Source organism: Mustela putorius, unplaced genomic scaffold, assembly GCF_011764305.1.
Source record: "Mustela putorius furo isolate JIRA1106 unplaced genomic scaffold, ASM1176430v1.1 tig00000224_pilon_pilon_pilon, whole genome shotgun sequence".
In the NCBI taxonomy this organism is placed as follows: Eukaryota; Metazoa; Chordata; class Mammalia; order Carnivora; family Mustelidae; genus Mustela; species Mustela putorius.
The window spans coordinates 5,145,172-5,259,889 of record NW_025421321.1 but is presented as its reverse complement, the minus strand read 5'-3'; the positions used below and the strand labels follow the sequence as shown (position 1 = coordinate 5,259,889).

Here is a 114,718-nt window from a genome sequence, read left to right as displayed (position 1 = left end):
CATTTTGAAGTCTGGGGGATTAGGAATTCAACATGTGGATTTTAGATGGGACACAAGCCCACCCATTCTGACATTACCGTATCCCTCCTCAGGTCCTGAGACCTAGTTGTCTGCTTTATTCTATGCATTAACAAAATCCTCCTATATGTCTTATACATCGTGTCCACAATTTTAAATTGTACTTTAGCAGGAAGAAAAGGCAAAGTCTGCCTACTCCATCTTCTTGGAAACAGAAGTCTCCTCCTTACATTTTTCTTTATGTTTGCTTCTTTAAGAACTGGCCTTCCACGGTTGGTATGTGGTAGGGTCAGCTGTTCTGACTCTGCATCCTGGGTCTTTATACCACGTCACATTAGTTTCACTTCAAATAAAATGTGTAAACAATATAGAAACACAAAATTCAAAATGTACCCAAATAGCAAGACTTTTGACAAGCATTAAAGTTCTTAAACAAACCTTTTTACCAACATGGAAGGAGGTTACAAGTCATCTTTCTGCCCTAACTGCTAAAAACCAGAACTGCAAAAACCCCAACATCCCTTCTTAGAGGCAATAGGGTAGTGAGGTCCCAGGGCAACTTGCTGTCCCCCAAACTGAAGACTAACTGGCAAACGTACAGAATTGCGACTTACCGGAAGAGCAGGTTCTGAGTGAATGAGGGCAGAACCATCTGAACTGTAACTGACAAAATGCTGGAGGCAAGATGTGGACAAGTATGAGTTAAAAAAAAAAAAAACAAAAAACAGGTGGAGCCTATCATAGGGGGACGCTGCAATTTGGTGAGTATTATCTCTAGGATCTCAACCTGGTGTTCACAGGTAAAGAGTAGAATTTCGTGCTCAGGAGACGAAAAGGAACTGTTTTGAAGGACAGCAGAGGACTCTTTTCTCCCTAACAACACCTGCCCTTGGGAGGCCCTAGTTCCTCAGTCTAGCCTGCTGGGGTTATATCAGAGCCTGGCCTGAGGAAAAGAGGGAAATCATGCCAGCTCTGCTAGACGCTGTCCCACTTCAAAGAAGAAAAAAATTTTGAGATTTTTTATCATAAAATCCCTACTTTTCCTTCCCCACAGCACAGCTGTAGATGACAATGACCCTTGTTCCCCAATATGCCTAGGGTACAAATAGGACACAGTCAAGAGTTTTTAATACAGAGAGAACAGGTGGGTTCATCTTGGTAATTAGGACAAAGCCCTTCCAGAGTCTTTGAAGCAGTGTTTATCCCCACCTCCGGATACCGTATGTAGTAAATCGTTCTCAAGGCAATGCAACTCTTCAATTCCCTATCAAATATAACAATCGACCACAGAGAAAGTCTAGGTAATACACACAGATCACTTTCATATGCAAATTGAAACATTAAAACTCCCAGTTCCTCTGTCCCAGGAAATCACAGACTTCCCAGATTTCCCACAGTCTCTTATGAGGCCAAATTGTAACTCATTGTCGCGCCCAGACCAGCCTTTCACTTAATACAACTTCAAAACTGAGAACAAAGTCAAGCCCCCAATCCTACTCAGAATTATCAGAGGGACAGCCCACCCAGTGCCAGCGCCAGGACCGAAGACACACCACAGCTCATGGAGCAGCCTTAGAGCCAGGCTCACTGCTGAAGAGCAGGCAGGTGAAATCCAGCAGGTTCTGACTCTGTGATGTGCACCTTGCTTGAGCTCACTGTCACTGAAAGAAGAGGTGATGTACCCCAGCGGTGACGCCCAGATCAGGAGCCAGTCCTGAAATGCAGGGGGCACCGTCATCTAACCAGCCACCTGTCCCTCCCCAGGCTCCCTCAGTACCACTCTCCTCTCTCCCTGGGACAGTCATGCACTCAATCCAAAGCTCATGTTATTTCCCTGGATGTATTGCCCTTTTCCTTAGGGGGAATTACACCCTACGCACCCCCCTTTCCCTTCTTCCTTGTTCCCTGAAAACTTTTATGAAAATCATGGGGACGAAAGTCAAAAGGACTCCAGCATTCTAGACATGAGCAAATAACAAGATAAGAGAATTCTGAACCCCAGGGCTTTTGGGTACCCCCAAACTGCTCCGCCCAGGTTAAGATTAGAAAAGTTCCCTCCAGGTCTCTGCTCATTCTGCGATGTCTGGACGCTCCCAAACTTCTCAGCTCTGTTCACCTCTGCCCAGGAAATGGTGTATCGCACAGTTGGGGACACAATAATGACAATTAAAATAAGAAACCTTCTGTGAATCCTCTTTCACACAATGTCTGATCGAGCAACAATCCCAAGCTCCAGAATCTTCTGGGGAATTTAGCATGACAAATAAAACAAAACCACAGCTTCCTTGGCCTGGACTCAGCAATTCTGACAGGAAAAACATGTCCAATTAAAAAAAAAAAAATCCCCAAGTGATTACGAAGGGCAGGCGAGTCTGGCTTACCCTGGCTGGTTATGCAAACAGGCATTCTGTTTAACTGCTCAGGTTCTCCTGGTGCCAGGTCAGGCTCTGTTGCTGCCATGCAGAGCCAGCTGGCTTGGAAAATGCAGTGGCTTGAACTCCCTGCATTGTTCTCCCAGTTATTCCAAAATGAGTATGAAAATCCTAACGCAAGAGCTTGAAAGAATTCTTAATGAAAGCAAAAGCTCTCAAAGTTTTCTCTCAATGTGCCTCGTTTACAGATTTTATAACAAATGGCCCTTCTTTTTCTCCATCTGCTCTGTGCTGCCAGGGAAGGACATGCAGCGATTCAAACCCTGGGTGGGACTGGAAAAGTCTCTCCACGCAGCAGTGAAGATGATACGCAGATTCAGTCTCAGGAGCAGAGCAGTGCTTTTAACACCCACTCATCAAGTTACCTATACCAGCCTGGATGTTTTCGGAGTTTTCCTTTAAATTCTACAGTATTTTTTTCAGCAATCCAACAATACACTGTGCAAAGCAGAGAGCCAACCTTTAAAACTACCAGTGTGTTCCAATATTTTATTAAAATAGCATATTTAACCACTTTTAACCAAGAATACGTTAACTTTGTCCCCCCACCCCCGCCCCAAATACGCAGCACAACACAGTAGTGATTTCAAATATCCTTGATCGTGATAACCAACGGAAGTATTTCAAAGTCAAGTTTGCAACTAAAACCTAGATCTTGGAAAAATTCTGAATTAAAAGAAACATAAAGCTCTCAAACAGAATTCTTTAATCTGCCTGAAGAATAAATGCCGGTGTGTCACCCACCTGACAATCCTAAATTTTTTGTTTGTTTGTTTTTGTCTTTATGCATAGTATAATGTCTCATTTATAAGTACCCACTTTTATAAATAAAATTGGCATTTTTCACCCCATTTAATGTTCCTTTTCAGCTTCACAAAGAAACCAGTAAATAAAACTGTCAATGACAGTCACGACATATGCTCTCATAGCAAGATAAAAAACGTGAAAATACGCAAAGATGCATCTACCCTATTTTACATAAAAAGACAGATTTTAAAAAGTGCAAGGCAAAATTTGCAGTTTTCTGAGGGGAGTTTTTAGGCACATCCATTTCTTTAAAGCAAGCTTCTGAATGAAATTCCAGTTTGTTCTTCATGACACCTGTTTAAGTCTTTCTTTAACCAAAAAAAAAAAAAAAAAAAGGAAAAGAAAAAAGAAAAAAAATACATCCCATCAAGTGTGAAACGGGATCTCCCGTCCCAATAAGTGAGGTTTTCAGTTATGGCGTGTCCGTCCTTTTTTTATCCTTGCGGGCTTTGGTTTGGGGATGTATTGATTATTTGCCTGGTACTCGAGTTCTTTACGGAAGTAGTGGATGGCTTTGTTTAAACCTTCTTCCAGCGGGACCTGTTTAAAGAGAAGCGGGGGGAAGGGGAGACAAGGTCACTGATGCAGGAAACGCCAGACATCCCCGGGGCTTCGCAGGAAGAAGTGCTGACGAGTGCTCTGCCCTCAGCAGAGGCACTCACAGCAACGCGGGAGGCTCACACGGCATCACGGATCGCCAGGAGAAGGTCCTGCCAAAGCTGCTTTCAGAACGCACTGGGCGATTTGACAAATGACACCCCTGACGGACAGAAGACAGGCTCTCGTTCCCAAAGACCATGAACTACCTCTTGCTGATTTGGGGTCTATCCAGTTTGAATCAACCACAAAGAACGCCTGAAAAGAATGCCTGCGAGTGTGTGCTTTTCTTTCGGAAGGAAGTGTATGATGGAGGGAGGGTCCTTAGGAAGCACCTGTGTGACCCACACACCTCACTCTCCCACGGGACATTCACTCCCAGGGACCTAACAGACCAAGTCTGAGAAGAAGCTATGACGACACCATGGAAGCCCACAGGAAATCCCAACAGCTGCCCATGAGAACAAGGGGAAAAGTCGGGAGCGGAGCACTGCCAAGGGCCACCCGGAAACTGATAGGGGAGAAGGCTCTATCTGTTACCTTGATGGTGGTGATGGTTTCATGGGTAGAGAAATACATCAAAATTTACCCAAGTTGTACATTTTAAATACAGGCAGTTTGCTATATGAATTGGCCTCAACAGCACCATCAAAAAGACACAAATAGAAGAGAATCAGGATGGATATATGACTAAGTGCTTCTTTGGACAAGATCCCTCAGAAATTACTAATGAGCTGGAACTAGCAGGAAGAGAACTAGTGGTAGAGGCCTCATCTTCTAAATGTGTTAGAATGTTCCACATTGAAACTCCAGAACAATAAAAAACCTACATACTTCACTAAGACAAAAGCAACAGTTACTACATAGCGAGTGTGCATTTAGCTTTTCAAAAAATATTTTGTTTGAAACACGGGGGCTCTACTTATAAAAGGACCCATGGCAAATGCCTTCTCAAAATGAACACATGTACTTGCTGCTGCTTTGTGTGGCGGGAGTTCTTGGGTATGGTCTGGGCGTGACCATATTTTTAGTGCATTTGACAAATCCCTGTAGCCCTCAGATCCTTCAGAGCTGTAGTTCCAGGTTAAAAAAAGATCCGACTGGAACTCTTGAGTTCCTTTAAGACCCAACACTGTGGGAGTCCATTCATTTAGCTCTCTGGAGGGCAGCAGAAGAGAACATCTCAAAACACGACTGTGGGAGCTTTTTGGTATACGGACCACGCTGGGGCCAGGGTCTTGAATAAGTGCAGGGTGAGGCTCTCTCTGCACTCCTCTGACCCGTCAAGTCCAGAGACAGGCTATCCCAACAGAAACTCAGCTGTCCTGAGTCCCTTCCCAGAGGGGTCAATGACCAGGGAGCACTGACTCTCATAGCAGGGGAGGGCACTAGACACGGACACCAGGTACACTGTCACTGGCTCTCTCATCTCCCATCTGTTCTTCTAAGGGCCCATTCACCATTCTTAAAAATCATCTACTCTCCTTTAAAAGGACTACATACCCCTCATCCCTATTAAGATGGTATTTAAGCCTAATTCTTATGCCACCTCTTGAGTAACTTATGCTTCCCTGGGTATCTCCTGTTATCTACCTGCGGGATGCACACTACTCTTGGTGCATTTCCCCGCAGGCCACAAGGAGTCTAATTTAGTCTAGGAGCAACAGAAAGTTATGGAGGGTCACTGCTCCCTGGCCTATGGTGTCTCACCCTTCCAACCTGGAGTTCCACCTTCCTGGGAACTGGGGTGACCCTGCTTGCCCCAGTTCCCACAGCAATCTCGCCCAGCCCTGCATGTCCAAGGACATCCTGGGGCAAGTGGAGACCGGCAGGTCAGTCAAGGTGACCCAGAGAGCACACGGCCATTGCCCAGGACACTTCTTTCATGGAGTAAGCCATGTGCGTGTGCAAGTTTACAAAAGCAGACTCCACAGTGGGCTCCCATGTCTCCATCACAGAATGAGTGAATGTGTGTCTCCACACACAAAATGAGAAGCCACAGAACAGGCTGGAGAAAACCCTGCATCCTGTCCGCCCAAGCACGCTAGTGTCTGCAAGGACCTGTTGTGGGCCTTTGTCGATGGAGCAGCACGGGGCCCTGCACTCACCACCGGCTCCCACGCCAGCATCATCTTCGCTTTTCTGATGTCTGGTTTTCTTTTCTGTGGGTCATCCTGGGCTTCTGAGAGAAACTGAATCTCACTTCCACTACCTGCATTAAGAGAAAAGAAAGGTAAGTGAAGCACAAACCACTCCAGGTGGGGACTTTCACTGTAATCCTCAAAGTGAAACCCCCTCCAGGCAGTGAACAAGGCTGCCTTGTTCACTGCCTGGAGGGGACAGAATGCATTTCCCACGTAGCCACTGAGTCACATGGGGGACTGGACCTCTGGCCCCAAGAGAACTGGTTGAGAGGCAGTCACTCCCGAGGAAAAGGGCAGGGCTCCCTAGCTGCCGGCTCCCGGGCAGATCACCCATCATCAGCTAACACAGCAGGCATGCGCACAGAGCCAGACTCCAAGTCAGTAAAAGTGGCAAATGTCGTGTGCAGTCACCTGTGATGACGATGGCCCGAGGGAGCCACACCTGAGGCAGTCATGCACTGCAGGAGCCCCTGGTCTGGAAGTGGCCTGTCATCTTGTTTAACCAAGTAGAGAGCAGGAGGAAATGACCGTGGGCCAGTTCCTGGCTTATGCCTTATGGAAGACTTAACCCTTTCTGCACCTGCAGGTGGGAGCTCTGAGCCAACATGTAAGGTGTCCAGCTAACCTGCTGCAGAGACCACGTGCAGCAGGACACAGAGCCTGGCTTGTCCAGCATCCTAGCGGGGCCCAGACCCTGCTGGCCAGCAGAAGGAAGCCACGCGAGGGACCACCAGCAAAGACCCAAAGGAGAAACCCCCCAGCGGGGGCCAGCCCTGAGCACAGAACCACAGAAAACACAGCAGTTGCTATTGTAAGCCTCTGCAGTTCAGGGTGGCATGCTACTTAGCCTTTCATAGAAGCACAGTGATTATTAATGCCTGAGGATCTTATCAAGATGCAGATTCTGATCTGGAAGACACGGGTGGAGTGTGTGATTCTGCATTTCTAACAAGCGTCTGGGTGATGCCAAAGATGCTAGCCCCGGCTCCCCACTAGGGGTAGAGGTTTTGGATAGCCTAGTTCCTGGACAAACTGTTATCTGAGCACATCCCTGCCTTACCTGGGATGAGACAGGTAGACCCAGAGTGGGAAAGCTGGGGAAGCAGTCTTGGGGAGGCTGCTGGGGTGACACAATTTATGACTGAGGAAGACCAGCCCCCTTCCTGTCCAAGTGTCCAGAGCTGATAAGAACATGCTGGTAGATGACAGCTCCGAGTCAGGAAGGACAGCCCCGAAGAATCAACTCAGCTGAGCAGGGGTGTGGGCAAGCAGAACGTCCTCCATCAGGCTTACCCCAGTCTAGTCTAGGGAGCCACACTCCAATCTGGTTGTGTCCTGTATCAAACGTCTTGATCAACCATGGAAAACAAAGCACCCTCCCCAAGAGCCAGACTTCCCAGAGCTCTAGTAAGCATGCTGACGTGACGAAGGGCTCACCCCGCATGTAGTGCAACACGAGGGCTGTCTGAAACACACAAACTTCTTACGACTTTCAGAGCCCGCCCCTGGGGTTACTCCAGTGTCTACACTGCTGCCAACATGTCACGGCCATGTTGGCTGGCACTGCCAAGAACTTGAAAGTTGCCAACAGATTCCATCAGAAACACACAAGCTGGTACTGGGTACCACTCCCGCTTAGCTCTTCGAAATCTCATTGTCATCACTGCCGATGTTTGGAAATCAAACACTTGTCACCTGTGTGGTGCGATCTACACAGTCCCACCTCAAACACCCAGAACAAATCTACTCCCACTCCACCCCCACCTGCTGAGGTGCTTGTGAACACAACCCAACCCCTGCATCGTTATCTTTCCATTACTTAATTAAAGAATCAGAAGACAATTAAGTGTTCCTGATAAAGTTCTGCTTTTTATCCAATTCAATTAGCTCGTATTAATTACACATTTTCTAATCAGGTTGTTATTAGCTGATAGGGTGAGTGCAGCCAATTTCATTCATTTGGTCTTACTTACCAACAAGGCTTTTAATTAACTGAGCAAACTCTAGGATTGTGTGTTCTTCCGGGTTCCCCTAAGGAAGAAATGGTTGCTGGTTATAAGTGTAATCACAACAGCAGAGACCGCCACGCAAACCACATGCATTTCTTCCAAGCACCCACGGGCTGACTCCGGCATCTTGGAAAAATCAGGAGGCTCCTGCCTCTTCGTGTTTCCTTGGGCACTTCCTGATCGGGATGATGACTGATCCACCCAGTGAAGGGCTAAACTGTGTCTGGTCCTGCTTTTGCCCTCTAGACGAAGTGTCTGTTGACAAGAATGCCCCTCGGCTAGGTCAGGTGCTTCTAATATGGACACACGGTACATGTACGGTACATGTGTGTACCAAGAGGCAGGTCAATTTCCAGATCTAACATTACTGTAACTGCATTGTTACTCTGCATACAAGTTTAGGTCTGCAACATGAGCCCTCCTAAGACAATATAATTCCCTCCGGGTGCACTGTGTCAACAACTTAAGCAGTAACAGACTTGCAAACTTGCACGTGGGAGCAGTAAAGGAACTGAAATGCACTCGGCAGATGAGGGCTCCAGATAGCCAGAGAGAAAGCCTCCATGTGGTTTATAGTGTGAGCATGCCCTTAGGGGACATCAAAAAAAGCCATTTTTCTCCTTTCTTGCATCACACAAGACAGCGGCCACTTGCCCTCTTCCCTTCCCATTCCTGCTATTCTTACTTGCCACCCCCTCCCCCCTCGTAAGAGACCACCATCAAGTGTGACAAACAGGTGTCCCACATACGCTGCACTTCCAACTTCCTGGTAGGGCCCTGTGTCAAGGCCCCCTTGGAAAGAAAGAAGGAACCCAGTATCTAAAGAAAAGACTGTGGCTCCTTGGGGAGTGGGGGACATCACTGATAACACCCACATTTTAAAGGGCCTGGAGCAACAGCCAGGTGAAGGTGGCATGGCCTTGACAGTGACAGCCAGGTAAATGCTCGGAAGAAACTGAGCCCAAGACATGTCTCATTCTATTTCTAATTTCATGTTTCTGGAGAAGTGCACAAAGAAGTGGTCAACAGCCCGACAAGGGAGTTACACCTCCACTTTCCTATTTCTTAAGAACTCCCTCCCAACTCAGTGAAAACGGATGCAACAGAACATGTTTCCAATTGCTGGTTACAGAGAGAGGTTTTTGAGTAAAGTGGTTTTGAGGAATCAGCAAGCATGGCCACCCCTGTGGACCTTAAAACCTTGTAGGAAGCCGGAGATGTGGTTTTTGGGAGAACCTGAAGCTGACTCCCAGGTTTGCCAAAGGGAGGGGATGGCTCCTGATACGCTAATGTCAGGGCCACTGGCAGGAGCAGAACATCTAGAATGATGGGCAGTCTGCACTGGACACTTCACGTTCTCAATCAGATGGAGTGAAGCTCTTCAGAGGACAGGGAGTGAGAGGGTAAGAGGACTCCAGACAAGAACACGAACTCTGGCTGAGAGCTGGGGAGGAGGAGACTCAGAGGGCATGACCCTGCCTTCCCAATCCTTGGGAAGTTACCCAACTGTGGCTGCACTGGACTAGCTTGAATGGCCCCCACCCTGAGAAGTAAGGCCAGTGGGTAGCTCACAGAGAACGAGATTTTAGTTCTAAATGTAAGGAAATGCTTCCTGCCGGTGAGAACTGGCCAGAGACAGAATAAAGTCCTTTGAAGAGACACACGTTCACCAAGCAATACAAACGCATAGAAACATGGAGCAAAAGAACCTTACAATCCCTCCAACAGGGAGACTCTGGGGCCCTAGGAAGCCATGAAGGAAGAAGCAACAAAGGAGCCCTGAACAGGCGGCTGAACTACAGACATGATCAGAACCTGGGAAACGTTCTTAACCTCCTCGATCTAAAGCTCACTTAATTCTCAGGGAGATCAGATGACACCGAACAACAGAGAAAGGAATGCACACAAAAACCATCTATAGACTGTCATCAAAGGCTTTCACAAATGCTTAGACCCAGGCCCTTCAGGATGATGGTGATAAACACTCACGCATGCTGTGCAGACGTGCTACTCCTTGGCACACACGGATCTGGGGTTTCTCCCCCTCTACCATTCAGCAAGCAAACACAGGCATGCAAATAAAGCAAAGGCTGCGGCTCTTCATGGTTTCATAAAAGCACGAAACTCCGGCCTGTTCCGGCGGGGGGGTCGTGGTGGGAGGCGCGGCCATACTCACCAGGTTGACCGGGCTGCTGACGTTGCTGTTCATGAGAGCCACGAGGCCGTTCACCAGATCGCTGGAAGAGAAGGGAAGGCTGGGTCAGGCACCGCCCGCCGCAGACCCGCGCCACCTCCCGGAAGAGAACCAAACCCCACATGGAAAGCCGATGCCAAAACAAAATCCTGCAAATAAGCGGGGTTGGGAATGCTCAGGTATTCATGGGTGATGATATGAGGTCTGGGATTCGCTCGCAGCGTGTGGGGTGTAGATGGCTAAACGGGAAACGGGAATGGAAGCGAAATGGGCAAGTTCTTTACTTCCGTCTATTTCTGAAACCCTTTAACGACCGAAGAATAGAAATAAAAGAGACAAATGCCCCCAAAAGATGGTGTTAATACAGCTTCTGATGTTTAAACGTGAGCCCACGTAGCTGGTCCATATGAAAAAGCAATGATTAAAAAAAAAAACAACAGTTCCGACCCACTGAAATGAGTGCACTCCAGTATGTAATTCTCATACTGGTAAATCACAGATAAAGCCAAACAACACAGTGTTGAAATCAACCGGACCGCTGCTCCCTACGCCCTCACCTTCGATTCCCCCCTGAGCCCCCTGCCGCCCCCCGAGACTCCTCGCACGGGACGGACGGCGATCTGGGTGTTTCAGATGAATCGTGACCGACGGGGCCATGGAGGTGAAGAGAAGTAAGCAAACGTTCGCTTACCAAGGTTTGGTTCTTATTTTCAGAGGCTTTTAAAGTGTGGCTCTGTCAAAAAAAAGTTACTTCGTAAAAATGACACCTCACTGCTGCTCACGAGCTTGTTCTCTACGTCTGCTTTCCGTCAGCTGTACTTCTCAGAAGGCTCTGAAAGCTCTGTTCTGCTGATCCAAACGCAGTCTGTGCTGAAACCTTCCCCTCCTCCTCCATTACCAGCAAGGAGCAGGTTGCTACGGTCAACTTCAAAACAGAACCTGTTTTTGCTTTCCTTTTTGTCCGAGAAAAAAAATTTGGGGGTGGGGTGGGATGGGATATTTGGCAAACAAATTGTTTTCTGAATTTTTGTTTCTGATGATTGGGTGTTTTAAGTGAACATCCCTAAAGTCCGTTCCAGTCTCATAGGTCAAGCACAGATTCGAGTAATTGCTGACTCCAGAGGACTTTTCTAGAAACCGGCAAAAAAAGTCACTTCATCACGATGGCAGTAATTAGTATTAGTAATTAGTAATTAGTACAACATGTCTCACATAGCACAAGTCTCTGCATATTCGTCAGAAGACATTAAAAGCTGCCATTCACCAGCATCCACAATCCATTTTAATATGGAAATGAGGGTGGGGCGGGTACAGCTTTTATATAATCAAAATGGCAACTTTTAAGGTCAAAATTGCATAGATCACACCCATTTAACCTGAAGCTCTTTAAAAGTGTCATTTTGACAAAGTGACTTTTTAAAAAAAAAAAAAAGGACAGCATGCCTTTGTTATGGGGATGAGGCTGTAACCTGCCCGGGAAAACATCAGACACAGTCATGCCAAGATGTGAATGCGTATGGTATGGTCACCCGGACCTCAGGAGCCGGGAAATGCCGCTTCAAGGCAACTGTGGATTCTGGAAGCAGTTAACTTAGTGAGGGAACTGGAGACTCAGACATTGTGCACTTTTAACTACAAAATTAATTGTTTCTTAAAAAACCCCAGCTTCTTAAAACTAGCAAAACTGTACATTATCTCAGTGGAGTCCTGAATAGCAAAACCAGGAAGTCGGGAAAGCTGTGCGAGCCTGCTCCGTCCTAGAAGCACCCAACGGCAGGGCGCGCACTGCAGGGATGTTCGCCCCTGAGCGGGGCTGTACAGAAACGTGACTTGATGCCTTGTTTGGAGCACATGGTTCCTGGGGTAAGTGCCTTGAAATGAAAACAGCCCTAGAGGGATCCTGGTATTTTCTGGTTAAGTCTCTTCTTGAGATATTCAGACACCAAAGTGTGCCAGTTTTATTTTACCCCTGGGGTTTTGCGTCCTGCTTGGCAAGACACTCACAGCTGGGGAGGAAAAAACACTGTGATATATGTTTATTCATAGCTTTCTTTCAGACTAAATGTGACGAATGACACTTTGGGGGGAAAAATCCACAGTAGCTGCTTTAAATTTTAATTAATTAATTAATTAATTATTATTATTTGCTAGCAGTTCTTTTTCTCAAAGAGACTTCTCCCCTGGATTCTCACATAATCTGACAGAAGTCTACGTGGTCACTGTGGCTGAGGTGGCCCAGATGTGCACCGCCACTGCACCACTTCACGGTTACAGGACCCTGGGGTGGCCTCAGGACACAGCAGGAGCAGCATTTTCCAACTGACAGGCATTCCTGGGTATTTATGTTATAAGGTGAAAACACAGAACTGGATTTTACAATGATTCAGGTTTTATCAGAAACCTGTACAGAATTCATAGTAACAGTGTCATGGGGGGAAATATTTTGTTCTATGCAAGTGATTATAGTGATATAGTTTATATAAACTCTTTTCCCAGAACTCAAACTGCATTTTAAAATGTCACCAACTGGGGCGCCTGGGTGGCTCAGTGGGTTAAGCCGCTGCCTTCGGCTCAGGTCATGATCTCAGGGTCCTGGGATGGAGCCCCGCATCGGGCTCTCTGCTCAGCAGGGAGCCTGCTTCCTCCACTCTCTCTCTGCCTGCCTCTCTGCCTACTTGTGATCTCTCTCTGTCAAATAAATAAATAAAATCTTTAAAAAACAAATAAAAAAAAAAATAAAATGTCACCAACTGAACTGACCAACAAGCACACGAGATTTAGGAGGGTTAATGAGAAAAGGATAATAATTATCACCGTGACTATGAGAAGAGGTTCTCAACTCTATTTTTATCCGCGTAAAATCTCATCCACATAAAATCTGACATGAGGACGGTCTACATTATCTTTCCCTTAATGAGGACAATCTCCCCCGCCCCAGAAAGCCACTTTTAAAGTGGGTCTGACTTCAGCACCTGTAGGTTTGCTGGGTTTAGATTAAGGACAGCTGTCCAACTGGTGTGATCTGGAATCAAGTCGCCCTCAGAAACTGGGCGAGTTTCCCTAAGAAACACTAGGGGGCAGTAAAAGATCAGCACATGAGTCATAAATGGCACAGACTTACATGTACACCTTATTATTATTTTTTTTTTAAAGATTTTAGGTAATCTCTACACCCAACCTGGGGCTTGGACTCACAACCCAGAATTGCATGCTCCAGCAACTGAGTCAGGCAGGAGCCCGTAAAATTTTACCTTTTAAACAGAGAACCCTAAGGGCTTTCCCACCTGAAAATTAAAATGGACTTTTAACCATGCCATGGTAGAGATGCGAAAATAATGCACATATCCAACAGATGTGGGCCGTCTGGTCTGCACCACCTGCCGGAAGCAGTGTGGAGGCCAGCTGCCTTACCTGACGTACTGGAACGCCCTCGTCTGCGACCCGGACCCATACACCTAGGAGGAGAGCAACAGTTAAGCCTCCAGAGAAAGCCACACCGTCATGGGAAAACGAGGTTCCTTAAAACTCCAGGGGCACAGACTGACCTCAGAACTGAGGCCGAAGGGCCAGTGATGCCACAATTCACTCAATACTTCTGAGTTATGCCCTGAGAGTGGGACAGTGCGTGCATCCACGTTCCGGTCTGTCTTCCAAGTCAGTAGTGGAAGGAGTTGGCATCTGTTACAGTCTTAGGACGTGGTGGGGATCACGTTAGCCCAGAAGGGTGACAGACGCACATGCAAGCAGGAGGCAGTACCTAGAACCTGAGTCCTATACCCTGACTGCCCATCAGAACAGCTGGGCGCTCAGACTAGCCCAGAATCTCTAGGGAGGAGGTGGTGGGCATCTTGGTACTTGGACAGCCCTGGATGAGTCTAACATGCAGCCGAGTCTGAGACGACCAGGAAACTCTGGACAGGAGATGAGGTGAGGGAAAGAAGGAAGGGGGAGGCCCTTGTGCTCCACTTATGTCCCCTGTATGTTGCCACGTCTCCACGCCTGTACTCAGGTCCTTTCCTCCACAGACCTCTTGTCTAAATGTTCTCTCCTGGTGGCACTTCTCTGGCTCATTCCGCCAGCCAGAATGAAGGGCTCTGTCCTCTGTGCTCAGCCATCCTCCCCTCCTCCAGACTCTGTCACTCATACTCGCTTCCCACGGTGAACTCCGGGGACAGGCACGGTGTCCAATTCACCTGCACCCCAGGCACCCTGCATACCACCAACGCTCCACAAACACGTACTGAACAACAATTTTGTGGGGTCTGCAGTGTATGCCACTTGCTTAGAATGGAGAGACTGAGGCAGAGGGTCTTTGAGGCGCTCCTTCACCCTTACAGAGAAGGAAGGAGCCAGGGGATTTTTGTTTGCTGGCTTGCACTGGTGGAAAGGGAGCAGCAGGGAGGAAGGACTGCCTTCTAGAATATCCTGAAATCCACGCCTAGAACAGAACAACACCGGTGCCTCCTGTCACTGGCCACCTGATGCCAAAGAGGAGCCAGATGCCAACAGCTCTAAAGCACATACCAGTCCCCAGTGGCCTTGCTCTCCAAAAAGGCTCCCTAGGAGCTCAGGTCACCAGACCGGAGAAGCAAATGGGAAGGAACAGGAAAGGGAAGAAAAAAATGCCTCATAGGTACCCGCTGCCTTTTTTCATTTTTTTAAAAGCAGGTTTGGAAGGCTACTTTTGTTATTTTATTTTTTTTTTTTAAGATTTTATTTATTTGACACAGGGGTTGGGGGTTGAGAGCAAGCACAAGCAGAGGGAGAAGCAGGCTCCCCACTGAGCAGGAGCCCAATGCAGGACTTGATCCCAGGACCCTGGGATCATGACCTGAACCAAAGAGAGATGCCCAACTGACTGAGCCACCCAGGAGTCCAGGCTGCTTTTGTTATCTTAATAAGCATTCACATATACACCAATGTCATAGGGGCATCGGCTTGACCTACTTAGGCAGAGGCCCCCCCCGCAAGAAGAGGCTGGGGAACTGACTTACAGAGGCTTCTGTCTGCAAGACACAAGTGCAACAGCCAAACTCCGCACAGGAACACTGAAGAAAGGTGAACAAGCCTCTCAGAAGCACACTCATCCTTCCTTGGCAGTTCTGCCAGAAGCCCACTGCCTGGTCTTGCTAACCCTTCTGATACCTTTGGGCAAGTCAGAAAGGAAACCACAGACCCAGTAAGTAGGAAGGAGGATTGGGGTGGGGGAGGTCTGCCCACCACTGCATCATCCTGGAAATCCACCTGCACCTGAGGAGCCCCGCAGATGGGATACCTGTGTTATTTTCTGTACAACTTCGTTACAGATAAGGTCACGAGAGCTCTGAGCACTGCAGCACCCAGCGTCCAGGAGAGAAAACCTACCATGACTCCAAGTTCAGGAATCTCTTCCTCACCCCCTGCATCAATAACTTCAGAACCGCCTGTAGCTCAGCTGTCAACTGTGGCCCATGGCAAGCTGGCACTGAGCCATTCTCCCGTCTCATTATAAAGCATCAGATTTGGGCGATACCCATCAGCAGCCTGGTGTACATTATCCTTAACCCACAGGTGTGTGGCTGTGGAGCTATGCTTCTGGCTCCCTGCATGGACCTGCCGTTCCTGGGTGTGCTTAGGGTCCCTGAGGACTCCTAAGACAGACTCCTCTGTCTCCTTTCTTTGCACCTTCCCACCATGCCTGGCCAGGGGGTCTGCGACTGTGGGCTGCCAGCATTCACAGAGAGCCCACTGCCCTTGCAGAGCAACAATGAAGGCTTGGTATTAGCTCCCATCAGGCCTCCAAGCTATGATGCCCGGGAGCTGAGCCCACAAACATGCGGGGGCAGCGCTCCGTCCCATCGGATGTGTCAGAAGGAACATGACTCAGTGCTGTGTGCTGGCTGAGCCCACAGCCAGGGGGAAGTGAGAGGGCTGCCAGGGTTAGGACTCTGAAGAATCACCTTCTCAATGAAAGGAACAAGAGAATCATGCTGGTGACATTCAGTGGCTTGAATGTCACAAACTGTCAGAGACCCAGAGGGTTAGTCTTATACTGGGAAGCCCCAAAAAACTCCTGAAGACTGAATTAATTGGCGTTTGTGCAGGGTTTCACATAGCTGCCTTGTTCCAAGCGTCCTTCTGGGTGGGAGGCGGCGGGGCGGGTGGGGAGTGATGCCCAGAGGGCCAGGCTGTGTTCAGGCACCTCTCACTACCTGACAACATGGTCACAAGGCTTGAGGGACCTAGAGCTGAACTGCAGGCAGCCATCGACAGGGGAAGCTCAGGCTGCTCCCTGCAGGTCCAGGGACTAAAGGCCCTTAGGAGCACCTTTTGCAGATATCCTGCACAGGAGGCAGCACAAGGAGAACTGCAGGGGAGCACCACAGGGGAGCACAGAGAGCATCACAGGGAGCTTCCCCGGGAGCATAGGGAACATGGAGGGAGGAAGGGGCGGGGAAGCATGGGGAGTACTGTAGGTCAGCATGGGGAGCACTATGCCAACCCCATCCCCACAGCTGGGCCTCAAGTGCCTCCATGAATGACGGCCCAAAGTTAGGGATCACTTCCAATACCACAATGCAGATACAAAGGGTAAATAAGATGTAGACTTTGGTCTAAAAAGTATGGTTTCTCCAAAATCTCCCTCTAGAAAATACAGCAAGGCTTTTTTAAAAGATACAGACCATGACTCAAACCCCAATTCTATCACATCTGGAAAAATTCACCTCAATCAAGTTGTTCTCTCTCATCTGCAAACTGGAATAAGTCACGATAAGGTGATGAGACAGAATTAAACCATAATGCTCACACGGGTACCCATGCACGAGGGCTTTGACTGAATGGTGAACTCCCGTCTCTTCAAAATATACTTAATGAGCTAGTTCGCCCTGAACCGTATCATCTATTTTCTAGACCTTGTAAATGAGAACACAGTATTTTCTGAGCTTCTGTGTGCTCAAGCTCAAGTATATAGCTTCTGTGCGTGACTTGCAGAACTCAGCAAAATCCTTCCGGAGCGACCCTGACAGACCTCTGTGACTCAAGATGCGGGGACAGGCCCAAAGAATGAAATCTGCCCTGAGGTAAGATAACAAAGGGCTTCAGGAAAAAGCAGCTGGAAGGCGAGTGATGACAGTAACCCCCCCTTGGAAAAGGGAAGGTGCGACACTGAGGGGCCATGATAGAGGTCTTTAGGCTTGGAAAGAACATGCTGGAAACAGAGCAGGAAAGGATGGATGGACCTCCCTATTCTCCTTCCTTGCTAAATTAAACCAAGTGTTCCCGAAGTGGGGCTGGACTGAGAGTCACAACACATGGCCCCCTCCTTCAGAACTTCTCCACAGAGCCGTCTGACAGAAAGTGATGCCATCTCAATGGGACAGCAAAGGATGAAGGGTGAGCGGCTTCATCAAAACACTGAGGGGACAGGGAATTCTGTGTGACAAGAGGGACCACACATTTCTGAAAGGCCTCCCTGAGGACTCCTGCCACCAGAGGCGCCTAGAGAAGATGAAATGCGGCATGTTTTAGACTAGCTGCGGCCCTGCACAGTACCAGCCACCCGGCTCCTTGGTCCCCAGCAACGAGGCAACAACACATGAGTTATCACCTGCTGCCCACAATGGGTGCTTTCTTGGGCGGGCCCACCTGACCCCGGGGCCCTGGCTGCTGCCCAGGAGGCAGTCAGTCAAGAAGCCTCAGAAGGCTTTTACCAGTTTGCCCTGCAAACAAAGCAGCTCTGATCGAGGAGAGTTAGTGAGGGCAGTGGCTAAGAAAGCTCCGGGAGCGTCCCTGAGGGTGAGGAATTCTCCACCAAGCAGCTGGGCTGCAGAAACGCTTGGGACCCAAACAGCAGGCAGAAGGGGACATGGATGAGGGGGGCAGTTTCGCCTTGCAGTCACACTACGACCACTGCTTCCAGAAGAAGCCCCAGAGCACTTGTGCTCCTCAAAAAGGCCAGCGGCCACTATAGACCCAATCCTCAGCTTGACCAGCATTTATCACATGCTGCCTGGGTGCCAGGGACCCTCCTGGCAGCTGGGGACACAGCCATGAATGAAACCAGTTCGTGATTTCAAAGAGAGGGATTGGGGGCTGGGAAAATAGTATTTCAGGCGCTGAGAAGTGGAAAACAACAGAAGGCATGGTTAGGAGGGGTAGAGTGGTGACTAGACATCATCACGTACAGAATGGCCAGTGCTCCCCTAATGAGAGGATGACTGAACAGGGGGATGCCTGGAAAACGCATGCTCCTGGGACAGTGGGAGCAGGGTGCTGAGCTTACAGAGCAGCAAGGGCGAGTCTGGGGTGCACAGGGAGGCCCGTGAATCATGCTCCAGCAAAGGGGAAAACCCCCCAGAGCTGGTACTTTTCTTCAGAGGCTCCCCTGGCTGCCGGGTGGAGAGCCCCCGACAGGGGGAATGAGTGGCTAGGAGGCTGGGGCAATAAACTGGGGGCTCATGGCAGTGAGGCCTGGAGGAAATGGGAGAAGAGGTGGACAGGGCCGGATCCTGGATCTTCTTAGGGCAAGACTACCAGGCTATATACCACTGCAGCAGTATGTGGTGTGAGAAGGAGAGAAGTCAGGGTGACCATGGCATGGCCATCTGCAGGCCCTGAGGCTAGCAGCTGGTAGGGGGAGTGGAGAGAGGAGCACGGCACTGGCACAGTGTGGTGGGGTTCGGATTCACCTCTCCCCTGCAACGTGTTTGGCAAAGGTCGCCTAGAGCGTGTGTCTTACCCTGGGGTGTGGCAGGGGGCAGACCATATTGTAACAGGCTAAGCTTTTTGTTCTGAATTGGCCTCGGGGTAGCTAACCCACCCAAGAAGAAAGGAGCACCACGGAGAACTGTGATCAAAAGCGGCCACCGGGGCGCCTGGGTGGCTCAGTGGGTTAAGCCTCTGCCTTCGGCTCAGGTCATGATCTCAGAGTCCCGGGATCGAGCCCCACATCGAGCTCTCTGCTCTCCCTGCTGAGCAGACCGCCTGCCTCCCCCTCTCTCTCTGCATGCCTCTCTGCCTACTTGTGATTTCTGTCAAATAAATAAATAGATAACATCTTAAAAAAAAAAAAAAAAAGCGGCCACCGGCGGCCACCGTCTGGCCACATGAGCTTGGGTGACTCCTCCAGCCTCTGCGCTTCAGTCTCCCCATCTAAACAATGGGCTAATAACAGAACTCGGGCCCCACACATCTGCTGTGAGCACTAATCGAAGTGAATTAATGGACGTGAACATCACTGAACAGAAAAGAGTAAACTTACTCTACAGAGAGACAGACAGGCGGATGCATATGGACGCAGAGCTCTAACTTTCGCCTTTGGAATCCCCTCAGCTGATGAGCAAACCCTCCTGCGGTTTTTAGAGTAACAAGATGGGAACAAGTATATGGATGCCAGCCCAACACTAAGCCCAAGAGGACACAGAGCCCAGAGGGCTGCAAGAGGACGCGGAGGCAGACAGGAGGAGGAGGAACGAGAAAAGCAAGAGAACAGAGGAGCTGGAGGAGGAGAGGAAGAGAGCAGCCAGAATGCGCAAAACCACAGAAAACCAACCAAACTGAATCAGTAAATCCTTCGTACAGCAGGAGGGGGCCACTCCTCCCCGAGGAGGGGACAGGGGATGGTGGGGACGTGTGTGGAATGGGCTGCCTACCCCAATGTACCTGAACCACTGACCCTAGACTATCAAGGTCCAGAACCTGGGCTCTAGAAGGCTCCGAGGTTGACTGTGACCAGCAGAGGGCATGCTTCTGGGCATCACCAAGAAAACCACCAAACCCTGCCCCTGACACCGCATTTCTCAGCAACCTGAGGGGTTACCGAGGATACACCTGGCCCTGGCTGCAGCTCATGGGCCAGGAGAACATCTGGAAAGGTCTTTGCCAGCAGGCTGGTGTGAGCAGACGCACGATGAGGCCTGGTCTGCATGCACCAGATTGCAGCCCAAGCACTAGCAAGGCCACCAGGGCTCCGTTGCTCCTCTTCTGGATTCCAGCCCTGTGCCTTCCTCCTTGTCCCTAAGGGAAGTGGGATGGACCCAAGGCAAACGGGCAACCTCAGGAAAGTAACTGCCCAAACCAAGAGGCACTGCTCCTTTGTCGCTTGCTGGCAGACGGCCAACTCTTTCTCTACCCCACCGACCCCACACCCCTCTACCCATACTCTGAGGCTGGCACCTACCGTAAGCGGCTCTCCCTGCAGCGCCTGCAGGATGAAGTTGCTGACGACCCGGCCATCGTTCATGTGCATACGTGGCCCAAAGGTGTTGAAGATCCTGGCCACACGCACTTCAACGCCTTCCTGGAACAGGAGAGGAGGGTGTGGGATGCATTCATTTCACCTCATGTTTCCAGCACCTGGACCGTAAATAAGTCTGAAAATGCCCTGCTTTTCACTCCCAGATGAGAGAGGCTCTCTGGCTGTGTCTATACAACACGTTCACTAACAAATCTGAGTACGGCACAGAGTTATACCAAACTCGAATGTGTCCCCGATTCCACGCCCATCCAGCCACCAGCAGAGAACCTGAGAGGCAGCAAACAGTACAAAGGAAAGAAATGTTTGCTGAACACTTTTTCCCCAGTAAATAAATATCTATTTCCCAAATAGGACCATGCCTTGCATACTCTTTTATAATCTTCTTCACCAGTCAACAGTGATTTTAAATGGCAATGAATGTTTAGTAGCTGATGCAAAGAAAAACAAGTAAGGTCTTCGTCCTGGAAAAGGAGGGACATACACGCATTCTTAAAGAGGAACACTGCCCTACACCCCCAATCTGTTCCAATGGGAAACAGACTTGTTTTAGTGAAAAAGTAAAGACAATGCAGCGCCCCCTACAGGCTACTGGCTACGAGGCCCGGAGAGATGGGTGCCAACATTGAGAGCAGCTGTCTCTACGTGGTTGGATTATAGGTATTTATTTTCTTCTACGTGTTTTTTATATCTTTTTTTGTTACAATAAATATGCATTACTTTCGTATCAGGAAAAGTATATTTCAAAATATGTAATAAAAAAGTAGGCTTTTTAAACCCCCAAAGCCTTCTTGAAATTCTCTCATGCAATTGTTAATTTCACAGTCTGCTTCTTTATGAACCAAAAGTTTACACACTCAAGTTTTTATCACACTCCAAACTGGTAGACTTTCACAGCGTCCATGTGTCTGATCTGTTTCACCCATCAGACTACGGATGTGCATTTTCCAGGTGTCGAGGGCAGGCAGGATGGCAGGGTGAGGCCCAGGGGCTCGTGTGCTCTCCAGCCCCACTTCCCCTAGCTCCGCCGTACTGCACTTGGGAAAGGAGTGGTACTCCCATCACAGGGGCTCACAAAAAGCCAGTCCCTGCATAACCCTTGGCACGGGCCTTGTAGTGAGAAGCAGTGGTTGCTACTGTTGTCTCTACTCATCCAGAAAGTTTTCTTTTCTAATTCTACCGCTTCAGGTCTGGCACAGGCTGGGGTCTGAAGGACTCTCAATGAACAGGGCTGACTTAGCACAGACTCTTCCACGGTGTAATGAGTGAGAGGTGACAAGGTACGTGTCTCAAGGACCCATGCGGCCTCCATGTGGTTGGAGGCACCCGCTGGCCACCTCTGCCCCCAGAAGCCTCACCTCTGCCCCAGTTACTAGACAAACACGAGCAGTTTTTACGGGCACCGAGATCTGAAACGGTCGGGAAGCATGGATCTAGCATACAGTTAGCTCACTTCTAGAAACCAGACGGCTATATTTTTGCTGATGCCTCCCAGCACTGCATTATAATGCTCCTGAGAGCTATTCAGAGTTTTAGGATTAAGGAATGAACTATAATCCTAGGTCCAAGATTAAGTCAATTTGTTTCTCTGCCGGACTACTCAGAGAGTATTTCCAAAATGGGGGGTGGAGGCGAAAGCAGAGATACTGATCCCAACAGAAAAGAACTCAAAAAGTATCCACTTGCATTTCATTGTTAAGATGAAGAAAGAATTAGAAGTAGATGAATAGGGTGTTACTCCAGAAAAAGACTGGAAACCTCAACAAAGTTACAAGAGTCAAACCAACATGCCCAGCAGGAGGAAGCTCAACGAGCTATGCAAGGTTTGCAACCAATCAAATGCTTTCCTCCTCTGGACTTGTCTGTCCTCCAGAACCGCCTTCCAGAACATGGCCTCATAGAAGTTGCGTTCTGCAGACATAAACTGGCCAGCATACATGGACTTAAGTTTGTTTTGGTTTTCCCATTTGAACTGTGAACTAGGTGTTATAGGACAACGTCTCAGGACCAGCACAGCTGCTGGGATAGCTGCCACGCTTTTCTGACCACTCCAGCTCTCAAACTCAAATGAAATAAACATAAACCCAAGGCTCCCTCAACTTAAGACCTGCTCTCCTCTCACACTCTGGCATCTCCTAGAGTTTGTGTACTGCTTCATCAGGACACAAAGGCCACCCCCATTCAGCATGCACAGTTCAGCAGCCCTCATCCCCTGGGATCCTGCAGGGGCCCCAAGTAGGAGGACAGACCCGTCAGCAGATACTGGCACGGACGCTTATGGTGGCAGCCCAGTGGGTGTTAACATCCACACTTTGGAGGAAAGTATAATGACTCCCCATCTCAGGCCTGAAGAAAGGGTCAATGTCTGACCAAAGCCTGCTTCCCTGAACAAAAACCCAGTAGGTGCCCAATAGGCGGTGATGTCTCCTCAGGGAGACCCTCCTCTGCAGGACCAATGAGCAAACACATGCGCCAACTCTTTATCTCACAGTCAACGTTCCATCTGCTGGGGGAAGGGTCCTGCCAACTACCGGGCTGGTGCATCTGAGTTTCCACCATGGCACAAGACCAGGTCTCTGCACACACAACACTGATTCAAGAAAGGAACTGCTGGTCATTAAGAATGGCTGTTTTTTTTTAAAAAAAAAAAAAAAAAAAAAAGAATGGCTGGGTTTGACTGTGTCCATGGTTCTGTCCTGGGTGGGGATCAGGAGTCATTCACTTATGATTCCAAGCACCAAGAAGTTTTTATGAAGCATCAGGATGACTCCTCCAAGTTTGAGGCACAGCAACATAGAACATACAACCAGAAGCAACTTCAGAGAAGACGATGCTCAGGGTGCCACTCCAGTGAGTGTATGTCAACACACATGGGTAAAGAGCACGTGGCTTGCCTGATAACTGGGCTTCAGAAATGGTGGCCAGGCTACAATATTATACAACTGAAGCTGGGTGAGCTGCCATCGGAAGGTCTCCTTCCCTATTTCTAGTGCCCAGAAACAGGGAGGGGTTCGGTAGGCAGGCCTGACTGATCAGCCGACAGTAACCCAAGAGACACAGTAATGTTTGGAACAAAGACTCCTCCCTCCGCAGACCTCTCCAGAGGACAGAAATGTCGCCAGCAAGGATCCAATGGGCTACCCTCAAAAGCTCGCTTTCAAGTGCAATCACTCCTTGGCCAGCACTGTCTCAAGCCACTGGACCACATAGAATGATCCCAGTCCCTGTCTTCACTATGGCAGGTGCAGGAAAATGGAACACAGGGGCCTCGCGTCGGGAGGGAGCAAGTGCTGACTGTCACCCCCTCTGTGGTGTGGGCAGCCTGCCCTGAAGGGGATACCTAAGGCAGGGATGGGGTCAGAGAAATAACCAAAAGCACTCCCAGGTCCAACAGGACTAACTTGGTGATGCTTCCATAATCTTCCCCACGCACTGGGACAAGGGCACACATCGCAAATGAGACCGTGAACACCGAACCATGTAATTCCCATATGGCCTCTCCTAAATGCATCCTAATGGGATCTGCTCCCTCCCTGGGGAAAGGTCAGAGGCCACTACAGAACACAGAGCAATCTTGCTGAGCATGATTCTCCAAGGTGCTAAAAAGCTGTAATCCACTCTCGGTGGTGGCACAGGGACAAGGCCATACCAGGTCAGGGGACAGCAGTTATGTGTCCATCTGGCAATCTCCCTCAACAACCCTGGTTTGGTCTTAACAATCAGTCCAGAGTGTTCGCCACATGGCAGGCTAGGCCAACACTCACACCAGGGCCAAGAGAGGTCAAGTACTACTCTACCAGTTTCTAGGCGTGGAGGGCAGGTGCTCAGTGAGCAAGCGGCAGAACTGGCAAACAAGGCGACTCTGGGACGTCACCCCAACCTTCAAACATTTGACTGGAGAGCTGCTTGTTGAATATCTATTTTTTGAACTAAAATAAACATACCAATTATTTAATTTTTCAAAGTATTCTGATGCCAGGAGCACCTGGGTATCTCAGTAGGTTAAGTTACTGCCTTCAGCTCAGGTCATAATCTCAAGGTCCTGGGATCGAGCCCCGCATTGGGCTCTCGGCTCAGTAGGGAGCCTGCTTCCCCCTCTCTCTCTCTGCCTGCCTCTCTGCCCACTTGTGATCTCACTCTGTCAAATAAATAAAATTTTTTTTAAAAAAGTATTCTGATGCTGGAAGATAAAACAAAACCCTTGAGACCCCCAAAGTAGATGATTTCTGAGTTTTCTGGCTTTCTGCTCTGCTAGTCTACGGTTTTATGAAGGGTGGCTTGTTTTGCAGACCCATCCCCGTGGGTGGGCCACAGATCCCAGACAGTCCTACTCATGCAGGGCCAGGAGCTCACATGCACACCAACCACCGAACACAGCATGCAGACAAGTCCCCACATTTATACAAGTGCTGCACCCAAGGGCACAGAGAAAGTGCACTTTAATTGCTCCCTGGCAAGTTCAAAGGACAGGTTTCTCCTGGTATCTGAAAGTCACACGTTCCTATGAAACCCTTCAGAAGCAGGAATGATATATAAAGAAGCAATCACCATCAGCTTCTATGGAAAAAATTTTGAGCTTTCCCAGACCCCCAGAATAGCCTCTCTTAGGGCTTTTCTGATACTACAGACACATCTTGCTAACATGAACAGCATCAGTCCAGATTATGCTCAGATGCTCACAGACACGCAGGTCAGAGCTCTGACACCAGGCACGATGTTGAGTGGGGCTCCCGGGGATGCGGCACAGGGTGTCACCACCTTGGTAACGGCTCACTGCAAAACAAACTTTGAAGACTAGCTTCGCTTTTCACATATTTTTGTAAAGGTGACAATCCTCTTTGGTTCCGTCTCATTCCATTCCCTGGAAGACTCACGGGACCTTCTCTTTCTGTGAAGGACGTGTTTGGAAACGTGTATGTGGGACAGATTTTTCTGGGAAATCCAGTTCTATTTCAAATACGTTAGGGTATTTCCATACATGAAAATGATCTCAGAATTCCGAGAATCCTTTGGAAAAGGGAAAATCTTCCTTTAGATCTTCAGAAAAGTTCTTTAGAAACAGATCTTTAAAATCTTTAGAAAAAGATCGTTCATACCTCTTTTCTTGACTACATTCTCAAACCTTATACACTGCATTTATTCAGAGTAAGATAAAAACCGCATACCATATGCAGTCTTCACAATGAAGTGACAACTTACACTTACGAAAGATGTGTCATGTATAAAAAAGAGCTAAAGTTATTAAAATAACTAATTAAAAATATGCAAAGGTTGATGGTTTCCCATTCTCGCTGGTCATTCTTTTTTTTTTTTTTTTTCATTTGCTTCCAGACACACAGCCTAAATTGTACACCCAAAGCCTTGAATCTATCCTGCTATCCCTAAAGGCTGAATATTCTAATTATGAACAGAGCACGTCACAACACCGCTCCCCGCTAGCTACCCACACTGTTCTAAGAAGCAGCTGGCAATTTCCGAGTAAACCTGTGTGGACTACTGGCTCTGGGTGTCCTCACTGCCCACAGTCCTTCAGAGGAGCACCAATGTCCTTGGACTTGCAGCTGCATCTTCTCTAGCTGAACCAAGCTTCCTCACCTGCAATGCCCCACCAGGGCCACTGGCAGCTAGGCAGCCAGGTGGGGGTTCAAACTGCACTTACTAGCTGAGGAGCTCAACACAAGTTTTGCAGCTACTTTCCCACCACCTTAAAGGGGTCATGAGAATGAGGTGAGGTTCAACAGATTTGCCCTATAGGCTGAGCCCTAACAGAGGCCAGTACCCCATGGGCACTCCTTGCCCACAGGGTCCGGGTCCTCTGCAGCACCTACTGCAGCCCAGCCCGGCCAGCCTCCAGACTGCAGGGCACCCTGCTGAGCACTCAGAGTCCAGAAGAGCTACATCCACTAAAATGAGAGAAGCAAGGTTAGAGTTCTGAAAATCAGGCACTTTCCGGTGGGAACCCCAAAGAGGGTCTGATTTGCCACAGACCAGGCCATTCCCAAAGAGGCCAACCCTGACCACCCCCCAACCAGGCCACACCCAAAGGGCCGACATTGACTCCCCAACACCAAGCCACACTCAAAGGCCAACACAGACTCCCCAAGACCAAGCCACACCCAAAGGGCCAACCCTGACCCCCCAAGACCAGGCCACACCCAGAAGGCCAACCCTTAATCACCCTAAGGCTAGGTCACTCCCAGAGGGCCAACCCCATGTGGGCAGGAGGTGCTCGACCCACTCTTTCTGACAGCTAAGACAAAATCCTGAGTAAAAGATTTGTTTTAATGATGTAAATGTTTACATTCTCACAATCTTCACAGGGTGGTGTTTATTTTCCTTTGTTTTGTCCTTATTTTCATCTCCAGATAGGATTATGGGTAACAACTTCTCTTCCTTCCTATGCATGTGTGTTTTCTTACTGTCTGTTCCTGCCACAGAGCAGGAACGCAAACACCTCTCAACCACAGGAAATGCAGCCATGTTTTTTTCCACCTCCTCACCAAGGATCCAGCCTAAGACAGAGAGAGGATCCCAAAGGGGCCTGGTCTTGGACCCAGGGCTTTCCCTATAAGGGAGCATAGTATTTGTAACACAAATACTAGGGGAGGGACAGTGGGAAGCCCGTGCTGCGCCTTCCTCACAGACCTCTTTAGAGCTGTGATTCAGGCAAGGTCCCAGTGACCTCTGTCCCAGCCCACCACCCTTGACCATATTGTCCCCACAGAGACATAACCTCCACCTGTCTGCTGGGCCACCACCAGAACTAGAAATGATCTGGTCCCTCCCTGACCTAATGGCCATGTCGAAGGAGCAGGAGCAGTGCTACTGCATCACATCAGGTCAGAAGTACCAACTCACCATGAGGGGCAGGTGGCATTTCCGGACAGCAGTGACCAGAACACTCCCCCAGGCAGACACGAGTCCCTGGGCAGGTGTGCTGAGCAGTGTGATGAGACTGGATGGATCTACAGATACCAGGTGCTATCAGCCTAGACCCCAAGCTCCTCAAAAAGCACAGAGCCCTGCTTCCCCAAGGCTTTCTCAGACCTAGGACCATCCATGCACTTCTCCCACATTCAGAGCCCTCAGTGTCCCAGGAAGAACCCAATACTGACTTGACCACCCTCTGACTCTCCCATCCACGCAACAGTCGTCTGTTCGGGCCTCCTGTATGTGAAGCACATGCCAGACATTCCACAGCAGAGGCAGTAGTCCGGGGAGTGACTGTTCTTCCCAAGGACAGCCCCTGCTATGCAGGGATACCCTTGTGTCGGCACTCTTATCAGGGACACATAGGCACACACCAACTGTATACACAGGAGCTTCTAATGGGAACATGACTTTATAGTTTTCCGGCCAATGCTGCCTCTGCCATTAACCTCCCAAGACCTCTGTGGGCAGAAAGGTAAATGCCGACAGATCCAGATTTTTCGAGATGCTATATTCCTGAGCTCATGAGCCAGCTGACGTGTGCAGATGCAGCGCTGGTCTGTGTTTGAAAAAAGCACCCTGGCTAGTGCCCGGGTGTGTAGCACAGTTCTTGGCATACAGTCAGTGCTCAATAAATGTTGGCTCTACTATTACTAAATACTACGATTACCGTGAGCACCTACCCTGAGGAAGGAGGTGTTCTCCAGAGACTCACTAAATAAAAACTAAGAGATCGGGCACCTGGGTGGCTCAGTGGGTTAAGCCGCTGCCTTCAGCTCAGGTCATGATCTCGGGGTCCTGGGATCGAGTCCCGCATCGGGCTCTCTGCTCAGCAGGGAACCTGCTTCCCTCTCTCTCTCTCTGCCTGCCTCTCTGTCTACTTGTGATCTCTCTCTGTCAAATAAATAAATAAAATCTTAAAAAAACAAAAAACAAACCAAAAAAAACCCCTAAGAGATCAATTAAAATGTCCTATTTGCCCACCAGCTTTACCCTATATAAAAACTAAGAAATACCACAAGACTGAAAGCACAAGTACACAGTTGAGAAGCACAACAGTCTTCAAACCTATTCTGTAGTAAAATGCAACACGTGCCCCCTTCAAGCCTTCAGGTTAGTCTTCTCAAGCACCAACATATCCAAAGGCTGATCTCCACATCTCAGAGACCTTCTCAAACTGTGGCATCAAGTATTCTGGGCTCAAGACTGATAAAGCAATGTCCTTTCCAGAGCTCATTTATGCCTCTTAAAATAAATAGATAATAACAAGCCGGTGGCCCAAAGTAGCTTAGAAAGCAATTAGTGTTTCCTCTGGCTAAGAGAGAAGACAGAACAAATAAACACCTCCACTGGCACAGTATCCTGTGTCTCTAATGTTGGTATTTCATTAAAAATATGAGGAAAAAAGCTCCCAACAACTCTCTTCTGAGAAAAAAAAAAGACGTTCAGGGACTCTCAGTGGCAGGCACAATGACATGCCTCTTCCGTCATGCAAAACACAGGGCTGTCTGAATCTGAGCTCACCTGCACGTAGGACCCTCGGCCTCAGAATGCTGCTCCCAGGGACAGACATCCAAATCTCCAGGTTCTAGGAGCACAGGCCACACCAGCTGACTCCAGTCCGCAATGATTTGACCCCATGCCCCTCCCTCCCCCAACCAGAGGGCACGTCCAAAAGCTGGTCCAAGCTCAGGGACGGTGACCGAAAAAAAAAGACAGGCTAGTCTGGGCCTTCGCCTGCAGTCACAGTGCTGTGACAGAAGGGTCACAGGTCCAAGGCACACGGAGGCAGAGCCAGGGTGCCTGACACTCCACCTCTTCTCAGTCTTGTGGGCTCCTTCTGCTACAGCATGTGGGTGAGCAGATCCGCAACATGACATCATCCATGGGAGAAGCCCCCCCAGTGTGGCAATATACAATTAAGAAATCAGGAAACAGTAGTAAATAACTATAAATAATCCCTAGAAAGATTCAAATTAAAGAAATCACAAATTCATTTTTATATCTATTAAATAAGTCCAAAAAAAAGTAAAAAATAATAATAACAATAATAAAGTTCACTGATTTGGAGGCTTCAGGAAAACAGAAGCATTAACTGCTGGTGGGCAAGCAGGCAATAGAGAAATGTACCTTCAGAGCCATGCAACAGCACTCCTAACTGAAACATTTATCTCCACGGGAGATTGTTTTTAAAAAAGGACATACACAGGAAAAGCTGTTGACAACACTACTCATTTACAAAAGTGGGAAACTAAGCTTCCCCAGTCACCACTGTCAGGCGGACTTAATCACGGCATTTCATTGCCATATCGCCGCTCTGAGTTTGATGGAACAGGCGTTCTGCGCATCTACACCCCAAACCCCCAGAACCCAGTGCAATACCTGCTTCATGTAGGCATAGCACATGGTCTCAGCAACGCGCTTCCCTTCATCGTAGCAGGCTCGGGGTCCTATTGGATTCACGTGGCCCCAGTAATCTTCACTCTGAGGGTGGACTTCAGGATCTAGGAGTATGGAAAAGTCTGTGTTCATCAGGTTCATATGCATTCTCAACGATGAATACTTATGATGCTCAAGATTGTTCCAGAAAGACCAAGGTAAACATTTACACATGGGGAGATACCTATCAGTGTGGGACAGTCCATTCTCCCAAGTTCCAGAGTGACATGCTGCTCTTACCTCTCATATTAACTAAGGATGGTGTTTTACATGGAAAAAAAAAAATAAATTAAAAGACCAAGGTCTCGGGGCGCCTGGGTGGCTCAGTGGGTTAATCCTCTGCCTTCGGCTCAGGTCATGATCCCAGGGTCCTGGGATCGAGCCCCGCATCGGGCTCTCTGCTCAGTGGGGAGCCTGCTTCCTCCTCTCTCTCTGCCTGCCTCTCTGTCTGCTTGTGATCTCTATCTCCCTCTTCTCAAATAAATAAATAAAATTAAAAAAAAAAATTTAAAAGACCAAGGTTTCTCAAATTCCAGCTTCTCCTCTCCCATAAATCGTTCTTAACACTTAACAAGACTATAATTAACTGTAATATATGTGAAGAGATATATGGTTCCACTTTATATTTATAAAATACATAATTATAGTAAAGCATTGTACTTACTGAAATGATTTTACGAGCATCTCTGCAGAACACAAGAACTTTCCCATGTGCCAACAACCCAAGAACAAACTTGAGAGGCTCACTAAGAACCTCAGTGAGACGATTAGTGTCTTGGTCAATGTAGGTAGAAGGACAGAGTGCCGTAAGGGCTGCTTGTTTCTTTAGCATACATTTTATATTTCCCAATTCCTGTCTTTCGGGTGTGTAAATCAATCCCATTTTACAATGTGCCAAGGGAACAGACTATTTAAAGAAACCGAGTAACAAATTCTTTTGTAACGCAAGTATATTTTTGGAATGTGAATTAAAACCTAACGTATATGGTACATACGGCCACACTTAAAATGTATAAATCTTTGCCAAGAAATCTGGACAATGTACAGGGACTCTATATGATACATTCAGTTCTTACTTATCTTAAAGCCAAAATCTGACTACAGCTCATGGGGACAACAGGACCCACGCAGGACAGAGAAGTGAACACACAGGTGCCTGAGCCAGCCGGCCCCCTTCAGGAGGCTGGCAGCCCTCTGCAGTGTGACAACATCAAGGCACAGATTCTGACCTCTTGAGCGGCTGCTATGGTTTAGAATTCTCTTAAGAAGGAGGCATAGTTTTTCTGCAGGATCAGGGGGAGGATCCATGGGGAATATTTCCCAAGAGAAGAAAACCAGTGACTTAATTTCACACAGATATAACAGATGATGAAGAGCAGACCTTTTCTGGGGATTTCTGACAAGAACTGGGCTTTCTAGACTCCAAAGAGACCATCCTAAATTTAGCAAATGGCAAGAAACAGAAGATCAGCCACACCCCTGCCTCTGCCCCTCAATGGGCATGCCCAGGCTGAGGTGTCCAGATGCTCAAGTTCAAGAGATGGTTTTATAAAGTCCCCACATTGTCATTATAAAAGATCTGGAGTCAAAATTGACTTCCAATTTCTCAGCATGTTGTGAGGCTAACCCACCAAGCCCCCATTCCACGATGCGTCCGTTTACTGCACTGATCAAACCCCAGAGCCGGCCAGTTACACCCTGGGGTCATTTAAGAACCTTAAGGAACACAAAGTGTCTTCAAATACGCAGATAATAAATAAGGAAGAAAGCTGGGCATGGAAAAACACGTGACTGTGTCCTCTTGGACCAATAAGAGGAGTACCTTCATATTTCAGACATTTAAAAAGCTTCAGTCCTTTGAACTCTATCAACACCACTCCTCTTGTGACACAGGAAGCAAAGGGGAACCCTCCCATACTCTATAAAGGGAAACACACCAATCCCTTGGGAAGGCTGGCTCTGGGAAGGACAGGAAGGGGGAAGGCAAGTCCACTCAATGCCTGTTCCAAAAGCAACAGGGCGAACAGGTTGGCGGCGGCTGCTTTTAACTGCCCAGATTTCAAAGTGGATGATGCTGCCGCTTTTCACGGGGATTACAAAGACTAGACCTGCACTTAGCAGAATTTCTGTTTCTATAATTTTTTTTCACTTGATTTCCTTATTTAAAAAAACAACAACACACATCTTTTGCTATTTTGTCCCGACTTCCTCACTTCTCCACCCAGAATAATGATGCGTAGCAGACGAATTACACCACGTCAGAGTCCAGCTTTCCCTGCGTCAACTGAGCAGATCTCCATGATGCTGCAGTAGCTGGTCTGGAGCCGAATAGAAATCAACGTGAACTGCACTGCAGCCCTCGCCCGGTCCGAATGCTGGGCACCTTCACAGGCCTCACGGCTGGGGAGGGGCTACAGGTTGGCAAAACACACTCAGGCGTTTTCTGGCACTACCTACTTAAGACTGTTCCAGAAATCACTATACAACAGGTCAGGCAATCAGCACCTCTCTGTGTGCCAAGCGAGCGAAGGCCAACCTCGGAGATCTCGGTGGGGCAGGCTCACCACACCCACTCCTCACATCGAAGAACAGGGATCAGCTACACCCACTGGCAAAAGAAATCCCTGACCAATGATCTCTGGGGTCCTTTCAGAGCAGACTGGGAAAAATACTTCGGTGGGTTCATCCATGGTGGGGCCTTAATGGCTGGGGGACAGGATGGGGTCCTCTGAGAGTGTTCTTCCACAGGAGGAAAAGGGGTTCAGTCCACTGAGAGCAGACATGGATGGCTGAGCTCGGAAGTCTCTCCACTGCCTTGTGCACATACAGGGAGAGCAGACAGGGCCTTCTTACAGTGGAAGCCTGGACTCATTTTTGCTTCCTTCTTCACCCAGAGCCAGTGCCCCTGTAGGGCCCCCCGACTCACCTCCATACACCTCCGAGGTAGAGGCCAGCAGCAGACGAGCACCGACTCGTTTGGCCAGTCCTACAGAAAGCAAAGATACAGTCAGAGAGGCTGTCAGCTTCGTGGAAACGAGGGGATGACACGGGCCTGCTCATTTTTGTAGCCAATTTATGCAATTTTTTAGTAGGAATCGTATCTAATCATTTGGGCACTGTGAACCATCCCCTCGTATTGGCACCAAAATAAAAACAAAAACAGTAAGAAAAACACAAATGAACCCTGAGAAGCACAGTATTTAGTCGGATAGCGTTAAGTGGAGGCAGGGCCAAAAATCAGTCTGTTAGTTTGGGAAGGTGTGGATTCAGGGTTACCACTGATAGGCAGAAGGCAAGGCCTTTTGCACCCTCACTTCCACTGCCCCCCTGCAAGTTGGTCTACCTGCCACTTCCTCCACAGGTCACCAGGCACCTGAGGGTGCCCAAGCCAGTCTCCTTACTCCCTGGCCCCTCTAGCCTGTCCTCCTGCCTCCTTCGAGGCTCAGCGTCAGTAGCTCCTTCTCCAAAGCAAGTCTCCACGTTCCCGTGTCCAGCTTTGAACTGTGTCCTGTATGAGACCCCTGCAGGGAGAATAGGCTAGAACATCGTGCTCTATGGTGGTCTTGTAAGTATAGAAAGTCCTCCAGACACAAACTCCCAATGTTAAGCAGTTCCTCAGAGGCTCACAGCCGCCCTGAGTCAAAGAAACCCACTCACTGCCCTTTGCTTAACCCGGGGCCTCTCGAATGTACTCCCCCAGGGAGCGTGTGTGCACAGACATCACCAGACCGAGGGGCCAGCTGCGCTGCACACGGAGCTGCTCGTGTAAAGCTGGGCATGCATGCGCCCCCTGCAGACACTGCGAGGGGTGGCCGGCGACCTAGAAAGGCCCCACCGTGCAGGGCCCAGGGTGGTGGGTGTGGGAGCACCGGGTGAGGGAAGTAAGGAGCTGTGAAGACAGAAGACCAGCAACAGGAACAAGAGAATTGGGCTGCCGAGCAGTAAGGATCTGGAGATCATCTGTGCAAATGCCACAGTGCAGTGGAATAAAAAATGTTAGAGGAATGGAGAACAATATGCAATTTATAGACTTTATAATTTATACCATGATGACGGGAATTTCAAAAGGAAGGGGCCCGAGCTGGGTTTTTTTTTTTTTTCGGTAATAAACTTCTTAGATAACTACAGATTCATATGCAGTCATACAAAGCAATACAGAGGACCCTTTACCGCATACCCTTTACTGTGAACCGCTCCCCCCAACAGTAAAAACCTGCAGAACTAGCGTATGGTATCACAAGCATGACAGTGACGCAGATACACTCAGGACAGAGACATCTCCATCACCACGAGGACGCCTTGGTGGGGGAGCCAGGGGAGCCCATGTGCGCTGCTGGAGTGCCCAGATGTTTATGCGGAGACCAAAGAAGTCTCAACCTGAAGAAGCTGAGCGCAGGCCCAGGGAAGGCCTAGGGAGCTGCAGAAGGGGAAGGGGCTCACCAGGAAGGGGCCGAGTGGGGTTCACTACATCTTGTCTCAAGTGCGAAAGGATTAATGACAGCGTCTCTCCCCATTCAGGATATGAAGTTCTGCTTGGGTCTCTGCGGCCTAGCAACCGCCTCCGCGACCTCGGCTTCTGTCCCTTTTGTTCCTGAAAGGAGTTTACCCTTCCTTCCAGACTTCTGAGTCCAATCTCAGCCATGGCTCAAGGGGCTCTTCTGCCTGGAACTCTAACAGCATTCCCTGGAAAGTCCCTTCCTCCTCCATGCCACTGGTGCCTGGACCCTATACCACCTCCTCCAGGAAACGCCAAGGCCAAGTTCCCTGGCAGAAGAGCCTGAGGATGATCCTTATCTGAAGACAGGACAGTGCCTCGGGCACGGGGATTGTTCCATGAATACCATCTTCTTAAACAGCCAGGGCTTCATGGCCTCTCCCCCATGGCATCTAGTTCAGGTAAGAAGGAGGCAGTTGGGGGAGCCAGAGAATGTGGGCAGGAGCAGGAGCCGGCGGAGGCAAGAATGGGCAGCAAGCAGCTTTCCCGACATCTTAGCTCTGAGCAGAAGTGGGACCCTGTTTCCTCTGGTGGCCAGGGCAGGTCGCAACAAAGAGGAGAACAAATGCCCTTTCTAGACTAGGGGAATGAATCATTTTACTTCATGCAGAGCCTGACCCCCCAGAATGTTTAGTCTGAGAGATCAAAAAACCAATCTCCGACTGCCCTTACAATCCCTTGTCTCCAGGCTTAAAATTTAGTGCTGTATTTTCCAAAATCCATTTATAGAAGCTCTTTTAAATGTTCCCATAATTAAATCCATCTCCACTTGACATTTTAAAAAGTGGTTCCTTTTTTCTCCTTTGCAACTCATCAGACCCCTAGCTTTTGAGACCCGTGTCAAACTTCAGATGTCTCTGATTTAAGCATTAATAGGTATGGGTCACCACAGCTATAAATCTGAGGTGTGGTGTTTGTGAGCGCGCAGGGGCGGCCACCTTTACGGTGTTCATGCGGTCACCTTTCGCCTTCAAAGTGAACCCCACAGTTCAGTCTAGACGCGGGGACTCAGCTTGGCCAGCCCCATCACGTCGGCTCGTCTTCTGCTCCTCCAGGAGCGCTCCTGACACCCCGGTGTGTGCAGTCCACAGTGGCCCAACCCTGGGTCAGAGTCGCCAGTGCCTCTTCCAGCCCAGAGGCCCACATACCATGTCACAGGGGAAAGAGAAGAAGGATGTGTGGTCACAGTGACCGGTGGTCACTCCCAGGGGATTTAACTGAGGCCATGCTGACCAGGTACTAGGATGACTGTGTCCCCTGGCTCATAAGGCACTCTGAAAGAGCATGGACAGGGGATAAGGAAGGGGTCTACAGACCAAGATCAAACTGACAGAATGTCAATGTCCTATGCATGGAATTGTCTAGAACATCCCTAGCAAGCGCTGCAAAATGAGGAAAGGACAACTTACCTAGCATGTTTAGTGTCCCGATGGTATTGGTCTTCAGGGTCTTGATGGGGTTATACATGTAGTTTGGAGGGGAAGCTGGAGAGGCCAGGTGGTATATCTGGTCAACTAAAGGAGACAAGACCGGAAGTCTGTGATTTCCAAGGAAAACACTAAAAACATTCTGACTCTGAAGAATCGGTCTATACAACAGAGGCATTTCTATATTTTTCACTTAAGTTGTCATTGTTACTCTTTCATTCTTCATAAAAACGAATCTGCGTTTGTAATTAGAAGAATTTTAAACAAAGACAGAAAGTCTGTCTGGGCCTATTCTCTTCTGATCAGAGGCGATCTGATTACAGAGTTGACTGTTTCTGAGATCTGACCCAGGCACAGCATGAAAATAGGAAGGAAGACCGATTTTCTAGACACTGAATGAAGCACGACTATCTAAAGGAAACAAGGTTTTTAATGTGAAGCCAATCTGACATAAATATGCTTTAGTTGCTTGGTTCTCACATATTTTGTGTCCATAAAACCGGACCCTGAGATGACAGTTGGAGGGTTGTTTTTGTTTGTTTTCACTGACATTATTTATCAAGGATCTCCTCAGTGGCTCATGAGCAAAGAGACACCCTGAAGACCAAGGCTGAGAACAAGACTTCAGGCACCAAACGCCTATCTCAGGAAGGACACAGGCAGAGATACAATGACAAACTGCCAGCTCTGGAGGATCCTGGTCTGATGAAGGTGCCTGGGCGAGGGGTCTGGCCTCTAGGTGGACCCAGCTGTGGGGAGAGATGAGCAAGGAGCTCATTCACGCTCAAGCGACTTGGGAATGAGGGTGCTGTGCACCAGGGATGGGAAAGGACAAGAATTTCTGCAGAGGCTCTGAAAGGTCTAAGTGACAAGTTTGGTATGGCAATTGCGTATGAGACTTTAAGTACCAGGGTAGAGTACGGACTTGTGCCGATAATGAGACTGTGGAGTTCCAAGCAGGAGACATTTCGAAGACACAGGTTTTGACAACCAACACCAAGCAGCAGATAATGCATCATAATTATTATCATGACTTTGAGGGTAAAGTGCCATTATTCCTGTTCTACACAAGAGATTAAGAAGTTTGCAGGTACAGTAGCTGTATAATGACGATGCCTGGATTTGAACCCAGTTCAACAGGCATCCAAACCCAGAGCTTTTCGAGCATTATACGGTACTGCCATCAGTAGAGCTAGATCAGGAGAGTGGTTTTTAAGGGTGTGGATGGCAAAAGGACTGGGTTCTCGAGTCTCTCCTCCTGCACAGGAGTTCACTGTGAGCCATCCCTAACCCTTGTTCTCCAGGGTCAGACAGCACTGGCCACAGAGGAGAGAGGCTCCTGGGAAGCAACGTCTCCCTCTGAAATAGCAGGGATGAAGAAGCACTTATCAGAAGGCCATCCCTGCAGACAAATGATTCTGTGCCGTACACAACATTCCACTTCAGCTCTGGGTGAGCAAAAACATCATCACCATCACAGCGAGCCAAAGGATGGGGGATCCGAGAGAGACGCTGCTGCCAAAATGAACCCTCCTGTACACGGCCTCAGCCCCCATGCAAGAGGGCCCACGGAGATCTCCCTCGCCTCCCACCATCTTCCCAGCCAGGCACCACTGCGTTTAGGTAATGGCATGTTAGGGGTTGGGTTTCAGAAACAACAGGCAAAATAGGCCAACGGGGAAAAACAGTCCCCATGGTGAATTCTCCAACAGAACTTTCTCAGAACATCCCCTCCCTTCCAAAAATGCCTAACCTCCCCAACCACATCCACTCACCACATCTCCCCCACTGAAAATCTCCTGTCATGCCCAGGATGGCATGGTAATCACCACAGTACCTTCTGGGGTGGTGGAGTGGCTTCTGGACACACTCTCCCACCCAGGGGTGAGGGCTGGATGGCAGGTTCTTATCCTCAGATGAGGGACAGAAGTGGTCACTCAACACAGGAGCACGATATTCTGGGCTGTGAGCTTGGTCTGCACTTAATTCATCCTAATTATTTCAGTCTTTCAAGCCCAACACAACTGGGAGGCTCAGTACACACGAGTCACAAAGATGAGGACAAGGGGCAAGCCAGATGGTTCTATCTAGCAGATAGCATCTTTGGGAAGAGATTCTAGGTAGTGCAACAGGCTCATGGAACAACCCAGTAATGGTTTTTCCTATACGGTGACCATTCCTCAAGGGAGGCAAGAACAATCTGTAAAAGACTGTAGGTCTCATCTTCTAGATATTTATGAGGATTTTTGGCTAAGACTATTCAGGCCAACTCCTGAAGTGATTGTTTTAAAAAGTCTTCTTCTACCAAATCCTCAACAGTGATTTTTGCAGAAACAGAAAAAAAAAGAAATCATCCTGAAATCTATATGGAATTTCAAGGGACCCTGACTAGTCAAAACAATTTTGAAAAAGAACAAAGTAGGAAGACTTACATTTCCTGATTTCAAAACAGTACAAAGCTACAGTAATCAAAGCAGTGTTACTGGCATAAAGACAGACACAAAGACCAATGGAAAGGATACGGAGTCTAGAAATAGATTCTGTGTACACGGGTCAATGATCTTCTACAAGGATACCAAGCCACTCAGTGAAGAAAAGTAACAGTCTAACAAACAGTGCTGGGAAAACTGACTATATGCAAAAGAAAAAAAGTTACATCCTTATCTTACACTACATACAAAAATTAACTTAAAATAGACAAAAGACCTAAATGTAACACCCAAAACAATAAAACTCTAAGAAGGAAACAGGGAAAAAGCTGCAGGACATTGGATTTGGCAAAGTTTTCTTGGATGTGACACCGAGAGCAAAGACAACAAAAGTAAAAATAGAAAAATGGAACTCTGTCAAGTTTAAAAACTTTTCTGACAGTATCAAAGGATATAATCAACAGTAAGAAGGCAAAGTACACAATGGGAGAAAATATTTACAAGTCATATATACGAGAAGGTGTTAATATCCAGAATATATAAAGAGCTCCTACAAATCAACAACATAATCAAAGAACTCAAAAAATGGCACAGCACTCGAAGGAGTAATTTCTCCAAAGATGAAATACAAATAGCCAACAAGCACATGAAAAGAAGCTCAACATCACTAATCATCAGAGAAAGGCAAACCAAAACTATAACGAGGTATCATTTCACACCCACTGGGATGGCTACTACCAAGAAAAAAAGAAAAAAGAAAGAAAAGAAAAGAAAAGAAAACCCAAAATAGCAGGTGCTGTTGAGGAAATGGAGAAAGTGGAACTTTGGTGCACTTTGGTGGTGACATAAAATGGTGCAGTCACTATGGAAAACAGTATAATGATTCCCCAAAATACTAAAAATAGAATTAACATAAGAGCAGGAATCCCACTTGTGGATACATAATCCCCAAGAACTGAAAGCAGGGTCTCTAAGAGATATTGGCATAGCCATGTTCATAGCAGCACTATCCACAATAGCCACCTGGTGGAAGCAACCCAGGTGTCCATGGACAGACAGATTAACAGATAAACAAAATACAATGTGTGTGTACACACACACACAGAGTGAAATGTTATTCAACCTTAAAATGAAAAAAATTCTGTCACATACTACAACAGGGATGTACTTTGATTACATGACACTAAGTGAAATAAGCCAGTTACAAAAAGACAAATCCTGTAGGATTCCACTTGTATGAGCTACCTAGAGTCATCAAACTCAGAGACAGACGATAGATCACTGGTCCCAGGGTCTGGGGGAAGAGCATTATTGTTCAATGGGTACAGAGTTTCAGTTTTGTAGGTGAGAAAGTTCTGGATATCGGTTCTAACACAGCATGTTTAACAGGACTGGCTAGTACAACTGAAAATGGTTAGGACAGCAAAACACAAAATAAGATACTCATGAGCAGTAAAAGCAGATGAAAAGAGTATTAGTGGAAAAAGGGTGTGACTTTTACTAAGGCTGAAGTCAAAATGAATGGTCTGGGTTTATGTATCTGTTCTCCTCCCTTTCTCTACCAGGGGAATCTAAGAGCTAACATCAGGCTCCTGAGCCAGTCATTCAAGGTCCTCAGTCAGACCCTGTTATATAGCAGTTACACCACGAGGCTTCCGAAGGGGGGTTACCTGGACCCCTGGCATCCAGATGCAGACACTCCCGGTGGGGAGACTCTATATAGATTTGTGTGTATGTACACACACACACACACACACACACACACACATTTTAAAGCCACATTTGAAAACTACTAATCTAAAAACAGAACCCATACTTTTGAAAGGCTAATCTTTCTTCAAGAAAACTGAGAAAACCTCAAACCTTTTGACATCATTTATAGTCTTTAGCATGGAAATTCATTAAGAGTCTCTATCTTAATGAGAGGAAAATCCTGTGAATGCTTTCTGACCGCCCTCCGCCCAAGTCATTCTGAATTGAACCACTGCTAAAAATAAAAAGCAAACAAAAAATTTATTGTGTGAGCTGTGAGTTAACAAGCCAGGTGTCACAGAAAGCCACCCTTCTTAGGCTGTGTTACCCTCTGTGCAGCTTACAGACAGGACCGGTAAGAGCATGGGTCTGTCCCTGCTCACCTACTTCTGAGTTCAAGGACAACAGGTGTATGCAGAAGCCCACCAACTCCATGCGCACATGTTGCAACTTCTCTCTGGAAAACCCCTCATTGCACCCCAGTGCTGCTCCGAAGCAGGAGGGGGCCAGACCCACCACGGACTAAACCTGGCCAGGCCTTTAGAGCTGAGCGCCACCCTGAAGAGCACATGGCCGGTGTGCCTGGCCCCTGGAGCTGGCTCCCTCCTTCCCAAAGACCATTTAAATCAGGGTATGGGTTGTGATCTCACAGCACAAATCACTTAGCACTGTTTTTACTCTGGAGGTGATAAGACCTGCAGCGAAGAAAGTCAGTGCCTCAGAGACTAGAGAAAAAGGGGACCAAAGAGCTCGTCCCTCACAAGTCCAACACCAAGCAAAAGGCACGAACATTTCCAACCTCCTCACTGTCTCCTTTGCCTATACCAGAGTCCACACTTTCTCCCTCAAGGCTCAATTCAGAAGTCGGCCTGTGGGGGGGGGGGCTCTTGTACGCCCTGATCTGGATAATCACCCTCCCCATTCGCTGCCCCACTGCTGGCTAATTCCCACATTCTGCCTTGTCCCGCTAGAGCTGCCGGCATGCCCTCCTCACCAGATGATAGTCACTGAGAACAAGTGATCCTTCTTCCTTAGGCTCTCCACATAGCTTTGCTCTCTGCAGGAGGGTGCCCCCACCTTGTCACCCATGCACACACATAAATGCAGACTCCTGGGCAGATCTCATGCATCAGAAGGGCTAGACAGGGTTGGGGGTCTGTGATGGAAAACCAATACCCCGCTGCAGCCACGGCCGGTTTTGGAACTGTGCTCACTGAAAGTGAGCTGGATGAAGAGGCACCCAGAGACTGGGCTTGTTCATCCAAAAGGCTATTGCATCTGGTTTGTTGTTGTTTTCACATCTGTGGTTCAGCCTGACTGCAGCTTCCTGGTCATCCCACCCGGAAAGGCTAAGGTGTACCGTAAAAACTATGTCACACGGTCTAAGTAGCAACACTGATGCATTGTGTTTAAGAAGAACCTGAAGTCTGGGACGCCTGGGTGGCTCAGTCTGTTAAGTGTCCACCTTCGGCTCAGGTCACGACCCCAGGGTCCTGGAATCGAGTGCGTGATCAGCAGGGAGCCTGCTTCTCCCTCTGCCTGCTGCTCTCCCTGTTGTGCCCTCTTTCTCTCTCTCTCTCTCTCTCTCGCTCCGACAAATAAAATCTTAAAAACAAAAAAGGAAGAATCTGAAGTCTTATGAAAATTAGTATTTCGAACAGCTCCTCTTTCCCACAAGAATGTGTTTTGCCAGGAGAATTAATGCCTCTAACTCCAGTTCCTGTCCTAAAAAGGACCAAACAACAGAGGCTGTTGAGTAATTATTTGGGTTAGTAATTGTGAAGAGGAGAGGGGGGGGGGGTGGTAGAGGGATTTCGGAGGAGTGTAAATAATCAGAATGACAAGTGATACAAAAATACTGAACGATATTAATAATAATATAGCAGCAAAGCTAACCCTCACAGTGGAGGGGGAATAAAGCCCTCAAAAGATGTCAATTTCATCATAAGAAACATACACCAAAAATGAGCATGACAAAATTGAAGGGAGGGAGAGGTTGAAAACAGGAGAAAGAAAGGCAGAGCTATTCATTTGCTGCTGTGTCCACCAGGTGACCCTCCTAGGACCCCGAAACATTTACAAGGCCCATATGCCGTAATCATTGCCAGAAAAACAGAACCTAAGCAATGAGCCCTAAAAGAGCTCAAATTAATGATAAAGGAAGGGAAACAGTAAAGCAAACTAGTGTTTTCCTTTTACACAGAATTCCCTTAAGTAGGTCCAAAACAGCCTTCCTGCCAGAACACAGGACGTTATTTTTATGCTGGGAAGAGGATGGGCAAGGGGTGGGGTACAACTGAGGCGTGCTCAGCCCCACCGTGAATCTTGAAAACATCGATCCTGCAGCTACACTAACCACACACCAAATTCCCACAGGTGTTCAGGAGGAATTTCACTGTGCCTGGAAAACATACCGATGATACCTAAATACAGAAGGACAAAGGTGTCAAAATTGGACAACTTGAGATCACTCAAAATCCTTGTTCAAACTCCATCAAAAAAATCAAGTGTAGGGGTGCCTAGATGGGTCAGAGGGTTAAACGTCTGCCTTTGGCTTGGGTCATGATCTCGGGGTCCTGGGATCGAGGGCAGTCTGCTTCTCCCTTTGCCTGCCGCTCCCCCTGCTCATGCTCCACCCCACCCCATAAAGGACATCTTAAAAAAGATATAAATAAAAAATTTTAAGAAATCAAGTGCAATCTCTATCAAAGGGGAAATCCACATAAAAGCCAACTGAATCTTCGCATCTCCCTGTGATTTTTCTTTCTTTCTTCTTTTTAAATATAAGTTCCTAGTATAGCCTGGTCTGATTGCTTCCCTGTGCCAGAGCCACACCTTGCTAAACTGATAAGATACCCATCAAGGAGTGTACCCTGAAGCTTTGAAAATACATAAAATAAAAGGCTGGTTCTTGCTGTGAGTATGTGTGATTATTTAACATACAGTAAAATCCTAGCCTAATGATACTCCTATTTATACACGTTCTTTCCCCACAGTCCAGACCAGAGCCCTGGAATAAACACTGGACAAGGTGTCCCTCTGTGCCACAAGGAATGTGCAGCCCAAGCCCTTGTCCCCCAACACCGGTACTTATGATGCAAAACAATATCTAAGAAGATAGAGGACTTCTCCGTGTAAAGACCCAATTTCTCTTAGTATGAAGAACTAAAAGAGTGGGATTTTTGCCTTGATTTCATATCAAATAATACTGACTTAATGCAAAGGGAAGACTACATGCCAGAGGTCTGGCTCAGCCCCAGGACCAAAAGTTCTGGTCAGCACAGCTGCTGGTCAATTTCCTGCAGCTGGCAGCCACCCTCATCTGCCTCGAACCCCCCCCCCCAAGTGCTCAGGGGTCACCATGATAACACCGTGGTGAAAAAGTACCTATGGGCCAGAGCCTCACTGCAGGGGTTCCCCATGGCTCCAAGTTCAATGGGGAGGTGGGTGGGAACATCAGATCTGCAGCCTCTGCATTTTATGTTTACATTTGCAAAAAAAAACTGAACAGGAGGAAAAGAATTCTAAATTATAATCCAATAAAAACCTCTGAATCAGAATAGCACTCTTCAAATACCTACATCAACACGGACCCAATGCTCTTGGCAAACACAGTTACTAGCCACCATTCACGGTCAACTCCGGGGCATCTGGTTGTGATAGTCCAGGCTCTCCTGTCTTCCCTGACTTGGGGCCTACCCCTCCTGGCCTTGCACAGGATCCCTGTGCCTGAGAAAAGGTGGGTTACAGGACTCCACGCACGAGTTCCCTCACCTGTGATGCGAAGATAATAACTGCCTACCTTATGGACGCTGAAAGAATTCAAACTCTTAATTATACGCAGTGATTAGAACTGTGCCTGGAACACAGTGAGTATTCATGAAGTGTTTGTTTACGATTGTCATTTTCTGCTTTCATTGCCCTGGACACCTCGTACTCACAGGTACTGCATGTTCCAGGAATGGACTCCCCATGATGTGAGGGGTGCTCTGTCTTTTTCTGTCCTCTATAGAAATGCTGGTTTCAAGATTCCTGCTAAGGCAGATGGGAGGGGCCCAGGCTGTCTACACCAGGAGCCTGGACATGAGTCAAAGGCAACAACAAAAATGACTTTGATATGTATTTTGGGGCAGCTTTCTCAAGGAGGGGTCATTATGGCCCATACGTGCAAACTCCCCAGTATAAAACTATACTATATTCATAGGGTCAAGTGCTAATAAAATAACCTCCTGAACATATAGCTTAGCCTAGCCTGTGTTACATGTGCTCAGAACATGTATTACATGTGTTACATGTGCACATGTGTTACATGTGCTTAGAACAAGGCTAATGCATTCCATTAGCCTCCAGTTGTGCAAAAATTCTCTAATACAAAGCTTACTTTGTGATACGGTGCTGAATATCCCATGTACTCTTCGAGTACTGTACTGAAACGGAAAGCAGAAGGGTGGTCTGGGTATGGAATGGTTGTAAATGTAGAGGGTGCTAACCCCTGTGATCGCTGGCCGATCGGGAGCTGCGGCCCCTGCCACTGCCCAGCATCAAAAGAGGACAGGACTGCATGTCCCTAGCCCAGAATAAGATCCAGATTAAAAATCTGAAGTATGGGACCCCAGGTAGCTCAGTAGGTTGGGTGTCTGCCTTCCGCTCAGGTCATGATCTCCAGGTCCTGGGAGGGAGTTGCATATCAGCTCCCTGCTCACCAGGGAGTCTGCTTCTCCCTGGTCCTGTGCTCCTTACCCCTCCCCCACTCATGCAAACACGCATGCTCTCTCTCTCTCACGCCCCTCTCAAAAAAATAAAATCTGTAAAAAAAAAAAAAAAAAAATTCAGAGTATGGTTTCCACTGAATGAGTACTATTATTACACCACTATAAAGTCAGAAGATGTTTAAGTTGACCATTGTAAGTCAAGGATTGGCTAGACCTCCATCCTCCCCCAGCAGAGTCAGCTCTGTTCTGAAAAAGCTTCCAGGGTCAGTGCTCAGTGTCCTGCATCCCTAATCCTTGCCTCCAGGAACACACAGCTCTTTCTCTAGACATGCTTCCTTCTCAGGGAGCCGGCTTGCCGCCGACATCCGCTGGTCAGCCCTCCAGGCTGGAACGAGGGGCTGCCCCAATGCTGAGCCTCCTTTCCTCCATCTCTGTGGCCTGGCATCTCCCCCACAAAACCCGAACACACCCTGCTATCCCCAACCCTGGCTGGTCTGAAACTTCCCCGCACCCTTAGTAGATGGAGAGGAAGGATTAACCTGACTCCTTCCAGAGATTCACCATCTGAATTCAATGTCTCATTTGGTAAAATCCAGAGTTCTTTTAAAGCAATATAAAACCAGATTCTGTTATTTTAGTATTGTAATTCCCTCCAAAGCAATGAGAGTCCTTCCACACGGTGCAGCAGGGGGACACAGAAGCCTCTAACAGAACCCCAATGCCACCAGCACTGCTGGTCTTCATCAGTCTTACAATTCGTGACCACGTGGCCATCCCTGAATTCCCCGGTACCCCACTCTCAGCCCTGACCCCCCGGGGGGGGCATTCACTTTCTCCCTTCCCAATGCCACCACCACGTCCCGAGGGCAGTCAACAGTTAATTTCCCCCAGCAGTTACATCGCCAATGCCTCTGCTTCTGAAACTTAATGGTTACACTTGGAAAATAACAAGAGGAGGAACTCTGGAAGGAAAATGAATGAAGCTCTGCTACAGACAAGCCAAATTAAGGGACATCACTGTTACCCCACTACAACCCAGACAACTTGCCAGCCCCGGAAAAACAACGAAACCAAACCAAATCCCATAAAATGCTTCTGAGAGCTGAAGAACGTTCCTGCTATGGTGTCAATACCACATCAAGTGGGGGTTCCCTCACTAGGAAGAAGGGGCTCAAAAGGAGAGGTATGTACCGAACATGCGGTGTACATACTTGTGATACACTGTCCCTCACAGAGGAGAGTGATTCTGTCACATAAGCCAGACGTCTCGTTTGCCACGGCTGAAAGCCTGGTGTGCACACTACACCAAATGGTAATGCCCCTTAGGATGAGCACAGGCTGTGACACTTGATCAGAGGAGAAACTGATGGGGAGGTGAGCTACGGCAGCTGCTGTCAGCACAAGGCAAGGACAGGTCAATTCAAGGGTGCCCTAAGTCATGTCATCCTTTGTGTGACAACACCAAGGGCAGGGGGAAAACCAAACTGAGTTCATCCGGTTAAACTCATGCTGTGCCTGGCTTTGGTGAGGAGAGGAGGACCACAACCTGAGATGCACAGCTGTACCCACGAGTGGGATCTAGTGATGGGTGCTCTTCTCCCCGTCTGGGACTGAGTCAGGAGGGCACTGTCGGAGGAAGAAGAGCAACGAGTTGGGGAGGGGGTAGGGAGACGGTCCCGGGCATGTTTAAGAATCTTCTGCTAAGGTCGGACAAAGTGAAAAACAGGCTTTAGACTCCATAGTCTATGTCTACTGCTCCCCCACACGGGGGCCACTCCCCCCACCAGCAAAGGGCAGAAGTGTGAACCCTTTCTTGTGTAAGCCCATTCGCTGGGTTCATGTGTGTCTCCACAAGGAGTCTACTGCCAGAAGTGGGAGAAACGGTCTCCAGTAGTGCTGGTGTCAAAGCTCGGCATCAAAGCAGATAACTTATTTAGCAACATACCATTTTTCCCCAGTTTTGATTTCTCGGGATTACTAAAATTATGTGATCAATAGTTTTGTTTCACAAACGTTTACTGCCTTGTGCAAAGAAAGGGGAAAGAGGAATAATAATAGCATCTATCATTTGGGGAGCACTTGGGAGGTCCCAGCCCCTGTGTTAAGTCCTTGACAAGGGCTCGGGCTGCACATTCCACTTGGCACAGAGGGACATCTTGTCCAGTGTTTATGCCAGAGCTCTGGTCTGGACTGTGGGGAAAGAACATGTATAAATAGGAATATCTCTAGGCTAGGATTTTACTGTATGCTAATTCATCTACTGATGCCCTAACAAACTTAGAGTCTAAAAAAAAAAAGGGCCCATTTACAATCTAGCAGGTCTGCAGATCAGAAGCCAGCGTGGTGTGGCCCAGCTGGTTCTCTCTCTGCCCTCACAGGCTGAAATCAGGTGTCAGCAGGGCTGCATTCCTGCCATTGGTGGGTGAGTCAAGCTGTTGGCAAAATTGAGGTCCATGAGGCTGCAGCACGGAGGTCCCCATCTCCCTGCTGTTGGCTGTGGGCTGGGAGCTCCCAGAGGCCGCCTAGAGGCTCTGGCTCAAGGTCACCTTCAGAGCCAAAGGCCATGGGTCAAGTCCTCCTCACACTTTGAATCCCCCTGTCCTCCCTAGCGCCTGTGGCCTTGCAGGCGTCCCCGCTACCAGATCTCTCCCAGTAGCTCCTCCACCCGCTGCCGCTGCCACTTTTCAATGCTGCCACTTTTCAATACTCGTGATTATGTGGGCCCACCCACATAATCCCAGGTAATCTCGGTGTCCTACGGCTGCCGGCTGATTCATGACCTTAATTCCACTAGAGAGGACTTTCACTGCAGCACGTAGACTCCCACACTATGCAATTCTGCCTGTGGGTGCCCTATCATGTGTGTTACCTCAATTTACCCTCACAGCAAACCCACAATCAAGGATCAAGTCTGGGGGAACGTGAACCAATATATCTACTACCAAGATCATCTGGGTCACCTCACAAACGACAGCCTAACCCTGAAATAAATCCCTGATAGATTAAATAATCACATGTTTTTAAAAAAATCACATTAACAAAAACACCGTGGCTCAACATTTCTCTATTCTTGGGACACTGAGAGCATAAAAGAAATTGGACAAATGGGGAAAATATACAGGTGAGACTATAATAAAAAAATTTCAATAGAATTAGAAGGCTAAAGCCTTTAACATTTGCTAAATATATACCAAGTAATTAATATCCCTCTTACTAAGAACTCCCACGAAAAGCAAATATTTTTAAAAAGGTAAAATAACTAGATTTCTTTTGCGAATTTTAATGTTAGGGAAAAAAATCTAACTTTTTTAGTCAAAGAACCATGTGTTTTCTATCAAATTAGCAAACTATTTTGTTAGTTTCTGGAGATAATGCTCACTGCTACTCCTGTGTTTGTGAAACAGACAACACGGAACAATGAGGACATGGCATTTGGCAAAATTCACATTCAAAGTCTTTTATTAAGGAAATAAAATTCAGAGGAAGACAAGTTATAATAAAACACTGGAGAACATTTAAGGATAGGAGTAAATAAAGCACAGCATACCCATACGATAAACACTGCTCAGCAACTCTAAGGTGTCAGTCTGAATCTATGGGTAAAAAAAGTTTTCCGCATTGATGTAGGTGGTGGGAAAATGGAACCTCCAAGTACAACCTCCTTGTACTGACATGGGAAAATGTCCATGACCGGGCCACGCAGAGGAGCAGAACACCACACCATCCATGCAGGAGCGGGAGGGCCAGGTGATCATTCTGGAGCCTGAAACCTGAGGCTGAGTTCTGGCCTGACCACTTAAGAGCCCTACGGCTTTGGGAAGACCACAACCCAATACCAGTTTTCTGTAAATACGCAAGGGAGGATGATACCATTTACCTCTTGGGACTCCAGTCAGATTTCAGTGAGAATGAACGAGAAGGCTGGTGACCCCAAGAGGCCTGCTGAGCAAGCACCTGGTAGAGGTCCTCATCAGCACACCTCAGACAACCCCCCCAGCCTCCTGAGGCTGTTGTAGCTAAGGACCACACACTAGGTGAACTACAACACCAGAAACTTCTTTTCTCACAGTTCTAGAAAACAAGGTGTTGGCAAGACCACGCTTCCCTCAAAGGCTCTAGGGGAGAATCCCTCCTTGCCTTGTAGGCAGTCCTTGACCTGGGACTGCATGGCCTCAATCTCGGCCCTGGTGTTCGTGAGACCTGCACTTCTCCCCAGGCATCTGTGGCTTCTCCATTCTGTCCCTTATAGAGACACTTGCAACTGGAAATATGGCTCACCTGGGGCATCCAGGCTGATCTCGTCTTAAGATCCTTAATTTCGTCACATCCACAAAGACGTTTCCCCCCACATAAGCTCACATTCGCAGATTCTGGGGATTAAGACACGGAAATATCTTTTTGGGGAACACTGTCTAACCCACTACAGCCCCCAATCCCTGACTCCTTGAGAGTTGCAAAGTTATTGAGGCTTTAAATTCCTGATGTGGAATTTCACTGGTAAGTAGCATTCCATGCCAGCCAGCACCCTGTAGGAAGCTCGAAGTAAGTATTTTCACACAAGTGGGGCAGGCACCGGATGTGTTATGCAGTAGGGAGGGTTGTGCACTGCACAAGCCCTTCTGGAATAGCCCATGATGCCCAGAGCCAGGAGTGCTGGGGACAGTGCAGTCAAACGCCCACACTGCCGTCACTGCTCTTTATCACGGAAACTACGATAGTGCCTTGTACCCAGTAAGACCATTTCAGAAATGAGCCACAGCTCACACTCACCGTGGTCAGGGCAAAAAGCTCCGGCTGGGGGCCAGCAGCTCTGGGGAGCCCAGGTACCTGGCTCAATGCGCAGTCAGTGGCTGCTTTCTCTCACCTTCAATGTAGAGCGGCTCCACCACGTCGTGGTTAATGAGCTCGAAGTTCTCATGGCCGATCCAGTGTTCTACGTTCCTCTTCCTGCCTGTGAAGAAGTTGTCCACCACAGTCACCTCGTGGCCGTCCATCATGAGCTTGTCGGTGAGGTGGGAGCCCACGAAGCCCGCTCCTCCGGTTATCTGCACATGCCCCAGGTCCCCAGAGAAAGCACAAGAGGATAGGGTGACTTTGGAGTAGCCACAATTTAAAACATGGGAGGACAGCAAGGAAGGAAGACACCAAGAGCTTACAGACAGCGTCTTTGCTCTTCCTCCAGAACAAGTTGTCATACTACCACCAACTTCTAAGCAACCTAAACACTGAAGCTACCACCCAGTCAACAGTGCAGAAAAATAGTTTCAAGTTTCCAAATGTCTCCTCTGACAGAGAATTTTACATCAAAAAGTTCTTATTTTACAACGGAGAGACACTGATCATCATTTGTCTAATTCTAGCACCACTCCTGCAAAGTTGCAGAATGACTTTCTTTTAAAAAGTGACTAGCAACATGCAGAGATTCGGTGAAGTACCAAATCATACAGGTGGTTTTTTAAAAACTGGATACAAAACGTCATAAAAAAATGATTATCCTTCCAACTGTTTGTGGGAACAAATGAATAAGAAATACTGTTTGCAAGCCGGAGCTCTAAGTGATTAAGGTCTACCATTCGGTCACTGCCTGAGTGGAAGCACGACCACAGCATGGGATCCGCTGGCGGGCCCCATGGGGACAGGATGCCGCTTCAGGGGGCAGGGGGCCGGCAATCTGTGCTTCCCAAACCTGAGCCACAACCAACATGAAGAGGCAATCACAACGGAAAGATACTGTTTAAACTAATAGAAAGATTTTATTCAAATTACAGGGTATAATTGGAGGGGGACAGAAAAAGCAGACTACGTTTTAGGGAGGAAGGAGTGAGAAGAACGAAGCCAGAAAGCAGAACAGCCATGGGAAACCACCTCTCTGTCTTGTTCTGTTCTCTGTGCCACCTCTGTGGCACTCTGTGCCTCTGTGCCACCTTCTCTGCCATCAATACTTGCGTTCACCTCACCCTCCTGTTCCAAACTGAAAGAATGTCAGGAAAAAAAAAAAAAAGCCAATTCTTCCAATGCTCTTACCGAAAAAGAAAAACCAAAAACCAAAAACCAAACAAAACACATAAAACCCTAGGTGTATGGTTTTAAAACATTTAGTTTGCCATGAAGCGCAGATAAAATCTGAGTAAGTCAAATGTTTACCACAGGTGAGAGCAAAACAGCCCGGGGCAAAGGAGGACCATCTGGGGGACAGGGAGGGGTCACGCCAGCCACAAAAAAACCCATCCACACGAATCGGACATTTGCATATGCTCTGACAACAATACAAACACAGCTGGGCCATGAACATCGTGGGTGTGGACTGCAGGGCTCCACTCTTAGGCAGATTTGTGTGCTGAAACACACAGGAAACGACTGTGACTGCAGTTCCTCTTCCTCACGATGTTCTTTGTAACATTTTCCTTTCCCCAGTTTATTTTCATGTGAGAACAAACTATGTAATGCACGTAACACACAGAACACGTGTGAACTGCCTATCCGTGTTATGGTAAGCAGGCCAGTCAAGAGCCGGCGAAGACTCTAGGTACAGGCGGATTCTCGACAGCACATGAGAGTGGGGGACGGAGGGCCAGTGCCTCTAGCCCCCAAGTTGTTCAAGGGTCAGCCGTATCACGGTTGAGAATGCGGATGGCTGGAAGGTCCTGATGCTCCACAGAGTTCCATCAGCTGTTTTTATTGTTTACGGAGAGCCCCATTTCCCAGATCCTCTGCTTCGCAAATAGGAAACGAGACACCAGGGGATGAGAGTTTCTGACCACAATCCCCAGATCATTAGTGAGGACAAAATAAGCTCAGAGACTTCCTAATCTCATATTTTCTCCACTACCTATAGATTTGTCTGGTTCATGCTTTACCCTCAGCCTGCCTACATCTCACCTGTATACCTGAATGATGACCTGACGACAGAACTTTCAGGAAAAACACAGGAATTCCAAATCTAGCTCTATGACTGCTTAACTTGAGGGGTGAACATTCATTTTATTTGGCCTTCATTTCCTTTCATTTTCCCAAACCTTCCACAGTTCATAAATCAGAAAAATTACATCTCTTTTCAAAGAAATTTGACCTTCTTTAATGTAACTCTATATCTATATGCAAATATTTCTTAAACTGGGATGTTCTGTTGCATGCTAACTTTATCTCCACACCTAAAATAACCGAGCAACTACTCACAGCCAGCAGAAATGCAGTACACTAAATTATACACGATTGCTTCCAACATTTCGCTAGCTTTAGTGGTAACATAAACGTGCTGGAAGCACCTCAGCCTTGCTTGAAATGCATTTGAACTGTTTTTCTTGAGCAAGTGCTTTCTATCGAAAACACTTAAAGATTTATGGAACATAGCTGGGTTATACAATGTCTCTCACTAATCAATTTCAGCCCAATAGGCAAGCAGTTCAAACAGAAACGAAATTGACAGAATCTCATCACTTACAAGCACCCCCTGGAAAAACGAATTGCCAAAACCAGGCAATACCCTTTGAATAACAAGGAGCTAACCCCCCAAAAAGATAGTAGGAAGAAAGGACGGGAGACACCTCTTCCAGAGGAACTGAATGGGCTCTAGGCAGCTTCGCATGGCTCTGCAGTTATGAGCTCATCTCAACTGCCTGTACTTCCCGCTCTTGTGGGAGCTCACAGGCCGAGAACCTGGTCCAGTTCAAGGGCGACAATCAAACTCAGGCTGTTCCGTAAATCAGCAAAAAGAATGCCTTTGTAACAAACCCCTTCTTTGTGCCAAGGCACCTACAACCACTGAAAAGGCTTTGGGTTTTAGCAACAGCCTGGCACCAGATGACTCTGAAATGTGGCTTAACCTAGGAGATGGCCAGGGAGTGAAGGATGCTCAGCCCATTTATTGTGCTGGTGTGAAAAGAGAAATAAATTCAGTAATACTCGGCATTGATGGGAAGATGATCAGACAGGGATATAATAATAATGCTTGCAAGGCTGTGCAGGGTTCGTATGTTAATGGGGGACATCAAATATTCTGATCATTCTGACATGTGGCAGCAGAGACTGGAAAAATTAACTTTTCTCTGCTGCTGAAGACACAGGTGTATTTCTCAATTTACGCTTAAGTGCCTACAACGTTTTTTATATTGTCCTAAGGTACACAGCAAATGAATAAACATTTACACAAGAAAATCTACTGAAATTCCTTAAGAATAGAATCAGTGACACTGGAGCCATGGCCCACTCCCACCTTCTACCCTTCACCCTCATAGTTCAGAGTGGGTGCTGTTAGCTAGGGCCAAAACAATGGTGCTCCTGGTCAAAAGATAATGGTATCTCACCAGATAGGGGCAGGCCACCCACACTTCTCATCCCCCACCCCCACCCCTCTGAGCCACACAGGCTCAATTAGTGAGGCCTGAGCCAAGTGATTAAGAGAGACCTTCCTCCTCCAGCTCCTGCTTCCATGGCAGAAGCTCTATTCCAGGGATGGCACACTGTAACTGAAGTAATGGGCTCGTGGTCACCCTTGCCCGGGCTCACTCACAGAGTGGATTCCATGCCCAGAAAGGCAAGGCAAGAAGACCAGGGGTACTGCTCCTGCCAGTCCCCTGCTAGTGAGCAGGAAAGTCACTCCCTCCTCTCCAAAGTCTTGGCTCAGAGGTTTCCCCTTGGGGGATGAGGCAGTGAATAAAAACACAGGAGCTCCAAAGTTCTCCCCAGAAAAAGAGACTTAATTTGAAAGAGAAAGTGGAGAAGTTCAAGCCTAAAGGTTATCTCAAAAACCCTGGAGATTTAAGTGGTAAGCAACAGAAAGGAGCCTGGAAGTTCTGGGAGGACCAGCTTAGCCCCAGGCCAGCCAGTTTAGTAGTGAGAGCCAGGGAAACACAGGCCCAAGAGTCCTCTTGGGGTCAGGGCAAACCTCAAAGACTGGCCTAAAAATCTACGGCTGCAAAGGGGCCAGAATTTAACGGGATCAAACTGAGAAGCAATTTATGCAAAGCATTGGTTACAGCACAGCTTGCTCAACTAGCAATTACTGGGGCCTACTGGTTAGTGTGTGATACCACACAGGCAGACAGCTTAACAGAGCAATCAGGCTACGAGATGGTCAACAAGAGCCTGTTAGAACCACTGGATCCCAGGGTGAGAGTGTCCATCACTAAGGCTGTGGCCTCTGGGCAGCGACCATCAGAGTCCCATACTCCAGGGGAGCAGACATCACTGAAGGAGAACAGCCCAGTCACTAAACAAGTACATAAACAAGAAAAAATAAAACAAGGCTTGGTGAAAGGGGAGAAGAGTACCCAGGGATCTGGACCCAGGAAAACCACCAAGCAACAAAAACTGCCTATGCCAGGGCCCAGCTCTCACCTTCACCAGTCCTCCAGTCAGCCAGCATAAACAAGTTCGGGAGAATGGGAGGAAACCAGAAGTACACAGAGACTAAAAAGAGAAAAAAATACAAAATAGAAACAAATGGGAATTTGGGGGTTGGTAAGTATAGAAAAACTCATGACAGAGAGTCAACAACTGATTGGATGTGGCAGAAGGAAGAAAGCAAAGCTGAGGATAAATTGAGTGTTTGTGCAACCTGAAGAGCAGAGGGGAAAAAAGAAAGGGAAGTGGATTGCCTCAGACCAGTACGAGACACCAACAAACACACCAAGACGCATGTAATGGGAGCACCAGAAAGGAAGAAAGGGAGGAACAGAAAAAACAAAGAAATAATGGCTGAAGAGTTCCCCAGACATATGAATGTACACATTCGAGAAGCTGCACAAACTCCGTGTAAGCAGGATAAATGCAAACACAGATGCATGAAGTCAGATCATCCTAAAAATGCTGAAAATCAGAGACAAAGAGGAAATTCTGTAAGCATTTGGACTGGGTTAAATACTGCCCTATAAGAGTTATATCCTTCTTAGAATCTCAGAACATGACCTTATCTGGAAATAGGGTGGCCACAGATGTAATCAGTTGAGATCCGGTCATGCCGGAGTAGGGTAAACTGTGGATCCAGTATGAGACACGGGAGAGAACACCATGTGATGATGGCACAAAGAGTGGATGGATGTGTCGCTACAACAAGACAAGGAATCCAGGAACCAGTGGCAACAACCAGAAGCTAAGAGAAAGGCGTGAAACAGACTTCCTTATAGAAACTTCAGGGAGAGCACGGCCCTGCCAACACCCTGACATCAGAATTTTAGCTTCCAGTAGTGGGAGAATTTCAGTTTCTGTTGTTTTAAGCTATGAACTCATGACTGTGGCAGTGGCCCACGGAAAGTAGACAGGAGACAAGGAACAGGACTCCTCAGGCACAAGGGACCCTCAGCATGACCAAAAGCCTACTGTCTATCTCAACTAGCGGAGGAAGCAGTGGGGTAACGCATTCAAAGAAAAGAAAGAAAACTGTCAGCCAAGAATTTTATATAGAACTCAAACTTCTAAAACTGAAAAACAAAAACAGATACACAAAAAATGAGAGGATGTATTGCCAATAGCTGGCAAGTAAGAAAAACTAAACAATGTTCTTCAGGCTGAAGCCAAATGATCCCAGGCAGCATTTCCCACAGAGGAAACAAAAGGGGCAAGAACAAATAAAGGAATTAGGTAATTATAAAAGACAATATATAATGGCACACTCTCCTTTCCACTCTTGATCGATTTGAAGACCAAATTGTATAGCACAATGTGGACATACTTAAAGCCCACAGATCCATATACTTAAATGACACAATGATAAACCGCGTTATGTATATTCCACCATCGCCACAACAGCAAAAACAACTGTATAAAATAATGTGCATATTACTATACTATTTGCCCTGTAAAATTAAAAAAAATATACATTTGCCAACAACAGCATGAAGAGGGTAGGTAGGAGCAAAGTTATATTGCTGTAAGGCAATGACATCAAAAGTTTACTCAAACCCACAGGAACAATGAAGGAAACTAGACAGGGAAATGAAAAGGATGATGTAACAAGTTCTGTAAATACATCTTTCCTCTCCTTTATTCTCTCAGATTATTTACAAGATATAAAATTTAAAAATAATAAAATATAAAATAATTATAATAATGCACTGTGGCGTTTGTAACTTGGACTAAAGTGATACATAGAATGCAGAGAAATGATATCACAAGAAGGGTTGGGTAACAGAACTATGTGGGAGTGGCATTTCTCTATCTCACTAGAACTCAGTATAAAGCTAAAGTAGAGTGTCCTGAGATAAAATATAGATGGTAAGCACTAGAATAAATAGCAACAAAATGAATTTTCAAAATACATAGAAAACAATTAGAGGAATTCAAATGTCACATAAGAAAAGATTTACTTAATGCATAAGAAAAGAAAAATGGAAGGCCAGAGGAACAAAGAAGATATGAGGCATACGGGAAACACAAAATAAAATGGCAGTTATAAATCCAACTATGTGGATGTGAATGGATTAAATGTGAATGGATTAAGCCAACCACCCAAAAGGCACCAAATTGGAAAATAACAAAACAAAACAAGGTTCAGCTATACTAAATCTTAAGGGAACACACAAGACTGGAAGGTACAATGTGCTGAATGTAAAAAAGTAGAACTTTTTTGGAAACAGTGAGAAAGCTGGAGTGGCTATGATGATATCAGACAAATTTTAAAACAAAAAAATGTTAAGAGATATAAAATGTTATCATTTTATAATGATAAAAGAGTCAATCCATCAAGCAGATATAAGGGTTTTAAACATTTAGGCACCTAATAAGAGACCCAAGATATACACAAAGCAAAAGTTGAGAATTGAAGGAAGAACTAGAGATTTTGACAATAGTTGGAGGCATCAAAACCTCACTCCTAATAATGGACAGAACTATAAGATTAGCAAGAAAAAGAAGGACTTGAAAAACATCCAATCCAGCTAGACCTAACAGATGTCTACAGAACACTCAACGACAGCACAATACACAATCCTTTTAAGAGTACATGAGGGGAGCCTGGCTGGCTCAGGTGATGGAGCATGAGACCCTGGATCCTAAGACGAGGAACAGGATAAGGATGTCTGCTCTTCCCACTTTTATCCAACACTGCACTAGGGTTCTAGCCAGGACAATTAGGCAAGGAAGTAAACTAGAAAGCATCCTTCCTGATAAGCCAAAAGTTAAACTTCCCATAACCTCAGATGATATAATCTTGAACAGTACATAAAAAATCCTCAGGAATCTACTCAAAACTATTAGAACCCAATGATTTCAGCGAAGTTGGAGGGTATAAGAAAATACAAAAATCTATTGTATTTCTATTTCCTTGCAATACAAAATATAAGAATGAAACTAAAAAACAATTCCAGTTATGCTAACATCGGAAAGGATAAACACTTTAGAATAAATCTAACAAAAGTGTAAAACTTATACTCTGAAAACTACAAAAGGAATGTTAAAATTAATGAAAACCTAAATAAATAGAAAGACACCCTGTGTTCAAGGATCAGAAGACAATATTAAGATGAAAATACCGCCCAAATTCATCCACAGATTCAATGTGGTCTGTATCAAAAACTCAAGTGGCTTCTTTGAACAAACAGATGAGCTAACCCTAAAATTTACCAGGAACTCTAAGGGATCCAGAATAGTCAAAACTATCTTGAAAAGGAAGACAAAGTGGGAGGATTCACACTTCCCAATTTCAAAACTTACTATAAAGTTACAGAAACCAAGACAGTGGTACTGGCCTAAGGACAGACAGGGTCAATGGAACAGAACTACATGTATAGAAAAAAAATACTTTCATGTATGATCAGCTGATTTTTGACAAGTGTGCCAAGACAATTCAAAGGGTCATGATTCATCTCGACAGCCGGTGGCACTAGATATGTACCCAAGAGAACTGAAAAACTATGTCTGCAAAACACTTGTACACCTATGTTTCATAGCCCCATTATGCACGACGGTCTCCAAGTAGAAACAACCCAAGTGTCCATCAAATGATGAAATGGATAAACAAAATGTGGTACCTCCATAATATGGAATATTATCCAGCCACAGAGAGGAATAAAGTACTGATTTATGCTACAGAATGGATAAACTTTAGAAACATTACTACAAGTTTAAGAAATCAGATCCTAAAGACCACATATTGTATCCTTTCATTCATCCATTCATCGGAAATGTCCAAAATGGGCAAATACATTGAGACAGAAAGTAGTTTCAGTGATTGCCAGGAGCTGGGAGGAGGATGGCTGACAACAGGGATGGGGGTTCTCCCTGGAGTGATGAAAATATTCTGGAATTAGAATGGAGTGCTGTCGGAGGACTTTGTGAACACACTATAAACCAGTAAACTGTATATTCTGTATGGGTGAATTATGGTATGTGAATTATACCTCTATTTAAAAAGCCAGATTTTTGATATTATAAATATTAATCAGGTGTACAAACTTACCAAAATTCTTTTACGGTCCTTTTCTGATAAAAATTTTACTGGCGGGTATTTCTGGGTGAAGCTGTAGAAAAAGAAGAGATGAGAAAAAGAAAAGTCAAACCTCTCCTGGGAGGATTTTCTCTACGACCATCAAAACAAAGGCAGATTGTGGCATTATTATTGTCCGCTACTTCTATCCACTCCAAGTGAGGGCTGTAGGAATAAGCGGTTATTGGCTCATTTGAATTCAAGAAATATGCAACTGCTTCTTGTGTGGAATTAAGCTGAGGATAGAGATTCCATCTCTGAGAGGGGAAAATTTACCAAGGTACAGGCTATGAACAGCCAGAGCTAACACAAAATAAGGGAGGTGGTGGCCTCCTTACAATGCTGTATGGAGAGGTCTGGAAGGAAGAAAGCAGCTGCATGAAGTTACAGACCCAAAGCAGGACACCGTGCCTTGCAAGGGGAAGAAAAGAAAAAAATAACTAGGCCTGTTTCCTCATTCTGGGCAACCTCACAACTGCAGGATCTCCTTCTGCACCGGTGCCCCCGGACAAGAGGGCAGGGCAAGCGGCACTTTCCATCTCCCATGGTCTGCTCTGAACTCACCTTAAATCTCACCTTATAATGCCTCTTCCCCCCAGGAAAGGTCCCATGGGTCCCCAACCCCTACTGATGTTTTGGGAGCAGGGCAGTACAAGCAACAGATTAAAGATCAAATGGGAGTTGATAAATGCAGATTTGAAATATCCATTCTTAAAGTGGTTAAGTGGTTCAGTTAGGCACAAAAGTGCTTTTAGTAAATTCAGAGAAACCAACTTTACAGCCATTATTTTAATTGGAGAGGTGCCGGGGGCACTGTCTCATCCCCTCTACATCCCAGCTGGGATACAGAAGGCATTTGCTTAATGGTCGCTGAAGTGAACAGACTATGACAGGTCATTAGACAGAAGACCTTGAAGCAAGTGTTTCTCATCTCTTGGACGAGTGGAAACATGGTTAAATTGGAGCTTGGGGCAGGAGGGCTTTCTTTTACGATGCAGATGAATTCCCTTATTAAGAGCTTCCAGATTCTCCAAAGGTCAAGTTCCCCTTGCAGAGGACAAAACCAGGCAGGCAGGTGGGCGAATCTGAAGGAGTGAGTGAGAACCTTGGCCACCCCCCTTACTAGTTCTGTGACCCAGACCCCCAAGAGCTCTGTGCACCTCAGGGCTTCCTGCTGTCAAGGGGTAATCACAGGACCTTCCCCAGAGGGCTGCCCTGCACGAGCTGTCCTCACCACAGGCAGCAGGGTAATGGCCAAGTGAATGTTCTCACAGCAGCTGTGGGGCAGGGCACATTCTTCTTGCTCGAACAGTGGAAGCCTTCTGGGAGCCTGACAGATGCCTTGTTTGTGAGGTGACACTCCTTGTCACTCCAAATACTTTCTCCATCAGTCAGCTGGAGGGTGGCCAAGAAAACCACAGCACTGGCTGTGTGCCCCCATCACATGGCCCCGACATCCATTCTCTTCTCTGAGCGCTTCACATCCACCATCCGGCCTCAATCCCAAATTCCACAGCCAGCCATGTGGTGCACCTACGGTGTCTCTCTCCTTCCAGGCCGACCCTCTCCCCACCTGCACACTGTTGCCCATTTATTCCGGAGAGAAAATAGCCAACAGTTTTCTTATAGGAAATAGAGCTCAGCAAAACTGAAGGAAATATGTAAGTGCCTGACACACAGTGACATGTGGAGTACAGACTGATAAACCTACTTCAAACACTGTGTGCTAAAAACCTTTAAAATAAACAAAAACACTGGCTGGGCTTCTTGCTTTGTTCTTCTTCAACATGTAGCAACCAAGTTTCAGATTTCATACGTATGATCAAGTTATTAAACTGTTGGAAGAACTCTCTTACAACCGTCATTTCTTCCTTAGAGAAGTCAGGCACACAAAGCCAGAAATAAAAGCAGGGGTAAGCTCCACCAGGGTCCTCCTCAGTCTGCACTTATACTGTTTGCCTTTCTGCAGTCATGGATGACAGAGCTGAGAGAGTGTGTGAGGGGACTGTGTGAGGTGACTCTGAGGTGACTGCGTTAAGGGGACTGCATGAGGTGACTCTGTAAGGGGGCTGTGTGAGGTGACTCTGAGGGGACAGGGTAAGGGGACTGCGTGAAGGGACTGTGAGAGGTGACTCTCACGTGAGGGGACTGAGTAAGGTGACTCGAGGGGACTGTGTGAAGTGACTCTCAGGTGACTGCATGTGGGGACTGGGTAAGGGGACTGTGTGAAGTGACTGTATGAGGGGACTGCATGGGGGGAATGTGTGAGGGGACTGTATGATAACTCTGAGGTGATTGTGTGAAGGGACTGTGTGAGGTGACTGCATGAGGTAACTCGGAGGTGACAGCATGAGGGGACTGTATGAGGTGACCCTGAGGAGACTACGTGAGGGGACTGTATGAGGTGACCCTGAGGAGACTGCGTGAGGGGACTGTATGAGGTGACCCTGAGGAGACTGCGTGAGGGGACTGTATGAGGTGACTCTGCTGTGGTGCTAGCTGGGCGACACCTTTAGCACGCCACTGAGACTTCCCCTCCTGCACTTTACCAGCACTGGGCAAAATGGCCAAGGGAAAGACACATGCTTCTTTAAAAACTTGAAGTAGGTTAAAACCCTATGCAGTGGTGTACTGGCTCATCCATCCATTCATTTATTCAGGAATTTTCTTTACAGGCTCCTATTCTGTGCCATACACTGAGGACACAGAAGCAAACAACACAGAGAGGCAAGGCCCTGCCCACGTGAAGCCTGCATTCTGCATTTCTGAGTGTGAGAGAGATAAGCAAGGGAGATAAATGAAGCAGGAATTGAATAATGGATCTCTTCTTTCCACCCGATATTAATATTTTAGCAATTATTTAATGCCATTCCAGACTCTAACCTTCCTGTTTATGAAGGTAGCCAACAAGAAGCATTTTTACTTAGAAGTAACTTCTCATCATTACTTGCTATTTATTCACAGAACACTTAAAGATATTGAGATGAAATTAAATGGCAGGCAATCAAACTGTTAAGAAATGGGGGATAGAGTACAGAAGAGAAAAAACTCACATAACCCACTTATTCAGGCTTCTAGAATGGCATTGTTCCCATTTCTCTTCCTGCATACATATAAGCCCTACCTTTCAAAAATATTCTTATTTCCTGGGGGTCACTTTGCCCCCAAATGATAAGCACATCAAGACAACATAGTCCAGTTACATTCTTATCTTGCTTGTGTCAAGGTGGGTGTTTGATCATTCTTATCATACAAATCACCCAGGAAAAATAAAACCAGACAGAACTCCATTGATTTCTACCATAAAGGCATGTCCATGACTTGACTTTCTAGCTAACACCTGACTTGCTCACCAACCCAGAGACCAGAACCATTTTAGGATGAGTAACTAGTAAAGCAGAAATAAGTAAAAAACACTTAACCTCTGTACCTATCTTAAAGGTAACTCTCAGTTTGATAAGAATGAGTTACTGGTATATTCTTCAAGATTGTATTTATACTTGTGCTTTACTTCCCCGAATTCGACAAAAGCAAAGAACATCACGTAAGTATCAAAAGGAATCATAAAATTCTCAAAAGATCATGTGTGTAAACCATTGCCCTAGGGAAGTTATCCAATTAATTCACTTTTCACAAATATTACTCTCTAAAAAAGATATCAGTAGTGAGCAATTTTGGGGGGGGGCAACATAAAACCTAGTGGGTTATTCTTACCATACACAATTTTTAGTTCCTAATTAAAATCTCTCAAATTATTCCAGTCTTACTGAAGGCAGGATTTCTGGCTCCCACCCAATGCAATGTTATAAAACAATTTAATTTCAGCCCAAATAATGGCAAGAAAATTTAAAGGACAAATAACAAATTTGTATTACTTAATATGATCTGTTATAACTTTTTGTCCTCTAAGAGCTGAAATTAAGTTTCCTGACCACATATAAACTATCAGTTGAAGACAAGAAGAAAACAAATGAACACATTTTGTTTGATGACTCTTCTCCATCCTTAGTTCTCTTTGATCATTTATTGAAAATACTGAACCCAAAGAAAAACTAGCTTTCCATTTCCTCCTTTTTAATCTGGCCTTGACAAAAGGTTCCTACAATGCAGATCATCCCAACTCATCCCAAGAAAAGAAACAAAACATTACATAAATGCTGGGTGAGTGTTTTTACTTTTCTTTTTTAAACTTCTGAAGACCAACTCTGGACACACAGTTTCCCCAATAAACTCAAGGGAAAAAGTTCTAGCACCTGGAGCTCAATTGTTTTAGAGACAGAATGTGGGTGCAGCAGAGACACACATGGCAGGCAGAAGGTTGGGAGTTGGGGGGTGTGGAAGACCACAACAAAAAGGGAGGCATAACTTCCTCTGGCATCTGATTCAAATATGTTCCCACTGTATTATATGATTCCTCCCTTCCATCCACTTTATCTGGACTCAGTTCTGGAACCTTCCTAATGTATGGTGACAAGCAAATAACTGACCCTAATTTCTTATAGTACTTACACACAGTACTAGGTTTTAGGTTCTCCAGCTTTATTTTCTTATTCTGGAATTCTCCCAAATTAACCAATATATGAGAGAAACCACACGAATGTCCTGTGTAACTTAAAAGAAGGTAAGGCTTAGCTTCAACTTGTATGCCAAGAATTTACAGGAACTGACAAATTCACTGAATTTGGAAAAGGAAGATTACAACACCTTAGAGCCTCTCTTCTTCTAATGTTTGGACTATATGAGTATCATTCAAATCAGGGTTAAAAAACCCAACAAGGGGCAACTGGGTGGCTCAGAGGGTTAAGCGCCTGCCTTCAGCTTAGGTCATAGTCTCAGGGTCCTGGGATCAAGCCCTGCATCAGGCTCTCTGCTCAGCGGGGTGCCTGCTTCTCCTTCTCTCTCTGCCTGCCCCTCTGCCTACTTGTAATCCCTGTCTGTCAAATAAATTAAAAAAAAAAAATTTTTTTTGTGGCCTTTAGTTTAACATCATCGTAGTTTGTAGAAATCAAACTGACAGAGGGTAACAGAGGAAGGACTTTTAATGCAGGATCTGTGTAGCTGGGCTTCAGGAAGACTCCTGAAAAAATAACTTTATTAAAATAAATAATTTTTTCTAGAGACAAAAAAGCTTCCACAGCTTTCATAAGAAATAGTTCATAATGACAAAAGCAAAAAAAAAAAAAAATAGATTTAAAAACATTGCATCCAAATTTTACAGTAAACATCTACCTTCTCACAGAAAAGTTCTTGTGTTGAAAGTGCTTGGTATCTTTCATATTATGGAATAACACAGATTAAAAAAAAGAACTAATTATACAGTTGAGATGAATTTGTATCAGATACTGACTTAAAGTCACTAAGAAAGAAATATTTTCCAAAAGTGCACATACCTTTTTTCCAAATCTCTGATTTTCTCTCTCAGTGGTTCAACGATCTAAAACAAAAATAACCAAGATCAGTTTTGAAGCAAAGACAGTTCTCCACCACTTCCCCCGTCTCTGATGTTCCACATGGGCACGACATCAGGCAAAACAGATTTTAACTTCCTCTTCTATCCACTTCCACTTTGAAATGGAATCACAAGTCAAGAAGCAAGGTGATACACTGCACGCTGGAACTCTTACTCTACCAACAGTTAAGTCTCTGGGAAAATAAACTTTTCCGTCTCCTTACAACAAGGAAGGTGGTTGAGGCTCACCTCAGGCAGTTCAACACCGCCCTCTTCTTTTCAGGAGAAAGAATCCCCTCAATGCTGCCCTCAAAGCTTAATCTCTTGTATCTGTACATTATCTCCCTGTCATCTGCTCAGCACGCGCCTGGAGGGCAGGCTGTGAGCAGACCCACATCCCTGTGTGTTAGCACTGCGAGCTGGGGCAGAAGGACAAGAGCAATCCAAGAGCGTCCCCGCCACTGTGACATTTGGCTTCAGATCAAAATGACAGACTCCCCTTCTCCTCCTGCAGCCCACATTACAGCTGCGTACCTATGTCTACAATTAACTGACTAAAAACACAAGCAATTATTTTTAAGTAGAAGGTAGATAATCAACCAGAGGAGCTAGCTTTCCGTGAGCAGGTATGGGCTTCCCCATCTGTGTACATGGAGACTCCCTATGCTCCCCAAGTCCCAGCATCTGAGTTGGGCCGGTTCTCCTTACAGCACCTGCTGGGGTGAGTGGATGCTGGCACTGGCCTCCATTCCTGGTGAAGGTACTCACTTCTCTTTCTCTAAGAAATTCTGGAAAGGTCACTTGAAAAGTCAGACAAACTCATAAATCCATTTTGCCTCTGAGGTAGAATTTACAGTATGTCAAGCCTTGATCAAATGGACAAATGCTGACCCAGAGGAAAGGCTCCTCTAAATAAGGGAGTAATTCTTGAGGAGATGTTTTCAAAATCACAGGTTAGCATCAGGCTTCCCCAAGAAAGGTACAAGCACAAGAGAAGGAACTGAAATTGACAAACATAACAAAAAAACAGGAGCAAAATACAGGAAAGGGAACCAACCTCTTCGATCTTGCTCTCGATTTTGAGTTCGCCATTTTCCTGGATAGACCTGTTGAGTAGAAAGCTGCGAAACTGAGATCCACTGAGAGGCTTGATGACCTCAACACTTAATTCTGAACAAATGACAACACAAACCAAAGGCTGCAGACCATCTTGCCACTCCCCTTCCCAAAAACATCAGTCTCCGGTTCCAGATTCCTTCCAGAAGGAGGTGCACCCGAGGAATGGAAGACAATGGAGGAGAGGAAATCTCAAATACATCTCACCCACTCACTTCTACCTTGTAAGGGTTATTTCTAATCCACTAACATCATCTCACTTTCACGTTATGCTCAACACGGGATTTTTAAACTGGAGGCAGGAAGTGTGTCTATAGGAGTCCAAGTCTCTCTGCTGGGCTTTTGTGGGGATTTGAGGCAAAATGGAGCTTTGCCAAGTCAAAAAACAAGAGTTCCTTTAAATGAGATCTAAGCACCCCTCCTAGCCACACACAGAAAGTCTTTGTCAGGAGATACTCATGCCCGGGTGGTAGGAATCAGATCCACACCACCTCACTGACCTTTGCAAAATCTACTCAATACGAAAGGCCTGGTGGGGGCACAGCTATGCTTTACCTTAGTAGCCCAGTGCAGGGGCATCTGACTGCCAAGCCCACCGCCAGCACCGCAATTGTGATCGCTGCTCTTTTATTTTTACTACCAAGGAATACAAAGTGGAACAAATTTTTCTTTAAATGTAAATCTGTACTAACAGCAGCAGACTTGCTTTTACAATGAGTGCTTATTAATTTTTTTTTTTTTTTTTAAAGAATCTCAACACAGGATTTTACTCTTCCAAGTATCCCTCCTTTGTTTATCACAAAGCACAAATAACTCGCCCTGGGGCCGGAAGGCTCCTTAGGGCTGAGTCCTGAGATAAACAGGTGGCCTCAGAATCCACTGGTCTGCTTCCAGAGCCTGGGGGCATCCGTGGTTTCCTAAAGATACCCCCTCCTCAAAAGGCTTTGAAAAGGCACACCCCCACCATATGCTTTGTTCAAGCCACCCAGGAACACAATCACATTTTAGCAGGGCAGAAGCTAGGGTCAACCCTTTCCCGTGTATAAAAGGAGGGAAGGGACCCTGAGGTGGGCAATGCAGAGGAGCCAGCCAGTAAAAAGGGGCTTTCCCTGAGTAAATAGTAAAATCCGATGTATTCCTGGAGAATATCCATAAGAAAAAAAGACAAAGCTCAGGTGTGAATAGCAAAAAAGAAGTTTCATTTTTAAACTCTTCAATTAGCCCATGCCACCTACAGTCTATCTGTAATAACTGAAATGTGTCTATAAACCCAAACCACAACATCCAAATTATTTTAAAAAGTTACCTCATATTAACGAAGTTGCCCCACACAGCTGGAAGGGAAAGAAGAATAAAATAGGTCAATATTTAACTTCGTGATATTCAAGGAGTCCAACTAGAACAATTTTAATGTTTAACCAATATTTTCAAATACACTAAGGAATCTAAATTATAGCTCAGGAAGACAACAAAATGAACACTTTTGAAGTATTAAGTCCTACTAAATAAGTGAAAAAAGGACCTAATACATCTCTTTAATTTTGGAATATCTCTTTTGGGGTCTGAAGTTCAACGATATTTGTGTTTTGATAAACAGTATGCCCCCAACCTTTGTCTGAGGAAGAGCCAGTCACAAGCATCAAAGAACTGCATGCCTGAAAACAAGATCCTAGCGCTCAGTCTAGCCTTTTCCTTTAAATGTCCATGAAACCAAAACCAAGACAGGTTAGATAATCGCCTGGCCTGACTCTGTGGCTTAACGTCACCTGGAAGCCCATCCTTTCTCTCACACTTCCCACATCTCTCTTGGAGTCTAGTTTCTCATCTGCTGGCCTGCTTCCTTGATTACAGATACCTGGAGGGTGGGTTTCATGTGTACACAGCTGGTGCTCAATAAATGTAAATAAACCAGCCCAGCTGCCCCAGTGAAGTTTTGCCATGGATGACTTTAAAAACATAGACTATGAGCCACCACGTGAAATTACTGAACAGAGAATTATTTAATAAAGAAACCTTTCCCACAAATGTCTCTAATATTTGTACTCATTCCTCTTTAGCCCCCCTGTAGTCATTCCCCAAATACTGAATAACTCTTAAAGGCAAGATGCTCTTAGGTATTAGAGAAAGACAGTGATCAAATGCAAACATCCCCACCCAACCCCCCCAGCCCTGAAGACAGTGATTCTGTGAGCTCAGGAATGCCTTCAGGTTCGGATCTATTCCCAGCCATCTTCTTATTGTCATTGCTTGGTATACAGTAGGGGTTTAATAAATGTTTACCAGCTAGGATTCAGTTTCCAAAATCACATGTTGCTGATTCTATACAATCACATTCCTCTCCAAACAGAGTAGTAAGGAACAGATACAAAAGAGAGCAATAAATAACTAAATGAAAGTGGCAAATAAGCAAGAAATGGGAAAATTAAAATAAACCCATACCATATTCCTTATTCATTAAAAAAATAATGTTTATACCTTTGGACCATGTGAGCTTACTTTTGAGTATTAACCTCAGGATATACATATACACAGGAAAGTCACTTTCACAAATCATGGATTTACTTACCTTAAAAAAAAAAAAAAGAACTAGTGTCCAAAATCTATAAAGAACTTAGCAAACTCAACACCCAAAGAACAAACAATCCAATCAAGAAATGGGCAGAGGACATGAACAGACATTTCTGCAAAGAAAACATTCAGATGGCCAATGGACACATGAAAAAGTGCTCCTATCACTTGGCATCAAGGAAATACAAATCAAAACCACAATGAGATATCACCTCACACCAGTCAGAATGGCTAAAATCAACAAGTCAGGAAATGACAGATGCTGGCGAGGATGCGGAGAAAGGGAAACCCTCCTACACTGTTGGTGGGAATGCAAGCTGGTGCAGCCACTCTGGAAAACAGCATGGAGGTTCCTCAAAATGTTGAAAATAGAACTGCCCTATGACCCAGCAATTGCACTACTGGGTATTTACCCTAAAGATACAAACGTAGTGATCCAAAGGGGCACGTGCACCCGAATGTTTATAGCAGCAATGTCCACAATAGCCAAACTATGGAAAGAACCTAGATGTCCATCAACAGATGAATGGATCAAGAAGGTGTGGTATATATACACAATGGAATACTATGCAGCCGTCAAAAGAAATGAAATCTTGCCATTTGCGACAACATGGATGGAACTAGAGCGTATCATGCTTAGCAAAATAAGTCAAGCAGAGAAAGACAACTATCATATGATCTCCCTCATATGAGGAAGTAGTGATGCAACATGGGGGCTTAAGTGGGTAGAAGAAGAATCAATGAAACCAGATGGAATTGGGAGGGAGACAAACCATAAGTGACTCTTAATCTCACAAAACAAACTGAGGGTTGCTGGGGGGAGGGGGGTTGGGAGAAGGGGGTGTGATTATGGACATTGGGGAGGGTATGTGCTTTGGTGAGTGCTGTGAAGTGTGTAAACCTGGTGATTCACAGACCTGTACCCCTGGGGTTAAAAATATATGTTTATAAAAAAAAAAAAAAAAAGAGGGAGGGAATAAACCTAAAATCCTACAACTGGGGAACTGCTATATAAATTATGATACCGCCATTCAATGAAATTGGAAAGCCATTAAATACCACTATGACTATTATCAAACAGGCAAGAAATAACAAGTGTTGGCAAGGATGCAGAGAAGAGAAAAAAGTCATGCACCACTGGCAGAAATGTACACTGGGGCAGCCGCTATGTAAAATAGTAGGAAGCTACTCAAAAATTAAAAATAGAAATACCATATGATCCAGCAGTTCCATTTCTGAGTATTTACCTGAAGGAAATAAAAACACTAACTTGAAAAGATATCTGCACCCCCATGTTCACTGCAGCCTTATTGACAACAGCCAAGACACAGAAACAACCCAAGTTTCCATCCATAGATGAATGGATTATTCAGCCGTAAAAAGAAGGAAATCCTGCCACTTAAGGTAACATAGATGGACCTTGAGGGCATTACACTACATGAGATAAGCCAGACAGAGAAAAGACAAATACTATATGATCTCACTTAAATGTGGAATGTCAAAAACAGAAAGAATCCATAACCCAAGTTCATAGATACAGAGAACAGATTAGTGATTGCCAGAAGTGAGCAGGGGGTGTGTAGGTGAAACAGGTGAAAGTGGTCAAAAGAAGTTAAGTCCTGGGATGTAATGTACAGCACAGTGACTAGTTATTAATATTGTATTGCTTACTGGAAAGTTGCTAAGAGTAAATCTTAAAAGATCTCATCACACACACACACACACACACACACGTGTAACTACGTGTGGTGATGATGGTAACTACTTACATAATATACACTGTGTATATGAATATGTATAATAATGTATAAGTAGATATAATAAAATATAAGTAGATAATAACTATTATATAACATAAACTAATATATAATATTACATATGTTACTAATATAATACTATATAAATGTTCCATGTCAATTATATCTTGGTTAAAAAAATATGGCTATGAAAATACACTGTAAATGGTAATATAGTTATGATCATTCCAGATGAGAAAATATATATGCAGTATGATTTCCATTACTAAAAATCACCTAGAATAAGACAGTCTGAAGATGCCAAAATACCGTTTAAATGGTGATGTAATTGTTTATCTTTCCTTGTACCTATCTTGCCTTTTAAAAAGGAGGGAAAAGATTTCCAAACCCTTGTGAGTGCCATGCCCCTCCCCACAGAAGACCTGGGAACCCAGCTGCTGTTGTGGACAAACCCACAGCTGCCCAACCTCACGGGCCCTGATCTTCACTGTGTTCCTCAAACAAACATCGCCACATTTTGGCTTTAGGATTCTGTCGCTTGTCAAAATACACCAGGAAGCGATCCCTCTCGGGCTGTGGACCCTCAGGAGGGGAATTAACCACTCCTCAAGATGCCTTACAGTGGATTATGCCTTCTGACAACCTTTTCCAATCATTCCATGGTTACTAGTTTCTCATTTTCTTTTTAGCCTTTTCGTGAGTCAGTTTAAAAGGGCTATCTCAAAGATGTTTCTCGATCCTTTTGTCATCCCTTACAGCACCTAAGACCAAGTAAGGCTGTCCTTCTTCCGGTCTTCTCCCTCCTTGACGTAGAGACCCCAGAGCTCTGAGAGCTCTTCCCTTTCTTCCTGGTTTTGCGCAAGCATCCCTCCCCTGGGAAGCAGGTAAGAGCCTTGGGATACACCCCAGGGAGCGCTGCTCATGGCCACATCTTTGCTGCCCTTTATGAAAGAGGTAATAATGGCCATACGTGGCTAACGACCAACCCTATTCATGTTGCTCAGACTTTTTGGATTGGCTCCCTGCACTCAGAAACTCACCCTGTTCTTTCCAGTTCACCTCCCCCTGCCACCAAGAGCTTCATGAACCTCATTCTCCCCTCCTCACTAATCAGACCTCCATGTAAGGCTTCTCCCCCAGGACCCCTGTCCACTCGTAGCCTCCACCCTCCCTAAAGCAGCTTCATCTTCAGGGCTCTCCTTGGCCAGAAGTGCACACACCTCACCTGAGCGTGATGTTCTTGGGAAAACCTCCCCAACCTCCCTGCCTGCTCCAGGGGACATCAGGAGCCCTCTAAGGTATCACAGCACCCACAACACACTTCTTAACTGGCAGTTTACAGATGGTTGTCCCTGCAAGTTGAGGGGTTTCTGATTCACATTTGCAAGAGCAAACACAAGCAGGCCAACCACCAAAATTAGTTGAAAGGAGGAGGTGAAAAAATGTCTTCACTTTATTACATTAATCCCCTGCTTAGTACTTTTTCTCTTCGGAACTGCTATTAACAATTAATCTTTATGATGTTTTTATGGCAAGTGTTGCTGGCCTCCTTCTAAACTCTCAAAAGCTCTGCCTGCTTTGTTTTAGAGAACAAAAAGAACTCAGCACCCAGAACAGACAAAGACAAACAGCAGGCAGGAAAAGTTCCCAACAGCCAAGTGGCCAAATTGCCGCAGACTCATTCCAAGGAGGAAAACACAAGCAATTCCCACCAATTACCGAGCCTTGCTCCCTGTGTTCTGCGGACACTGGCCTGGAATCTTGCAGGGCACGGAGTTTAAAAGATACACAGTATTAAAAATTAATGCTGCTTTTAGAATTATGCAATCTGCTTAAGTGAATCTGACCCCTTACAGTGTCGCCAAGGGATCGCTGGGAATTACTAAGAGCTATACCCTAAAGATACCTGTACTAAATGGAACTAAATTAAGTCAATTACATAACATACAAGGACTCAGGATTAAGAAAAGTATTTGAAAAAAGATAGTTATTCACCTCATCGACAAAGGGCTTAAAACCAAATTACCTTACATAGCTTTCAAGCTATTTTAATTTATTCTGATTTTTATTTTAAAAATATACTTTGCCCGCAATCTGAGGCACACTGGTTTCCCAAAATCTCTGTCTGCATCCAGACTTCATGCTATGCAGGGAAACCCAGTTCACGAAAACCCTTCACATAGAAATTTTCATTTAGGGACAAAAAAAAAAAAAAAAAGGGAGTATCCTTTTCCAACAAAGAAAAAATTAAAATGCTCATTCAATGCTTTCATAGTCCCTATTTGCCTAACACGGTTTCTTAAATATTAACCAGATAGCACTCAAGACAAATCCTTTTAGAACACAATTTCTCAATCTGAAACCTATGGGTCTCCACCATATTCCTGAATGAATTTCAGGAAGCCCAGGTGGAAAATCCTTGGAAGTCCAGGCAAAACCACGCATACAGAGCTCTCAAAAATCCCCCACAAAAGCTTGAAATTTTAAAGGCACATTGGTTTTAGAATGCTTTCGAATGGGGACAGATTCTGAGTCCTTGAATGTCAGGCCACACAGAAGGCGAGGGTTCTTCACCAGGAATCCTGTGACCCTATTTTAAGTACTGTCACAACACTGGATCAAACAGAACCATTTCCACTTCACACCTGTACCTTTTAAGTGGCTGCCATATGCTTTAGCGTGTTTTTGTTGGGCATTCTGATGACCATTCTCACCTAAAAAAGCACATGGACTTTTATCCTAAGTCAGAGGAAGGAGTGTGAGTTAGGGAAATGACTCGCCAGCCCGGCTAACGGGCACACACCTCTAGTAGACATTATATGCCCAGCATGCCTGCAGGCAAGCCCAGACAACCAGACATCTTAGAAACCAGCACGCCGGGGCTCACCGACTCAGCTTGGTGACATTAGACTGTGTGACCACGTTTGGAGAACCATGCAGGATTTGCTTTGTCTTCAGTATTCACAAAAAATCCTTTTTTCGCTCCGCCACCAGCCAGCCGTCCAACAAGACTGGGGCCTGAGGATGAGGAGGGAGCGAAGACCCTGAGCATGACTTCAACTATATGGTGGGCAACATACACATGATGGTCAGGGAGGACCCCAAGCAAGGTGCGCCAGGGGAGGAGATGAGGATCAGCTGACAAGACATGGTAGGGGAAACAGCTTGATCCTGCTCATGCAGGAAAAGGTGGGGCGCGCCAGCCACCCACAAGACAATGGGGAACTGACCCAGTTCATAAACAGTCCTTCAAAGACAGGGCAGTGGGAGAGGACTGTCACCAACATGAATGTAAGCCTCTTTTTAAAAGCTCAAACTTTTAGATATTGAGCCCCTGCTAGGAGCCAAGCACTTCATGAGGTCTTGCAGCAAAAAGCTCCTAACCCATGGTGTCCTTCAGACTGAAAAGTTTCTCCAGGACCTCACAATGACTAGGAACTGGCAGGGGGCTGGGGGAGAGTGGAGTGAGGGTCTACCTTCTCCAGCCTCAAGAGATAAACACTGGGCTTCCCAGAGCCTGGGAGCCCTACACGATCTACACTTCAGACCTCCTGAATCAGGATCTCTGCAGAGGAGCCTGGGAGTTGCATTTTTTTCAAATGCCCCAGGTGGGCAGAGTCACCTGGAGAGAGAGGCAGTGGAGACAGGAGGTGGAAAGCCTGCACGCTAAGGGATCTGGTGGCCTGCCACAGCCACACCTTACCTGTTGCCCACCTATCTGCTCAGACAGTTCAGGCTCAAGCCACTCTGGACCCTCTCCAACTTGCCTCAGAGTCTTTGTGCTAACTCTTCTTCCAAATGCCTCTTTATCTGCCTCCCTCTGTTCATCTAGGTATCAGCTCACACCCCCACACCCCTTCTTTCCTCCCTACCCACACTCCACCTCCCTACCCACACTTCCTTTTTCTTCACAGTACTTACTACCAGGTAATATACCCATGTACCTATCTATAAAGTTCTGTGTTTGTATGTTTCCAGCCAAGAAAATGGAAGCCTCAAGACCGCGAAGACTCTTTCATTCACTGTTGTTCCCTATGACACCGAGATACTTCCATGTAACATTCAGTGCTCACTCAGTATTTGCTGAAAGAATGAATGCATGAGTGAAAAGCTTTCCCAAATGACTGGGAATCACTGCTCTAAGGCAGGAGTCAGAAAACCTTTTCTGTAAAGGGGCAGAGAGTAAATATTTTAAGCTCTGTGGGCTCTATGATCTCTGAGGTCACGACTCAACATCGCCATTGAAGTGTTGTCCACAAAGTCCAAGACAATTCATAAAAGCATGATCTTGCTCCTGCACAACTTTATTCAAGGACACAGAAATCTGTATTTCGTGTGTTATGAATTAGCACTCCTTTTTTTACTTTGTTTCAACCAGGAAAAAACTGCTAAGACCTTCGTAGCTCAGTAGTGGGCTGGTTGTGGCTCATGGGCCATAGCTGCTCACCAAACCCCACTCTAAGGGATCCCAGAATGACTAGTACTTCCCCAGTGCAGGAGGTCTTCTCCTTACAGGGAGAACACCTCTACGTGACCACATCAGGGAAGTCCAGGCTGCCACTGGCCCACTCCTGGGGAGCAGAAAGGAGGCAACAGGTCACTGACCTGTGGAGATGGGGGTACAGGCAGCACACGGTGGGGACGTCTACTGCCCTGTGAAGACGATGGCCTCGGGGGTGAAGGGTGGGGAGGGCAGTGCTAGCAGAAGTACCCTGGGAGGGAAAGATGAAGGTGAAGACTCAGATGGGCCAACCCCCCATGGGCCTTCTGTCGATGAAACAAATATGCACACCTCTGGATCCCCTTCCCAGCATTCCAAGACAGCAGGCCTCTGGTGAGAGGGCGACCAGCAATCACTCACAGTGTGCGGCCATGCTCTGACCAAACAGGAAGCAGGGGTGTGAGAGACAGATGGGTAGAGAATGCCAAGGACAGAAGAGGGCGGTGAATGGCTGTAATCAGGAGGCAGGAACACCAGTGGTGGAGGAAGGAGGCTGGGGGAGAGGATACCAGCCTGGGATTAGCATACACTCCTGCTGGAAGCATCCTGTAGATCCAGGCTAAAGATGTCTACCAGGCAAGGAGACACAGAGGCCCGGGGCCAGGAAGGCCAGCACCCACTAGAGGTACAGGTAAGGCACCTGCTTGAGGACAACGTGTCAAAGGCTCAACAGAACGTGGCCCTGAGTGTGCATCCAGCCAGGCGATGACCACAGCCCTGGGGAGTCTCACGTCAAGGCCAAAGCATGAGAACAGCAAGCACAATGAGGCCAATGTCACTGCTGCCAGTTACCCCACACTGGCCTTTCCCACTCCCTGTTTCTAGTCACGAGGTCATATTGTCACCTCCACTTCAAAGCCACAGACCGGAACCAAGAGGAGCCTTGTGCGACTTATTCAAGGTCACACGGCTGGTCGCCACTCACACTCTGCCAGCACTTTCAAGTGGGAGGCCTCATTCACAAAGGCCCCAGAGTCACCATCTCCAGTGATAAGTCATCTTGAGTTTGTTTTTTTCTAAACTTGCCCTCGGAGCTAATCCCCTCCCCTCTGAGCCCTGCGGGCGAGCGGCAGGTGCTCCAGCTAAAACTGAGAAACCCTGAGGTCATGAAATGCTTCCAAGGACTGCAAAGCCTTTGTGCATGCTGACCAGGCCCGTATCTCGAGAGAGCAAACGGCAATTCGGATCCGTTTGCTCAGGTCAAAAACACTTTAATTTGGAGAAGCATGCAAATCAGCAACCCTGTACAAACACTGGGCACCCTGAGCTCATCTGAAATGAGTATTACTGGCGGAGGAAGTTGCAGCATTGCTCAAACACATGCACCCGGCCGCACGCGTTCTGCTGTGACTCTGTTTACTGTTCCTCTCCAGGTTTTCCGAGTGTGTTAACTACAACAGAACGCCTCGTCTCAGCTATGACTCACTTTGTGCCAAGCGCTCACTGCAGAGCTGTGTGGTGTCATTGTGTTTTACACACAGGGCCTTCCAGGTGGCACTATAAACCGGTCCAAAAATCTCTGACAGCCTCCCTGCAGGAGGTGGGGTCGGTGTATCCACCCCTTGAATCTGGTGGACTTGGGACCATTTCCCCCTATAGGGGAGAAATGGCCAGAAGTGACACTTTGCAGCTTTGGGAGCTGGTCATAAACTGAATGCTCTTCCCTCGAGTCGGCTGGCACACTGTCTCTGGGGTCCCTAGGCCACTGTGGACAAGGTCTGACCACTCCTCGGCTAGCCGGGTCACAGCCAGGTGCAGTGCAGGTGCCAAAAGCCAGTCCTCACTGATCCTGTCCTCAGGGGCCAGACGTGCCTGCCAAGAAGCCCCCAGGAAGTACGTTCTCCAGCCCCTGCTGTCTTGAGCCATCCCAACTCAAGTCCACGACATCATGACACAGAAGAGTCATCCCCATTTCAAATTCCTGACCTGATAAAATGGTTGCTATTTTACACCCCTAAGTTTTGAAGTAGTTGGAAAAACAGCAAAAACATAAGCAGAATCAAAACAGTCCTTTAATCTAGCGATGAGGCGGCCCTGAAGTCAACCAGGGATACGAGGCTTAATTCCTTCCCACCTGATGCATTCCCTACCAAGCGCATGTGCACCCTTCCCCATGCCCAAGCATAGCTTGGCACAAACTCATCGCCTAGGTAAAAAAGCATGGGTTGCTGCTGCCGTCCTGGGGAAACCCTCCCTCCCCAGCCACCCAGGCTGCCTGCCTCCACCTGAACAGAACCAGCACAGGCCAAGGAAAGCTGCGCCCTTGTCCACCACTGATGAACCTCAACAATTCTCCTACCAGAGCACAACAAATATTGGACTCCCCTCAGGTAAACGCTGAAGGAGCACAATTGAAATGTTTTTCAAAGAAGGTAAGAATATACATTATTATTTTTTTTTTTAATTTGACAGAGAGAAAGAGAGATCACAAGTAGGCAGAGAGAGAGGGGGAAGCAGGCTCGCCGCTGAGCAGAGAGCCCGATGCAGAGCTCAATCCCAGGACTCTGAGATCATAACCTGGGCTGAAGGCAGACGCTCAACTGACTGAGCCACCCAGGCGCCCCTACTTTTTTTTTTTTTTAAGACTTATTTATTTATTTGAGAGAGACAGAACACAAGAGTAGGAGCAGGAGAGGCAGAAGGAGAGGGAGAGAGAATCCCAAGACTAATGCGGGGCTCAATCCCTTAACCCCCAAGATCACAACCTGAGCCGAAACCATGAGTCAGTTGCGCAGAAGGGGGGAGATTCACTATCTTTAGTTCCCACTAACAGAATTAGAGGTTCAGGGTCAGGCAGCATCATACCTCAAAAAGTGGCAGTCACTGAATGGCGATCTTTACCTCCTGCCTACCCTGAGGGAGCCAAGCCCCAAACCCAGAACCCCGCGCAATCAGCAAGGCCTCTGACTGTCCTGAGCAGTTAAGACAGGAGGAAAACTATCCCAAAGAAAAAGGCCATTGGGGTAGCTGAGCGGCCTCCAGTACCTGGTGAGCTTCATAAGTCTCAGGGAAGGCACTTGCTTCTGTGTCCTCCCTGTGACACCAACCCCGCCCTGGGGCCTCCCTCAGGCTTCCCCTGCTGGGCCCAGGCTGCAGGAGTAGGCAAGTGCTAGAAGCAGACAGAACAGCAGCACCTTCTTAGGCCCTGCCCTGCACTCCCTGAATGGCGATCCCTTAAGTCCCAACTGGCAGGTCCTGACCTTAGACTATAAAACATTTTAAGTGATTCATACAGTCTCATAGGCTTATCTAATAAAACTGTACAGACATTCCCATGGGAAAGCATTTTGCCCCAAGATGTTCCTTTTTTTCCCCCCCAAAATGGTTAAAAAGGCAAGAAACCATAGGCTTTTGCAAAGGGCATATAGTCCTCTTAAAAGTCTTTATTACATGTAAAAAGATCAATATTAAGTGATGTTTAAAACTACATTCAGGTGTCTTCATAGAAGTCTGAGAGACATGGGGTAAGACCTTTTTATATACTTCTGTATTGTTTTAATTTCTACAGCTTGCAGGAATAAAGTGTGAAATACATTTTTTAGGTCTAGAGAAGGTACTATGTTGCTTCTGTCCACTCCAAGCAGGGCAGCATCATGGTTTACAAAGCACAAGCAACCATTTAGCAAATGAGATCTCTGCATCAAAAGATTTTCTCCATATGTTAAGTACAAAAGCAAATCACAGAAAAATCCATGGTATAAAACCATTCACTTTTTTAAAGTACCTAAATATATTTTAGGAACACATAATGCAGAGGAAACTATCTAGATGATTCATACACACATACTAAATGTCACCCAGGAACTGACAGGAAGGGAAACAGAGTTAGCTGGAAGGGGGAAGAAGAGGGAAGGGGATCTTCCAAATGTTTCCACATTGTTAGAATGTTAAAACTGTGAATTAAAACTGAGCCCCAAAGACATATATGATACCAATGCCCTTTGCACCTTACTATCCAAACTGTAACTTACTCTTAAGCACCATAAAATATCTTGGTTTCCTCCAGGTTCTTCAAGTCATTATTTAGGCAACAGTCTATCATCAGAAAGCTACCATGTTTACCCTATGTTATCACAACTATGTGTCTATTTCTTGCAGCTGGAATTAAGTTGCATTCTGTCCCCAAATCTTCACCTGAGAAGATCACTTCTACCTCTTCACAACAGGACACCAATAAATTTGTAAACACATTCCACTCGTATTCTCAAGGTTCTACACAGTACTACTATTTCTTTTAAGATTTTATTTGAGAGAGAGAGAGAGCACACACAAGAAGGGGGAGCTACAGAGGAAGAGACAGAAGCAGCCTCTCCACTGAGCAGAGAGCCTGGCATGGGGCTTGATCCCAGGACCCTGGAATCATGACTTGAACCAAACAGAAGGCTAACTGACTGAGTTACCCAGGTGCCCCCAGAGTACTATTTAATTAAACATTCAAAAGCTGCTTGAATGTTTAATCTGAACAGACAGTAATATCAAGTTTAGAGAAACGGGCACAAAAAAGATAGAAAAATGCCAGACCACCTCAGAAAGCAAACAAGCACTTTGATTCTTCAAATCACGGGGACAGATATAAAATAACAAGAAGTGGACTCTCCCTTCTCTCCTATAGCTTCACAGATACCAACAGATCTCATGATACAAACTTGCCACATCATTTCTTTTGCTTTATTCCACTTAAACAGATGGTAGGCTTAGCCTAAGGAAGTGTGGCAATACCTTCTCTTCAACAACAGAAAACGAAATAGACGTCCCCTGAGGCTAGCAAATAAAGGCATCCCATTCGTTCTCTGACAAAAAGAAGCAGATTCACTGAAATAAAAGGAGAGCAACAAAGGGCGAATCCTCCCCAGCCCAGCCTTGGGGCTGCAGACGGGAGAGATGAAGGCATGGCCCCTACCATCCCTGGTACAGCCCATAAAGCTTAAGTCACAATCACAGACCTCCCTTCCCAAGGATTCACTCTGAAACTGACCCAGTGCTCTTCCCTCTGGATCAATCACTTCCCACTTCCTGGTGGAAACAGAAGTCAAGAGAAGGCATGCACTTCCAGATCCCAGCAGAGAGCCGGCCACTCAATCAACATTTGCTGCCAAGTGGATGGTGAATCTGCTGAAGAGTGATGAAGCTAGAGCTCTCCGCACAAGCACTTCCTTTTCAACTAGCCTCTAATGAACACCACAGAATAAGTCTGATCGTAAATCCTGATGAATCTATTTTTAGAATACTGAAGGCAAAGAACATCAGAAAAAAAAAATTTTTTTACAGTAGGTAAGAAGAAAAGGAACATTTACACCTCCACCTCAATTTCTAAACAGTGAAAGGAGCCATCGTGTGACCAAACCCAGAATGTGAAGGTATGATGTAACATGTCTACGAGCAGTGACCTTTTTTAGAAAGAACAACACTATGATTAAGAACAAGAAACAAAGAGAGTATGTGCATATGAGGATTAGTACAAAGCACAAAAGAGAAATATTTTAAAAATAGAATACAACTGGGGGGGGTAATTTTGCAGTCTGATGTTAAAAGTTGCTTTGTATTAATAACATATTTGTTATTGGATCTTTACTGAGAACGCTAAAGAGAAACTTGATAAACTCCACAGAAAAATGTATAAAATCTACATGAAAAATTACAGAACTTTACTGAGGGTCAAAAAGAAAGACTTCATTAAAAACAAAGAGACATCACTATATCTGTATGGAAAGACATTTTAATATGCTAAAATTGTGAGGATTGAGATTTTATCTTTGTACTTCATTCTCTAGTTTTTCTACATAGAGTACACTATTTTCTGTTGACAAATTATTTACTTTTAAATGGGAACTTAACGGGGCGCCTGAGAGGCTCAGTGGGTTAAGCCGCTGCCTTCGGCTCAGGTCATGATCTCGGGGTCCTGGGATCGAGTCCCGCATCGGGCTCTCTGCTCGGCAGGGAGCCTGCTTCCCTCTCTCTCTCTCTCTCTGCCTGCCTCTCCATCTACTTGTGATTTCTCTCTGTCAAATAAATAAATAAAATCTTTAAAAAAAAAAAATAAAATAAAAATAAAAATAAATGGGAACTTAAAAAATCTTGATGAGGCTTTTAAGTCAGCCTTTTCAGTTTGTATTTGAAGGTGGAGAGGGAACGAAGGTGCAGGAGGGACTGAGGAGGGACATCCCAAACCACGATGCGCACTGGTGTCACCTAGACCGAGTCCAAAGACACCACGCCTCTGGGACCAGTGTGCCTCTGGGACCAGTTCGCCTCTGGGACCAGTGCATTGATTTCCCACTAGGGGCATGGCCATCCACAGCGTCAGAATTACATGGAATGGCTGGGTCTGTAGGTCCTCCTGAAAGATCTGGAAAATGCCAGCCTTCTGCCTATCGCCCCTGTCAGGGATGGCACGGTTCATCAGAATATGAGGAAAGCAGCATATGGGAGAAGCCAGATGAGGAGGCAAGTTTGGTGGTTGGGGGGTGCGGTGAGAGCAGGGAGTAGGGAGGGAGGGAAAGAGATGCAAGTATAGACTCAGTGACGGTGTGGGGAGGACAGCAGGATAAGGGGACAGGTAGGGAGTAAGGTGTTCCTTAGAGGAAAGGGTGAGATTGAGGGGGAGAGGGAGAGAGGAAGGGGGAAGTGAGCGGACAGTGTGGGGAGTACCAGGACTAGGTGAGGTGGGTGTATGAGAAGGTGGAGCTTGGAATGTGGAAGGAGGAAGGGTAAGAGTGGGTGGCAGGTGCCTTGGAGACCTCTGGAAGGTCCCAGGTGCTCAGTGGTGGGGGACCAGGTGGGTGAGCCACACTGATGCAAGTACAAGGCTGGCTCCTCTGGCTCAGCAGGGCTTCGGGCCTTGCAAACTCAGCACCCCAGCCTAGACAGGACACCGCTGTTGGAACAGAGGGACAGGCTGTCCAGTCACCCAAGCTGGGGCATGGGGGCTGTAAGTGCTTCACTGGAGACAAACTACCCAGCAGCCACCTGGGCCAAGCATGCTCATCAGCCAGAGTCAGAAAGAAGAGGGGGACTCCTATGGCAGGGCCAAACAAGAGAACCAGAAGCCAGCTGACCACCTACCAACAAGACAAAGGTAATGCTCAGGGATCCTCTAAAATGCCTCCTGCCCCCTCCACCTTGTAGGCACCCCAACAAGACTGCTTCAAAGTGAAACATTCTTTCAGGAGAAGTGTCACTAGAATTCTACACTGAAGCTAAGAAATGGGGTAGGTGCAGCCTTGGAGTTCCTCCAGGTCCCTCCACATTAGCATGGAGTACCAGACTAAAAGCTAGAGCAGGTCATGTAACTGCCCTCTGCCTCAGTTTCCCCATCTATAAAATAGGGGAAATTATCCTCCCCCATGCCTCAAGATAGTAGCATTATCAAAGTAAGTCACTCCTCATGCTAGAGTTCCACACCTGCATCAGTGGCAGAAGCCGGAGGTTGGGGGAGCCTTCATTGCTTTGAGAGCCAAAGATAGAAATTTTGTCTTTTATTTTTTTTTTTTTAAGATTTTATTTATTTATTTGAGAGAGAAACAGTGAGAGAGAGCATGAGCAAGGAGAAGGTCAGAGAGCAAAGCAGACTCCCATGGAGCTGGGAGCCTGATGCGGGACTCGATCCTGGGACTCCAGGATCATGACCTGAGCCGAAGGCAGTCGTCCAACCAACTGAGCCACCCAGGCGTCCCAAATTTTGTCTTTTAAATAAGATGCATTGGGAGTAAGGAGAGCAAGGAATCAGAATGAAATTCTGTAAAAATAAAAGAAAAAAATAAAACTAAAAGAAAGAACAGAACTAAGATTCTGATTTGGCTATATGCAAGTTTCAAGGAGAACCACCATTTATGGCCCCTTACCATTCACTAGTGACAGATTTCCACAAGGACTGTCATTGGCCACTGAAAGCGTCAGATTAATGTGATTCTTTCCCTTGATTCCAACACAGCCATCCTACCCCTTCAGTCTTCTGTTGCTGGTATAACGCAGCTGTCTGCTCACACCTTTAAAAATAAATAAATAGCAGTGCCTGGGTGGCTCAGCTGGTTAAGCATCTGACTCTTGGTTTTGCCTCAGGTCATGATCTTAGACCCGTGTCAGGCTCCCCACTCAGTGGGGAGTCTACTCAGGATTCTCTCTCTCCCCCTCTCCCTCTGCCCCTCTGTGGGGCAGTCTCTCCCCCTCTAAACGAAATAAATAAACTTTTTAAAAATAGATAAATAAACTAAACTCAGATTACTTGCATTACATATGTCAACTGAATTCTAACTTAGAAACAGCTTGTTTTCAGAAAGAGGATAAAAATGTTCAAAGATACTAAGAATAAAATTCCAAGGTCTCACCTCCCTAACAAAATTGTTTTCATTTTCCAAGATGTTCAGACTCTTTCTGAAAAAGACAACAAGAAGAGGAATTCAAGTGTTTATTGCTGCTGCTTTATGGCACTTAGTTATTTTGGTTAGAAAAACGGAAAGTTTAACCAAAAACTCAAAGAAGCTCATGGATTAACTTGAATTTCACTTCCTGCCCTTCTGAATAAAAGGGAGAGGAAGACCACCTTGGCCCATCCTTTGCGGAGCACCTACTTGCCCACTGTTACTGCCCTACCTACATGAGGACAGGCCCTCCCCACATGCAATTTTCTCACACCTGCACCTGGAAACCTCTTTTCTCCCAAGTGGCTCATCAGGTGAAGCTGTCATCTCTGTAAAGAAATTCTGTCAATTCCTCATGGTGTTTTCTAAAAAGTACTATTACCTGCAAGGTATAAGAGAACACAGTACCTCCATGTTGTAAATGCATCAAAATGAAACAGCACAGTTAGATGACTGCCCCTAAGCCACAGAAGGAGCTGAACGGGGGCAACTGAAACCGCCCTTCTCCAAAAAGCGTCAACCCGGAATCATTCCTCCCACATGTATCCTGCAGGAGCTCCTAAGATCCAAACATTCCTGAACATAAAGCAAGAAAAAAAAGGGGGGGGGGAGAGGGCGGGGAGTATGCATTAATGTGGATTCAGGGAACATGGAGAATCTGGCAGCCAGGCCTGCCTGTTAAAGAAACATCTACCAACAGCGCTTCGACATCACAACAACCAGGCTCTTAATCTCCTGGCTACACAGCAAGACCACACACCGGGCCTAAACCCTGCTGGTGCACCTACATGAGGTGGGGGGATGCCCTCAGCATACACAGTGTCCCAGCTAGACAGGCTGATTTGATATGGCTCTGCCCTAATGCTGGCATATTGTATATTCTGAAATATGTTGAAATATGTTGATCGAATGTTTGCTCAGCTCAGAATGAAGTGTATATGGAGGCCGACTTGAAATGCTGCCTTAAAGGACCAGAAGGACCTGCTCGTTGCACAGTCGCCTCCATGCTCATGGTCATGCTGTCACCACTGCCTTCAACCCTACTGTCCAAATCCTATCCATCCACTGAAGTACCAAACCCTAGGCCTTAAGGGCATTCTCATTCTTCCCCAGGCCCCAGTCTCATTTCTCACGTCAAACACCCTGGCCAGTGTCTGAAGAACTACATAGGGAAACAGAAAACTGTTGAAAATAAAACTCCCACATCCTAAAATCTGTTTCTACCCTCAGAACACCTCTGACACCAAATGCATGGTTTTTTTCCACACTAACAACCAATTCTCCAACTCTCTGCACACTCATTATGTGGGTGTGCAACAATTCAATTCAATTCAATTCTCACATTAACAACCTAGAGTTAAGACAGACCCAAGTGAAGGGCTCAGTCCCACAAGGCTTCAAACACCAATCACAAGGGGCACCTGGGTGGCTCAGTGGGTTAAGCCTCTGCCTTTGGCTCAGAGCCGAAGTGGTCTCAGGGTACTGGGATCGAGCCCCACATCGGACTCTCTGCTCAGCAGGGAGCCTGCTTCCCCCTCTCTGCCTCCCTCTCTGCCTACTTGTGATTTCTCTCTGTCAAATAAATAAATAAATAAATCTTAAAAAAAAAAAAAAAAAAACCACCACAAACAAAAAACCTAATCACAAGTCCCTACACTTCTGATGAAGTGGCTATAAACTGGGGATTCTCATGACCCCCCCCCAACCCTTGGGTTTGATAATTTGCTGAAATGGCTCCCAGAACTCAGGCAAACAGATTACTTACACGTACTGGTTCATTATAAAGGATACAACATAGAAATAGCCAAGTGGCAGAGATGCACTAGGCAAGGTATGGGAAGGGGACTAGAGCACCATGCCCTCTCTGGCCCTCTCCCTCCCAGACCCCCCCACCGTGAGTTCCACTGGGGGGTTCAACAAACCCCACTGTTGAAGTTTCTGTAGAGCTCAATTTCCAGCACGCTATTCTCCCCTCCTGGAGGCTGGTGGGTAGGGTCCTTCTCGTGACCAGCTCCATCCTGGCTTCCCAGGAGCCCAACCTAAATCACTTCATTGTCATCAACTCAGTTGTGACCAAAGAGGGGTTCTCATAAGCAACAAAAGACACTCCTATCACTCAGGAAATCCCAAGAGTTTTAGGGCCTTTATGCCAACAGGGCACAAAGACCAAATATATTTTTCTCCACACCACACCAGGCATGAGAAAATAATCGCCATCCACTTCAAAGACAACAGTTAACACATATATAAAGAATCCTTAAAAGCCAGTGGAAAAGAGGGGCACCTAGCTGGCTCAGTGGGAGGAAGATGTGACTCTTGATCTCGGGGTTGTGAGTTCAAGCCCCAAGTTGGGTGTGGAGCCTCCTTAAAAAAGAAATGAGTGGAAAAAAGAACCAACATCTCAACAGAGAAATGAGCAAACCCAAAAACAAGTTCGCAGAGGCAGATATATTAATAGCCCTTAAACATCTCAAAAGAGATGCTTCATGACACTCACAATAAGAGAAACGCAAATTAAAACAAAATACCATTTTTCAGACCAGTGAAAATGCAAACATCTGCTGACAGCCTCTGCTGGGGAGGCTGAGAGAAGCAGCTGCTGGCAGCCTTGGTGGGAGCGTGTGCGCAGGTTCCTTCGCGGCAGCAGTCTTTGACACCAACGCATCTGACATCACTGAAATGCCTTCCGCAGGGGACAGGTGCACACGCATGCCAGAGTATTACACAGCTGTAGAACAGTACGGGGTAGGGGGTGGAGGCAAACCACAGGCATCCACACGGAGCGCTCGCTCTCCAGGAAAGGGAGGCAGAGAGTCTGCACAGAATGCTACCTGCTGTGTAGACGCCCAGAGCAGGGGCACGCATCCACACAGACTCATGCCGACATGTGCCGTAAGATGGATTAAAACAGAGACGGTGCTGAAGGTTTGCAATTTCCCCAAGAGGCAGCCAATTTTTTAGATACTTTGACTTCTGGACCATATACATGAATACTTTATCAGAAAGAAGAAAACTGAACACAAACCAAGAAATGAAACTGATTTGCATCAGGTATCCAAAAATTTATCGCAAGTAGCTTTGGAACACAATACTCTAACTGCACATCCTCAGTGGGACACATTGTGAGGACCAAAAGAACTTCACAGAAATCCTGCTTTTGGTTAAGTTTGTTGTTGGTACGGTAAGTTTGTTGTTCGTACGGTATCAACGTAGTAATTCTGAAACCATTCTGTCTGTATGGTAGCAGAGAGGCAATAACTTCTTATTGATGTTAGAAATGAGATTTTCACAGTGGAGTTAAAAAGGACACAGCAATATGGAATTGCGGAAGGTAAGGAAGAAACCTGGTAAGATTTAAATTGGGCATATGGGCATAAACTCAGGATTGGAAAAAGTGTGTATGTTTCCTGGTTCTGTCCCCTGAAAGAAAAGGGAGCAATGTCACCTTGATGACAATGCATACAACTAGGGTCCAAGCTCTGAATCCTGAATGTTCCCCAATGAAAGGAAGCAGGACTCCTTCAAGAAATAGCTAATTCCAGGACTGGGGCAGGGAAAGAACAAGATGAGCCTGAAACATCTGGAGATCAAGGAAGTGCTCCAAGACTCAAAGAATCTAGGAGTTCACACAGAGTTTTTTAAAAGGTGGGGAGGGGTGAATTGACTGGTGACCTCCCCCCAAAATATGTCCACATCCTAATCCCCAGAACCTCAAATGTGATCTTACTTGGAAAAGGGAGCCCTTGCAGGTATCATTAAGGATCTTGAGACCAAAAGATCACTCTAGATTATCCAGTTGGGCCCTAAATCCAGTGCCAAGTGTCTTCAAAGGGGATACAGAGGAGATGTGACAGACAGGAGGCAATGTAACCACCCACAGAGGCAGATGGCAGGATGCAGCCAGAGCCCAAAGCATCTAGAGCCTTGAAGGAGCCTTCGGAAGGAGAGCAGCCTTAAGGACCTTGATTTCAGACTTCCGGCCTCCTATGAAATGATAAACCTCTCCCGTGTGAAAGCCACCTAGTTTGTGGTGATTTCTTACAGTAGGCACAGGAAACTACCACAGAAAGTGAAAGATGAACGAGGGAGGCAAGTTCTTTCCAGAAGAACACAAGTTTATAAACACAGAAGGGCTTACAGAATCAAAAAAGCACCACTTGGGATTCCCCAGTGTAAAACTGATCCAGGAGAGGACCACCAACAGACGCTGAATGCAGTGGCTGGACAAGAAGATACTCAGAGTCTCCAAGAATCACCCCCAGGACTGTGCACAGGGAAAAGGCACCTTTAAAATGAAATGTGGTAACAGCCAGCCCTTCCAGGTGTCCAACGTATGAGGAACGGTGCTATGAGCCTGATGGAATGCAAATTAACAAGCACTATTATAAAAAATTTCCAGCTGAATTTAACTGTAAGGAAAAATCGGATAAATCCAGAATGTGAGACGGTGCACAAGACAACTGGCCAGGGCTTTTTTTTAAGTAAGTGTTATGAGGGGCGCCTGGGTGGCTCAGTGGGTTAAAGCCTCTGCCTTCGGCTCAGGTCATGATCCCAGGGTCCTGGGATGGAGCCCCACATCGGGCTCTCTGCTCAGCAGGGAGCCTGCTTCCTCCTCTGCCTGCTTCTCTGCCTACTTGTGATCTCCGTCTGTCAAATAAATACATAAAATCTTTAAAAAAAAAAAAAAAGTAAGTGTTATGGAAAAAAAAAAAAGAAAGTTAGAGACCTAACAGCCAAATGCAGCATAAACCTTGACTGATCCTAGAATTAAAAAACAAAAAAAAACAAAGCAAAAGAAACAGATGTGGATGGTGGGGAAATTCAAACATGGACTATATGTTAGACAATATTATTTATGTTAATTTTTATGGTATGAGATTACACAGGGGATGCTTTTAGTCTTAGGAGATCTACATTAAAGTATTTGAAGGTGAAGCAATATTATGTCTGCAACTTCCAACTATTTCAACAACAAAAAAATGTATACATTAAAACAGAGAGAAAGAACAAATGTGGAACAAAAAGAACAGCTGGTAAATCTGGGCAGAGTTGTACTTGGGTGTTTGCTGAATAGAACATGTGTGGAAATTTTAAAATAAAATGTTGAGGACTCAAAGCAATTTCAAGGCGCCCCTCTCCAACCTCCAAGGAGGGACAGGAGGAAGAGTCCCAGGCCCCTGCTTGGTGGGTCTCAGACGATCCTGAGAACCTGCATTTAACAAGAAAAAGCTGATCTTCATGCTTGGGTGTGTCTGGAACCAGCTCCTGGACTGTTTGCTTGTGTCTCCCCTACCTTTACTCCCTAGAGTCTACTGGCATCACGATGCCAGCTCCCTGTGTCTCCCTGGCAGCAGGCCAGTGGATATTTTACTGAGGGAATTGACCAGAACAGTCCCTTAGCCACGTGGGGCTGATTACCTTAAGGGCAAAAGTATTCTAAGGGAAACCCAACTGGGACAAGGTGGAAGTCTGTTCCCATAAATGCAAATACCATGCCTTTATATGGTTTTCAGAGTTTCATCTGGTGGCTTTCCTCTGCAGTGGAGTAAGAGCAACAGGATAGAAAGGTGCCAGGAATGCAGTGTCCTAACCACAAGATCCACGATACACCAAAAATTAAGTGAATGTTACCGGACTTCACAACTCTAGTTTCCAATAGCTGAAGGTGAAAACAATGGCTCCTAAACTCATTACATCAGCAGGTAGACTTCTTTTCCATTCTTTCTAAAGGTCTGAGCCTAGGTAGACAGGTAAAGGGGAACAGAACAAGGCTAGAAGGTGAACGGAGGATGAGGCATGCAGCGGGAAAAGCCAGGCCACACCCCAGGGGGGTCAGGAATGCTTACGCTTGGTGCATCTGGAAGTGGAGTGACAGGCCACTGAGACAGAAGGTCTGATTTCAAATCTGTCTGAACAACAGGACGAGGGGCAGCTCCACTCCCTGCCCTGGCAGATGAGCAGCCCCACCTCCGGGAAGGGGTTCTCCAACTGGGGAGCCCCAGGTCCACCTAGGACAATGATCAAAGTATGGCTCACACCCGAAGCCCGGTCCCCACTTGGCTCCCCGGATGCAGGCAGCCGGGCCTCCCCATCCAGCAGAAGCCTGGCAGAGCCTTGTCACCAGAGCTCAGAGCCCGGAGGACAGACCTACCGTATTCCTCCCAAACAGGAGCAGACAACCTAGGGCCACCAGAAAGCTAAGGAAATCCTCAAACAAGAAAAATGGGAAGGGACCTGGAGGGAAGAGACTCTTCAGTGTGACAAAGCCCAAACAAAACTTCCAAGAAGAGAATACAACCATGAAATGAAGACACATTTTTTTAGTTTCTTTTTTTTTAATCCAGAGGGAAAAGAGCTCTTATAAATGGAAAATGATAGCAAAATTAAATTTGCCTTAAAATACAAAGCGTAAGTTTCCAAAAAATAGAGCAGACCTTTTAAATAATAAAGGAAATAAAAGGACTAGAGCAGGCAATACTCCATCAGTGTAATAATATTCCAGAAAGAGAAAACACAGAATGGAGGAGAGGAAACAAACAAGGAATAATTTAAGAAAATCCCAGGAACTAAACCACAAGCATTTCTGGGTTGCCAGGGGATTCTGCAGTACCCAGTATGTGGGGCATGGAGGCAGGCAAGGTGGGCCAGGCACACCTAGGACCACACGAGACAGGTTGGTCAGGGCAGGCTCTGCTGAGCTGCAGCAAAGAGGAAGTAGGCCCAAACCCTAAGAGGCTTAAAAACAAAGATGCATTCTTCAAGTTTAAGTCACTCCAAGGGTGGGGGGGGGGTGCGCACTGAGTACCATCACCTTGAATGATGCCAGCTATCAAACCAGAGGGGTTGGAAACACGTTCTTGACTACTCACTGGGCCCAGAAGTGCAGCAGGGTTCTGCAGCTCTGCTCCTGGGCATGGGGACTGCAGTGGCCCTGGGAATGAGGAAAAGGCCAGGGGCAGAAAGCTGGAAATGGGTGGTCAATGATGACTATCATGGGCCAAAAGAAGATCCCGCAATCTTCCCAAAGGAAAACACAAGTCCCGTGGAAAGGGATATACCTGAAACAACTTGTCTAGAAGCGAGAAAGTAATGAAACAATTCCTGAAAAGTTCTAAAGGGAATCTTTTTCTAGAATTCGATATCAACAATCTATGGGGTAAAGGCGAGGAAAGGCACTTATGACGGTCTCAAGATTCACCTCCACAATGCATGTCCAAGTGAAAGAAGTGTGAAATACGTAAGGGTAAGTAGGGAGACAGGACGTCTATGATGGGCAGGGCAGGTCCAAAGGCTCTGGGGGCCCTTCTTCAGGAAGGCACCCCATCAAGAGGTCCGCTGCTCCTGAACATCTTGGGGGTAAGACACAGCAAACAACCAACAAAAGTCTTTGGTGTTGAATCAGAAATAGTCCATAGAGAACAAAAAAAGAAAAGAAAAGAAAAGTCAGTGATTAGCTCCAGGGAAAACAAAAAGTCACTGACAGCATGGCTCACTAACAATCAGAACAACATTTCGTCATACACATATATACCAAGTGTTGATCTCAAAATTACACCACATTCGGGCGGCTCAGTGGGTTAAAGCCTCGGCCTTCGGCTCAGGTCATGATCCCAGAGTCTTGGGATTGAGCCCCACATTGGGCTCTCTGCTCCGCGGGGAGCCTGCTTCCTCCTCTCTGCCAGCCTCTCTCCCTACTTGTGATCTCTGCCTGTCAAATAAAGAAATAAAATCTTTAAAAAAAAAATTATACCACGTCTACACAGGTGATAGTGAACACAGGAGAGGAGGGCAGGTTAAGAGAATAAACAATCATCTTCCAAAGAAGAACGTCACTAGGTAATACCTACAAATGACAAATCAAGAAGTGTATCATCCTATGGCACAAAGACAACAGCAAAATCAGCAAAAGGAAGTTAAGGGCTTGCCTCTGGTGGGGGGCAAAGAGAGGCAGGGGCCCTGTTTTGTCAAACAAAGCCTGCAGAGGCTACTAACTTTTCAAAATATTCGTATGTTAAAAAACGGGGAAAGGAAAAAAAAAATGGGGAAAGATAGGTCCACCTGGGGAGCCTCGGACTAGAAGATTGGCATGATTTTCAGTCAGACCTCTGAGCTCTTTCAAAGACCTAATAGCACTGATCTGAGTACTACACAGGCTGAAACACTTAAGAGACAATCCCTGTCCTCACAGATTGGGAATTTTACTGAGAAGAAAACACAGGCATGTGTGCAGTGCAAGGGGGCACGAGCTCACTCCCCTAGGCATGGTCCAGAATGTTCACTGAGAGCAGGAAGGGAGACTCTGGCCCAAGTAGGCAAAACAAACAACAACAACAAAAACAAAACAAAACAAAACAAAAAACCCACACCTTTCAGAAAGATCCAAGGAGAAGGAGAAAGACTAGGAGAACTTGAGAGAGGAACAGACAATGCACTTCCAGAACAGGGACTGGCTAGCTGTGAGGGTGTGTGTGTGTGTGTGTGTGTGTTAAGTGAGAGTGTGGACAGTTTTTTCAAAGAGATTTCTCCTCTTGCCATTCCTAATAGGGAGGGCAAGATTGTCAATGGGCGCCCTGTTGACTTATATTTTCAGTGTCCTTGGACACTACCAATCGGGAGCCCAATAACTTTCCCCCCTGCCTCCCCCATACTGTCTCAGATATGCCTTCCCTGCTCATTAGTAACACTGGTCCACCCTATTCTTAAGCCCCTCAAAACTAAAATCACAGATTTTATAAGCTGGCCCAAGGCCTCTCCCAAGCTGGCCCACACTGGCCTCTGTCTGCTGACCAGCCTCATTAGGATACCTTGTTTTCGTGCCCTACAAACACTATCCTGCTTTGCATTCCTATAGCACTCCCTGTACTTGGCTGCCACAGGACCTCTACACATGCTGTTCCTTCTGGAACACATTCCCTCCTTGCCCTCCTGATGCTATACATTCTCCAATTCTCAGCTCGAGCCTCTGCTCCTCATGGAAACAAATGCCCCTGGTCACTCTAATTCAGGAGTCCCTATCATAAGCTCTCATACATGCTCCCCTTCATACCAGTTTGTAAATTAACCCTCATTGGGGTGATTATCTCATTCTTGGCCACTTTACCTTCTAAATCAGTGGTCCCCAGACCATAGCAACAGCTCCCCAGGTGAAGCTATGAGAAATGCACATCCCAGACTACTCAACCAAAAACCTGAGGTGGGAGGCAAAAATCTGTGTTCTGAAAACCCTCGGGGCAATTCTGATGCACACTCCAGTTTGAGAACCACTCCTCTAGGTGCCAAGATGGCACTTCTCAGTTTCCCCTGGCACCAAGCAGTCACAGACAACGGTAAGGACTTGGAATGACTTCCCGGTGGAATGGATGGTGAAAAACGTCCCATGGCTCTCTAGATCCCCTTTTATTAATTCTAAACACCTCTGTCTAACTTTAGAAGTCCTAAAGTCAACACTAAGCCTGCTGCAGATCTGGGTTCTACACCAAGCTCTTTGGCCTTTTTTGGGTTCAAAACTTGGCTCTCTAACGTTTGTCATATGTGTAATCATCCACAAATGTTCCTAATTTCTCTTGGTCTTAATTTCCTCACCTTTAAAGTGGGAATAACCAAAGTATTTCCCAAGATTGTTGAGATAATTAAATAAGCCAATGAGACTCATGCCTGCACATACACACAAACAAACAAATTTAGGTATTATTATTTCATAACAATAATTATGCAATTTCAAGAGATCTTTCCCGTGGGTTTCAGCTTACTCAAGATTGACCACAAACACTTAAGGGTAGCTTTCTCCTTTTCAAACTACTCACTCACATCTAACACCCATCCCCAGCTCGAAACTGTCTAGGATCTGAGAGCCCTGCTTGAGCCTTCTCTACTCCACCTCCTGGAAGAGCTGGGTTATGCTGGACAGTCTAGGTCTGAATAACACATGTCCTCCTAGACCTCAACTGAAGTCACTTTCTCAAGTCCCCTGTCACCTCTGGAATCAGATCTTGGTAACCGAACCAGTTAGCAGGTTGTTTCAAGATCTGTCTGGTGGCTAGGATCCAAACGGAGCTCACACTGGCAGCTATTTCTAGTCCCACCGTGGTAGTTGGTAAAGTATTAATAGCCACAATTAAAATATACTCCCATCGAATAGATCTTTCTTAAAAAAGCAAGCAAGCACACAAAGAAAGAGTTTCCGCCTCTGAGAAGACAGGGTCTACCACCACCTGCCTGCGGAGTGTCCGTCCCTCCTGCCCTGTCTCAGGCAGAGGCTGGAAGTCATGACTGACAGGGGAACCATACACACGGTACACAGCAAAGCGCCGCCCTGGGTCTCCCTGCGCTGCGCCTCCTCTCTGGGCCGACCCGCTGCACCCCGGGGATCCCGCGCCCCGGGACATCTGGCCCCACTGACACGAAAACAAGGTACCGTGATGAGGCTGGTCAGCCTCACGGGCCGGCGGGGGCCAGCAACACTTGGCTCCCCAATAGTTAAATGCTGAGTAATTTTCCTGCGGAGCAAACAGTCGAAGCGGGGGCTCTGCCAACGGCAACAGTATTTTTATCCTACTTAACCGACACGGCGGCACGGCCACGGCTGTCCCCAGGGTATCCTCGCGCGGCACGCTCGGGAATCGCCGGCTGGACCCTCGCCGGCTGCGGGGGCGACGTGGACAGGAGTCCCACGCGTCGGGGCGGGGAGGACTGAGGCAGCAGGCTGGGGCCGAGCGCGCGAGGCCGGCCGAGGCCGGAGGCGTCTCGCCGCGCGGGGCCCGGCTGCCCCAGAGCCCCGGGGCAAGGACCTCTCCTCCCGGCCGCCCGGTCTCCGCGCCGGGGCCTAAGCGCTGGAGGGTCTGCGCCCAAGTTGGCCAGCTGCTTTGCCACAGGAGCGGAAAGGGGGAGACTGGTCCGCAGCCTCCGAAGAGGAGTGAGAGCAGGGCGAGCAGGTCCCGCCCGGTGCGGGACGGGAGATCGGGCAGCGGAGCCGCCGAGGGGCCGCACGCAGCCCGCCGACCCCCGGCTCGTGGCCACGGCGCCCGGGAATGAATGGGGCTCCCCGCCGGCCCCGGGAGCGAACTCACAGGCTACGTAGGCGAGCAGCGCGATGCCCAGCAGCAGCTTCATCCTCCTGCGGTTGACGGCAGACACGAGGCGCAGGAGCGCCTTGCTCACCATCCCCAGGAGGCGCGCGGGTCCAGGGCCCTGCCGCCCGGGGGCCGCCTGCTGCACAATGCGCGGCGGCGGGGACGGAGGCGGCGGCGGCGGCGGCGGCGGCAGCGGCGGCGGCGGCCCGGGAGAGCCCCGCCCCCTGCCTCCCGCCCGCGCTGTCCCGCCCCCGCGCGCCGGGTTTCCTGCTGGCGGCGGCATCGCGCACGCGCGACTCCGCCCTCTCCCCGCCCCCTCCTTCGCGCTCCCAACGCCCCGCCCCCCCCGCTCCGTCTCCCCGCAGGCGCAATTGCCATGGCTAGCGCCTCAGTTTTCGAAGAATGAGGCTGCGAGCCGGGGGAGGGGCGGGGTTGGCGCATGCGCGAGCTTGCCTGTTTTCCCCGGAGGTGCGGCTCGGGTTCGGTACCTAAGAGGTACGTCCGCTACCCGAGGGCGGGACCCGCGGTCTCCAGGTTTCCGAATCTGGCCCAGAGGGTGGCAGGCTGTGGGCAGTCATATGTGGCGATGAAAAATATTTATGCTAAATTTATCCATGTCTTTGAAGTTCTTTGAACGCCTCTTTCAGAAAGTTGTCTAGTTCCGTGGGCTGTTCTGTTGGCTTCAGTTAGAATAGTAGCAGCGAAAATTACTAATCTTCCAAACACTGCTAAAGTCAAAACCCGATGCGTAGTTTTTCTCTCTCTACTATGATTGGACTGGGATGTCTTCCTTCTAAAAATAGTTCGTTATTGCTATGAAAACGTAGTGCTGGTGGTATAGAATTAGGACAAACCAGGAAAAGGTTTTGTCTCCGCCTGGAGAAATACAGTAAACTTCTCAGCACATGTTTCATTCCAAGCTTTTTGTTGCGTGTATATGTACTCAAGTAGTTAGGTGAACTGCGATGGTGTACAGATTGCGTGTGTGGTGGCTGAATATATTTATTCCATAAGCATTTATTGAATGCCATCTGCAAACAAGCGTGTGTCAGAGGGCCCACAGCTACCAGACGCTTGTCATCCGAGCCACAGAAAGCTGGTCCCGATGGAGAACAAAAGATGATACGCACAGACCTGTGATGCCAAGTCAAGTGAGACCCAGAAAATGTTGGGGAGCTACTGGCTAGAAGTGCTGGTCCTCAGCCCCAGGGAGAAATCAGAGGAGCTAGCAGTGTCCCTGGAAGGCCAGGCCATTTTGCCAAAATCAAACACTTTGTGTTAGCTTTATTAGAAACCTCCAAGAATAGTAAACAATTAGCAATAAATCAAAGAAGTCATATGTTACAACCTTGAAACTACACAGAGCAAATGCTGGGATTGCATTATTTAAATGTAACCTTCCCCCCATCCCTGGTGTCCCCGTCCTCCCCCCCCCCCCGCCCGGAACTGGTTGAGAATCACCGAATGGTAGGGAATATCCTGCTGTCAGGCTGCCCACACATGGAGTGGCCTACTTTCAAGAAGCCCAGATCCCAGTCTGAAGTATCAAAAGAAGCTCCTGAGTGCCACTTCCTTTACTTCCTTTGGAGACAGAGAGAGCCGTCCCATGGGAGCCAGAAGCCTAGGTTCCCACAGAGGCAGGGTTTCCAGAGCCTACTTGTGAGCCTGGAATAACTTGCTTTTTTCCCTGTGAATCTTAGTTTACCTATCATTAACATTTTGGGTTTGATCTGTAACTGTTGCTCTGAAACGTCTAGAGCAAGCAGTACTCTGGGCTGTCCTCTGATTCTATGATCCTGTGAGTTTTAGATTAAAGCTGAGGAGCAGAGATGTGAGAAAAGATTTTGTTGACACTTGACCTATTGGGAAAATCAGATTGAAGCTGCAAGCAGATTTCAAGCCTATTTGGTTAGTAGGTAGGATTTAGTTGATAGGTATCTACCAATTCAAACAGGGCCACATTGTGAAATATATGCTATTTCTGTACCTAACTGTACTGCATTTCTTGTGGAGCATTTTTTTTCTGCCACCATGTGCTATTGCCACATTCTCCTGCCCCACTGGATTAAGTACTTGGAAATGTCTGTAGGTAAAATGCTGCTGCTGCCGTCATCACCAAGAATGCTGTTGGTGGCCTGGAATCCTGATTACCCACTCAACCAAAGCCAGAATTCCGGAGAAGGCAGCAGTATGCATTGTGTCCAGTAGAGATGCGAAGGCACCAGGGAAAAGAGGTGCTAAAGAGGCCTTGCAGACTCATCAGGGAAACTGTGGGCTTGGTTCTGTCATTCCTTCTGCCCCTCTTCTCTTGTCTTTTCCCAGTTGGCCCACCTCCACTCCCCAGAATAGGTCTGGGCTTCTGTGCCCACCCCCACCTTGCCCTTGCAATCAACAACGTCATTCTTTCTATGGATATGTTAACAAGAATATTTTTGAGCAGTTACTAGTTACAAGGGGTAATTAAAAACAATCATAATATGGCTCCTGTCCTAGAGTGCTAAAGCCCCCCTATCCCTCGGCTCCCCCTGTAATTCATTGAGAATCCCTGAATGGGAGGCAACACGCTGAGCTGTTTTGCCACGGGAATCGCCATCCTGCAGTCAGGCTGCCCACAAAAAACTGCTTCCACCTCTATCACAGGCCAGAGATTGTTAACCCCAGATGCTTTGACGCGTGGGCTCTTGTAATTTTTGTAACAGCCCCGTGTGTTAGGGGCGCTGTTGCTGCTGCAGTGTTTAATAGAGGAGCAACAGAAGCCCTGAGAGTTTAGGCACTAGCTGGGAGCCTGGGAATGGGGTGTAGCCCATGACTTTCCCCCACGCCGGGATGCTCTTCGGCAGTAGAGTGAAGACATGTGCAGAAACAACCACAATTCCTGGTAGCTAGTGGCAGGTCCTATGGGACAGGCTCCGCGGATGGCTTAGGAATTTCACCAGAGACACTGCTCTTAGAAAGTATGGGGGGGTCAGGTCCGTGCGTACATGCTTACCAAAGTTGAGTGTCAGCAGCTCCAGCTAGAGTGTTTATTTAAACCATGGAAATGAGCAGTTGCTGTAAATCAGGGCTTCTTTTTTTTCCCTTTTAGCCAGCACACCTCTGCACTGAGAACACTGAAAACAGTGAGAGGAAGGTTTGGCAGAATAGGAGCAGCGTGAGGATTTGAAAGTGCAGGTAAGATTTTTACTTGTGCACGTTGAGCACGGGTCTCCTTGGGTGGACCAGTTTGGGGCGGGGGGGTGGGAGGGTGGTAGGGAAGCAAGGGCAGGGGCACTGGGGAGGGAAGGGATCCCAGAGGGAACAGTGGAGATGTTTGGTTGTCTGGGCAGGGATTGAGAAGAGAAGGTACAAATGTTGGAGAGGAAAGGTTCTAGAAGGCCTTGAGAGTTAGTACAAACCAAGAATCCGCCAGGCACTGGTCAGGGGCCACTTACTGGTCGCCTCAGCCTCCCTCTGTACTTGGGGTCTTGGCTCTGTTCCGCAGGGATTGGGAATGTGTGCACTGCATTGTCCAACCTCTGGCAGGATCTATCCCTCTGAGGTCCTGGTAGAAGACTGGCAGGAAGAGATATTTTCTGCTTCTGGCTCCGGAGAGTGGCCATTGCTAGTGGTTGCTGGAAGTTGCTAGCATTAGACATTTGCTAGCAAAGGTGGGTGATGCCAGACCCCAGCAGTCTAGAGGATTTCATCAGAGAATCAGGGCGATTCCAGGGCTGGGCACATGGCCATTCCGTGCTTCTCATCTCTGGGTATCGCTCCATTCTTTCTTATGCCTCCAAAATCCATCTTCTTTGCTTTTTTAACTCTTCCAACAGCTTTGTCACCTGTCTCCTGTATTACATTCCTTCTGTTTGAAATACTTAGACTGATTTTCCAGACTAGACTTGGCCAACACATCTTCCGCTAAGGTATTTGAGAAAGAAGAGTGGGTCTCAGCTTTACTCTGAAGCTGCCCGTTGTGATTCTCTCCTTCATGCCACAGCAGCTATGCCACAGGTCACTGTTTGTTTCCTCCTGGGTGCTGACCCTGATGCCTGCCCTAGAGTCCTTTTGTAGAGGACACTACTGCCATAGGTCTCAGGAGAGGGACAGATGAGAGGTAGGTTTTTGTTTTCCACCCCACTGTCGCACCAGCATGAGTATACTCTAGACCTTCCATCAGGCTTGGGGATGCAAGACGGTTTAATATGCCAGATGCATGAACAATTTGAAATTACATATCTAACATTCCCATTCCTTGAAGTCTTTAAAAAAAAAAAAAATAGGGGCACCTGGGTGGCTCAGTGGGTTGAGCCTCTGCCTTCGGCTCAGGTCATGATCCCAGGGTCCTGGGATCGAGTCCCGCGTCGGGCTTTCTGCTCAGTGGGGAGCCTGCTTCCCTCTCTCTCTCTCTGCCTGCCTCTCTGCCTACATGTGATTTCTGTCTGTCAAATACATAAATAAAATCTTTTTAAAAAATGCCTTAATACTGTAATGGGAGCTCATCCGACTTACCATTTAAAAAAAAAAATACACTTTTTTTTTTAACAGCTTTACACTTCAAAAAAATAACAGCTTTAGACTTCCAGAAGAAATTGAGAAGATGGCACAGATCATTCCCAGGCCCGCATTTTCCCCTGTCATTGACATCTTGCACTCACCTAGGATTTATGTCCCTTCACGTCAGGGCTTCATGCTGTCATCGTGATTTGTGACTGCCTGATGTTGGCCTCGATGGCCTGGCTGAGGTGTGTTTGTCAGGTTCTTCCACTGCGCAGTTACTCTTTGTCCCCTTCCCATTCTGTCTTCTTTACAGGAAGGCTACTGTGCACAGCCTACAGTTACACACCAACTCCCTGAAGGATCGTATCTATATAAATTATTAGGAATTCTTCATTAAGGGAGTTTTGTCTTATCAAAACCCATTCATAAATATCCAATTATTTAATTATCCAATCCATCATACTTACTTTCTGCCGCTGCAAGTGTTCCAGGTTCATCTTGTATATTTCCCGCCCCAGTCCCAGAATGCATTCCTCCTGATGTCTCCAACTCCGGTCCATTGCCACATGGTTCCCTCTAGCTCCTTCCCTTGCTACTCCCAGCGAGAAACCTGACCCCTGCCATCCAAAATCCGTTTGCTTCATCATCTGATTATAGCACTCAACTATGGCTGGGTCACTAAGAGTTCTTTGACCGCTGCACCACTGGGGATGGCCATCTCTGCTGTCTTCTGTCCCTTTCCTGCGACACACGCACACACAGACACATACCGTCTCCCCTCCCCTCATGCCCAGACTGCCCCATCCCACCCCAACCCTTGAATTCCTGTTTATCTCTTCGCAGTGCACTTTGTTTCCCCTGGTTTGCCCATACCCCAGCGACTTTCCCTTCCTATCTTTCTAAACAAATACAAGTTCGCTTTCTACAAAATACTCTGGTGTAACCCTTAAGATATCTTCCCAAGCCTGATCAGGCTCAGGGGCTGGTCTTTAGTCAGTAGACACTGGGTGTGAACACACATACACACGCACCCTGGGGCAGCAGCATCCATTGGCCTCCAGGTCTCCTGGCAGCAGAGGCCAGAGTGGGAACAGTCACGGGAGGGGCATGACAGCCCGGGTGGACAGGAGCCAGAACCCGCTAGGACTCGTGGTAGAAAGGGCATGGCGATAAAGTGGAAGGTGTCTCAGAAGTAGAAGAGTGGAAGTTCTAGTTGATTGTAGAGGTCAAGGGGGAGAAAAATTAATCACATAAGATTCTCATGTCATATGCTAGGGTGAAGCCTGAAAGTATTTTTCCTGGTAGGTGTTTGCATTTTAATGAGACTGCTGGTCTAGAATTCAGAATTTGCAGGGAGGTTTCAAATGCATGCCAACTGCAGGAGCAATGTAGGGGTTGCCTGAAGCAGGAGGTAGGAAGGGCTCCTGCGTCCCTCCCTCCTGCGGGAGATGTGCTGTGATGTTAGTGCTGCCTGTGTGGCTGGGGAAGAGTGGGGCAGGGCTCTTTGGGTTGTCCTGGTTCTATCTGCAAGTTTCCTTCTAGTTCAGGGACTTTTTGGCAAATTATAAGTAATAAAAACTACCACTGGAGGAGATCATTTTGAGCCAAGGCTTCGTATAGTGTTCTGCAGGCAGCATCCTTCCTTGTCTGGTGTAAACCAGTCTTCTATTCCAAACTCAGATAACTGAGCTGGAAGATAGCATAGTAATAAAGAATTCCTGAAAACTGACCTGGGACTTTGGTTAGAGCACTGTCCTATAAGGCAGCATGAACTAATCAGTTACTTCAGTGGATTGGGTATCAGCTACTAAACCATGCTTTTCAGACTTTATGATACTTTATGTATTAGGGAAGAAAGATTAAAATCAGAATTTGAGGCACAAATAATGGTCAGGAAAGAAAATTGTGTTTGTGTATGTACATATGTGTGCATGTGTGTAAGGAAGCACCGGCATGAGATCTTCAGAAGCAGAGAATGCAAAATATGGCATTCTCATAGGGAGCAGGAAAAGGCTTTTCTTTCCCAAAATACCTGACTTCTATCTGGCAGGAAGTTGTCACAGTAAATATATAAATCTGTGTTGTCTGTGACATTGTGAGCTTAATCAGTGCACCACCTGCACAACTGTATGTGATATATATGGCCAGGAGTGGGGTGAGATATACTGACACAACAAGAAAGAAGGGGAGAAGACAGTAAGAAAATGGTGACTTCCCAGGGTGCCTGGGTGGCTCAGCTGGTTGAATGACCAACTCATGATGTCAAGGTAATGGGATTGAGCCCTGTGTTGGGCTCTATGATCAGCGCAGAGTCCACTTGTCTCCCTCTGCTCCTCTCCCTTCTTCCCCTCCCCAAACAAATAAATAAATAAAATCTTAAAAAAGAGAATGGCTTCCTTGTAAGCATATGAAGCCATGGAGTTAGACTGCTCTGATTGGGTTTTCTGGTACACAACTAATTATCACTTAGTAAAACTCTCCAAGCAGGCAATCATCTAATGCATGAACAAACATACATGAAATAGTCTGCATCTCACATTCTCCACTTGTACATCACTGACTAGCCCCCTAGTTAATAACAGCAGCGCGGGAAGTTGGGATGGGACAGAATTAAGTCATGTAGGGGACAAGGTAAATGGCCATGATAACACCCAGTGATGGTAAAGTAATAGAACTCATAACATAGGTGTGAGGATGGTTCTACAGACATTTTGAAGAAGTGATAATTTTGAAAGACAACACATTGAGACATGTTTAAAAAAAGATCGGTTAACCTTATGTCGTACTTCATGTGCAGCTGTCGGATTGCTTTTCAGTTACCAACAGCAAGGAAAGGCAGAGACCTCGTGGGGGTAGCAGATCTCCATCATAAGGTAGTGTCAGAGCTCCAGATTGAGACGGGGAATTTTTCAGTGTTAATGGAACGAAAGTGTTTTGGCAGAATAAAACCCAGAGCAAGGAGGGAGAGCAGGCAGAAGATTCAGTACAAGTAGGTGTCCATGTATTTTGTTTAAAAGGTAGGTAAGCCTTGTTTCATATACCGGTTCAAGGTGAAGCATTAAGCAGGGATAACATAGCAGCTCAAGAACTTGCCAAGAGGCCTTCCTGTCTTCATATACGAGGGTCCCAAATGCTTAAGGGAGATGTTAAGGGAGATGTTCCCTGGAAAAGAACTTCAAAAGAGATATCCCTAAGTGAATTGCTAAATAAAAGAAAAATTAAGTGACACTACCCAGATATTCATAGTGAATGAATGGATAAACAAAATAAGGTATGCATGCTGTGGAACATTATTCAGCCCTGACCAGGGAGGAAATCCTGACACAGGCTACAACTTAGAGGAAGTTTGAGGACATTGTGCTAAGTGAAATACGCCAGTCACAGGAGGACAAACACTGTGCGATTCCAATAGAACGAGGAACCTAGAGGCAACATAGTCATAGAGACAGAAAGTAGAGTGGTGGCTGCCAGAAACTGAGGCAGAGAAGAATGGGGAGTCCTATTTAATGGGTCATTAGGACAGATGAAAAGTTCCGAGAACGGATGTTGACAGTGGTCACACAATAGGAAACCCCTTAATGACTCCAAACTATATGCTTAAAAATGGCTAAAAGGGTAAATTTCATGTTATGTATATTTTACCATAACAACAAAAAAAGAGGATCACTCCTACTTTATTTTTTTTTAACTTATTTGACAGAGAGAGAGAGATCACCAGGAAGCAGAGAGAGAGGAGGAAGCAGACTCCCCACTGAGCAGAGAGCCCGATGCAGGGACTCCATCCCAGGACCCTGAGATCGTGACCTGAGCCAAAGGCAGAGGCTTAACCCACTGAGCCACCCAGGCACCCCAAGGAACACTCCACTTTCTATCCTCACTGGTGATAAGAATCTGGATGTCATGACCTTGTGATTATGTAACAAAAATGTGGCTTTTCTGGTTTGGTTATTTTTACCTGGTACAATAAATGTATTCTTACTATTAAAAAAAAAAAAAAAACACACTAAAATACCCATCAGAGCCTTCTCAAAAATGTCTGTAAAAATCTCCTTAAGGAAATCCTTCTGAATTATTCTGTCAAATAGAGGTGGTTATTTACTTTGTGATTTGCTGAAATTAAAGCCATGTCATAACCACAGAGAAGCATAGGCCTTGTAGAGTGGCCTATAACATTCCATACACAATTGGTGTGAGCTTTTTCTTAGAAGTTCCATTTCGTTGGCTTGAGAAGCTTCCTGAAGCTTTATAGAACTTAAAGTATGTGTGTCTGATTACATTGTGGGTGCTGTTGTGAACCAGTTAGCATCTGACCCTTCTTTATCCTCATGGCAACATCCTTTCTTGGGGGAGAAGGGTGGGGGAGAGATGGATAGGATGTATTATTGTATTATTGTATTGTATTATTGTATTATTATATGACTTATGCATATTGTCCCAAAATAAAATGAGTCATAGACATTGGTGACAGCTTGGAGCCCTGAAGGATTTTTCCGATGCCCATACTCTTATGTCCCCTTCTGCTGAGAAGAGAGAATGCATGAGAATGCGCGGTAAGTCTTCTTTAACAATTTAGACTAACGTTTCCTGTAACCCTCCCAAAGGATGGCTAGCAAACACACCGTGGGTGAGGACAAGAGGGTATGGTATTTCATATATAAAGTCAAATTGATTTGACTTTAGGACAGTTCATCTGTCCTAATGACCCATTAAATAGGACTCCCCGTTCTCCTCTGCCTCAGTTTCTGGCAGCCACCACTCTACACCCATACAAGAGGGTATGGTATTTCATATTTAAAGTCAAATCCTTTTGACTTTAAAAATCCAAAAGGATTTTTCCAAAAGGATCCAAATCCAAATCCTTTTTCCAAAAGGATTCCAAAAATCCAAATCCAAAAGGATTTGACTTTAAATATGAAAGATTCCAGTTCTGACCCCACAGCTGATGTGGCTCTGGACACGGTACTTCACTTCCATCTATAAAATGTGTTGACCGGTATGTATATTTCAGGGTTGCTGGGAGGGTTGGAGATATTATGGGTAAGACCACACAGTGCCTGTCATGGAGAAGACACTCCATTAACACCAGTCAGTCTCGCTTCTCTCAGTGCTGTCTGTTTTAGAGTGTTTGCTGAGAAGAGCTGTCCCTTACAACACTAAATATGCATTGGCAAGAAGTGTGCTTCCCCAAACTTTCAAACTAATGCCAGATGGAGAGCATCACTAATTAACAGTAGAATTATTGGTTGATTTCAATAAAATCCTTCACATCTGGACTTGTTAACGCTTTCAACTTTTCTGATCATTTCCTCCTATGTTTCACATTCTCAGGAACAGAAATGGCATGCGGAAAATGTGGCCTGAGGGCATGCTGACAATTGCCTTCACTAAGGGAGGAAAAAGGAAATATCTATTTTTACATGTGTTATATCACCTTATAAAGATGATCGCACACAGCAGATGTTGCAAGAATGCAGGTCGTGACTTAACAATAGGTGCCACAAGGGAGGCGGTCACCAAGAGAAGGGTCCCACTAACCCTCCTCATCCCAGAAGCAGTTTTTCATCTGATTAGGATAGGGGAGCCTGCAGGCATGGTGTTATTACTCTTACAGCAGTGTCTCTCTTAGTATTTGAAAAGCTAATGTATTCACCCAGTCCAAGGTTGCTGGCAATTGAAAAACTGAGTAGTACTGTTAGAATAGTTACAGTTGCAAATGATAAAATTTAACCTTGTATGTCCTCAAAAGAGGAAGCCTGGAATAATTACAAAATTAAGGGAGGACAAGAAAAACTAGGGCCTTTGGGCCTCGAATTAGGAGCTCGATAGTTATGGAGCTATGTGGTAGATAGTTATCTACCACACTCACACGGGCACCCACACGTAGGTACACACCCTCAGATTCTCTTATACTGGATAGCATTGCCCCTAAAGAAAGGAAACATGGTCCCAGGGAGTCCTAAGATTACTATACAGGGTCAACGAGCTACAGCCTGCTGACCTGCTTCTGTATAGCCTACAGGTCAAGAATGGTTTTATAAGTTAAATGGTTAAAAGCGATCAGAAAGAGAATACTATTTTCTGAAAAATGATAGGAAATGTACATTTCCCTGTCTATCAAGTTCTGTGGGAGCATAAACACACTCACTGATTGCACCAGCACCGCCAGGACAGAGTGGAATAGTCAGGACAGAGACCTTCTGTGACACCTGTCACTTAAAACATTGCCCAGCATGCCACACACAACTGTGACTTGGTTGCGAATAGATAGCATTCAATTGCCATGGATCCCAGTAGATCCCAGCATCTTAAGTTTTATTACCAGTGCATGATGCCAAAATACAAAAAGGAAGAGAAAAATGGGCTTTGAATGTCTCCTTTTAAGGCATGGGAGAATGCAGATGACTTTACTAGATTAAATGGCAAAGCATTTTTTTTTATCACATGATAACACTGCAGTGTGCTAAGTGAATATGAACTAGGTTGGCATCACCAGACTTAGCACCCAATTCACAGGAAAGTGGCAGTCAGAAAAATTAGAACATTTGAAAAAGAAAGTCTCATCAAGCAGAATTCCTGCACAAAAGTGAAACATGAAAGTAAAGCTGCAAAGTAAATTTCCTAATGGACAAGGACATTATTTACTAAGCAAGGACAACTGTTTACCAATGGTGAATTAATTTTTTTAAGGTTTTATTTATTTGTTTGAGAGAGAAAAAATACAGAGAGGGAGAAGCAGACTCACTGTTAAGTAGACAGTCTGATGTGGGGCTAGATCCCACCAGGACCCTGAGATCATGACCTGAGCCCAAGGCAGATGCTTAATGACTAAGCCACACAGGAGCCCCCAGTGGTGATTTAATTAAACCATATTTTACAGCACTAGCCAGGAAATGAGTTCAGAGAACATAAACCTATCTAAATCTATTGCCATTTGGTGAGAAACAGGTCCTTGCTGAGTTGAAGACTTTTTTAAAAAAAAGATAAGTAATTTGGGGGTACCTCGGTGGCTCAGTTGGTTAAGCATCTGACTCTTGATTTTTGACTCAGGTCATGATCTCAGGGTCATGGGATTGAGCCCCAAGTCGACTGAGCATGGAACCTGCTTAAGATTCTTTCCTTCTCCCTCCACTCTCTCTCTCTCTCAAAAAATAAAAGTGATTTCAAGTGGCTTTCCTTTGCTCTTGACCAAATATTGCTCAGCTGTTGTTTATTTAAGAAATGAATGGCTGGAAGTAACCAAAAAATTGGTTCCTATAGCCTGTAGAAAGACTATAGGTAAGAGCTGTAGGTAAGAATATTTCCAAAGAGACTGAGAAAACACTACTTCAGTACAACTTGAAGTGAAATCTACCAAGAAGTATTACTCTGATGGTGATCAAAACGTGTGAAGTAGAAGAAGGGTGTAGTTGGACAAATTTATAAATGTACAAATTTAAAGCCTATAGCTACTTGTAGGATTCATCAGTAGGTACTTGGTGGAAAATATTTAAAGATCTCATATGCTATTGAATAAAGAGCATCAACAGTGGACTCTATTTACGCTAATGGGCTTCGCCAGTGTCAGTTTCATGAATGTTATGTCAGGTGGAAGCTGAATATGGTCTGGCCACGCGGCATTCAAGGGCTTGGCAGTGGCCAAGTTGTGCTGCACTTGTTTCAGCCCAGGGCTTGGGTGGAATTTCTGAGCAAAAAGTACGGCATTTACCCCCTTCACACACACCAAATAGCTTTAGAATTTCACTTCTGCTACAGACTTGATAATGTTTCTTAATGAATTCATCCAAAAACTAGAAGGCAAAACAACACTTACATGCCAAAACTTAAACTGTGGTAAAACCATTTCAGCAACAACTAAGGTTTAAATCACACATAGTGTCAAGCAGCTTTATATACTTCTCATGCTGTCAAAAGTTAAGAAATGTTATCTCCATTCCCACACAAATTTGCAGAAGATATAGATAGATGATAGATAGATATAGATATAGAAATAGATTTAGCTCAACCCGCAGTTCTAGCAGTGTTTGTCAAATCTTGTTGCAAGCAAAAACCAAATTTCCATATTGCAGAATCTATTGAACTATGCAATTGAGCTTCCCCAACCTTCCACTGGAATGGGGTTCATTTTAAATGCAATGGCATGCTAAATGCAAGTATCACAAGAATCATAGAATTGTAGCACTGCTTTCCAAGGCATGAATATTCTCAATAAAATCACAGATTTATATCAGTATTTGACAGCACTTTTCTGCATGGAAAGACATTTTCAGTAATGAAATACATACTGTCTCAGCATTAGCATGTGAACATTTGCAATTGATTTTATTTTTTTAGAGATTTTATTTATTTATTTGACAGAGAAAGAGAGCTCATAAGTAGGCAGAGAGGCAGCAAGAGAGGGGAAAGCAGGCTCCCTGCTGAGCAGATGATGTGGGGGGGCTTGATCTCAGGACCCTGAGATCATGACCTGAGCTGAAAACAGAGGCTTAACCCACTGAGCCACCTAGGCGCCCATTTGCAATTGATTTTAATAAGAATTCTACATCGAACACCACATTAGCAAGATGGTATCTCACAAGAAGGAGTTTTTTATTCTTATTAATAGACTTATATTATGAAAAATAGTGCTCAGTTATTATTTTTTGAGTTTTTGTCCACCAAATTCTTGTAGAAATGTGTTTTCTCTCTTGCCATTGAGGTACCTACACCATATCCTTATTTTGCCTCTTGTTCTGCAAAGTCTAAAATATTTGCTAGCTGGTTCTTTAAAGAAGCCTGCCAACACTTGCCCAAGAAGATAGGTAATTTTTAATACTCATTCCCCTGAGAAAAGTGAAGAATTAGCCAAGCTCTCTTCATGATCCTATGCCGGAACCAATGACTGTGGCCAACAGGATTAGAATCAATGAGTGGATTGGCTTAGACCACAGGCCAGTCCCTGAAGCCAGAGGGATGGGGCACAGCACCTGAGTATAACTACAGGGTGGCATGAAAAAGGAGGAGAAAACTTTGGGGAAAATTGTCGCTGGGTGATCTGAAAAGGAGTATATTAGTTGAAAAGGCATGGAAAAGCAGACTAGGACCACATTGAAAGTGGTGTCGATGTCATGACAGCCCACTTCCCAACACATATATTTTAGAAATAAGAAAATTTTAGACATTGCAATTTTTTAAAAAGCTCATTGAATTTTGATCTGTTGAGAGCTAGAGTTTGACACCAGGAAGAATATAACATGGAGGTATGGAAAATACCAGATAGGAGATAAAACACATGGAATCATGAATAAGAGATCCAACATAGGACTAAGAGTCCAAAACAAGGGAATAGAGAGAAAGGGGTAGAAGCAGTACTTGAAGAAATCGTGCCTTAAAACTTTTCTGAATGGAAAGAAATAATGAGCCCTCATGTATTAACAAATGAACAAATCCATACCAAGGCACTCCCACCAGAGAAACTACAAAACATTAAATGCAGAGAGAAACTTCTAGAAGTTACCAAAGGGAATAGATGTATCAACTTTAAAAGAATAATAATTACATTATGAGTAAACATCTCAACTACCAAAAATAAAACCTAAAGGACAATGGGACACGTTCAAAGTACAAAGGGAAAAGTAATGTCAACTGTGATGTCTGTACACATTTAAACTCTCATTCAAGAGGGGAGGTGAAATGAAGACATTTCTAACATGCAAATACAGAGTTTTCTGGTTATAGATGGACAACCAAGACTAGTTGAAAAAGAGGGATAAACAGTTTGGCTGGGAAGAAAGAACAGATTTTATTTTGAACACGTTGAGATGTGTACCAGCTAGATCGAATGATCAACATTTATACCTAGGGCTCAGAAAACTGAGTGATGTCAAAACCAACGACCCACAGTAATTTGTTCTGGGAGACACACTACAGGGGAAAAAAAGGAAGGCTAGTGACAGAAAGGAGTAGAGAGAGCAGGGAACCGAATTGCAGAAACCCAGAGAAAAGTGAGTAGAAAGGCAGAAACTGTGGTCTGCAACGTGGGCTGGTACCTAAGTCAGACAAGAAGCATCAGAAGAGGTTGGATTCAAAGCATGAAGTCTGTACCGATAGAGTTATTCTTGAAACCACACTCTCATGCAGTCCTCCTGTTCTTAAAGACCCCATGAGATTTTTTTTTTTTCCCTCCAAAATGATCACTTGGTTCAGTCAGGATCTGACTAGAAAAACAACTACTCAAGATATTTTAAAGCCTGTGTTAGACAGGGAATTTATCACGTTGGTGACAGCTGGGATGGTAAAGCACTGCGGCATTCGGCAAGGGGCAAAAAATTACTGCCCCCGCCCCCACCAAATGTATATATTGCAGCCTAATCCCTAATGTGGTGGTATTAGGAGATGGGGCCCTTGGGAGGCAATGAAGTCATGAGGGTGGAGCCCTGGCAGATGGGACTAGTGTCCTTCTGAAGGGTTGAGGAGGCTGAAGTTCTGCCCCTCCCCCCTAACCCACCTTGAGACAATGCAATGAGAACATGGCAGCCTACAGCCCAGAAGAAGGCTCTCATCAGAATAGAGTCATGGTGGCACCCTGACCTTGGACTTCCAGTCTCCAGAACTGTGAGACAGAAATTTCTATCATTCATAAGTCACCCAGGCTATGGTACTTTAGTACAGCAGCCCAGATTGAGTAAGTAATAATTGAATTATTTATTTACTTATTCTAGAGCAGTGGAAACTCTCTCTCTCAAATAAATTAAATCTTAAAAAAAGAGAGGGGCAACTTAAAAAATGCTAGTTTGGGATATCTGTAGAGGTCACCTAAGGAATTACTTGTTAAAAAAAGAAAAGGAAGACATTTGACACAGGTTTAAGAATTAGCCTGAGCATATGGCCTTAACTTTCAACTATTGAGTGTCCTAGCACACAGGCTTTATAAAGATCAATTGAGGGCACCTGGGTGGCTCAGTAGGTTAATCGACTGCCTTTGGTTCAGGTCATGATCCCCAAGTCCCAGGATCGAGTCCTGCATTGGGCTCCCAACTCCACGGGGAGTCCACTTCTCCCTCTGACCTTCTCCCCTGTCATGCTGTCTCTGACTCTCTCTCTCTCAAATGGATAAATAAAATCTTAAAAAAAAAAAAAAAAGGAAAAGATCAATTGAGAAAGGAATAGAGTGATTATTCAAGTTATGGAGAGCATGTACATGATGCATGAAAAACTCAACTATCTTAGCGTGTAGGTGGACCACAGTAGATGGACTCTAATCCTGGAATGTGCATTCAGCAGGCTTTTATTGTGTAGCAGCTAACCTCGCAACTATCTGTATGTAGCCTTTCCCTCCTTGCACAGCCGTGTTCCAAGGAGATCAAGGCCTGCCCCCCAGACATTCTTTGTTACAGAGGAGACACTCTGGGTTGGTCACATCCTGAGCCCCTGACCTTGAATGCTGAACAACACATTCTTCTACATATTCTGCCTGACAGACAGAGAGAGGGAGGATAGGATCTGTACATTCTCAAGATAGCGATTACCAGGGCATTCAGGGTATGCTTGCACAAACCAGCCTTCGGCACATACCATGCACTCAGTTAATTATGAGAATGGATATTTGTGATGGGAGTGGAATTTTCCACTGGAAACACAATACACTGTTCAAAGAGTTCTGTATCTCTGGGACACCTTGGTGGTACAGTTGGTTGAGAGGTTGACTCTTGGTTTTGGCTCAGGTCCTGATCTTGGAGTTGTGGGCTGGAGCCCTGCATCAGGCTCACGCTCAGCAGGGAGTTGGCTTGTGACTCTGTCTCCCTTTCCACTGCTCTAGAATAAGTAAATAAATAATTCAATAAATCTCAAGTTCTAGATCTCAACTTGGTCAAGAACTAAAAGTTGTGTTCTTTAGAGCCTTGTTTTCGAGCCTCCAAATTGGCTCTGGTAATGAGAGATACTTATGTCAACACTGCATAAAGTGTTTGAATAAAACTAAAGAAATAAGAGAATGGAAAAATTAATATTTCTACATTCATGTATTGTCAAATATATTTCATAACATGTATTAGAGCTAAGTACGTTGAGGATTACAAGTGAACATTTGATCAAATCTGCATTCACACTGATCAAAGCCTCCATACTCAAGTTGTCTACAAAACAAAAGATTGTGGGTTGATATTGAAAGCATTGATCACGGCCCCGGCTCCTAGCAGGTGGCAATAAGTGTTTTCTCGGTTTTGAATAGAAATCTTGCTTCATCAGACCCACATACAACATGGCCTCAAAAACCAAACCAAACCAAAACAAACAAACAAACAAACAAAAACCCCAAAGAATGGACACCCACACCCAATTTTTGCCTTCCGAGTCAGCATTGCCTGTGGCTGCCCTCTAAGCAGCAGTCTTGCTCTTGAGGGTAATGGCCCCACGCCTTTGAGCTACAGTTTTCAGGGAGGATGGGGAAATAGTCAGGTTTGTAACAATCAACAAGTAAGCTAAATGCCTGCGTTATCACCTCCTCTAGGTAGCCTCCCAACAGATGTCTGCAGGAGGAACTGGAGGGAAAACAAAAAACCAAAGAGCAAAGAAGAGGAGATTTTGCCTCTCTTTCCCAGGTCCTCTTCCCACTGAGCAGAGGCCTGGCTGGGGTTGAATGTCTGAGAAGTGAAGCTGGGACCTGGGGGACCACTTCTTGACTCTCTGTGCCACTCCCATCTGGCCACTTGTGGACCTGGCATTCATGGGTCCTGCCCTAGCATCATCTCACCGTGGTCTTGCCTTTGGAGGAGTGAACAATCAGTACATTATCTTTGGAGAACAGAGGTGACAATTCAAGGGGTACAGTCACACTCCACTTCTCCTCTGATGCCTACATGTCCCTTACTGAAGGGGCATGCTGGGCGCTGGGATGAAGCTTCCAGGAGTCAGTGTTGGCTGTGATGCCGTCTCTTTCCCTCAAGGCAATGAGGCCGTACAAAATATCTGAGGGACTGAGTGGGGCAGAGAGTGGGCATAGCTGGGGCACCCAGAGGCTGCACAAGGAATCCAGGGATGGTCACAACCACAGGGAGTAAGTGGGAAGCTGGTAACACAGCCAAGACAGCCAGCCCCTTAAGTATGTGTATTACAGGGTCCAGGGTCCAGTTCTGGGGTGCTTGCATCTATTCTCTGCTAGTGTTTGAGGTTTGCTTCTATGAGGCAAGCAAAGTCATTGGAGGATGTGGACAGAGTGGGACCCAGGAAGGAGCCAAGGACCTTCAAGGCTCCAAGGCAACCAAGAGCTTTTCACCTCCTTCGTCCCCCCTCACTGGCATGCCACGGAGCATCAGAACAGAGGATTTCACTGGCAGTCGGCTAAGTCCAAGTTCAGAAGGAGATCATTCTGATATGGCTGGTAATTTTTGAAGTACTTAATTCCAAGCTTCTGTAGAACTTGGAAGATCTACAAGAAGAAAATACAAAGACTCAGGTGCTGAACTCTTTGTGAGGAATGGAGTAAAAAGAAAGAAGCAGCTTCCTCCACTAATTCCTTCAGGCTTTCCCTCCTTTGTCATTTTACATGGGGGAAGGCTGAACTGTCATTTGTATATCTGACTGGTAACATTGTGTTTCTGATGAGCCTGCAATAGATTCTGGTGGTTCAAGGGCGTGGCCACCCGTGGTCCTGAATGCTCAGTGAATGCTTATTGACCAGCCTACTCATGGGAAGAGCATTAGACAGGCAAATTACGTTTTCAGTTTGTTATTTTGTGAAGTTTGCATTAGCCATTAAAGAACATGATTTCTCTGGAGTGTGTTGAGTAATTAACTTCCCATCAGTGGAGAAAAAAAAGTGGCGGTCAGATACACAATAACACGATTCACAAAATCTGCTTTTTGAAAATGGTTGCTACCAAGTTTAATGGCAGACTCCTTGCCTTTTAAATGGTCACCTTCATCAACTATGAATCTGTCCATTATTAAAAGTCCAATTAATTTTAAGCACTTTAATTACACAGTTACATGGTGATACCAAACCGTTTTAAGAATGCAGATGCAAAAGGTTGCAAAAACAGTGTTAATAGCCCATCTTTGGTTCTTCCTTTCCCAGGAGGGAGGCAAAACCTGTTTGAGATGGAAAGGAAGGCTTTATAACTGTTTGGAAAAGATGGTCTCTTACATAGCTGCTTTAATCGGCGTGTAAATTACAAATCAGTATTATCTATCACCCTTCATGTGGGAGGACAGCCTTCTAAAATATGCTGCATCGAGTGGCTTTGCATAATACCCCCCTCTCTTCTTTCCTTTAGCCAAATGCAAATTATGTTCAGACTGGGCTACCAAAAATGTGTTTCAGCACTTAACTGAGGTTCACCTAGAAACAACTTTGTTTTTTAAATTAAAAACAGTTAAAGCTCTGTTTTAGAAAACAGAAAAGCTGTTGGGAGCTTTACTGTGCATAGTGCAATATTTTCAACATTTTCCTCTGGATTATTTAGGAAGGTCACTGCCATTTTCTTTAAGATAGCTCATCATTTTAAAGCAAAGTATAGCACTTTGATGAGCAAGCAGAAATCATGCATTTGTTGGTGAGCTGTTCAAAGTGCTGCATGAAGGGTCCCCAGTTGCCCACAATCATTCAGGAACTGGTATTAGAACTGCCTTGCAGTTGTTTGCTACTTAATATCCAAGACACAGTGGGGGATGTAGACAAAACAGCCTCCTCTACAGGAATGCCTCATCTTATTGGACAGGCTCAATTGGAAAAGGCACAAAACCTCAATGAGAGGAAATTAATCCAGTGGAAATGAGGTGTTTGAGAACCGGAGGGGGTCATCCTGAGTCATCCTGGAAAAGCGGTTAATCTGGAAGGATCAATCCTAAAAATCTTTCTTCAGGAGATGAGGTTTGATTTGGAATTTTAAAAATGACAGGACATGATCTGGCTAAAAGAATAAATGGAAGAAAGTGGAGTCACCATTAGAATGTGACACAAAGTTGTGCAGAGGTGGGGGCTATGTTGGTTTTATTTTTCCTAGGATCATTGTTTAAAAAATACCCTGCAATTCTAAAGGGTAAGGACAAAGGCAAATAATTTTAGACTTTTAATCAAAAACTTTGAAACAGTTGGAGTCAGGAAGTCATCACCTCCCTGGAGGAATCTGAAGTGCATGCTCAGTGGGTTTCTCTCTGCTTTCTTCTGCACACAGGCTGACACTCCCAAGCATGTTTTCTGGCTGTCGATGGTTTGTTCCTACTCCTTTGCATTTTGGGGGCTCATAAAAATACCTTGTCCCATAGTTCTGTTGCAGTTGTTTTCTATAGATTTCTTGTTTCAATTTTTCAATTTGGGAAGATCTGAAAATTATTCCACTATGCCATTGCCCTGTTCTCAGCTCTGTCCCAAATGTGTGTGTGTGGGTGTGTGTGGGTGTGTTCTGATGATCTTTTATTTTTTTTTTTAAAGATTTTATTTATTTATTTGTCAGAGAGAGAGAGAGAGAGAGCAAGAGCGAGCACAGGCAGACAGAGTGGCAGGCAGAGTCAGAGGGAGAAGCAGGCTCTCTGTGGAGCAAGGAGCCCGATATGGGACTCGATCCCAGGAGGCTGGGATCATGACCTGAGCCGAAGGCAGCTGCTTAACCAACTGAGCCACCCAGACGTCCCTCAGATGATCTTTTAAAAAACAACTTTATTGAGCTATAATTTGTACACTATAAATTGATATACTTAAAGTGTATCATTCAATGACTTTAGTATATTCATAGACACGTGCAACTGTCACCACAGTCAATTTTTAGAACATTTCATCACCCCCCAAAGAAGCCTCATACATACCCTTTTGCTATCATCCCCCAATTTCCCTCCCCCCAGCCCTAGGCAAGCACTAATCTACTTTCCGTCTCTGTAGATTTCCCTGTTACGGACATTTTATATGAATGAAATAATACACTATGTAGTCTTTTGAGACTAGCATAATGTTTCTCAAGATTTGTCCATGTTGTAGTTATGTTGGAGAATATTCTACTAGGTGGCCATACCAGGTTTTGTGTATCCATTTGTCAGTTGATGGCTGTTTGGCAGTTTCTACCTTTTGGCTACTGTAACACTGCTGCAAGCATTTCTTAAAGGAACAGACCTAAGAATATATACCTACAAATGGAATTTTGAGTCAAATGGTAACTTGATGTTTTAATCCTTTGAGGAGATGTCAAACTTTTCCAGGGTTGCTATACCATTTTATGTCCACCAGCAGTGTATGAGGGTTCCAATTTCCTCACATCCTTGCCAACATTTATCAACTCCCTTTTTGATTCTAGCCATCCAAGTGGGTGCAAAGTGGTATCTCATTGTCGTTTAGATGCGCAGTTCTCTGATGACCAATGATGTTGTGCATTTTTTTATGTACTTATTGGCCATTTCTACATCTTCCTTGAAAAAATATCAATTCAGATCCTTTGCCCATTTATTAATTGAGTTTTTAAAAATTATTGGGTTGTAAGGGTTTTTTAATGTATATATTCTGGATATATGTTCCTTATCAGACACATGATTTTCAAATATTTTTCTTCCATTCCATTAGTTATGTTTTTGCTTTTTTAATGATATCCTTTGAGACATAAAAGTTTAAATTTTGATGAAATCTAATTTATCTCTTTTTTTCCTTTTGTTCTTGTGTTCTGGGTGTCATATCTAAGAAACTTTTGCTAAATCCATGATAATGAATGTTTATGCCCATATTTTCTCTAAAAAGAGTTTTGTAGTGTTAGCTCTTACATTTAGGTCTTTGATCCATTTTGACATAATGTTGGTATATGGTTCATTCTTTCTCATGTAGCTACCCAGGTGTCCCAGCACCTTTTGTTGAAATACTGTTCTTTCCCACCATTGGATGATGGTCTTGGTACCTAGTCAAAAATGAATGGACCACAGATTCCTGGACTCTCAATTCTACTCCATCGATCTATGTGTCTCTCCTTGTACCAGAACCATACTAGTTCAAGTCCTGTTGCTTTGCAGTAGGTTTTAAAATTGAGGAGTGTGAATCTTCCCCTTTCATTCTCCTTTTTGAAGATTATTTTGACTATTCTGTATCCCTGGCCATGCCATGGGAATTTTGGAATCAGCTTATTGATTTCTGCAAACAAGTCAGCTGGGATTTTTATGAGCCTTGCATGTATCTGCTTATCAGTTTGGGGAATATTGCCATCTTAACAACAAGTCTTTCGATCCATGAACAGGGAATGGTTTCCCAACTGTTCAGATCTTCCTTAATTGGTTTTAGTTTTCAGGGTGCTGTAAGTTTGGCACTTCTTTTAAAAAATTTATTGCTAAGGTTGTTATTCTTTTTTATGTTATTATAAATGGAATTGTATTCTTAATTTCATTTTGAATTTTCCTAAGCTTTTTTAAAATAATTTTTTGAAGATTTTACGTATTTTTT

The 114,718-nt window shown here is 46.0% G+C and overlaps 1 protein-coding gene and 1 long non-coding RNA gene across 6 annotated transcripts; one reads left to right on the top strand and one right to left on the bottom strand.

The window, feature by feature from the left end:
- Nucleotides 1–2,925: 2,925 nt before the first annotated feature.
- On the bottom strand, nucleotides 2,926–93,083 carry UXS1 (UDP-glucuronate decarboxylase 1). 5 transcript variants are annotated; one of them, XM_045077610.1, is made up of 16 exons: nucleotides 92,854–93,083; nucleotides 65,911–65,938; nucleotides 64,546–64,609; nucleotides 63,430–63,473; nucleotides 58,013–58,073; nucleotides 53,956–54,027; nucleotides 49,484–49,664; nucleotides 35,709–35,813; nucleotides 32,731–32,790; nucleotides 29,748–29,869; nucleotides 20,361–20,480; nucleotides 13,613–13,656; nucleotides 10,184–10,244; nucleotides 7,972–8,029; nucleotides 5,963–6,066; nucleotides 2,926–3,797 (listed from the first exon to the last, which is right to left on the bottom strand). In XM_045077610.1, the coding sequence occupies exons 1-16, from the start codon at nucleotides 92,945–92,947 to the stop codon at nucleotides 3,666–3,668; spliced, it is 1,350 nt and encodes a 449-aa protein (XP_044933545.1). In that variant the 5' UTR covers nucleotides 92,948–93,083; the 3' UTR covers nucleotides 2,926–3,665. The 5 variants fall into 5 exon arrangements, with proteins under 5 accessions (XP_044933545.1, XP_044933546.1, XP_004764419.1 ...); XM_045077611.1 differs by having other exon boundaries at nucleotides 64,546–64,594; XM_004764362.2 differs by lacking the exon at nucleotides 53,956–54,027 and having other exon boundaries at nucleotides 92,854–93,082.
- A 104-nt stretch (nucleotides 93,084–93,187) lies between these two features.
- On the top strand, nucleotides 93,188–101,075 carry LOC101685558. The gene is made up of 3 exons (XR_200349.3): nucleotides 93,188–93,351; nucleotides 95,942–96,027; nucleotides 101,036–101,075. It is a non-coding gene; the product is annotated as an uncharacterized LOC101685558 (long non-coding RNA).
- Nucleotides 101,076–114,718: the final 13,643 nt, after the last annotated feature.

What these genes read in the sequence shown, in the direction of transcription:
- UXS1 (XM_045077610.1), bottom strand. Translation starts at nt 92,947, where the DNA reads ATGGTGAGCAAGGCGCTCCTGCGCCTCGTGTCTGCCGTCAACCGCAGG. An exon ending in TCGAGAGCAAGATCGAAGAG is followed by an intron (nt 63,474 to 64,545) that starts GTTGGTTCCCTT and finishes TTTTTGTTTTAG; the next exon opens with ATCGTTGAACCACTGAGAGA. An exon ending in GCTATGCCTACATGAAGCAG is followed by an intron (nt 20,481 to 29,747) that starts GTATTGCACTGG and finishes CTCCTGTTCCAG; the next exon opens with GAAGGCGTTGAAGTGCGTGT.